Here is a 144,179-nt window from a genome sequence, read left to right as displayed (position 1 = left end):
AGATTTATTTTGTATAAGGGTCACCACTTTTTTCATCCTTGGCCAACAGCCAGCTGTGCATGATCGCACTTGTTTAGAAAAGCATTGGTGATGGTTTTCAAAACATTTATGATTGTTTGCAAAACATCCATGATTGTTTTAAAAACATATTGATTCTAGAAAAAACACGGGAGTAATTGTAATTGGGATTTCTAGAGCGCATAATCATCGTCAGGTCTCTAAGCGCTATGAGAGAGAGCCCAACCATGTCACGTCTGCCGGAGAGTGTGTTATGATTTGGTTAGCTGCTGCCCCAGGCTTCAGCAAAGAGAAGTGTTTTTAGCTTCTTCCTAAATGGGAGGAGGGCGGGTTCCTTCCGAAGATTTGCAGGCAGCTTGTTCCACAGTTGTGGGATTATGGTGGAAAAGGCTCTGCCTCCTTTGGAGGAGGTGCTTAAGCAGAGGCAGGCCAGCAAGCCTGCGTCCGAAGAGCGAAGTGACCTGCCAAGTGTGTAGTTTACCAGCAGGTCTTCAATGTAAGTTGGCGACTGGCCATAGATCACTTTATGCGCGATGCATAGGCCCTTGAACCTGGTCCTCTGCCTGACGGGGAGGCAGTGCAGCTGTTGCAATAGGGGGGTGATGTGGGCTCCTTGGGAGTCTGAAAATTAGTCTGGCAGCGTGGTTCATGATCACCTGGAGTTTAGTGAGCAGCTTTTCTGGGAGGCCGATATACAGGGAGTTTCTGTAATGCAGTCGTGACACTATCATTGCCGATACTGCCATTCTGAGTGCTGTAAAGGAGAGAAGGGGGGCGAGTCTCTGTAGCTGTCTTAGCAGGCCCACACATGTTCCGACTACAGCAGATACCTGGTGGGACATGGAGAGCTTAGCATCGATTTTGATGCCCAGGCTTTTTACGGCCAGGGCTGGCTTGGGATTTGTGCCAAGCTCTTGTGGCCAGAAGAGGTCGCTCCAGGGATTGCTGTCCGTGGTCATGGCCAGTACCTCGGTCTTGTCTGGATTAATTTTAAGGGAGTTGGTGGTCATCCAGTTGACTATGTATTTTAAAATATTTTGCAGTCGTGTGTGGGCAGAGGGAGAGTTGTCAATCTGGATGATGATTTGGGTGTCGTCAGCGTAGTTGAAGACATGTCACTCCATGAGAGTCAGTGCGGCCACCAAGGGCTGAAGGTAGGCATTGAACAAAAGGGGGGACAGCGCCGAGCCCTGTGGAACCTCGCACGTAAGTTTGCCGGTGTTGGACAACTGGTCGGCCAGTTGTATTCTCTGTGATCGGTCTATTAGGAAGGACGTGAGCCAGTGGAGAGCCAGTCCCTGGATGCCCATCTCAGAGATCCTAGACAAGAGTTGGTCATGGTTGACCGTGTCAAATGCCGCCAGCATGTCTAGCAGGACCAGGGCGCATGGCTTCTTGTTGTCGGCCATGAGCCGGAGTTCGTCCGTCACTGCCAGCATTACGATTTCTGTGCTGTGGTGGGCCCTTAAGCCTGCCTGTTTAGTTTGCAGTAGCTGATTTACCTCTATGTGAAGTGTCAGGGTTTTCAGCACGTGCTGTTCCAGCACCTTTGCCAAAAAAGGGAGCTGGGAGATTGGCCTAAAAGTTTTAAGGTTCTTTGTATCCGCCCCTGGTTTGTTCAGTAGGAGAATGACTCGTGCTTCCTTAACGTTGGTCGGGACGAAGCCAATTTCAAGAGACCGATTTAGTAGGTTGAGGACCTCACTCTCTACCCCAGGGATTGCCATACGGAATACCCTGGGTGGGCAAGGATCTGCTGGTGACCCCGACTTGACCTAGCCCATTAGGAGGGTCAGGGAGTCATGGTTGAGCTTTGGGAAGACGGTGAGGGGTTTGTCGTAAGCGAGTGGTAGGGGGGCAGATACCAGGGGGCAGTGGACAACGGGGGTAAGGTGGATATCTGTCAAGAGATCTTTGACTTTTTTTTTAGAAAGAAGGACTGGAACTTGTTCAGTCTTCAGGGCCGGTCGGGGGTTTCCGTTCTTAAGACTGCCTCAGCTCTTTTAGAATCTGAAAGGTCTCGCTTTGTGTATTGTCAGCGGTCAGGATCCTAGATTCATAGTGTTAGAACTGGAGGTCTCTCATGGCAGTAAGAATTGGCAGTTCTCAGGAAAAAATAACAGTCCAAGGAAAAATAAATTCTACCAAAAAAGTATGTGGTCGCGTTTGGTCTGCACTCACTAGGAGTGTACACCAATCACTGTATATGAGTCACAAATGCAGGTTCAAATCCTCACCGCTGACCACCAATGTTAGAACTGGAGGTCTCTAGTTGGCAGAGGTAGGTACCTTTGACCAAATAGGGACCCTTGCTTCTAAGTCAGGGAAAGGGGATTACACTACTGGATAACCCCTGCTCACCCCGCTGGTAGCTTGGCACGAGCAGACAGGCTTATCTCAGAGGCAGTGTGTTAAGCATTTGTGAACACATACAGTAATACAGTGAAAACACTACAGATGGACACCACACAGGTTTCATAAAAAATAAGTATTCTTTATATAGACTTAACACAAGACCACAAACGACAAAAATCTACAAGACTGTACTCATAATTGACTTAGCTTAGTTCAAGTGGATGGTAAATGCGACACAGTTCTCACAAAAGTACCTGGATGCATAACGCAAAATAAACAAAAGGCTCGCAGCGTTGGAGATGCGTCGGTTCCTTGCTTCGGGGGAGACGATGCGTCGCGCCTCAATGCTTGCGCAGGGTAGGGGATGCGTCTTGATCCTTACCGGAGAGGAGGTGATGCGTAGATTCTCGTGCTGCAGCCCGGTTGCGATGCGGCAAGATGGCGCCGCGATGCGACAATCCGGTGCCATGCGAGAAGATGGCGCCCTTGATGCGACGATGTTGAGATGATGCGACACGCCCTGGCAGCCTTGAGGCGACCTGTACTTTGGAGCCGCGACAGGCCCTGCGACACGCTTCTTTGATGATGCGACGGCGACCCTCACGGTTGTGACACGCTTCTCCGGTGATGCGACAGCAGACAGCTGCGACAAAGGCACGCTTCTGGGAGATGCGGCACGCTTCTCCAGCGATGCGATGACTACAGCTGCGGCGGCGACACGCTTCTTCTCGGTGCGTCGCGTGTCCAGCTCACAGCGACACGCAGGCTTCTGCAGATAGAATTCCCAGCAAGGAAATTCAGAGGGGAGCTGGTGGTGAAGTCTGTTGTCCCCGAGACTTCAGCAGGAGGCAAGCACAAGTTCAAGCCCTTGGAGAAATATTCTGCAAGATGATGAAAGTTCTGTAAAAGTTCCTTCTCCTCTCCTTAGCAATGAAGACACCACTGTAGGCCAACCCAACCACACAGCACACTGGCAGGGAGCAGTCCAACTCCTACAGCTTCCTTCGGTTCTTCTCCTTGGCAGAGGTTTCTTCTTGTTCCAGAAGTCATTTTAAGTCTTGGGGTTTGGGTCCCCATATTTATACTACTTTTCTCTTTGTTCTCTGAAGGCAGAGAGGCCTTTGCCTAGTCCAAACCAGTTCTGGTCGGTCCTGATGCACTTTGTTTACCTGAATCCTTCTTTCCTTTCAGAGTGCAGGGCAGAGACATCAGACACACCACAGCAGGTGGAGCCAGCATTGTGGAGGGAAGGTGCAGCCCTATTCAGGTCCCAGGTGCAACTCCTCCCACCCATCTACATGCAGAGCTTCATATTCAGCCCTGTGCTGACTCACCCTCTCCCCTGGAATCCCTAGCCCCTGTCACTCACAGATCCAGACACACAATACACAACTTAGCAGAGGCAGGCTTGGACAGTTAAGCAAGAAAATACCTACTTTCCAAAAGTGGTATTTTCAAACACAGAATGTTAAAACCAACTTCACTAAAAGATGTATTTTATCATTCTGAGTTCAGGCATACTAAAATCGAATTTCTACCATGTTCCCTGAGGCAGTTAGGATTATAAGATGTAATAATCAAACTGCCCATTCTAGCCTATGGGGAACAAGTAGCATTGCAATAGTGAAAAACAAAAATGGCTGTAATTCACTATTAGGACATGCCACGCACACCAGGGAATGTCCTACCTTATACTTACAATGCACCCTGCCCTTGGGCTTACCATAGGGGTGTCTGATATGAAGATAAGGGAAGGTTTAGGGACAGGCAAGTGGATGCACTTGGTCAGTCAGCATGGCAGTACCAGACTGCACATAGGCTCTGCAATGGCAGGCCTGAGACACACTTTACAAGCTGCGTCTGTGGGTGGCACAACCAGTGCTGCAAGCCCACCAGCAGCATTTGATTTACAAGCCCTGGGCACACATGGTGCACTGTACTAGGGTCTGACAAGTAAATCAAATAACCCAATCATGGAGTCACTAATCAATACATCAATTTAACATAGGGAGCACTTGCACTGCGCACTGAATAGCAGTGGCACAGTGCCCAAAGCATTTAAACCAGCAAAGCATATCAAAAACAGAGGAGGTAATCAGAAAAAATGGAAGGGAGACTCACGCCAATGGTACCAGGTCTAACATGTGTCCCCTCCAGATGAAATGTGGGGAGAACTATCCTTCCCCTTAGGAGTTCTCTTCACTAAGGCGGAAAAATCTGGACAGACCATCAGCGTTGGCGTGTTCTGTACCATCCCCTGTAGGGAAATGGACCACCTCAACAACTTTGGGTTCTCACCCCTCATCTGCATCAACCATCTGAGGGGCCTGTGGTCTGTCTGAATCCGGAAGTGAGTCCCAAACAGGTATGGTCTCAACTTCTTCAGTGCCCAGACCACAGCAAATGCCTCACGCTCAATTGCACTCCACCTTTGTTCCCGTGGAAGTAACCTCCTACTGATGCAGGCTACAGGTTGGTCTAGGCCCTCTTCATTAATCTGTGATAGAACAGCCCCCACACCATGCTCTGAAGCGTCCGTTTGAACAATTAATTATTTTGAGAAGTTGGGTGCCTGAAGCACGGGTGCTGTGCACATGGCAGTCTTCAGGGCGTCAAAAGCTTTCTGACAGGGGTCAGTCCAGATCACTTTCTTGGGCTGCTTCCTGGAAGTCAGCTCAGTCAAGGGTGCAACAATGTTGCCATACCCCTTGACAAACCTCCTGTAGTACCCCGCGAGTCCTAAGAAGGCTCTCACCTGTGTCTGAGTCTTTGGGGGCTCCCATGCCAAGATGGTATCAATCTTGGGTTGCAGGGGCGCCACCTGGCCGCTCCCTACCTGGTGCCCCTAGTACACCACGGAACCCTGCCCGATCTGGCACTTATTCGCCTTGATCGTGAGGCCTGACTTGCGCAGTGCCATCAAAACTTCCCAGAGGTGGCGCAGATGTTCTTCCCAACTGGTGCTGAACACTGCAATGTCATCCAGGTAGGCGGCACTGAAATCTTCCAGTCCAGCCAACACCTGGATGACCAACCTCTGAAAGGTGGCAGGGGCATTCTTCATCCCAAAGGGCATAACCCGGAATTGGTAGTGCCCATCTGGTGTGGAGAATGCTGACCTCTCTTTGGCCCCATAGGTTAAGGCGATCTGCCAGTACCCAGACGTCAAATCAAACGTGCTGAGGTACCGTGCAGCCCCTAACCGATCAATGAGCTCATCAGCTCTGGGAATGGGGTGCCCGTCAGTCCTGGTGACTGAATTGAGTCCTCGGTAGTCCACACAGAACCTGAGTTCAGGTGTGGCACCAGGCGAGGCAGCCTTTGGGACCAAGATCACTGGGTTGGCCCAAGGACTGTTGGAGGACTCAATCACCCCTAAGGCAAACATCCTGGAGACTTCCTCCTTGATGTAAGTCCTGACCTTCTCAGTCACTCTGTAAGCCTTGTGCTTCACAGGACTGTCTCCAGTGTCCACATCATGGACGCACCACTCAGTGACACCAGGAACCAAGGAAAACAAATCAGAGAATTGTCCCAACAGTTGGCGACAATCTTGCTGCTGATCAGGGGTCAGTGTGGCAGAGAGGCTGACACCATCAACTGACCCATCTTGCTCTGTTGCAGACAGGTCAGGAAGAGGCTCTGTCTCCTCCTCCATTCCATCATCCGTTGCTAGGAGCATGCCCACTTCGGACCTTTCTAAGTGGGGCTTCAGGCGGTTAACATGTAGGACCCGCAAATGGTTCCTTGGAGACCGCAAGTTCACCAGGTAGGTGATCACTCTTGCGCTACACCACCTCAAATGGACAGGTCCACCTGTCCTGGAGCGCACAAGGCTTTACAGGGGCCATAACCCAAACTTTCTGTCCAGGTTGAAGCTCAATCAGAGTGGCATTCTGATCGTACCACCGCTTCATCTCTTCCTGGCTGGCTTCCAGATTCGCCTGAGCGAGCTCTCTGAATCGCTGAGTCTGGTTCCTGAAGGCCAGCATGTAACGGTATACATCCTGGGGAGGTTTCCTGGGAGATTGCTCCCAGCCTTCCTTGACCAGACTCAAAGGTCCTCTTACCGGGTGTCCATACAACAGTTCAAAGGGACTGAACCCTAGGGACTTTTGTGGCACCTCACGGTAAACAAACAGAAGGCATGGCAAGAGGACGTCCCACTTATGCCTCATTGGTTCTTCAAGACCCATGATCATGCCTTTAAGGGTCCGGTTGAATCTTTCAATCAGCCCATTACCTTGGGGTTGGTAAGGAGTGGTGAACTTGTAGGTAACACCACACTCCTTCCACAGGGACTTCATATAACTAGATATGAAATTGGTACCACGGTCTGACACCACCTCTCTATGGAACCCCACACGGGAGAAAATCCCCATCAGTGCACGTCCCACCACGGGGGCCGTCACTGTCTTAAGCGGGATGGCTTCCGAGTACCGGGTAGCATGGTCCACCAAGACCAGGATAAACCTGTTGCCCATGGCTGTCTTGGGGTCCAGTGACCCCACAATGTCAATTCCCACCTGTTCAAAGGGGGTACTGACTACAGGGAAAGTTTGGAGAGGAGCATTTTGCTTCCTTCCACTTTTCCCACTTGCCTGGCAAGTTTGACAGGTCCTCCTACAATGAGTATCTGAACTCTTCCGCATCTGGGGCCAATAAAAGTGGGTGACAAGCCTTTCACAGGTCTTGTCCTGCCCCAGATGTCCAGCTAAAGGTACATCATGAGCCAACCCCAGTAGGAAGGCTCTGAAGCGCTGGGGTACCACCAGCACACGGGCTGGCCCAGGCTCAGCAACCTTAGGCTCTGTATACAGGAGGTAATTCTCCCAGTAGATCCAATGTGATCCAGACTGATCACCTGCTGCCTGGTCTGTGGCCTGTTGCCGCAAACCCACAAGAGAAGGGCACTTCTTCTGTTCTGCACAAAATTCCTCCCTGGAGGGTCCTCCTTCTTGCTGCCAATGGGTCAGCTCAGGCAGGCCCCCCAGTTCAGCAACCTGTTCCCCTGTAGGTTCCATGGCATCCCCCTCAAGGTCTGCCTCCTCCTGGACCGTGGGAACAATGGGAGCTGGTTTCCCACGCACCCTGCCTCTTCTCTTTAAGGTAGGTCCCTGGGCCATACTTTCAGGCTCCAGGACTCTTCAACACCCTTACTGGCTGCCATAGACCGAGTGGTCACGCACGCCCACTCAGGCAGACCCAACATCTCCAAATGAGCCTTCTTCTCCACCTTAGCCCAAGGGGAGCTCTCCAAATCATTGCCCAACAGACAATCCACAGGCATGGCTGGCCTCACAGCTACCTGAAGAGTACCAGAGACCCCACCCCACTCAAAGGGAACCTGAGCCACCTGGCAGTGGCTCTCTGTGTTGTCAGCAGCAACAACTGGGTAAAAGGCATTGGGGACAACCTGCTCTTGAGACACCAGGTGACACTCGACAGCTGTCACACTGGCTCCTGTGTCTCTAAGAGCCTCCACTCTATGGCCATTGATGGTGACCCACTGCCTGTATTTCTTAGTGTTATCAGGCAGCTGAGCTTGAGGGACCATCTCAAAGTCTCTTAATGAGACAAGGGACATTTCTGCGGGACCCCATCCACCTTGGGCACCCTTCTCCTCCACTCCCAGGGCTACACTGGCCATCTGGCTGGGGTGCACGGGGTGGCACATACTGACCCTTTTGGGGACACTGGGGATCATACCAACGTGTCCCACCTGTTTACACTGAAAGCAGGTAACTGGCCCCCTCTGAACAGGTTTACCTGTCAGGGGCTCTGACTTCTTCTCAGGGGGAGGCTGGGAACCCTTCCCTTGGTTCCCTTGGGAATTACTTTGGGGCCCTTTCTGGAACTCCCTCTGTTTACCCTTGTCCCCCCCACTCTTTCGCTGGGGACCCTGCCCACCTTTGGCGGAATCTCCCACATGACCCTTGTGGACCCTGGTACAGACCCAGCGGTCCGCCTCCTCAGCAAGCTTCCTAGGGTTAGTTAACTTGCTATCAATAAGGTGCTGGCGTAGCTCTGGAAAACAGTTAGCAGACAAGTGCTCCCTTGCAAACAAATCATAGAGCGCTTCAAAAGTATCTACTTTGCTACCCTTCACCCAACCATCCATAGCTCTGCAACAGAAAGACACATATTCCACCCAAGTGGTTCCCTCCAACTTCTTGCAACTCCTAAACCTCTGTCTATAGAGTTCTGGGGTCAAACCATACCTTTTCATCAGGGCTTCCTTCATGTGGGCATCAGACATCCTATTCTCACTGGGCAGGTCTAACAAAGTATCCCTCCCCTCACTCTCAAAGCGGCCCAACAACCCAGCTCCCCAATCCTTCTCAGGGACCCGGTGGGCCAACACTGCTATCTCATAGGCTGCAAACCACTGCCCAATATCCTAATGCTTGTGGAAATCTTTGATGACATCCTTGGGAATGTACACTCTGCTTTCTGAAGGCACAGATGGTGCGCTGCCACCAGAGAGAGCGATCTCTAAGCCTTTTGCCTTGATCTCTAACTCCCTCAACATCCTCTCATGCTCTATTCTCATTCTCTCTCTCTCTCTCTCCAAGGACAACTTGTTATTCTCCATTTCCCTCTGACCCTCCATCTTAAGCTTAGCCATCTTCAGCTTGTGTGCCCTATTTCTCTCCCTGTCTTAAACTCTCTGGGGGACAGGTCTTTGGAAGAGACACTACTGCCAGGTGGGGACGGCACCCCTCCACTGGCTGGAAACACTGGCCTATCCAGTTGCCCATCTGTATCCCCAGCTGGCTCCACCACTGACTCAGGGGCATTTGTTGCTTCTACCCAGGCCCTCAGCGCCTTTTGGTAGTCTTCCTTTTTAGAAATGCCTGGTGTAGCAACTTTCAATTTCTTGCAGAGATGCTTGAGCTGTTTCAAAGTGTAGGTTTCCAATCTATCTTCCTCAAAACCTAGATCCAAAAATGCAACAGATGCTGGTCTACTCATGGCAGTAAGAATTGGCAGTTCTCAGGAAAAAATAACAGTCCAAGGAAAAAAACATTCTACCAAAAAAGTATGTGGTCGCGTTTGGTCTGCACTCACTAGTAGTGAACACCAATCACTGTATATGAGTCACAAATGCAGGTTCAAATCCTCACCGCTGACCACCAATGTTAGAACTGGAGGTCTCTAGTTGGCAGAGGTAGGTACCTTTGACCAAATAGGGACCCTTGCTTCTAAGTCAGGGAAAGGGGATTACACTACTGGATAACCCCTGCTCACCCCCTTGGTAGCTTGGCACGAGCAGACAGGCTTATCTCAGAGGCAGTGTGTTAAGCATTTGTGAACACATACAGTAATACAGTGAAAATACTACAGATGGACACCACACAGGTTTTATAAAAATAAGTATTCTTTATGTAGACTTAACACAAGACCACAAACGACAAAAATCCACAATACTGTACTCAAAATTGACTTAAAGATGGTAGAATTAGCTTAGTTCAAGTGGATGGTAAATGCGACACAGTTCTCACAAAAGTACCTGGATGCGTAACGTAAATGAAACAAAAGGCTCACAGCGTTGGAGATGCGTCGGTTCGTTGCTCCAGGGGAGACGGTGTGTCACGCCTCAATGCTTGCGCAGAGTAGGGGATGCATCTTGATCCTTACAGGAGAGGAGGTGATGCGTAGATTCTCGTGCTGCAGCCCGGTTGCGATGCAGCAAGATGGCGCCTCGATGCGATGCGACAATCCGGTGCGATGCGATAAGATGGCGCCGTTGATGCGACGACGATGCGACACGCCCTGGCAGCTTTGCGGCGACTCTGTACTTTGGAGCCGTGACAGGCCCTGCGACACGCTTCTCCGATGATGCGACGGCGACCCTCACGGTTGCGATGCGCTTCTCCGGTGATGCGACAGCAGACAGCTGCGACGAGGGCACGCTTCTGGGAGATGCGGCAGCGGCACGCTTCTCCGGCGATGCGATGACTACAGCTGCGGCGGCGACACGCTTCTTCTCGTGCGTCGCGCTTCCAGCTCCCAGGCTTCTGCAGATAGAATTCCCAGGAGGGAATTCAGAGGGGAGCTGGTGGTGCAGTCTGTTGTCCCTGAGACTTCAGCAGGAGGCAAGCACAAGTTCAAGCCCTTGGAGAAATATTCTGCAAGATGATGTAAGTTCTGTAAAAGTGCCTTCTCCTCTCCTTGGCAATGAAGACACCACTGCAGGCCAACCCAGCACACTGGCAGGGGGGCAGTCCAACTCCTATAGCTTCCTTTGATTCTTCTCCTTGGCAGAGATTTCTTATTGTTGTTCCAGAAGTGACTAAAGTCTTGGGGTTTGGGTCCCCATATTTATACTACTTTTCTCTTTGTTCTCTGAAGGCAGAGAGGCCTTTGCCTAGTCCAAACCAGTTCTGGTCAGTCCTGGAACACTTTGTTTACCTGATTCCTCCTTTCCTTTCAGAGTGCAGGGCAGAGACATCCGACACACCACAGGAGGTGGAGCCAGCATTGTGGAGGGAAGGCACAGCCTTATTCAGGTCCCAGGTGCAACTCCTCCCACCCATCTACATGCAGATCTTCCTATTCAGCCCTGTGCTGACTCACCCTCTCCCCTGGAATCCCCAGCCCCTCTCACTCACAGATCCAGACACACAATACACAACCTAGCAGAGGCAGGCTTGGACAGTTAAGCAAGGAAATACCTACTTTCTAAAAGTGGTATTTTCAAACACAGAAAGTTAAAACCAACTTCACTAAAATATGTATTTTATAATTCTGAGTTCAGGCGTACTAAAATCGAATTTCTACCATGTTCCCTGAGTCAGTTAGGATTATAAGATGTAATAATCAAACTGCCCATTCTAGCCTATGGGGAACAAGTAGCCTTGCAATAGTGAAAAACGAAAATGGCTGTAATTCACTATTAGGACATGCCACACACACCAGGGCATGTGCTACCTTATACTTACAATGCACCCTGCCCGTGGGCCTAAAATCGGGGTGTCTGATATGAAAATAAGGGAAGGTTTAGGGACTGGCAAGTGGGTGCACTTGGTCAGTCAGCATGGTAGTACCAGACTGCACATAGGCTCTGCAATGGCAGGCCTGAGACACACTTTACAGGCTGCGTCTGTGGGTGGCACAACCAGTGCTGCAAGCCCACCAGCAGCATTTGATTTACAAGCCCTGGGCACACATGGTGCACTGTACTAGGGTCTGACAAGTAAATCAAATGACCCAATCATGGAGTCACTAATCAATACATCAATTTAACATAGGGAGCACTTGCACTGTGCACTGAATAGCAGTGGCACAGTGCCCAAAGCATCTAAACCAGCAAAACATATAAAAAACAGAGGAGGTAATCAGAAAAAATGGAAGGGAGACTCACGCCAATGGTACCAGATCTAACACATAGTATTCTGCCTTCCTGGTTACAATCGCTTTTTTATAGGCTGGGAGCATTATTTTATATTCTGACAGAACATCTGGGTCGTAATCTTTATGCCAGGATCTCTCGAACTGGCACAGGGTTTGTTTCTTCTCTCTTAAAGTCTCATTAAACCAAGGGGCCCCTTTGCCTTTATTCCTTACTCTTTCCCTGCGTGCGGGAGCTACTTTATCAATGGCATTCTTCAGCCTGATTAAGAGGGAATCACTTTCTTGATCACAATTTCCCTGTGCTAGTCTTGGAGGGGCTGATTTATGTAGGATCTTGACCAGGTTACATTCTTTTATTTTGTTCCATCCCGCAGCACTTTCCACGCCGGGGAGGGATAGACTGCTCGTCTCGTGGGTGGAAACAGGCCTCTGATTAGGTAGTGGTCCGACCAGGCGCAAGGACAGATATCCGTTAGGCTGGCTGCTGGGTGGGTAGTCCAGACTAAATTAAGAATGTGGTCATTATCGTGGGTGGGGGCGTTTACCAGTTGTCTGAGTTCCAGAGTAGCCAGTGCCTCCTCCAACTGTTTAGCCTGGCCGTCTTTGGGTATTTGATCCCAGTGGAAGTTAAAGTCTCCCATCACCGGGATACATTGATACCGGGAGCGGAGGTCATTGACTAACTCGGTAAAGAGCTCAATGAACTTGGGGGTCGTAGACTACCAGTATGATTAGGCAGGTAGTCTGGGAACAGATCTTTGCTCCCAGAACATCTGCCCCCTCGATATTTTCTGCGCATAGGGTCTCGGTCTTTAGCTGTTAGTTGTAGAGGATCGCTTCCCCCCCCCCCCCAGTGCTGCCTGGTCTGTTGTGCCAGAGGGCAGCATAGTTCAGGGGCAAGGCTGCTACCTAGTCCGGGGTTGAGGAGTCTTCAAGCCAAGTTTTTGTGACCCCTAGAATGTCCAGGGAGTCATCTTGAATTAGCAAAAAGACTTCGAGATTATGCTTCTTTAGGGAGCGGGTGTTAAGAATAGCCACCCGTTGTCCCTTTGGGCTAGCGGGCCTGGTCGTCCTGGGTGGATATGGTGGGGGACCTGCACTCCCTACTACCGTTTGTGTTCTTAGTAGGCCTTCCACCCTGAGGGCGTTCGCTGCATTATTATTGAGCAGGGTGGTTCCTCGGGCTAAGGCCAGGAGTTCTTCCGCGGAGTACGGGGAGTGGGAACCAGGGGTTCTGGCCCGGCAACTTTAGTATAAAAGACTCTTGCTCCCCCCTACAAATCAGAGGATCAGCCTAGGTCCTCCTAGCTGCTCAGCCAGAGTGAGAGATGGTAATGGAATGTTGGTGTGACTGTGATGCGTGGAATGCCTGGGTGCCTGAGTGGATGTGTGGATGACAGTTGGAGATGGGCTGAGCAGCTAGGCAGGCTGCTCCTGGTGGGGCTGGTGTATGGCTGGTACATGACTTGTACCCATCTAGAGTTGGCTGGACTAATAGTGTTAATATCCTGACGTGGATCTAATAAAAAAGACTTGAAACTACTCACAAGGCTACCAGTGTCTCTATGCAGGGCACAACATTTATTTGGCGACGAGCGGACCAGGACTCAAGCGTCTTCAAGGATGTAACAGAAACAAGGAGAAACCAAGACTACAGTAACCACGAGATCAAATGAAACCTGAGAACCTTGATGGAAGAAATTAACCATAAAAAGGAAAAGAGCGTCTTGGTTGGAGCAACAGGCAAGCCAGCCCCACCAGTGTCCTGTCATCGGACGGCCCCAACAACCGTGTGTGTCCAGCCTGATCGTGCTCCATGGATTTGACCACAGTTATGGTCTAAATGTTAGGGTGTGTCTGAAATACCTTTCACCCTACCACATCCTTAAGTAGGTGCTGATTGGATATCGCGTAAAAGGATTGTGGCTATACAAAGGCGAGTTAAAGACTAACTCTGTGAATGTATTCACATGTACCACACAGGTGCGATGTGGTTATGCCAAGTTTGGTATCTTCATTACGCATGGAAAGCTCTACATCTGACATCTGAGTAATACTACTTGCACTTATGAAATCAGCAAGCGCAGTGACAGAGTTGGCCCTATGTTATTTGTGCTTTGGAAGTCGTCTGCCTGGGAAGTTATGAACTTCACTACAGGTCTGTTACACAAACGGCCCTGTGAAATCTCAGCGTTGGGACAGATGTGATCATCTAGCAGTCTACGCAGTGTTTCCCAACTTCTACACGTGGGCACAAGAAGAGAGGAGTTATGTTACGCACAAGAAGTGAGGTGTTATGTTACATCTCTGTGTAGGAGCGTAACAGATCTGGTTTCCTCTGTGGTGGGATACATGGACACTTATATATGGTCCAGGCGTGATCAAGAACAGTTTTACAGTTTGCACTGGAGTTTTTTTTTTGGGAGGTGCTCTTGGAGATTTGCCTACACGGCGTGTAATTTGCCAAGTTTAGTCTGCAGTGTCAAGAGCAAGACATTGACGGTGAGGCCTTTCCCGTCTTTGTTTTTTCTCTTGCCTTTGAGGCCTCCTCACATCATTAGCTGTTTAACTGACTTGAATCTTTGAAAACCCGGCACGAGCCAAGCAACTCGCGTGCCTACCTTGGGTTGCGTGTGGTCTCTCCTGCTGCGATGTGTCCTGCGTCATCTGCATTCTGATGTGCAGAGCTGCTTTGGATCAGACGCTGCTTCTCGACTTAAAGGATCCTGTGGTGCATGTACGCACCGTGAGGCACTCTGCAGCGACGGAGCAGACGTGCCGCCATTTTGTGTTTGGTGGCTGCGGTCGATTTTTTGCGCTTTGCCATCCACGTTGTTTCTGGATTCAGAAATAAAGTTTTATTTATGTTGAATATGGAGTCTGGGAGAAAACTGAGTTTGTCTGCTCAAATCTAATTTGGATTTGATTATGCTGAAATATACGGCTGAATGAGTTCAGGAGTCTTCCACGAGTTACCCCTTTTAGGCTTTTTACTCCGTTTCATGTATGTCGGAGTTGCTTTATTTTCTTTTGGACTCCGTCATCTTTTCTCCACCTCACGTTTCACTGATAGATTTCTCTGATGTGTGTATTCTGGAGACCACCTATTTCCCCTGGACAGTGGGTAATGTTTTTGATTTGGCTCATTTGGGTGAAGTTGCACGTTTGCTCACGTTTCCATTTTGAATCTATCAAGCTATGGGTACTGCGGTTCCCAGTGACTCTTATGTGCCATGGTTTGTACATGTAGTGCTGTCAAGAACTGTAGTTATAGATCGGTAATGTGTTTGTACACATGGCATTCAATTTTGTGCAATCTCTATATTTTGTTCTTCCTGCTATACCAGTTTTGGTTTCAGGTGGCGTTCGTTGTGCTGGTGTTTTCACAGTGCAGCGATGAATTGTGTGACATCGCACATTAGTGTCGCTCTGGGGTAGTGATTATTCGTCTAGGAATTGTTTATAAATGTCTAAAGGAAAGTGCAGGTTCCTGCTATAGCTCTTGTGTTTTTGACAATAAATAACTCCAGTGTTTTGGTTCTTGTTGTGCTTTTGATTCCCTTACTTAGGGGGGTGTCATGACCCATCACAACTCAGGTGAGAGATCGCTCACCAGCTTGGGGCACAGTTCAGTAGTGATGCCACAGTTTTTCTCTCATAGGATGGGTCGTCCATTTGTTCTAGCGGGTGGTCTTCACAGTGTTCCCTTAAACTAGGGATGGGTCTGGGTAACAGTCCCTTCACATTTGATTATTTTTGGCCATAATACATCCTTACTTCAGGGATGGGGATGGGTTCGAGTCCCAGTTAGTAACCTCGTCAGCAGGTTTGGGTTTTGGTGTAGTGCCCATATAAAATCGTTATGTATAACTCTTTCACAGGGTTGGGTATGGGTTTAAATCCCATTTTTCAGTTGTGCGCAGTACTAATCTACAACTAGGACAAACCCTATTCACAGTTGCGCGCAGTACAAAAGTACAACTAGGGTGTGTGTTTTGGGTGCTAGCCCCTCACACAGTGTTATGGGTCGTTGTCCCATGTCTTTGTGGTTCCCTTGTATTTGGGATAGGTGTTGCGGGGTATTTTACCTTTGATTTTTACAGTACAGTGTTTTACAGCTTGTGTCATTATATTATTACTTGTACTTGTTTCGCAACACTATGCTTCTTAATGATTTTACAATTTTTATGGGGGAGGATGGAGGATACTGTTGCACATGAATATTGATGTTGCATTTTTCCCCATCTTTTCTGAATTTGTATTGTTCATTTTTCTGAGATGTTTTGCTTTATGTTGCATCACGGAGTTATGAATTTTATTGCTTACGTGTGTACAGTTTTTCCTTTATTTGCTATTGTTGTTTTGTTTGTAAAGGAAAGGGATAATGTTATATCCTAAGTATTGCATGTATGTGTAATCAGCCTAGGTCCTCCTAGCTGCTCAGCCAGAGTGAGAGATGGTAATGGAATGTTGGTGTGACTGTGATGCGTGGAATGCCTGGGTGCCTGAGTGGGTGTGTGGATGACAGTTGGAGATGGGCTGAGCAGCTAGGCAGGCTGCTCCTGGTGGGGCTGGTGTATGGCTGGTACATGACTTGTACCCATCTAGAGTTGGCTGGACTAATAGTGTTAATATCCTGACGTGGATCTAATAAAGAAGACTTGAAACTACTCACAAGGCTACCAGTGTCTCTATGCAGGGCACAACAAATTCCTTCCAGGCTGACACGGGGGTCCTGCATGCCGAATCTTCGACACACAGTGGTCCGACATCCCTTGCGGGTTATCATCTTAGACACAGAGACGGGGTCCTTCGCTCTAAAACATCAGGTGAGGGTCTGGTTCATCCCTAGTGGTTTCTTGGCTACATATGCACATAGCTATACGCATATACACCAACACATCCAGGTTAGGCTAGGTACATTTTAGCAAACTACTTAGGGCGCGCATTTTAGGAATATGCAAGTGCTACTGTTTTTATCTAAACTGTTTTAGTTCAACTTATTAGCACTATGGTGGAAATGTATCTACTATTCACGATAATGGTACTAGCAATCTCTTTCGCATGCTTCTGTCTACTGATAGTCTTGTGTAAAACATGTGTGCTGCGACAGTCACTAGACCAATAAATATTTATTGAAACGTCTTAATCGACATCCTGTGTATTTTCTGAGAGAAAGCATGCATGAGTGTCTGAGCAAAACGTACTGTGCTGTTTTCCACGATCCCTGTGGAATCAGGGTTGTCATGTTCAGTGGTTGCCAGAGACTACCTACAACACTGTAGAATACAGGGGGTTGGTAGTGGCACTGTAGAGTTAGCCGGTCTAACGGCTGACATATCCTGTGGGGGTGTCCTGAAGCGGTCTGGGCACCAAGCCCTCAGTTTAGGTCATCCAAAACGCACAGGTCCTGGGGGATTCCTAGGAACTACACGGCAATATTCAAAAATCCCATCTTCAACCTTCACAGCTGCAACCACATTTAGGAGCTATGTTCAACACTCAAGTAGGTCTAGCCTATCCAACTGCAGCCAGGATTCAGAATTCTCAAACACTGCTACCACAATTTCAAGCCAATCAGTAACTAACAGTGAAAACTTTCATGAGTACTCTGGATATGATGGCATCATGCACTGCCATAGTGCCTCATGCAAGACTAAACATTCGTCCGCTACAGGAATGCTTAGCAAGACAGTGGACTCAGTTACAGGGTCGACTGGACAGTCTAGTGTTGGTAGATAACTGCACTCATCACTCTCTACAGTAGTGGAACACACACAACCTGTTAAAAGGGCGGCTGATCATCAACCCTGTTCCACAGGTAATGCTAACAGCAGATGCATTCCTCACATGGTGGGGTGCTCATCTACATGATCTAACAGTTCAGCGTCTTTGGGACACCAAACACCAGAATCTCCACATAAACTACCTAAAGCTTCAAGCTGTTCACCTAGCGTTGAAAGCATTTCTACCTCACATCATAGGCAAGGTTGTCCTAGTCCGGACAGACAATATGACAGCTGTGTACGATGTATGAAAACAAGGGGTACACACCCTACAGCTGTCATGCCTCTCAGACCATTTGGCAATACATCACAAAATCCATTTGTTAGTGGAACACCTTGCAGGAACAGACGGCGACTTTGCCGACCTCCTCAGGAGGTTGCGGCAACAAGTCCACGAGTGAGAATTCCACCCCCAAGTCCTCCTCCCACACTTGCACAAATAGGGGTTTCCACCGATAGACCTCTTTGCAACTGCAGAGAACCCAAAATGCCCAAACTTCCCCTCAACATACCCACATCCTCTATCCAAAGACTATGTCCTATGTCTGAATAGGTCAGGACAATTTGCTTCCTCTTCTTCCGGTTCAGAGGTTCAGGCAGATGTCTCTCACCCTCATTCTAGTAGCTCCCACATGGGCTCCTCAACCATGGTACACCACACTACTCGAACTTTCAGTAGTTCCACACGAGAAGCTTCACCTCATCTCAAACATTCTCACTCAGAACCATGACGAAATCAAACACACAAATCCAAAGGCGCTAAGCCTGGCAATTTGGCTTGGGAAGTCATAGAATACGGATATCTAAATCTGCCAGCAGAATGCATGACTATTCTTAAAGAAGCATGTAAACCTACCACTAGAGCTTGCTATGCAGCTAAGTGGAAAATATTTTTCTTTACTGTAATAACAGAAAAAAATTACCCACTCCATGCATCTATACACAACATTAGTTGTTACCGCTTGCATTTACAATGTTTAAGCCTTGCTTATGTCTACATCTTGCGGCAGTGGCTGCCTATCTCCAAAATAGACAAACTTATTTTTGTTCAGAGTGCCAGTTATTAAGGCTTTCATGGAAGGCCTTAAAAGAGTGATCCACCAAGGGTCCGACCTGCGTGGAATCTCAATATTATAACAAGACTTATGGGGCCACCTTATGAACTGTTACACAATTGCCCCCTCCAATTTCTTTCTTGGAAGGATACGTTTTTAAATTGCTATCACCTTACTAAGATGTGTTGGTGAGCTCCAGGCACTAACTTTAGAAGAACCGTTCTTCCAGCTTCATAGGGATAGTATGGTTCTTCGTAACAACCCAAAATTTCTTCCAAAGGCAGTCTCCCCTCTCCACATTAACCTATCGGTTGAGCTACCTGTTTTCTTTCCTCAAACAGATTCTGTGGCAAAAAGGGCATTTCATACACTAGATGTTAAAAGACCATTAATGTATTATATTGATAGGACAAAAGATTTTCTCAAAATGAAACAACTCTTTGTTGTGTTTGTGCCCCCTCACAAAGGGAACCATTTGAAAATAAGGCATTTGTAGATGGGTCGTTAAATGCAACCAGACATGCTATCCCAAAGCCAAAAGGACTTTGTCTGTACCCCTTACAGCACTCGTAAAATAGGGGCATCTATGGCTTTCTTGGGCAACATTCCCTTAGCTGACATTTGTAAAGCAGTTACATAGTCTACACCACACACATTTACAAAGCACTACTGTGTGGATGTTTTAGCGGATGTATGATGATACAACGCGTACCATCACAACGTGGCATGTTACATCGCGGATTTAACAACGCAAGTCGTTACATCGACTTGCGTTGTGGAGGGCGCTGGACTTTGGAATAGTGTGAATTACTAATCCAACTGCAGTCTACGTACAGTAGGGAAGGTGTTGGAATAGTAATTCACACCATTTCTTAACCTAGAGCGCCCTCCAGTGCAAGTCGATGTAGCGACTTGCGTTGTTAAAACCACGATGTAACCATACCGCGTTGTAATGGTTTCGTGGTAAAGGATGTTTCCCGTTTTAGCACACCAACAAGTTAATGTAGGACAGGCGGTGTTATGTACACTTTTTCAAACAACTGCAACGTCCACTGGTTTTTGGGGGGCACTGCTATACAGCCTATGCAAAGCTTGTGTATCTACAGCCACACATGCCTCAAACGGATTATATTACTTATCCTGTAAGCATCTATTCTTGTCATGCAGTGCTGAAGATTTTCATATGCTTAGACAAGCTCTTTACTTACATTTACTTATACTCCATTCTCACCTTCTTGCTGCAAAACAATCTAACAATGGAGTTGATGCCAATGCACATTATTACCAAGAGGAGAAGTCACCTTACCTTGTGACTCGAAAGACTTCTTCAAAGAAAAACAACTTGCAAACATCCGGACTCAAGACTAGATGGCAGGGGGATGCAAAGCAAATGAATCTACAGCACTACATGCCAAGAACAGATGCTTCCAGGGTAAGTAACATAATCCTTTTAAATGAGTGGAAGTTCTTTAACATCAAAGAAAAGACAAATCCACCCTAATAAATATGTTGACGTTGAAACATATAGTCCAATTTGTAATAAAATGCCTCAACCCTTAATTACAATCTGTAGCCTGGCTGACACAGGTGCTCTGTAATTACATTATTCTACTATGTTTTATAGGACCACACAACTTTCCAGAGGCTAATTGCAGGAACTGATCACTTGAGCAATGACCATACTGCTTCCTAAAAGTCACAGATCTGTATAAGATCCTTGGATGCATAGCATGATAGCTTAGAGATGTATCTTAGAAATCAAGTAGGAAGAATGCCTTCTGAACGATGCACATAGATTTAAACTGATTTTGTTGATTATCTGCCAACCAATCTGTGGGTGAGAGGGTATGATTAGGGATGTATGTCGACTCCTGAACATGACTGTATTTTTTTAATTATATATCTTTATTGGCATTTTTAAAGCTTATACGTTTTCAACATGTACAGTCATGCATATGGCATCCATAGGCCATTAGTCTTGCATGGTTCAGCCAGTTATTTACAGTATGTCTCCTTTTATGACCAAGGATGGCAATTCAAACTTTAATCATTGAATATCTCATAAATGGTCACTGTACTTTGATCTATGTGTACTCGAGGGAGTTACTAGAATCTCCACAGAATCTCCACATAAACTACCTAAAGCTTCAAGCTGTTCACCTAGTGTTGAAAGCATTTCTACCTCACATCATAGGCAAGGTTGTCCTAGTCCGGACAGACAATATGACAGCTGTGTACGATGTATGAAACAAGGGGTACACACCCTACAGCTGTCATGCCTCTCAGACCATTTGGCAATACATCACAAAATCCATTTGTTAGTGGAACACCTTGCTGGAACAGACGGCGACTTTGCCGACTTCCTCAGGAGGTTGGGGCAACAAATCCACGAGTGGGAATTCCATCCCCAAGTCCTCCTCCCACACTTGCACAAATAGGGGTTTCCACCGATAGACCTCTTTGCAACTGCAGAGAACCCAAAATGCCCAAACTTCCCCTCAACATACCCACATCCTCTATCCAAAGACTATGTCCTATGTCTGAATAGGTCAGGACTATTTGCTTCCTCTTCTTCCGGTTCAGAGGTTCAGGCAGATGTCTCTCACCCTCATTCTAGTAGCTCCCACATGGGCTCGTCAACCATGGTTCACCACACTACTCGAACTTTCAGTAGATCTACACGAGAAGCTTCACCTCATCCCAAACATTCTCACTCAGAACCATGACGAAATCAAACACACAAATCCAAAGGCGCTAAACCTGGCAATTTGGCTTGGGAAGTCATAGAATACGGATATCTAAATCTGCCAGCAGAATGCATGACTATTCTTAAAGAAGCATGTAAACCTACCACTAGAGCTTGCTATGCAGCTAAGTGGAAAATATTTTTCTTTACTGTAATAACAGAAAAAAATTACCCACTCCATGCATCTATACACAACATTAGTTGTTACCGCTTGCATTTACAATGTTCAAGCCTTGCTTATGTCTACATCTTGCGGCAGTGGCTGCCTATCTCCAAAATAGACAAACTTATTTTTGTTCAGAGTGCCAGTTATTAAGGCTTTCATGGAAGGCCTTAAAAGAGTGATCCACCAAGGGTCCGACCTGCGTGGAATCTCAATATTCTAACAAGACTTATGGGGCCACCTTATGAACTGTTACACAATTGCCCCCTCCAATTTCTTTCTTGGAAGGATATGTTTTTAAATTGCTATCACCTTACTAAGACGTGTTGGTGAGCTCCAGCCACTAACTTTAGAAGAACCGTTATTCCAGCTTCATAGGGATATTGTGGTTCTTCGTACCAACCCAAAATTTCTTCCAAAGGGAGTCTCCCCTCTCCACATTAACCTATCGGTTGAGCTACCTGTTTTCTTTCCTCAAACAGATTCTGTGGTAAAAGGGCATTTCATACACTAGATGTTAAAAGACCATTAATGTATTATATTGATAGGACAAAAGATTTTCTCAAAATGAAACAACTCTTTGTTATGTTTGTTCCCCCTCACAAAGGGAAACCCATTTCAAAATAAGGCATTTGTAGATGGGTCGTTAAATGCAACCAGACATCCTATCCCAAAGCCAAAAGGACTATGGCTTTCTTGGGCAACATTCCCTTAGCTGACATTTGTAAAGCAGTTACATGGTCTACACCACACACATTTACAAAGCACTACTGTGTGGATGTTTTAGCGGATGTATGATGATACAACGCGTTCCATCACAACGTGGTATGTTACATCGCAGATTTAACAACGCAAGTCGTTACATCGACTTGCGTTGTGGAGGGCGCTGGACTTTGGAATAGTGTGAATTACTATTCCAACTGCAGTCTACGTACAGTAGGGAAGGTGTTGGAATAGTAATTCACACTATTCCTTAGTCTAGAGCGCCCTCCAGTGCAACTCGATGTAGCGACTTGCGTTGTTAAAACCACGATGTAACCATACCGCGTTGTAATGGTTTCGTGGTAAAGGATGTTTTCCGTTTTAGCACACCAACACGTTATTGTAGGACAGGCAGTGTTATGTACACTTTTTCAAACAACTGCAACGTCCACTGGTTTTTGGGGGGCACTGCTATACAGCCTATGCAAAGCTTGTGTATCTACAGCCACACATGCCTCAAACGGATTATATTACTTGTCCTGTAAGCATCCGTTCTTGTCATGTAGTGCTGAAGATTTTCATATGCTTAGACAAGCTCTTTACTTACATTTACTCATACTCCATTCACCCTCTTGCTGCAAAACAATCTAACAATGGAGTTGATGCCAATGCACATTTTTACCAAGAGGAGGAGTCACCTTACCTTGTGACTCGAAAGACTTCTTCGAAGAAAAACAACTTGCAAACATCCGGACTCAAGACTAGATGGCAGGAGTATGCAAAGCATATGAATCTACAGCACTACATGCCAAGAACAGATGCTTCCAGGGTAAGTAACATAATCCTTTTAAATGAGTGGAAGTTCTTTAACATCAAAGAAAAGACAAATCCACCCTAATAAATATGTTGACGTTGAAACATATAGTCCAATTTGTAATAAAATGCCTCAACCCTTAATTACAATCTGTAGCCTGGCTGACACAGGTGCTCTGTAATTACATTATTCTACTATGTTTTATAGGACCACACAACTTTCCAGAGGGTAATTGCAGGAACTGATCACTTGAGCAATGACCATACTGCTTCCTAAAAGTCACAGATCTGTATAAGATCCTTGGATGCATAGCATAATAGCTTAGAGATGTATCTTAGAAATCAAGTAGGAAGAATGCCTTCTGAACGATGCACATAGATTTAAACTGATGTTGTTGATTATCTGCCAACCAATGTGTGGGTGAGAGGGTATGATTAGGGATGTATGTCGACTCCTGAACATGACTGTATTTTTTTTATTATATATCTTTATTGGCATTTTAAAAGCTTATACGTTTTCAACATGTACAGTCATGCATATGGCATCCATAGGCCATTAGTTTTGCATGGTTCAGCCAGTTATTTACAGTATGTCTCCTTTTATGACCAAGGATGGCAATTCAAACGTTAATCATTGAATATCTCATAAATGGTCACTGTACTTTGATCTATGTGTACTCGAGGGAGTTACTAATATCCAATATGCAAACATATATCTTAACCCATCAATAATCCAACATCATGCATCAAACTTTAATAAACTTTTTGTTGATGTGTTCTGGTTTATACCCATTTCCTCGGGGGAAAGTTCTGCTCAACTCAGTATTCCGGACCTATGTGGGTCTACAAATGTGTGTGGGGGAGGGGGTGTGAAGGTATTGGGATGGAAATCTCTTGCAAGTTTCTCACCCGAGCTGCGCCTCTAACTCCCCAGACCCGGAGCTATCTTCAATTTGTTCCTCTTTTATCTCATTATCCCTTTCTGAGTCTGTTTCATACCTGAGCTCCCAGGCTCTCAATATTTCCATCCATAATTTCGCTGGGAGTCGCCGGAGAATCCCCAGTGCATCTTCTTTCTGGAGTGCTCTCTGCTCTGACCTGGCCCAGGTATCTACATTGCTTTCCCACATTATGGCAGGACCCGCATGTGCCTTCCAGTGTTTGTCTATCTGTCTCCTCGCTAAGACCAATGCTAAGTCTACAAATCTGTTACCTACTTTCTTAGCTTTCGGTCTATGGAACAGGCCCACTAGGCAAACCTCCATTGTGTTAGGGAGGGGGCATGCCAATGTCCTCTTGATCATGTTCAGAACTGTATCCCAAAACTCCCTCAAATAAGTGCATTCCCAGGTCATATGGGCAAACCCTACATCTCCTAGTCCACATCTAGGCCAACCCCAGATCTCGCCTCCATGTATAACATTCAGCCTCTGGGGTGTCAGGTATACCATATGGACATAATAAAACTGAATCACTTTGAAATTGGAGTTCCTGGATACCAGTTAAGGACTCCCCAGGACCCTGTTCCATTCCCTGTCAGGTAGCTCTCTTCCCCCCCATTTCCCTCGAGTTTGATCGAACTTTTTTTCACCATGTTGAGTAACGCTCTGTACAACCACTTTACAAAATGTCTGGCTGCCCCTAAAGTTATTAACGCCTGAAGGACTCCATGAGTTTGTGGCTCTTGCTGGCTGCTTCGCCACAGGTCTTGGAACAACCTGGTCATTGAGTGGTATGTCAGGAATTGCCCGTGTGATAGATCGTATTGGGATAGGAAGTCATCTATTGGGATTAATGTTCCCATATGAAAACAGTCTCCCACTGTTGTAACCCCGGCTGTGGTCCATTCTGATAGTTGAAGCTTCGTATACGGGGCCAGTGGGTCCCCATGCAGTATCCAAATTAGGGGAAGATCTGGCATATAGGGATGAACTCCGTTCGTACATCTGAGGCACCTCCTCCAGCAGTATAATGCAGAATGTAATAATACGCTCAGCTTTGGTGTGGTCACCGCTGGGTGTAGGAGTCTAGCCCGCAACCATCCCTGACTGTTCCCCTATCATTCATTTCCCAACAGTTCAGGATTCTTTCCATCCAACCACTGGGCCATCCATTGGAGTTGAGCTGCCAGATAGAATAGCTCAAATTCGAGGGCACCCAATTCCCCACTCCTCTGGCGGTCTTGTACCACCTCCAGAGATACTCTGTTCCGCCCCGTCCCATATTAATTCCCGGAGTAGTTGGTTCCAGCTCGCAAACCATGAGGGCGTGAATACTACTCCTAAATTTACAAAGAAGTATGGGGCATATTATCAAGCCAGGCGTCAAAATGATCGCCGCTTTAGCGGCAGAAAACTGCCGCTAAAACGGCGATAATGGGCTTGATAATATGCTCTATGGAATTCCAATTGAAGCCCATGTTAGATGTCCCTCACATCTAACATGGGCTTCAATTGGAATTCCATAGAGCATATTATCAAGCCCATTATCGCCGTTTTAGCTGCAGTTTTCTGCCGCTAAAGCGGCGATAATTTTGACGCCTGGCTTGATAATATGCCCCTATATGAGTCTGGGAAGCATAATCATTTTTGAAAGTGCTATGCGGCCCATTAATGGCAGTTTTAGTGAGCCCCAAAATTGGACACAAGATTTTAATGATACAGATTGCTGTCTCTCAGGTACTCTAGCCTATGAAATATTTGTGTACTCGGGTATTTAAAGGTGCAGGGGGACCAAGTCAATCACTCAGGTAGATCTTCAGGGTGGGGACATTCACTCACCAATGGAAAAACATGTCTTCGCTTTATTGAGTCTAAGCCCAGCCAGCATGGTATTACTTTTTAACAGGGTCAACGCCTGTTCCGCTCCTCGGCCTCCGTCTCTCAAGCACAACAGCAAATCATCAACATAGAGGGAAATTACGTGCGTCTTTCCTCCCAGTCGTATGCCGTGAAGTTGCCCCTGTTGTCTAAAGGCTGCCGCTAGTGGCTCAATTGCCGAAGCAAACAGTAACGCGGACTGTGGGCAGCTCTGTCTGGTTCCTCTATGGATATTATATGCCCCTGATATTACTTCAAGGGTTCTAAAGCGTCCAGTTTGGTGCGTGTATAGTAATTTAACCCACTATGTCCATCTGTGTCCTAATCCCATGTGTTCCAATGTGGCATATTGAAAGTCCCATCTTCTCGAGTCAAATGCCTCTTCTAGGTCTATTGACAGGATGAGAGCTTCCGGGTATTGGTTCCGCACAGGGTGATACATAACGTGGAACAGCCGCCACAGGTTCCCAGTGGTGGACCTGGTCGGTATAAATCCATTCTGATCTTCATGTATCAGGCGGGTCATAAAAGGTAGAAGTCACGAGGCCAGTACTTTGCTCAAGACTTTGAAGTTGACATTGAGCATAAAAGGGGACGGAAATCTGGTGTTTGAGCTTCCAATGTTTTTGTCTTCGTGAGGGGTACAACCAGGGCATCTCTAGTGAAGGGAGGCAGCTCACCCCTATCCCAAGCCTCCGCATACATTGCCTTTAGTTTTGGGGCCAACGTCTGTGCATATATGGTGTAAAACTCCACCGGTATACCATCCGGTCCCTGTGTTTTCCCTACGCCATGTCGTTGAGCGCTGTATAAATTTACACTGTTGTCACTGGTCCTCCGAGGCTCTCTCCCAGGGTAGGTTCCAATGTCTCCAAGGATAGGGGTGCTAGAAACTCAACTAGGTTCTCCCGCATCTGCGGACTCGGCTTACTATATAGTCCTTCATAATAGTTCCTAAATGTCTCATTCAAATCCCTGGGGTTGTACAGTACCGTTCCCCCTGCTGATTTAATCTAAGAAATGGGGGAACCTCTATTTTCAGGGCGCACAAGCCATGCAGAATGGTTTCAATTCTGATTGGTTGTAAAGTCTCAGATGTTGGTACCTTTCTGATTGGTGTTTGGCTGTCCACACCTCTCATGACAGCAAAACGTAGTCCAATGAGGCATGGGCAGACTGAACACAAACTTTTTTGAGTTTGACTAAGAAATGTGTCCAATTTTACTAGCTCACCCATAGTGGACATCGGTGGATTTTTCTCACAATTTCTGTGGATAACGTTACAAAAAAGAAGCAGATTTCAGAAGAATTTGCTTTTCTACTAATCATTCAACCTTGGCATACGTGAGCCCTCTCCCAGATACGCACTTTTCACATCCTCTGGCCAGAAGCTTTAAAATAAAGGGCCGTAGAAAACACTGGGGGGCAGATTTACAAGCCCCCTGCGCCACCACTACGTCACTTTTCGTGACGTACTGGTGGTGCAGGGGGCTCCTCCATATTTACAAGGAGAGGAAAAGCCACCCTGTGTGACTTTACCTCTCCTCGTAAATATGGCCCCTTCACACGCAGCACTGTGCGTTGAAGGGGGGTGCCATGGGTGTTGCTGTGGGTGTTCCCATGGAACAAGGCACATTTTCAGATTTACGAGAAATCGTAAATCTGGAGATGCGTGTGAATGCTACGCCACCCTAGAAGTGGCATAGCGAGGCGCAACAAGGAGAAATGTTTTAATTTCTCAACGTTTTTTCCCCTTTCAGTGCGTGCTGCATTCTACAGCACGCATTGAAAGAGGAAAAAGCCTCTTGTGATTGTTTTTGTGCAGGAAGGTGTCCCTTCCTGCACAAAAACAATCTCCCCACGACGCAGGCATCCTTGCTCCATGGTGCAAGGGTGCCTGTGCCGGCGCATGGCTGCAGTTTGTCCATCAGCGCAGGGGAAACACAGAGATGCGACATATTCTTGTAAATATGTCGCTTCTCTGTGCTTTCCAAACTAACGTAGCACGGCGCAGCAAAATGACTTGCTGCACCGTGCTGCGTTACTTTGTTGTAAATCTGCTCTTTGTTTTCTGCCGATACCGGAGTACTGTGAGTGCGTGTATTTATTTTGAGCTCCGAGGCACAGTGGCATTTTCGGGCAGGGACCTCGTTAGCTGAGAAGGTCCCCTTCCACACTGGTGACGAGGGTGTTTCCCTATGCACCGTACCTTCACGGCAAGAAGTCAACTGCCTCCCACCCTTGCACCGCCTGTGAGTCACTACTGTCGTAGCCCCGCTGCCGCGCACTCTGTGCTGGACCCGGGTGCTGTGAATTGAGCTGCCACCCAACATCACGTCAGAGTCTGCATGCTCGGCCTTGAAGAGTGGCCCGCCTCTTGCTGCAGTGGTGGTTTTCCACGACAGGGTACCCCACTGAGACATTGGGCCCGTTGAGGCTCATCCAGCCCTCGCGCTTCACAGAGACCCCCCTTTGCTGAGGAGTGACAGAGCATGCATCAATCCTGTGGCCTGACCGTCTCTCTGCCTCTGCCCTGAAGAGCCTCCACTGGGGCATGACGGATGCCAAGGTTAGTCTACGGGCAGGAGCTTGGCCTAGGCAGGCCTGTCCCATCTGCCCTCTTGTCTGCCCATCAGACATGCACCTGCTAGTTTGCACAACACGCCCTTCGCCCCTGCTTGGGCGTCTTCTGGAACTCTACCATGAGCAAAAGCAGTGTTACTATAGGGAAACCATTGAAACTTTGGCCCTGGTATTTAGGTGCAATTGATCACGCACAGCGACCTCATCGATGACGGATGACTCAAAGCAGCACCCCCAGGAGTGAAACCTCAGAGACATTTTCCAAAGCAGCATGCACTTGTAGGGGTTCTGCAGCTATTTAGCAAACTCACTGACCGCACAACGGTGTCTCCTCGCTCTAAAACCTGGATAGGGAGGCTGGAGAACTATTTTGTTGCCACCCTAGAAACGGGCAGGGCCATTGCTAAGCGTTCTCTCCTACTTCATTACACGGTGGAAGAAATCTATACACTGTTCGAGTACCTCCCAAACACTGGCCCTGCCACAGACTTCAGTATTGCCGTAAGAGTGCTCAACACTCACTTTGAACCCCGACTTTGAGAGGTTCCAACTCTGTCAGGCTCGCTTCAGTGTGCCATGGAGGAGTCAGGAGAAGAGGCACCAGAGGAGGGAGAACACAGTCCAAAGCAGTGCGACAACTATCCCTGAATGAGTCAGTATTGCCAGAAACCGCCAGTCACTAGCAACAACAAAGTCGTCGGCTAGAAGGCTTGTCTTCCAACGATGACGAGAAAGGAGCCTTCTTCATCTCGTTCATGAGCGATCTGAAATGGCAGCCCAAGTGTCTGCTCGAAATCGCAGGATCTGAAGTAAAGGCCTTCATCGACACAGGTGCATCAGTGAATGGCACAGGGATCTAGCAATACAAGTGCCTCCAAGCCAATGCTTACCCAGTCACATACCAAAATCTTTACATATGGCAGCCACTCCCCGCTAAACCTGCGAGGATGCAGGACAGTGCAAGTGAGATCCAATGACCAGGAAGTAACAAAGACATTTCATGACGTCGACAAGGAGGCCGGCACCATGCTCGGGAGTCACACAGCGGAAGGTTTGGGACTTGTGTTTTGTGCCCAAAATGTGAAGTCACTCCAGGTGGATGAACTGGTGAACCAATTCCCTGATTTATTCAGTGGCCCGGGATGCATAAAATGCCTGCCGGTCAAGTTGCACATGGACTGCTTCGTCAAGCCCATGGCCCTCTTCCACAGGCGCGTACCATTCCACCTGAGACCACTGGTAGAGTAGGAGTACGACAAGCAAGAAGTAATTAAAAAAGTGTTGGAACCAGCACCCTGGGTATACCCTGTGGTCATAGCGGAAAAAAGAAAGCACCCAGGGAAAATACGCCTCTGTATCGACATGCATCTCCCGAATTTTGCCATCAAGCGGGAACGCCACATCACACCCACACTGGAGGACATTATTGTCGATCTGAATGGCTTGAGATGGTTCTCAAAACTTCACCTGAATGCCAGCTATCACAAGATACTCCTCTCGGAAGACAGTAGATACATAAATACTTTCTCCACTCATCTGGGGTAATGCCTATACAAACGACTAAACTTTGGCATATCCTCAGTGGCAGAAGATTTTCAAGATGTGATAAGGGAAACTCTGTCCGGGCTCCAAAGTGTCATGAAAGTGAGCAATGACATCCTCATCCACTCAGCGATTGCCGAAGAACACCATCGGTAGTATTTCACTATCAGGACATGTAAAACCCACCAGTACATATCCTAACTTTCAAATACACTACACCCTGAAAAGCCTCTGGGAGAATAGAGCCACATTACATAAGGATAAGTGCTTTTTTCCCCCAAACTTCTATCAGGTTCTTCGGCTACGTATTGAACCAGGACAGGGTGCAAGTCGACCCCCAAAAATCACAGGCCATCAAGCAAGCCCCGTAAACAATGTTGGAGGTAGGCTGAAAGCAGTCAAGCTGAGCCTCTATTAGATTAAACAATGGGACTGCTAACACTGCGCTAAGTCTTCGGACTCCATATTATTTAGGAGAACACATTTTGAACAAATGAAACAAAACGTGTCTGAGACTTTTCTTTTGCTTGAATTAATCAATATTTAATAATATGGTTTTTTTATAGACTTTTTTGACCTTCCTATTGCCGAAGCAACTTTGTTTAGAAAAAGAATCACAAAACACAAAACTTCATTTTTTACAATAATTACACCACAACAATAATTCACTCACTACTGACAAACTGTACACACATCCCATGCATTCTAGTCCATTCTTACGTTCACACAGGCTTGTTGATCAGAAAGTCAACACAAAAGAAAAACGTATTTTACAATAATTCTGTTAGGACCACAAAAATGGATTGTTCAAAAGACAAGTATATCTATAAACAATTCTTATTTATAAGTGTTTACACTTCTTGTGGTCTTTATACAAGGTCTACGGCTATTGAATTTTGCAGAAAAATAAGATTAAAAACATTTTTCTCGCTAAATCCTCCAACAGAGATTCAAAATGATACTGGCCTAAAGAAAAAATCCACTTTTTGTCCACCCACCAACAAAATTCCTAAAGAAGTAGTTATTTTCGAAAAAACCCTACTTTCAGCCATAACTGAAATGGAAAACAACAGAAAAGGGGTCAAATTCAACACTACAAAAATTCAAATTGAAGCCCTTTCGAAACTTCAAAAAGACACCTCTATTATAATTAAACAGGCCGACAAAGGTGGATCAATAGTCATTCTAGACAAAGAAGACTATATAAAGGAGGTCACCAGACAGCTGAATGACACTCAATGTTACAGGAAAATAAACAAGGATCCAACTTTCGAACTTCAGAATATTCTATTCCCGATCCTGACAAAAGGTTTAGAAGAAGGCTTTCTCTCAAAAAAAGAATTTGAATTCCTGCAAAACAAAAAACCCCAGGACACCCTTGTTCTACGTCCTCCCAAAAATCCATAAAAGTGAAACGTCACCTCCAGGCAGACCGATCATCTCTGGCTGTGACTCTTTGATAGAACCGATCTCAAAATTTGTTGACTACTTCCTAAAACCTTTCGTGGCTGAAGTACCATCTTTCCTAGCAGACACCACAGATTTGATCAACAAATTGTCATCTATTCACTTCGTCCCAGATTTACACCACTTAGTAACATTTGACGTGGTTTCATTATATACACAAATACCTCAGGATGATGGTCTTTCAGTTATTCAATCATACCTGGAAACAAGACAAAACCCTAAAGTCCCAACAGAATTAATTATGAAACTAGCCAGCTTTGCATTAAAAAAGAACTATTTCAATTTCAACGGGGAATTTTATTTTCAAGTCAAAGGAGTGGCTATGGGCTGTCCATTCGCACCAGAATTGGCGATACTTTTTATGGCCAAATATGAGGAGAAGTTTATTTACAACGATAATCCTTTCACCCAGTACATCGGAAAATGGACTCGCTACATCGATGATGTGTTTATGACTTGGACAGGGTCTCTTGAAAATCTAAGGAATTTCCATGATTGGTTGAATAACCGCACCATAGACATACAATTCACTTTAAATCACTCCCAGATTAAAATTGCATTTCTTGACGTTGAAATCTACCCATCGGATAACAGTTTGGCCACCACCTTGTTCAAAAAGACAACTGACAGAAATAAGACCCTTCATTTCTCAAGCTATCATCCGAGAAACCTACGCGAAAATTTGCCCTACGGCCAATTTTTGCGCATAAGACGCAATTGTCAATTCAAAGATGAATACATGGCCCACGCAACCACATTGTGTGACAATATGAAAAAAAGAGGTTACCCCAAGAAACTCTTAAAAAGAGCAATGAAGAGAGCTTGGTGGACCCCAAGGGAAGATTTATTAAATAAGAAAGAGAGGCAACCACTGGAAAGGATCGTTTGTGTCTCCACATTTTGTCCTAATTCTAACTTAATGAAAAAATGCATTGTACAAAATTGGCACTTGATCAAAAATCTTGATGACTCATTCAAACAAAACCCACTGTTTGCCTTCAAAAAAGATCGCAATATTGCCAACCAAATCATCCGAGCAGCAATGCCGCAAAATAAATCCACGACGGTTCGTGACTTTGTAGGACTTCAACCAATCCAAGGCCATCAAAGATGTGGCTCCTGTATCTGTTGTGATTCCACAATAGAAGGAGACCTTTTTGAATATAACCATATCTATTGGAAGCACAAATCTTTCACCAACTGCAGAAGCAAATCAGTGGTCTATGCAATACGATGCCCTTGCGATCTTCTGTACATAGGCAAGACTAGCCAAGAAATCAGAATCAGAGTGTCACAACACAAATCCAGGATTAAAAGAAATGTAATAACAGCTCCACTGGTTAATCATTGGCGAATCAATAACCATCAAATCAAAGATCTAAAATGGACAGTTATCGCCAAAGTAACACGAGATGCAAGAGGTGGCGATCTTGAACAGAAACTCTCTAGGACAGAAGCTATGCTAATTCTCAAATTCAACACTGCCACTAATGGCCTGAACGAACTCTCTGAACTTTACAACTTAAATTGAAAGTTTTACTTCAAATAATTGGAGACGAGCACTTCTTACATAGGAACAACCCAGTTTCAGCAATTTTTACTCAAGTCTACTCACATCTGAGTATCCCATTAATTGTTTCCCAGTCACACCTTTATTTCACATGCCAATCCAGCACTTGTCATGTGCATTCATCTAGCTCTTTTCCACCAAGGAACATCATGTAATTGGGCCAACGGTGATCCGATGAAGTCTACTTTCTATCTTTAATCTAATCACCATTTTACACTCAAATGTCACTTTCAACGAGACTGGAAGTCCAGTGGAAACCGAGTGACTAACGCGTCTACAACGAAGTCTCCTTTCTATGTCTAATCTTTTAACCATCAAGCACGTCGACGCATAAAACGTCATCTCCAGCGAGATTCAAAGCACAGACGAGATCGACTGATCAACGTGGACATAATCAGCGCACCAATACGGAAGAAACCATCAGACTAACGCAGGTATGCCTCGCTGGTACACTTCTATACCAACGAGTATGAGATTAGGATTACTCGAACTAAACCTAGTTTCGATCTCCCACAGCCCCGATGACAATCTAAGATGGTCAATACACGAATATCCATAATTGTACGGACAGAAGAGACACGCCCCCAAGAGGCTGCTCCATAAGGTAACAAATGATTACTGTCTCCAGCTCTACGGTCTTGCACTAACTATGCGGCGTCAGTCGAAAATACGGGTCAAAACACACTGAAAACAATCTTGTTCTATTCCTAGCATTCAACTGAGGACCACTCCAACCCGTCCCCCTTCTGCTTTCCACACAACAAAGTAAACTACTTTCCGAATTTAGATTATTCAGACCAAATTAGACTGTAATGGATGTTGTCACATTCTTTTTCACTTCTTCTTGCCTAGGTTGCTCCCTATTTCAAAACGCTCGTCTCCATCTAAATCAAGGTAACTTTATTCGTTCTGGAACTAACAATGTGCATAGAGAGGTATAGGGGCAGTACAGAAACTTATACAGGTTTCTCCTTACATTACAGGTCCTGATGAGCGGCCCAGCTAACCAGGGGTCTCGAAACGCGTAGACCTTGTATAAAGACCACAAGAAGTGTAAACACTTATAAATAAGAATTGTTTATAGATATACTTGTCTTTTGAACAATCCATTTCTGTGGTCCTAACAGAATTATTGTAAAATACGTTTTTCTTTTGTGTTGACTTTCTGATCAACAAGCCTGTGTGAACGTAAGAATGGACTAGAATGCATGGGATGTGTGTACAGTTTGTCAGTAGTGAGTGAATTATTGTTGTGGTGTAATTATTGTAAAAAATGAAGTTTTGTGTTTTGTGATTCTTTTTCTAAACAAAGTTGCTTCGGCAATAGGAAGGTCAAAAAATTCTATAAAAAAACATATTATTAAATATTGATTAATTCAAGCAAAAGAAAAGTCTCAGACACGTTTTGTTTCATTTGTTCAAAATGTGTTCTCCTAAATAATATGGAGTCCGAAGACTTAGCGCAGTGTTAGCAGTCCCATTGTTTAATCTAATCAAGCAAGCCCCAGCACCGACCAACGTCTCCGAAGTGCGCAGCTTCCTGAGCATGGCCACATACTGTGGCAGATTCATTCCAAATTTTTCGACCATCGTTGAGCCGGTGAGAGCCCCGACCAAAGTCAACGCTGGCTGGACATAGGGCCAGAGAGAAGACAACCCCTTCCAGAAGGTGAAGGAGGCTCTCCTGAACAAGACTACCATGGCATACTTTGACCCCAGGAAGCAGACAGAGGTGCTCGTCAATGCAAACCCCAAGAGCCTGGAAGCTGTTCTTCCCCAAGAAGTGGACCCTGGAAGGTGGGCCCCACTGGTGTTCGCCAGCAAGGCGCTAACCTCAACTGAGACGTGCTACGCACAAATCGAGAGGGAGGCCTTGGTGATTAAGTGGGCATGCGGATATTTCAACTTATATCTGAGTGGAAGGCCATTCAAGGAAGAAACTGACCACAAACCACTTGTTCCGGAGCTCGGCCCCCCCATCCTCCACCAAGAATCAAAATATGGGCTATCCAGCTGGAGCTCTAACGCATGGACCCACTCCAAAAACCCCACAAACTTCCTCTCATGCCACCCACCACAAGTGGCTGAACAAGGAACCGGAAGCAGTGACATCATAGAGGATTACATCAACATGATCTCACAAAGTGCTTGCCCGAAACGACATTGCGGTAGCCATGAAAGATGATGCAGTACTCCTGAGGGTGAGAGATGCCGTGCAGAGAGTGGCTCCTGGTAAAACTTCCCGCGAGATGGCAATGACTAGACAGGCCAAGACAAAGAGAGATTAATCAAAATGTGGAGGGTGTGTGACGAGTTCAGCACCACTCAAGACTGCATCCTTCTGTTTGGCCACCGACTCGTAATCCAACCAAGCATACAACGTCAAGTGACACTGTTGGCCCCAGCTGGGCACCAAGGGACCGTAAAGATGAAGTGCCGCTAGCAGCAGAAAGTGTGGTTCCCGGACCTCAAGGCTGCAATAGATGAGATGGTGCAACAGTGCCCCGCATGCCAACTCACAAGCTCTCAAGAAACCCCAGCTCCCATAATCACAGAGGAACCTAGCACAGCCCTGTGATCCAAAATAAGCCTCGACTTTAGAGTTTCTCACATTGGAGAATTACGATGGTCATGGTAAACAACTGCTACAAATACCCCATTGTCAAAGGGATCAACACCAGGGCTTTCACAAATGTTGCACCAGTGCTGGAAAGGGTTTTCGCAACATTTGGCATGCCAGTCGAGATCAAGACCGACAACAGACTACCTTTTCGGGGATCAGAATTTAAGGACCTGCTCAGCCACCCGGGAATCCATCACCACCGGATCGCTCCTCAATGGCCGCAGGCAAACAGCGAGGCTGAAAGATTCATGTGCACTCTGAACAAGGCGCTCAGGATTGTGGTGGCTGAAGGAACAAACCCCGAACTCAGCCTCCAGAAATTTCTCCGCAAATACCGTGGAACACCACATTGTACCACCCAACGAGCCCCACAGCCCCTAATGTTTAATTGACCCAGGCGAGACAGCATCCCGGTACACCTGAAGTGGATCCAGCCACCTGATGACGCCAATGGGGCTCAAGCTCGGTGCACTCAGAACAACATGTGCATAAGCCAATAGCGCCGAGCAAAGGCACAAATTATCATGCCAAGCAACAAAGTCGTCATCAGAGACTGCAGGCCAGGGTAGAAATTCAGGACGCCTTTCGAACCAGGGGTGTTGACAGCACTAAGGGTAGACAGCACGATGGTCACAGTGAGAAAGGGCAGCGAGACAGTAGCAGGTAACACCTCTTGGTTCCATAAAGTAGCCGCACCCAGTCAACAAGCACCAACCGAAGAAGAAGCAGGAAGAAGCAGAAGACAACACTGAACAAAATGATCTGCCTGAAGCCGAAAGCCCCAGTGAAACCACCCCTGGTAGCAAGAACCAGAATTGCGTAAGTTAAGAGGCCCAGAGAACTGAGGACACTGAGACTGCTCGAGTTACAGAAGAGAAGGTGGCCCGCTCGCAACACCAGTGGTATGACTGGCCAAATGTGCAACCTAGCCAATGACTGAGAGATTTTGTATGCCAAATCCAGCAATGACAATTTCAGATCAACCCACGACCCTCCCACGTGAGCCCTCACCCGGATACGCACTTTTCACATCCTCTGGCCAGGTGTGGCCAGAGGCCATAAAATAAAGGGGCATAGACCGCACTTGGTCTTGTGCCCACATCTGAGTACTGTGTCTGTGTATTTATTTTTGGCTTCAAGGCATAGTGGCATTATCTAGCAGGGACCTTGTCAGCTGAGAAGTCCCCTGCCACATGAACCATTATACAGGTATGATAACGGTAGTGAATGTGGCCCATTTTAATGGTACCCATTTTATCTATCTCAAAAGGAAGAAAAAGGGATTTACCCTGTAGAGATTTAACACAGGTGCTCAATAACAACGCTATGCTGCCACTTTTTAAACTTAAGACTTAAGGCCTATATCCAACTGAACTGTAACTCTGCACATTTTAACATTAGTCACCAACAATACAATATTAGAATCCTCTCCGCTCTAACGTAACCACTGCAATGGTTGGTCTGTGGTTGGAGGCAGCAAATTGTCCGGACCACCTTACTTCATGGTGTGGACAATAAACTGTGCCTCGCATTGTGCAGCCTCACAAAAAGACAAGTAAATATGAAAGGCATTTAATCTCGGTACAAAAAAAATGACACTGAATAAGAAAGTTCAACTGCTTTCGGATCTAATAGCAAGTCTGTCTCCAGGATCTCTAGATTCTAATACGGTTGTTGTGTGCAGATTTAGATTCCGTATATAGGTTTCCCGATTTATGCCCTTATAAAGGTACAATTCACATTGCCCTTATTTGGACATAGAAATCCGGCCCTTATTTAGACATTGTGCGTACAAACCAAATACAGGCATGGCCACCTACATCCATTCATCCACGTCACAACGAATTCTTGGAAAACCAGACCCATAAGCCTTTAGGAATTTCCCTCAGCTTGAATATTGATTTCTCCAAGAGCTCATTAAGTATGCTATCTATTCCTTAGGGGTTCATTCATGACGCTCCTCTGCCCGACTTTTACGTCAATACTGGCATTCCTAGACACCTTCAAGGTATAAATATACCAGCACTTGCCCTGGCAAATTGCGGTTCCCGGAGGATTCGATCCAACCCAGACTACGCAGTTTGCCATGGCAAGTTCGGAAGGAGATCGAGTTCCAGCCTGATGCACTGACGCTGCCATCCTCCTCGCAGAGAATCCAGCTCCAGTGCTCTCTGACTTCCCTTGCGGGGGGTTAGACTATTGAGTCCAGAAAAGAGATTCCAACCACTCTCATTCTAAGGTATGGAGCGGACTAGAACTTAAAGAAACTTTTGGCAACTCTTGGCTAAACAAAAAATATAGCTAGCTATACTTTAGAAATGGCACCTACTTCAAACCTCGTACTGCACTTAGGTTAGGTACACTGGGGTAGAACAATTTAGAAGCATCAGATGAGCATCACATTTTAGCTTATGTTATTTATGTATGTATTTTGATTAATATATGTCATAGCTACAAACCATGCTATTGCAGTATTATTTTATCTTACTGCTAACCTTGTACATATTGTACTTCGCAGTCTGTCTTACGATTGTAGCAATTCATATCTCTTGCATGAGAAATAGGACTGTTCAATAAACCCTTTTATTGAAACGTCCGTCTCTCTAATTCTGTGCAACTCTGTAGAAACGAAGCATGCACGAATGACTGAGTGAAACTGTTATCTATTGTTTCCACGATTCTGAGATTGTTCCGATTCTAAGGGAAACAAAGTTGTCATGTTTATGCGGTTGTTAGAGACTAATCCCTTCTTGTATATTCGAGAAGTTTCTAGTGACCTCTGAGTTAGCTGTCACACACAAGTAATTAAGTTTAATATATTCGATAGAAACATACTGACCTTAGTCCTATGTCAAATTCTCTAGTGTATGTTATTCCAATGCGCAGGGCCTATCAGGGATATAGGAACTACACTACATGGCGCCCAACGGTTTGGTAAGGCACTAATTTAACGCTAGCTACTGAAGTAACTCAGTTGTGCTTTTCTCAGAGACCCTCTACTCATATAACTCCATAAGACGTCTGGAGTGGGTAGGGATAATATCCGCCATAGCTGAGTAGGACAAAAATCCTATGTATTAGCTGTTTGGTTTGGTTCAACGTTGAAGGATACAGTGTTTCAAAATATTGTGCACCTTATCTTTGTTCCCTTGAAACTTGCTCTGTATTTTTCATTAAATAATGTCCGACCACGGTGATGTTGTCGTTGAAAACGGTACAGCTACGGCTGACGTTACAGGTTTTAATGAAAATGGAGCGAGTATTATACACATCCCACCAAATTTAAGGAGAGCCATCACTCTAAAACTTATAAAACATGGACCAACATGAAGAGGTGGTAGAGCAGTTTTTGTGATAGAGGCACATGAATCTCACCAGACAGAGGTATTCTATTCATGGATAGTATTCCTAGAATCAAATCCAGTAACACATGTGTTTCACTTCTACTAAGAAGATGAACCACCTGAGGAATATATTCCTTTCGAGGATATTGAAGTTCCACTCACATACCAGAAGCATGAGCTCTGGTTTAAAGGCGCCCTAAAGCATTACAATCACATTACCAGGCTCGGTCCACTAGGTAGACCAGGAGCAACATGGACGGTTTTAGCCGGCTATACACCTCATCCTGACATTGAAGAAATGTCAGATGTGGATCTACTAGCTCAACTCAAGGAGCTAATCAAAATTTATAGACAATTGGTTCAATAGGTCATGAGGACTTTCACAGTCCAACCACCATTAACAATTAAAAATCCAGCCCCTCATCAGGGGAATACACTAAAAATCACTCCACAGACTTTACACGCAGTCATGGATAAAATGCCCACAAAACGTGAACAAATTCCATTCTGGATAGCTCAAAAAATTACCCAAATCGAAGCAGTATTTCCTTATACTAGCCCTTATGAGAAACACAGAATTCTAACAATCTGTTTACCAATGGGGATCAAACCACATCTGGAAGACTGCACCTCTTGGGGCACAGTCTTTGCTGCTATCTACACAAAAACACATGGTGTTCCGTCTATGGCGGTAATACCTGATGTCCTGAAACAGATTCAAAACGAATACGGGACAGAGCCTGCTCTAAATTTAGGTATGAAGTTACTTAAAAATTTTGACCAGGTCTCAACAATAATATTATCTAATATTAAAGGAGAAGCAGCATCAGTGGCGATCCGCCAGAAACTAAGGGAATTTGATGTAACAGAACAACCACAAGAACTAGCCAGAATAATTGAAAAATCCTATGAGGAATTAGGCAGAGACAGTCTGGGAGGGAAACCAGTAAAACCACAACTGTCTCAAAGTCCTGATAAGGTCTTTCCTAAAAACACTCCTACCTCTTCTAAAAAGAAGTGGGAAAATAGCAAACAGAATTACAAAGAGAAGCATTCTCATTTCCGAGGCAGGTCTTCTCCACAGAAGGAGCCCTCTGAAAGGAGGTACAACCTCAGGAATAGGGATAATTTGAGAAAACCTGACAGATATCAAGATAATGATACACGTCCCTCTCATACCTTTCAGATATCGTCACAGACATCCGAAAGAAGAGGACGGTCAGAAAACAAGGAAGAACGCGTGAAGTCCAAAGACGATCAACACGTTCAGAAAAATAAAGCAAAACCTCAATTTTCCAAGAAAAAGGTAGCAGGTCTGAAGATCAGACATGCCGAGAATACGGAGAACCCAACTCAAGAACGGAGAATGGGCCCAGACCACGCTGGACAGTGCAGCTGAAGTTACAATAGCTCGCTAGAACCTGAAGGGACTTCTGGAGACAGTGGACTTGAATGAAGACATACAAGTTGAGACTGTAGACACCAGGGTTAGTTCTCCACATAGGTTATATGAAATAACACTCCGGATGGATGGAGACATACCAAGAAAAGTGAAAGCACTCTTTTGGGAGCATCTTTCAAAGGGTTATGATATACTTATAGCAGAACAGGACTGGCCACCAAAGTTTGTCAGGGAGTGCCCACATGGTGAGGACATCATTATGCCTGCCTTCTCCAACCATGTTCCAGTTCATTTAAAATATACATTAGCCAGGAAATGGGCAGTAGCCCAAGCCCCAGCACTGTGTAAAAATCATGTAGGATGGGATGAGGACTAACCTCACCATAAAACCCAGTTAAAAAATCAGGGTGAGCACCATAATATTGGGCTTCGCCTCAGAGGGTTACAAATTCAACTTTAAAAAGTCAAGAATTGCCCACCTCAACGTCCTTCTTCTAGGATATGAACTATCAAGTGAAGGCAAAAGCCTGGCAGCCAACTTTTTAGAAAAATGTGCGCTGCTCCAACCACCAAAAACACTGAAAAATTTACAGTCGATTCTAGGTTAAACCTCTCTACGAATTAATTAAACCTGATTTTAAAATCACACCTTGGACACAAAAACACACAGAAATTTTGCGTTCACTAAAAACAGACATGTTAGCAACGAAATACTTGCAAACACGAGTAAACGTATGCAACTTAGTGATCCGAATAATTCCGGGTCGATGCAGATTCACCTACTTAACTTTTAACGAAGGTGAAAAAGTACCAATTCCATACAAATCCCACTTGTATACACAAGCAGAAATGAAATTCACTTCCACAGAAAAAATTCTGACAGCAGTTCAAACCGCTGTAGGAAAAGAAAGAGCCCTAGCACAGGGGAAACGCATTATGGTTGTGACTCCTGTACCAGCCCTAGAGGCAGTTACAAAGGCTAGCATTCCAAATGCAAAAGCTTTACATCCGAGATGGATACAATGGGTTAATCCTCTTGCTGCAACTGATGTTGAATACGTTTTTGATCCATATTTAAAAACACAAGCATTCCTGCAATATAAACATGAATGTCCTCTGTCTACTGAAATTCTCCCTCTTGACCAGTACGAATTTATAATTTATACTGACGGATCTGCACAGCCCGCTACGGGGAGTAAACAAGCTTACAGTGCAGCGTGTGCGATCGTTAAAGGTCGCATGCGAGATGGCAAATTCAGACCAATGGTCACAAAAACCCAATCTCTAGGAGATTGTACAGCTCAGCGAGGTGAACTACAAGCATTTAAGATGGCACTTGAAAATACAGATCGCAAATTCCCCTGATAGTGTGCGATTCTTTTTACTGTGTTCAATCTTCCAATGAATATTTACAGAATTGGATTCAAAATGGTTTCAAAGATGCAAAAGGTGGCACAATCAAGCACAAATTGCTTTAGGAACAAGTAGTTCAGCTGCGAAACGGACTACAGAACACTCACGTGATACACACGCTGAGTCACCAACGTGATGGCGTTCACGTTGAAGGGAATTCATTGGCTGATGAAGCCGCGAAAGGTGCTGTGCAAACGGCTTCCGTAGCTGCAATCACTCGTTCAAAAATGAAAATAGACAGCGAAATAATGCTGGCTGTCAGTGCATCAAGCAAAGGCAGTGGTGCGGCATTACCTAAAAAGTTTCCACTCAAATACTCATATATAATTGATGCGAATGGCATTCTGTTTGCTCGAATCCCTGGAGTGGGAGATAGGGTAATACCAAACATGTAACGAAGAGCGGCTTTGATTTACGAAGCACATCTGGGAGAAGGTCTGACACATCAGGGGATCTCTAAAACTATTTTAGAACTAAAAGAGATGTACTGGTGGCCAGGAGAGAATACACTGATTCATATCTTCATCAATAACTGCAGACTGCAATAGAGATCGCAGTACAGAACGCCACCAGATACCTGACGACAACATAGTCAGCCCAGTTCAGACACCATTATTAGACAGCATTAGACTATTTACGTGCAGGCGTCCTCTTGGAAAAATGCAGTCCCACAAATACTAAATCTAGGTTCCTATGGATGTGGCCTCAGCGCTCGGCTGACGCTCAAACTGTTAAGATTTGCGAGTCTTTATCGGCACATACGCAATAGGCACACTACATTCTGACCAGGTTCCTGCGTTTAGCTCTAGGGCTTACAAAGAAGCCATGGCCAGTCTGGGCGTAGCATTGCGGTATTCTTCTCCATTCCATCCTGAAGGAAATTCTGTTGTGGAGAGAAACAAACGGGACATAAAGCAGTCTATAACAGCTAGGGTATTAGGTTTGGGTGATGGGTGGGTCAAACATTTATATGGGGTCCAGCGCGCAATAAACAACTTGCCAAGAAGTTCTCTAGGGGGTGTCACTCCATATGAGGTCCTGTTTGGGACTAGAATGTTGGTTCTGGACTTGGATATGAAAGGCACAGTGGTGGAAAGCAAACAATTTGATATCAAAGATCGTTTGGCTGTTTTACAGGACTTAAATAAACTAAGAACGCAACAAAGCAAAGTGGTCCTGAAGCCAACCACCACTGAGAAAAATCCGGCCGTCCCAGCAAGGCCTGTCTGGATCCCAAAGCTTGAGGATCTAGTCAGAGTAAAGATTGTGGATAAGAAGGAATTTGGGCCTTCATACAGACAACCAGTACCTGTCCTAGCAATCCACGGATCAAGAACAGTACTTTTACCGCCCCTTGCTGGTAAAAAGGAGAAAAGATTTGTGCCCATCGACCAGATCAAACCACACTATGTGGCCGATACTGAACAGTAGGCCAAGTGGACTCCGCCAATGTAGCAGACACACTCCTCTAGCTACAATCCAAAAGGTTCAAACTGAGAGACTCATCACCTTTGAAGACTCAACAGTAAGAAATAGAGGACTAAGCAACAATGCTATGGACCTTGTACCTCTTGAGACCCAAATAAAAGTTCGCCCAGATACACCTGTTTACAACGAAGTAACAAGTGATCAACTGGTTCCAGCAATTTCATCAAATACAGATGCAATTCCTACCATTGACAGAACTGCTTCTGGCTATTTCATAAACTTTGATACGTTTTCTGAGGATCCCAGTGAGCCTGAAACAACGCCAGTACAAAGAACTTTCAAGAACAAGCAATAGACTTTTTTCATCTACGGGAAAAAACTTATCTGGTTTCACCATGGATTGAAGTATAGATTGTTTTGGGAATATTCTTCTTTCTTCTTTGGTTAGGTCTGGTAATAACTCTGGGTTTGCTGATTAATGGAAGATATATTCAAATGGACACAGCAATTAACAGCCACACAAATCATCCCATCGTGAAGCAAGAGACTTGTCAGCAGTGAACATCACAGCGATTCCTATACCTGATGGTATAGTTTGGGACAAAACCGAATATGACATTTTTGGCCCGTCGGAGCTTTTGAAGATTCCACATTTATTTAAAATTTAATTAATTGACTTTATTACCTCCAGTACCTTTTCTGATGATTGGGACTTCGAGACTGTTAATAATATGATGTCTGATCTAGAGATGTCAACAGCATTCACTAATAATGAATATTTACAAGGTTCATCAGACTATGAACAACTGTATTGTTATAACCACTATGGTCATCATTTCTTGCATAAATCTGCAACACCTAGAAATGTATTTATGTATAACCAATGGGAACATTGTCCTACGCCACCAAAGAGTAGCTCAAAAACATTTGCAATGAAATTTCCATATTTTTCAGGGTTTAATATCTCGAATGCAGAGACATTTTACTTTAAGAATGTCAATAAGACACGAATGAAAAATATGTTAAATAGCAAACAGATTTATTCTACAGCCTTTATTGCCCAACTGTCTAGACAGGGTTACGACTTTTGGAAAGACAACATTGAGACGAAAACTGTCTGGGGTACTAAAGATTGGCAAGTACAGGGAATAGAAGCTTTGTTTAGAGCCTGTTTCATCCCTGAGCAAATTATGTTTTTGAACGACACTGTCCAACAAACATCATGCCTTGGAATAGCCAAGATAAAAGACATGAACACTCCGTCTATATCTGCACCTACAAGTGAAAGCACTACACAGGGGGGAGGTCGACGTACATAATATTTTGAATAATAACAGATCAGATCCTGAATGGAAAAAATGGTTGCTCTGGCCCTTAGACACAAACAACTGTCAAGATAGATTCCTGGACAAAACACAAAGTTTTACCTTTCATAGGCCAGACCACGTTATGTCCAAAGACAGCATCCGGGGGCAGTAACAACTTACAGTGTAGGGAAACTTTGTCTTGATTGGCTACAGAAAGTTACACTAGAGGATGTAAAACAACACTTAACTTTACTTCAAGAAGGCGCAGACCTTAGGGAATTCTTGCTAGGACCAAGAAAACGCGTCAAAAACATTTCATATATGCCGGTATCTACGCTGCTTATAATGAAGCATGGAAAGTCACCCAAGCAGAGACTGCAGAACAAATACGAGAAATTGATCGTATTAATTTAAAGAAATTGCTCTCTGTAGTAGACAATGGGTTAACAAATCTGTCGTCCAGGATATATTCTTTGGACGGCATTGTATCCTCTGTCACAGACATCATGGAACAAGACTTGGTCATGTTGCAACATGGTCAGTCACATCTACGTTCTATCATGCTATTAGGCTGGACGCTTCAAAACCTGCGTTCTGGCTATGTGCCTTGGCGTTTAATTAATACTACATCACTATTTGCAGAATTCAATCTCACTGATAGACAGATCAAACTAGCACAAAGGGGAGCAGACTATACGGTGCTGAGCATTGAAAAACCGAAGAAATTACCATTCACAGTGGCAGAAAAACCAGCTACTGAGTGGATCATACATGGTAAGATTACTCTGCCTGTTACGACTTTCCATTTTCAGTATTGCCTAAAAAATATACCAGCAGGCAAATATGAAAGGTTGGGTAAAGAATACATCAAGACATTGTGGGATTTACCTTACACACACAGATGTTGGAGTGGGGACGTGAAGTGTTTCTTAGCGGTGAAAACTGTGAACACGCACTAAGCGGTTCTCTCCTTTGTTAGGGTATTCACTTACATGGGGCCTGTGACGGTTCCACTACAAACGTATCCTGCCACCTGCACGGTTCACCGGCAGCAGTGATTAATCCAATCTTTGGTCAACTTTCAAATGGGAGTTACATTATGTTGAATGATCACAGCTGCTGTGGCATGCTGCCACGTATCCCATATCTAGTAACGGTTACATCCAGGGTCACTTGCTGTATGCAGGTCTTGTTTCCCCAAATAGACCTAGTCAGGGAGTCGCCTTTATGGCCTTCACTGAATATCTCTTCTATACGAGTTGATACTCTAAGCAGAATGAAAGCCATTCTTTTACAAACAACTGTGCCTTTGACCTCTGCCAAAGAAACTTATGATTTCCAAGTAGCAAGGACTTATGCAGAGCTACATACCCTTTTGTATACAAACTGCCCTGTGCATTTCTCAGAAATGTTAGGTCATATCTTAAACATGTCTGATACAAGCAGTATTGTACATGTATTTAACAACGTGTGTGCAGGACTGTTAGCACCTTTTCAAGCAGTCCTTGGAATTTTTCCAAACTTCGTGCACTCTGTGTTTGGCGGACTGCCGCTCCTTTCAGCACTCATTGCAGGGATACTATTTTTGCTCCTACTGCTACGATATGGCAAGCCAAATCACCAGTGACACCCAGTTCACCATGGAAAGAACTCTATTGGAGATGAAGTGTCGTGAGCGCATCGTCCAAATTCTGGGTTTATCTCGTCTACGAGAAATAAACACCACTTGGTTTCTGTCATTCAGACCAATCTGGCAAGATTGCATCTTACCTGTGCTACGCTGCCTGCTATGCGGTGAAAAATGCGTGCTGGACATTTGTCTGACACTCCCATCAGTCATGTGGAGAAGTGTGGCTCAATGGTTAGAGCGGCAGACCTCGATGCAGAGCACTGGTCCGGGACCAGGGTTCGATTCCCGCCGCGGCAGGGTCTCGGGCTATAAATTCCTCGGACCTGATGTTCTCGCCTCAGTGCCTATTCTAATCATGGGTCCCACGCTGCAACTCTGGGCAATAGCTTGCTTAACCTCCACAACGGCCCCAACAGCGCTGGGATGCCTGGCTTCCCGATGGGGGTGCCCAGGAGTGGACACTTCACATGGATAGCCAGGAAGGGTTCCTACAGCGGTATGAGTACAGCGCTGAGATACCCCTAGGGGTGATTCGCGCGCTATATAAGTACATATACATTTACATGCCTACAGATATCGATACTCTGCTGGACCCGATAACGGCCCATTCTATATGTCGTCCCCAGTGGCTACCAATCCTGATGGCGGCATTCATTGTGATCTCACAGACGCAACATGCTACTGCTGAGGTACGAGAGGAAACATCAGGCGCGCAGGTAACATCCAATCCGGACATTGCTGATGCTTTCCATGCTGAAGGCGATAGTTCGCATCTATGTGCTGTTGATCTTCTACACGAGGTATTCCAACTCTCACCCACAACAGTAGACGACTTGTCTACAGGATTAGAACATTTTATGTTTTCTCCATCTCCACACACTGACTTTTGATTCAAGCACACAGTGTTCCGGAGAGACTCTGAATTTGGCCTTCGTTCTTTTTCAAACATGATACTGACTTTGGAACTTTTCCTATGATTTTACTTTTTTTTCCCCCCCGTCCCAAAATTGTATTTTTCATTTTTGGGCACAGTGATCTGCTTATAGTAGAACTCTTAGAGAACAGAATTCTTTGATAACACTTCCAGGGACAGTATGCCACCTTGTCATGAATAACAATTTGACTTGTGTAACCTGATATGAAATGGTTTCGGCCCCTTTTTCTTCTGTATTTACGAGCCATTTCATCACATGTATATATTTTGGTTCATTTATTTAGCATTCCAATGTGATCCTATGCTTAGAATGGAACATTGCCTTTAATATGTACAACACTTTATGCATAGCAATGGTTTTGTGGTGTATTTTTAGGACATATGTTTTAGATATGTTTTTAGCTTATTTTAGCAAACCCATGCAATACTCTGTGTTAAGATATGTTTAGAACGTTTAGGATTTAGTAACATCGTTCATACAAAACTGGAGTGGGTGTTGTGTGCAGATTTAGATTCTGTATATAGGTTTCCCGATTTATGCCCTTATATAGGTACAATTCACATTGCCCTTATTTGGACACAGAAATCCGGCCCTTATTTAGACATTGTCCGAACAAACCAAATACAGGCATGGCCACCTACATCCGTCCATCCACATCACAACGAATTCTTGGAAAACCAGACCCTTAAGCCTTTAGAAATTTCCCTTAGCTTGAATATTGATTTCTCCAAGAACTCATTAAGTATGCATGAACATCTATTCCTTAGGAGTTAATTCATGACGTTCCTCTGCCCGACTTTTACGTCAATACTGGCATTCCTAGACACCTTCAAGGTATAAATATACCAGCATTTGCCCTGGCAAATTGCGGTTCCCGGAGGATTCGATCCAATCCAGCCTGATGCACTGACCTGACGCTGCCATCCTTCTCGCAGAGAATCCAGCTCCAGTGCTCTCTGACTTCCCTTGCAGGGGGTTAGAATATCGAGTCCAGAAAAGAGATTCCACCCTCTCTTATTCTAAGGTATGGAGCCTACTAGAACTTAGAAAAACTTTTCGCAACTCTTGACTAAACTAAAAATATAGCTAGCTATACTTTAGAAATGGCACCTACTTCAAACCTCGTACTGCACTTAGGTTAGGTACACTGGGGTAGAACAATTTAGAAGCATCCGATGAGTATCACATTTAACTTATGTTATTTATATATGTATTTTGATTAATATATGTCATAGCTACAAACCATGCTATTGCAGTATTATTTTATCTTACTGCTAACCTTGTACATATTGTACTTCGCAGTCTGTCTTACGATTGTAGCAATTCATATCTCTTGCATGAGAAATAAGACTGTTTAATAAACCCTTTTATTGAAACGCCCGTCTCTCTATTTCTGTGCAACTCTGTGGAAACGAAGCATGCACGATTGACTGAGTGAAACTGTTCTCTATTGTTTCCACAATTCTGAGATTGTTCAGATTCTAAGGGAAACAAAGTTGTCATGTTTATGCGGTTGTCAGAGACTAATCCCTTCTTGTATATTCGAGAAGTTTCTAGTGACCTCTGAGTTAGCTGGCGCACACACAAGTAATTAGGTTTAATATACTCGATAGAGACATACTGACCTTAGTCCTATGTCAATCTATAGTGTATGTTATTCCAATGCACAGAGCCTATCTGCACTACACGGTGACTGCACCAGGTCAAAGTAATTCAAATAAAGCTGGAAAACACACTGAACCTATCAAAAGTGTGAGGTATGTGTGACATTTTCTGCCTGTGCAGTTTCCGTCACGTTCTGTGACAGAAGGTGGGAATGCTCCTGCCCACACTCTTAGGTACCTGTTACATGTGTGAAGAAAGCGTGCACTACTGCAGCCTGTGTATGTATGGGGGCTGCATAAAAGTGGAGGGGGTCGGTTTGGGGGGGAAGTGGGTGTATGTGTGTTTGCACAGCCACTGCCCATGAAGAAAATGTAAGAAGACCATTTACTAGTACTGCCTGTGTACCTGGTCTGTGCATGTCAAGCTTCCATTGCTATCAAAACCGCAGAACATTTTCTGCCAGAAAGATGCAGTGCTTCCAGTGGGCCTGGTCTGTGTGCAGTCCTACTACCCATGTAGAATATATTTGAAGAGGCCATGCATGGCTGCTGCTGTGTGATCAATGCTTGCACTAATGCTACTCATGCAGTATATTTAGGAGGGAAACGTGATCGTTATGCATAAGGAGGGAGTTTGCAGCCCAAGTGACCGTGCTGTTCATGGTGTGTAAAGAGGGATCCAAATGAAGTGCAAAGGAGCCAGAATGCATAAAGGATCCAAGTTTATTTCAGTCTGCTGAGCCCACGGGAGTGCGACTTTGCTGCTGGTCAGAGTCCAACTGCCTTAACAGTGGAAGTCAGAGCACAACAAACAGATGAACCACCACGGCCCCACATTCAAGTACAAATAGGTTTACACCGTAGTTAATGGTGCGTGCATACCACCATCTAGAACAGAATGGTGAGAGAAGCACGCGCCACTACAAGCGTAAGTATGACATAACATTACTTTTTCTACCTATTTACATAAACAAAATCAGTACAGATAATCTCTGAACTTTACAGGTAAAGTACAGTTTCGGGAAATTCCCTGAAAGAGAAGGAAACCTCTGAATTTCTCTGCCCAAATTAAGCAATACTACTATCATTATTTCTGGAAGGAACATCCTCAGAGACATCACGACCACCACTCACCTCACTGGAACTAAAAATCATCTAAGAGATGAAAGACATTATCTGAGTCAGCATCAGAATTTGCTGAAAATGACAAAATCATGTGAGCATGACCATTAGTGAGCTTGACAACTGCTCTTCTGTTCCACCACCCTTTTTTTATCCAAAAAGACAGAACCTTTGGAAACTTTAAGAACTTGGACTGGCAGATAAAATCTAAACCGCCCCTTTTTAACCTTCATGTTTTTTTTTTAACTAAGACCCAATCACCAATAGCGAAATTTTATTGACTCAATTTAAACCTTGAATCAAAGTACTTCTTTTGTAGACCCTGTTGAGACAAAATTGTACTTTGTCGTTTTTCTTTATCATGACAAGACACACACAAATTATTGTTGACATTTAAATCTTTTAACCAATCAGGAAATATTTTCCCACTGGGTTCTCTTTTCCTTAGTAAGTCAAAAGGAGAGATCCCCGTAGTGGAATGAGGAGTTGTTAAGTATGCCCATATTTTCTTGCGTAAAAAATCGTCCACTGTTTCGTTGCGTGCTAAAGCTGATTGTATCCCCTCCTTCACAAATCTATTCAGCCTTTCCACAAGGCCATCAGAAGAAGGGGAATAGAAAGCAGCTCTAAGATGCCTAATTTGGAGAGTAGCAAGAAATTCTTTTATTTTGTAAGAAACAAAGGGGCATATTATCAAGACAGGCGATAAAATTATCGCCGCTTTAGCGGCAGAAAACTGCCGCTAAAACGGCGATAATGGGCTTGATAATATGCTCTATGGAATTCCAATTGAAGCTCAGGTTAGACGTCCTTCACATCTAACATGGGCTTCAATTGGAATTCCATAGAGCATATTATCAAGCCCATTATCGCCGTTTTAGCAGCAGTTTTCTGCCGCTAAAGCGGCGATAATTTTATCGCCTGTCTTGATAATATGCCCCCAAGTGAGTACCATTATCTGTTACCAACTCCTTAGGATTCCCTTCAGAGTTAAAAATTCTAGTTAGAAAAGTAATCACTGCTGAAGTGCTAGGAGAATAAGTGGACTCGAATTCCACCCACTTTGAGTGATAGTCAATAAGAACCATAATGTACCTCATGTTGCTGGGAAGGAGATCAAAAGGTCAGAAAAATCCAAAGCTAGTTTGGACCAGGGTTCCTCTGGAAAAGGAACAACATGTAACAGTTTTTTTTTGCGTTTTCCAATGTTTATCCAACAGTAAGGAAGTTTGACAATTACCAATAAGATCTATTACTTTCCTGTCATGCCACTAGAAATGTTCTTTAAGTTTCCTGCAGGTTGCCCCAGTGCCTAGGTGTCCCTCATGGGCAGCTTTGACAAGGTTATTTCATAAAGCAGGAGGTGGAATAACAAGATCAGAGCGTAGAAGTGTGCCTTCAACAATAGACAACTTACTAGTGACACGAGCAAAACATCTTAAAGAGGCTGGAAGGGACCTTTCTTTAACCCAGCCGTTGGTGACCATGTTTTTTACCGCCTGAAGAATTTCATCATTATCAGAGGCAACCTTCCAAGCCGATTGAGAAAATACCCCTTGAAACTCACCAAGGTCATCAATAGAGGCTACTACACATTCTACTTAATCTTGAGAAACATCAGCTAGCGTGTGTTGTTAAGGAAGTCTAGAAATGCAGTCTGCTCTAACATTGCGGCCACCAGAAATGGATTTGAGAACAAAATTATACTCATGAAGTTGAAAGAGAATGCAGACTATTCTGGCTGAGGCATTCCCCGTGCCATTTTCATTTAATAGATGCAGCAAGGGTTTGTAGTCTGTGAATATGTCAAATTTGGTTCCCCAAAGAAATGTTTGACATTTTTCCACAGCCCAGGTACGAGCCAGAGCTTCTCTCTCAATAGTACTGTAATCACATTCAGCACTGTTGAGAGATGTAGAAGAGAAACCAATTGAGTTTTCTTTGCCAGACACCCATTGAGAAAGCACAGCACCTAGACCATGTTGACTGGCATTATCCATTAGGAAACATTTCTGTCCACGAGTAAAAGAAGATAACACAGAAGAGTCAATTATTCGTTTTTTGATACCTTGAAAAGCAATGTCAGCTTCCACAGGCCAAGTAAACAAAACACCTTTTTTGAGTAAAGAACGTAGTGGCTGAACCACCTGGGCGTAACCTTGAACAAATCTGGAGTAGTATTCTGTAATATCCAAGAAGGATTTCAGTGAATCCTTATCTTTCGGAATGAGAAGCTCTGAAATGGTCCTTGTTAGAGACAATTTAGGTTTTTTTCCAGTAGAAGAAATGGTATGACCCAGGTAGCCCACTTTTTCCTTGAGAAATTTGCATTTATCTAGACCAAGGGTGATATCGACTTCCTTAAAGGAGTTCAAAACTCTTTCGAGAGCAAGTAGACGTTCAGCTCTAGTCTTGGGAAAAATTAATACACCGTCCTGATAAGCTTGTACTCCAGAAATTCCTTCCAACAGTTGGCCCATGAATTTCTGGAAGACGCTTGCGGCTAATGCGAAGCCAAACGGCAGCCTTAAAAATGTGTAGGCTCCAAAGGGAGTCACAAATGTTGTGAGGTCTGTAGAGGTAGATGTAAGGGGAATTTTGTGGTAAGATGAACGTAGGTCTAGTAAAGAAAAATAATTTGAGCCACAAATACCAGATAGCAAATCTTGTATTGTGGGGAGAGGGTGACAGTCTACTAAAATGTTTTTATTCAATGTGCGCAAATCCACACATAAGCAAATGTCCCCATTATTTTTGCGCACCACCACAATTGGACTGACCCACTCAGATGAATCAGTGGTTTATGTGATACCTTAAGTTACCAATTTGTCAAATAGTTTCTTTAATTCATTGTTTACACTCAATAGAATGGGTCTGGGTTTATGAGCTAGTGGTATGGCATTCTTTTTTAACTTAATTCAGTGTTGAAACTTACTGATTTTGCCAATTTTATCATTGAAGACTTGCAGGTAAGCTGTCAAAACAGATTGCAAATCTTTTTCCTAATCAGCATTATAGATTAAGGCTATAGGTAAATCATTGATCTAGATTGGGTTATCAGCGCCAGGAACAAGTGTGAATCCCATTCTGAACAAATCCTGCCAACCAACAATATTTTTCCCTTTAATGGCAACAGACTTTTGTGTGAACCTGTCTTCCTAAACAGGTTACATATCCCCAAAAATATCCAAGCATGTTTATATCCTCATCTCCATAAGCCTTTGTAATGATGTCAGGCTTAAGGAGTATCACACTCTCAGACCAATGATTGTTATAAAGTTGATCTGAAATAATGGTGACGAGAGCCCCAGAATTAGCCATCATTTCCAAATCAAGATTGCCAACAGTGACTTGACAAAAAGGCCCTTTGGCTTTTAGAAACTGAGATTCAGCTGAAAAAGAATCTACTGTTAAAATTAAACGTTGAAGATCCTCATGAACAGGATTAGCGTGGAAAGGGACACTTGAAGCAGGACTTTCATACATTTGTACCTTACTGACTTGAACTACGCTTTTGCTTTTACATACAGACTGAAAATGATAATTTTTGTGACATTTGACACACCTCTTACCCAAAGCCGGACAAATAGGGCTATTCCCTAAATGTGCGCACGAACCACATCTGTAGCACATGGTAGAACCTTTTTTGTTGAAAGGTTTAAAAGCTTGTTTTTAAGAGAAACAGCATTAATCGAATGTTCATCATGCACTAAATTAACAAAAGCAGAATTGTTGTCATGTGAAATACATTTGGAAGAAATGATCGCCCTTTCTATGCTCTTAGCCATGTCAATTACATCTGAGAGGGATGGGTCTCTGCTGCTCAAAATGTGCTCCTGTATCTTCTTTGACTTGCAGCAATAGACAAGTTGATCCCTAAAGTACACATCTAAGGCAGCTCCAAAGTTGCAATTTGCCGCTAAATTTCTCAAGGCAGAAATATATTCTTCTACTGTTTCGTCTGGCTCTTGTTTTCTCTTCATAAAATTCAATCTTTATTTATTTATTTTGGAATTTAAACAGCGCACGGCTACCTACCACGGAGTTGTCCCGGCGCTAAGACAACAGATCCAAGCAGTGGCACGAGAAAGAGAACAGTGGGTTGTTCCAAGAATTTTTTGTTAAGTCTTTGAAAAGCCTCAGTATATACATTCCAACCATCTCCATCTCCAGGAGGTGGAATGATGACTGGCAAATTATCAAAAATCTGCTGTCCCTCAGACCCTAGATAACCAAATAAAAGAGCCAGTTTCCTTCTTGGAGAATAATTCTCTGCGTCTATGGCAACTACAACATTTTCAAAAGATCTGAACCAGATTCTCCAAGGAGTCTTAGGCTTGCCAGGTAAAGGTAAAACATGAGGTAGCTGAATTACTTGCTGTGAGATAGCCATTGCAGAAAAAAGAAAGTAAGTCTTCACACAGTACAGGTTATAAGTTCTTACCAAAGAAACTTAGCAAAATACAGCAGTTGAAATAAGGAGTTAATGTAGCAGGAGATAATCCATGTGATTTCAAGGAAAATAGAACGTGAGGAGAAACAAGCTACTAGTACTCCATGAGGTTTGAATTGAAGTAAGGAAACCAATTCAAAATGCCCGCTGTGCATGATGGCATGTGATGACGTCACTGCTTTTATTCCTCTGGCAACGTCATGTAGAGTATTTGAATTGGTGTATCCAAACCAATTCAAGATGGCCACTGTGCTTGAGCACGTGAGGACGTCAACCCCAGTAACAAATCAGAATAATTAAAAGATGTGGTGATGTGAGCAGCCAGGCAGCGTGAGGGAGCATGCGTGAGATGCTGCTTGAGCCGGCAAGTGACCAAGAGGTGCAGGAAATGTCTGAAAAGATCCAAAATGCCCGAATGATCTCCGAAGCGAGACCGGATAAGGAGCAGGCAGTTATTCCAAAGCTGACAAGCAGCAGGAAGGTTTCCAAACGGAACGGAGGAAGAGTGCACAAAATTTTTGAGTAGCAGAAAGCTTCACCAAACGTCGCCAAATGTAAAGAGGGGTCCAAATATCCAAATGAAGTGCAAAGGAGCCAGAATGCATAAAGGATCCAAGTTTATTTCAGAGTCTGCTGAGCCCATGGGAGTGCGACCCCCTTCGCTGCTGGTCAGAGTCCAACTGCCCTAACAGTGGAAGTCAGACCGCAACAAATAGGAGCACCACCATGGGCCCACATTCAAGTACAAACATGTTTACACCGTAGTTAATGGCGCGTGCATACCAGCATCTAGAACACAATGGTGTGAGCACGCGCCATTACAAGCGTAAGCATAACATAACATTACAGTATGTTAGAGAAGCTTGCGTTACTTCTTCCTGCGCTGAAGTTCCTCAACCAAACTCTACTGAACTTCTAAAGTATGATCTATTTATATTGCAAAAAACAGAAATCGTCATCTAACGATAAACAGAGAACCTGAGAAATCTATGTAATTAACTGACTGCGGGGCGAACAATACTCAAACTAGAGTGACTTGAGATGAACGTAGGGGATGTAAGGAATGAAAGCATACAAATAGGGTTGGCTACTGAGCAAGAGTTTAGTTGCATCTGTGACTCCCAGTAAGCATGAAACATAAATGATATTTATTTGTAGGGTAACAACCTCCCTCGATATTATGTAGTTGCCAGTCCTAGGCTTTTGTACATTACCCTGATACATTCTGGATGTTGTAGTCTTGTTTTGCTTCCACTGAAGTAATTAGACTAACAAAGCCGACATTAATTATTTATTTGTAGGTGAAAAGTTTAGGATGGGATACAGTGTCTGTAAATACCTAGATTCATGTGGTTAACCGGTTAATTTCATTTCACTCGCTTCTTTCATCTGCTGTGCACTTACTATCATACAACTATTTGTTCATACGTAGTAACATGTTAATAATTATAGAATTGTTCCAACTAAGCATGTGCGAAATTAAGCAGAAATAACTGGAAAATTGTAGTTATTGCCACATTGTCCATTGTACAGTATTATACTGCAGCATTTCTATAACTCTTACTACCCCCTATGTGGGGCACTGAAGCGCTTATCTATAGGAGTAGCATGCTACACCATGAAGGGTGTGTGGTTGGATGTGGTCTTTGCTTTGATCCTATGTGGGATGTGTTTCCATGTCGTGCGTGATGACCACTGAGGTGCGGCTATTGCGTTATGGGACGCAGGATGTAACAGTGTGGTGCATGATTAAGTATGAGGGGCAGGTGTGCAGTTTTATGGTTGTCAGTATGCTGGTAGCTTTCAACATGCAGGTCCCTTTATGATATTTTATATTATATAGTCTGCTTAGCTGGATACTGCACTGGGGTATCCAATCTAAGATTTTGTGGATAGATGTTAATTTCCTAGGACTTGGTGTGCAAAGGAAAATAAAGGCCTTAATCCACATGAGTCCTAGCAAACAGAAAAGGACTCGCACACAATTTACAAGAGCTATTACACATGATAAAAAAAGTGCAAACATTTTTAAACATATTCCAACGGGTTCAAGTTCAGTTGTCGCCGTCAATAATGCCCACGAATCTGATTGTGCATCCTAGAGTTGTATATTATAAGAAACCTTATTTTCAACTCATGATACATCAGTGTGGTTGATAAAACATCTTTCGATGAAGTGTTGCGCCATCTAGTGGCTGTTCGGTGTATTTCTAAGATGATCAAAATCTTCCTTGAACGGATTGTAATCTTGCTGCCTCAAACAAGCCAAAGCATAGAAAAGCTGGTCCGCTGGAGGGAACTCTTCCCATTTAGTCCATTTCCAACCTGAGAGGAAGCCAGAAAATTAAGCAATTTAGAAATCTGTTAAAAGCTAAATAGGAATCCCCCCTTCCTATTGTACATCACAACAGAAGACCACTGAACATGTTTTAAAAGCAATTACATTGTATACCCACTGTCCACACGTGAAAAAATGTGGTTGAATAGTGCATTTTAAACCACAATTTCCACAAAAACTCGCTAAAATACCAGAGGACACTTATGAAGCGACATCAGTACCTTCATTATGTGCCAGTGTTCCCAACGGTTACCACAAGTACACCTTATTTTTTCAAAATGTTCATTAGTCGTCCTTTGCTATGTGGTAAACATTACCTCCAGTATGCCATTACCAACTTTTTTTGATGGGTGCCACACAGATGCCAAGGGTGCTGCCTTATGCAATATGCCTGTATCAGAATGTTGCCGTTGGTGCCACCTAGGACGATGGGAGAATCGTATGCAGACGATTTATAGTAGGTCAGGGCCAGCGGGTTCTCATAGTTTCTCCCACCCTCCCCCAAATATACCATGGTTACCCTCCTTGAGACTAAGCAGTTTAATGTAAGTGTTCCAAATATCGAGAACAGCCTTCCATATCCTAAGCTCTGCTTTTTGCCATTTGTGCTCTTATATGGTAAGAATTACCTCTAGTAAGCAGGGGCCTATAAATTCGCCAGTAACGGCCAACATTATGCCAATGTCACAATGTTGCCATGGTTACCCCCATGAGCTAAGTATTATCTTACCATGCCATGGCCTGCATCAGACTCACACGCCTAAAAAACAAACAAACACACACACTCCACCTCACTCTTTTACTCCTCACTTACATCCCCTTGCCCACTCTCACTCATTGTTACTCATACTCACTAACATACTCTAATTCCTCACTTAATCTAACTCACTAACACTCCTAGTCCATCACACGCCTACTCTCAATCACACTCTCTCATTTCACTCACTGATTCTCATTTAAACACACACTCACTCACTCTTTCACACTCACTGACTCTCACTTCCCCTATTAACTCCCACTCTAATACTCACTCCCACTCACTCACACTGAGTCTCACTCGCACTCACTGACACAAACAGAGCAACACCACTGCATTTCCTGTAATTCCACTGCTTCCTCGGTTGGTGTAGGAGAGTAGGATCTGCACTTCTGTTGCCCCCACTTTTTTTCTGATGTATACACTGGTTTCTGGCTATAGTCTGGCTGGGTCCCTGCTAATCAGGGCCCCAGTCTCTCTGTTCTCTCTAAACAACTTGGTGTGCATATTAGATGCACTAGTGATTGGATACTGTGGTACCTTATGAGCCCCTAGTATAGGGTACCTAGGGCATTGGTACTTCACAGGCCTACCAGGGGCTGAAGCATGCATTATGCCATCCCTGGGAAGCAGACTCAATCTGACACCACAGGCCTGCTACTGCAGCCTGTGTGAGGTAGTGTTAGCATTCCTCACAGAGGTATAGGTTCCTATATCTCACCACACACACACAGATATAAACCTATCAGCCACCCCTATGGTAGGCCCTATCAATCCTGAGGGCAGGGTGCTTGGTTTACTATGTGAGGGGGTGCCTCTGCCTGAGCAGGGTCCCTCTGCAGCTGGCAGGGTCTATTCCCTGTGGCTGTTTGTGGATGCGGTTAAACCATATACTCTTAAGTGCATCATAACCTAGCGGTAAATGCTAACTTTGGACTGACTGCATCAAAACATGTTGTGTTTGGTGTCAAACAACTTGGAATCATACCCCCACACCAGTAACTGGTGTGGGAGTATGATCCCACCCTTCTAAAGGGGATGACATGTACCCACTGTACTAAACGACAGAAATCCTATAAAGCCCTGGCATCACAAAATGGATGCCACCAGCAGACACTGGGCTGCCCTCCTGCTGCTGACTGAAACTCGCAGTGGAGGAGGCCCAACAAAAGGCATCCTGTCACAGGGAGATGTCACCACCCTCCAGACAGGATTTAGTGTACTGGAGCTGCGTGGGTGCACTCCTAGAGTGCTTTGAAGTCCTGCACTGGGGTAGCAGTAGGCTCCTCTGTGCATATGCCAGCTCAAACCGGTTCAGGGGCAACCTGCCCCTGCTCTGGCGCGAAACTGGACAAACAGAAGTTGATGTAACCACCCCCTACCCTGACCCTCCTAGCGGAGTGGTCATAGAGCTAGTCCCTCCCCTATCTTCACTATAAGATAGCAAGCATTGCCTTTACAAATCAGATAACCCTGGACGACACTCTACAAAGAAGAATCCTGGCCCTTCGAAGTTCCACTACCTTTGGAAGACAGAAGAATCTCGCTTGGAGTCAAGGAGTGACTCCCCTGCTTGGCAGGCACCAAAAACCTTAATCAACGTTTGTAAACTTTCCCGCTCCCGCCGGAGTTCGAAGTCCCTGCTGTCCCGGAAGTGGATTTCCTGACTTCTCGACGGCCATTGTGAGTCCCCAGCGAAGCTGTGGCGAGTGGACCCCACGAGTGACGAGGAACAGCAATACCCGGGGACCGTGCACTATTGTCGAGTGCAAACCCTAAACAACATTCTACGAACTTGTGCATTGGACCATTTGTGGCCCAAGCCTCCAGCAGGTCTTGCACCACAAATCAGCGGCCTACCCCATCCCGAGTGACTGTGGGCTCCTGTGAAGCATTTCCTGAAGAGGCGTCTTCGCGATCACTTGCCCGTTGGCTAGTGGGTCCCCTGAAGACTTTTCTATCGACTCAAAGGGCTCCCCTGGTTGCTCCAAGCCTGCCCTCACTTACCTTGCTGGGTGAGTCCCTCAGACCTTGCTGGTCTGCACCATCGACTTTCTTCAGTCTATACAAGACTTGCAGTTGCCAAGGCTTGTTTGCTCCAATCCGGTTGCCGACACCGCCATCAGCTGCAGACGTCGTGGGATACTCCAAATCCAGCCGCTGGTCATCATCGATCTCTCCTGGACCTCGTGAGCGAAGAGTCAAAACACCATTGACAACCTGAAACCACCCAACATCCGTGGTCATCCATCTTCCTGGCCACCGGTCACTGGCAAGTGACTTTGAACACTGTCCCTTCAATTTTCAGGTCTTCTCCATCTTGAATCCAGGCTTGGATTCCACCGAACACTTCTTCAGACGACGCAAGCAGCAAGTCTTCTTTGGTCTCCATAGAAAACAGCGGCGCGACCCGACACCAAAAGACACCTATGCACCCGGCTTCCCTGGGTGAGGTAACTCGTGCACTCCGGTGCTCAAGTATGTGTTGGCCCTCGAAGTACTTACCTTGTAAGTGGCTTGCTTGTAGTCTTCCTCGAAGTACCCTAGAACTTTAAAAATCTAACCACGACTTGCACCATTATAACCAATAGGGAACCAGAGGCTGTGTTCATACACTGCACGCGTCTCCCGTGTGCCTGTTACATACCTGCTAACACTGCAGTAGTGAAGCCCCAGCGATTCCCCAGGCCCTAGGCCTTGTTATTTTGCAAGTCGACATCCTTATACCACTTTCTTAGTATATGGTCTGGTACGCCGCTAGTGCTGCAGCCATATTTGTGCTTAATGTATTGTGAAACATTGACATTTGAATGTGTACCTGGTTTCTAATCTCATAAAGAGATTAGTAGAGTGTGTCTAGGAATAAATACATATATATTTGATATATATTCCTGTGTGGTGTCCTTTCATTTGGTAATTCAAGAGATTATAAGGTAAAACAAGATGCTTTACATTCCTCTGAGACTTAGCCTGAAGGCTGCTCTCCACAGCTAACACTAGGATAGCTTTATTTAAAAGGTTGTTTTAAACCTATCTACCATAAGAGTCGAATTGGACTGGTGCAAGGTGGCCACTATAACTAGTGACCAGCATATGCCTGGCCAACTTCTCACAGTTGGCCACTCCTCCATGGCAGTAATCGCACAGAAATCCAGAGCTGGCAACAGAATGCAGCAAGTCATGATTCCTGTAGTGGAAAAGAGCCGCCAGTCAGAGGAGCAGGACCTGGATGAACAGAGGAAGACCCTCCTCAAGCCCCCTTCCAGCTTCAGCTGGGGCTGGATGCACAGCTCTATCAGAAGCTGGGACAGGGCTTAAGATCTCACCCATGCTGCTCGTTGCGGCCTCTCACGGGGCTCATGGATACACCGAGGTTCACCCAGACAGCCTCGGATGTACTGTGCTGCCTGAGCCCTACACAGCATGGCTCCTAAATAAAATGGAGTGTGCCTGCATGAGGGGACCGTAGTTGAATTATGCTCCTCGGACATGCGCAATCCAGATATCTATTTGCAGATTACCGTCTTCTTTATCAGCACTTTGTATCTGGATCATCGCTCCCCATCTCCTGTGTTCAGGAGCCTCGAGGATTGACCCGCGAACAATGTTCACGAAAACATGAAGGTCATATTTTCATATACACTGCTAAATGAAATAAATAGTAGTGTGGGTACGGGAACGGGGCATTATGCGGCAGGTCACTGCGGACAGAGCACCACCCAAACGCCCCTGCTGAGGAGTCACCTCTAATCAAAAAGGGCCTTCAAACTGAAGTCGTTGAGATTGAACCTCATTACTCAACATTGCAAACAAGGGCTTTTCTTTTACTGAATATAACAGCACAGAGTAGCCTTTTGTACAATGTAGTTAGAGGGTACATAGCTAGTTAGAGTGTCAACACATCCCTTCTGGTGTATCCAATATTAACACTGTAATACCCCCAGTGGTGGGTGGGAGCTTCCGCATAGAGTTGCGCATCAGCCTGATCACCAATGGTGCCAATATACCAACACTTGAGGGCTCCATCATTTGGTTGTGGAGACCTTTAGGACATTCTTGAGGATGTCAACGTAGGATGGTGGTGCTCTTCCAACATAGCAGGTGCTTTTCCCTGTGCCTCCCACTCAACTAACATCTCCTGAAGTTGCCATTAGGAACTAGGAACCCCTACCCAATTGTCCTGCTCCTTCTTCTGCACACTCTGCTGGCTAACCTGCTGCACTCAGATGTCGTTGAAGTTTGGGGATGGGGGACACAACTCTTCTGGTCACTCGCTGGGGCAGCATGCCTGGGCATCAACAGTAGCAGAGATGATCCAGGGATTCAAGTGAGGATCCTACAGTGATAAGCTTGTTAAGCATAGCTTGAGGAACATTACGCCAATCCCGGCCTCTCTTCACAACACCGCTTCCCCCTGGATCCCCGCATATTTTGAGGGAATTCAGACAATGGTAGAGGATAGCGACTGCTCAAAGAAGGAGCCATAAATATGCTCTAAGTATTCACTGGTATCGGCCATAGTTTACAATCTGAAACACAGCGATAGACTGCTGTAGACATTTCTCATTGCTAGAACGTCCGCCTGACTTCTCGCAAGATCCAGGAGGCTATCTTGGGTGTGGCTCCTTTGGACAAAGTATTGAAGGGGCTGAAAACAATGAGGGACTCTCTGTGACAGCATTTTTGCCACAATGTTAGTTAATTCTGACATGGGACTGTAAATTACTCTGAATCGCGACATATTTTAAATCTAAACACGGTCTGTAAAGTTGTCCTGAAGTTAAAAATTGTGCTGTGTTAAGCACTCGGTTACCTCCCGCACTGTAATAAGATTACAAATAAATAAAAACGTGCACTAAGTTTGAGTAAACATATATATTTTTTTATACACAAAAGTTACCATTTTCATGTAGCTAGTTCAATCGTTAACAAGACCACAGATGTTCGCTTTATCTGGACTGGGCAACACTAATGAGAAGTGTCTTTGGCTTAGAAGTACTTCAACATTTGATCAGTGTTGGGCCTGGCCCTTTTTGCGCGGTTATCCCCAAACCTTTTGCCTTCCTCCTATTTTGTTTGACCTGATGTTGTTGGTTTTAGGACTCTGGGCACTTTACCACTGCTAAAGTGCATATGCTCTCCGTCTACATCGCATAGATGATTAGTTTATCCATGATTGGCATATTTGATTTACTAGTGAGTCCATAGTAAAGTGCACCAGGTGTGCCCAGGAACTGTAAATCAAATGCTACTAGTGGAGCTACACACCGATTGTGCCACCTACATGAGTAGCCCTGCAAGCATGTCTCAAGCCTGCCACTGCAGTGCCTGTGTGTGTGTAGTTTTAAATTGCCCTTTCGACCTGGCAAGTGTGCCCACTTGCCAGGCCCAAAACTCTCCTTTTACTACATGTAAGTCACCCCTAAGGTACGCCCAAAGCAGCCCAATGGGCAGGGTGCAGTGTATTTAAAAGGTAGGACATTAACTGTTATGTTTTGCATCTCCCGATAGTGAAATACTGCTAATTTCGTTTTTCACAATTGCAAGGAATCTCTCTCCCATAGGTTTTCATTGTGGCTGCCTTGTAAACTCTTACAAGTGTAACTTCCAATCGGGAGGAGATAGAGATTTGGAGACTGGGAGATTGGGGTCCCTGAACTAACCATTTAAAAATATATCATTTAGTGAAATTGGTTTTTAAATTGCGTATTTGAAAATTCCCCTTTTAGAAAGTGGGCGTTTTCTTGTTTTACCATTCTGTGCCTCTGCCTGCCTGTGGAACCACGTCTGAGGGAGGATGACAGTTGGGCTGTTTGCGCATTCAATCTAGACTGTCACACAAAGGGAGCTGAGGTGTGCCCTGCATTTTCCCGATGGCCCATCACCAGGCTGATGGGCCTTCCTGAGCTAGAGTGTTGGGAGGAGTTGCCACTGACACCTGTATAGGGCTGTGCCTGTCCTCACACAAAGTTGTCTCCACCCCCCTGTAGTGTGTCTGGAGCCAGGTCAGGGAAAGGCAGGGTCTTGTGCACTACAAAGACTTTCCTTTAAAGTTTGCCTACTTCAAAAGGCAGAAACTGGTATAAGTACTGGAGCTGTTACACTACAACTTCAGAACATTTCTTGAATAAGAGGACATTCTGCCAGAAAAAAGAGCTGGATGCTGTAGGATACCAACACTCTGCCTGCTGCTTTGTGTGTTAGCCTGCTGCTTGCTGCGTCTGTCCTGGGAGTGAAAGGACTGGACTTTGCTTTTGCAGCCCTTAAACTCCTCTGCTGGGAGGACTGACCTGCCAAGTGATCCCAATTACAGTTCTAGGTCCTTGGAGGTGGCTTGGCTTCGAAGGACTAAGAAAATCCCTGCATCAACCATCAGCTCCTGTTTTTCCGACGCAGTACCGCTGTGAGGTTGAAGAACCAACGCATCGCCGCTGTGCGGCCAAAGATTTGATGCAGCGCCTGCCATTCGGCTTAAAGATCACTGCAACTAGAGTCCTGAGCACCACATCACCGATGTCCTTGGCGCATGGTTCAACTCCAGCGCAGGGCCTGCTGTGTGGCAGAAGAAAAATTGACACCTGCTTTGTGGCTGTGAAATCGCCGTGCCTGTTTCGCCGCCACATCGACACATCGCATCTGGATTTTCAACGTATTGACTCTGGGCTCCAAGTTTTTCATCTGCCCGATAGTAAGGAACGGACGCATCACCTTCCCTGACAGTAGGGAACCAATGCATCACCTCCCCTGCGCTGCAGTAAGGAACCAACGCATCACCTCCCCTGGGAGTAAGGAACGGACGCATCCCTTTTGCTTTTCTGGCGCCTCACCTCTACTGCGCCTGTTTTCGTCTTGGATTTGGGCGCATCCCAGGTACTGTGTGTTAAAAGTAAAGCATCCATAGATTACTATGGACTGAACTAATTTAAGCCTTTTTAAAGTGATATCTTTACTTGCGCAAGTTGGATTATTGTTGTTTTGGTCTAGTTTTATTCAGATAAATATTGGTTATTTTTCTTAAACTGGTGTGGTGTCCATTTGTAGTTTTTTCACTGTGCTACTGTGTGTTTGTCCAATTGCCTTACACATTGCTTCTGAGATAAACCGGAGTACTTGTGCCAAGGGGGTGAGTAGAGGTTATCTTAGCTGTGTGACTCCCTTACCGTACTTGGAGAAGGTGCAAACCTCTGCCAACTAGAGACCCCATTTCTAACAATCAGGCTTTGATGAGGAGTCCTCACGACTATCAAGCATTCCCTTTGTTACGTAAAATCTATCACAAGAGGAAGTTGGGAAAAGTAGAAAAGCTAGCTGTTTGGACTATAGTGGATACAATGGTACTGGAGGAAATAATACTAAGAAGAGTTTAGAGGGGGATGAGTGTCTAACAGGTGAGTTAGCCATTCTCATCTGGCCTGGTTCAAGGAATGACCCACTACTTACAAGGAAAGAAATGTGCTCAAGAAACACACTGGAAAGAAGAAAATATTTAAAATGAACATACCTTCTGTGGAGCAGGTTGAGAAGAATGTGCTGGAAAAATCAAAAGTGTGTTCTAATTTCAACATGGAGAAAGAAGTAAATAATCCATCCATGTGCAACATGCAGATTTTGGGAGTCAGCTTCAATAAACTGACGGGAAGCACCTTGCTTACCTAGTGTCTCTAGAGGGTTATGTTTAAGGATGCACTGTCCCACTAACATAAATCTGTAACATACAATTGAGAAAGGATAGATGTACTAATCTTCTTTGAAGAACAGACAATAAATTACAGAGTTGTATGCGTCTGGTTGCAATTGAAGTCCAAAAGTAGGTTTTAAAACTAACTTGCAGCACAAAACAAAGAAAGTAATCCTGTTGTATATAATTCCCCTTTAAATAAGCAAAACCATGCATAAAATTCACTGTAAATGTTTAAAACATCCTCCTATTATAATCAACATAATTTTATACTTAAAAATGAAATGGCATTTCCAATGCAGAGAAGATTCAACACACACAAAAAAGAATACAATAATCTAACACAAAAATGTATTCTAAGTTGTGAACCAATCTTCATTAGGTGAGTTTTTAGAACTTGCCTACTAGGCAGTGCATGCGCTGTCTGCTGTGAGATGTATTGTCAGCTTACCAATGGTTGGCTTCTTTGTCACTCTTACAGGCTTGCTTCTTATTTGTTAGCTTGTATGTGCTTTACTTCCTCTAGGTGTGTTTGTCCTTCCTAGGACATGGACACATTACTTGTGCCCTTTCACTGCTCACTTTTCCCGGGCCTTTTTTGTGTTTGTTCAAGCATTCTGCAACAGTGAATGTGTTTTCCATCGATCTCCCTTGCGTATTTACCCCCTACGCCACACTCACACTGCTATTTCTCTGCCAGTGTGCTTCTCCCACCTCTTACATGCTGTGCTCGGCATCATATGCTTCTCCTGCCAAGTTGCTTTCTTGCCCTGTGCTCCACCCCCAACTCTATATTGTGCTCTTTTGTCGGTTTGCTTTCCCCTGCTCCACAATCCTCCCTGAGCCTGGAGTGTTGCTTCTCCTTCCAGCACCCGATTTGCTTCCACCCGCCCCCATGTTGTTTCACCTACCCTCCTGCTATTTCCTCACTGCTGCCTATGTATTTATTTGGTAAGGTACTAATAATTTAGGTTCTATTTAAAAGAAACTTAGACCTTCACAAAAAAAAAAGATTTAAATAATTTGTGACATTATAGTTAGGCTTTGTAAATAAAATAAAAACTAGTATTTTAAAACAAACAAAAACAAACATTGAAATTTACCAGTTATAGTTTACAAAGCAAACTAACTTGCACCCCCATGCACTGCTTATTAATTCACATATTACATCACCCATACTTGCTCATTGATGGCATCATACAAACTACGGCTGTTTAAATTACTTCTTTGATGTAACCCCGATTCTTAGTACCTCAACAATTTTTTTATTGAGATTATAACAATACATCAGAAGATGTGCAATATCCATGAGTGCAATTTCAATTGTAATAATACATCACAATGTAACCGATATGCAATATCCAGTTATTTTCCCATCTTAGTCCTAGACAATTAATGCCTTGTGGGTGTGGTCATAAATCGTAGTTGCCATAGCTTGTCATGAAGGGAATTCCATCAGGTCTCACAGCAGGTGCACGTACGTCAATTGTGCCACTATGCTACCCCTGACTTATCATCCGTGGCCCCTGCTTCATATTCTTCAGAGCTATCCACACCTAACCATGTAAGATATGTCCCTAGGTGACCCAATAGGTCTTTGGGCCTGGAAGTTGTAGGTTGAAGGGAGGTGTATACTTCAGATCAGTCATTGCAGTTAATGAGGTCTCTTAACTATTCATTATCATTTGGGGCTGTTGTTCTGCACCATACCTTACCTAACTGTAAATTTACTTTAACCATAGATTCTTTCAATTAACTTCTGTTTTTTAAAACATAAAGCCATAAAGCCAACCAAGCCACTTGAATCTTTTGGTCCAGCGGCAATGCACCTTCGTTTTAACTGTAATTGCATTTATATAGGGTTTACTGCCAGTTGCACGGACTTGGCAGGTTGGTCCAGGACTTGTCTCGGTTCTCCAAGAGAAAATCCTTTAAAATGTTTCTGAGCCCTGGAATTTAGCATTACGCAGGGGGAATACACTCCGACACTTATACAAGGGAGCCAGGACCTTATGAACACCACTTACAGGTCAGGTCTCACTCCAGGGGCAGCCAAAAGCAGGGTCCAGGCCAGGTCTAGTTGGAACTGGTCAGCAGTGCTCTTCAGGAAGGTAAGCTCCTTGCAGATTCTGTCTCCCTGCATCTTAACAAGAGGTCAGTCAACTGAGCCTTGGAGTACCCTCCTCAGTCTTTGGTACAAGTGGGAGCTGGTCCAGCCCTAGGGGTCTCTCTCCACGGGTTCCACAGCAGGTGCAGTTCTTACATATTCTACAGGTCCAGATGTGTTCTGAAGAGGGTATTGGGAGTTCCACATTTATGCCCAGTGCCAGCCTGCGGTTGGGGGAGAATCCAGGCAACTCGCTAACCAATGGGTTAAAAGTTCCCATGAGTGATTCTACCCATGTTTGCCAACTTCCAGTGTGTTTTACTGGGAACTATCCCACAGTACCCGCTCTACCTAAAATCAAGATTGCAGAACCTTTCATGCAGAGCTCCCTCTGCCCACCCAGAGGTGTGGCTATGATAATGGGCAAGCGTCCCTTGTGGTCACTCAAAACCAGTTCTGGGGGCAACCCCTCTCCCACTGGGATTGGAGCCTGGCTGGAAGCAGGCCTAGATGTGAGCTATATCTGCCTGTAACTGGGTAGGCACCTTTTGAAGCTCCTGGGCACAGCCTAGATGGCCATCCTGTCAGGAGGAGAGACATCTCCCCAAGCCCACTGTTCGTTATCTGAGAGCAATACAGATCTCACCACAAGAAAGCTATTTGCAGTCAGGTGACCCTGAAAACTGGTAGAGAGGCACACTTGGCTTAGGCAGGAAAACGCAGACTTTCTAAAAGTGGCATTTACAAAATAGTCATTTAAAATCTGGCCTGACTACTAGGTTGAATTTGAAAGTCCTATTAAAATGAGTGCCTGAATCATTTTTCTCGCAAGTCCCAAACTGAAGTTATGCGTTATAAGGTAAAGCAGTGCTTTTCTAAGGAAGACGCAGCCTTGCCACAGTGAAAAATGACTGGAGATTTTTCACTACCATGACATGTAAAAATTTAAGTACACATGTCCTACTTTTTAATTACTATACACCCTGTCCTATAGGCATGTTGGGCCTACTTTAGGGGTGACTTTTAAGTATTGGAAAGGAATTTTTAGGCCCGGCTGAAGGCTTACCTTGTGAGGTCAAATTGGCAGTTTTAAAACTGCTCACTTAGGCTGGAGTGGCAGGTCTAGGAGCAGGTTGTACATGGTCACGTTACTGGTGGGCCAATAAGTGCCGCAGTCCTCTAGTGACATTTACCTTACAGGCCCTGGGTACCATGTACTAGGGACATATAGGTAAGCTAAATGTGCCAATAAGGGTTCTTAAACAATTCAATACGTTTTTAAGTGTAAGAGCACACACGCTGGAGCCTGGTTAGCAGGATCCCAATGTACAGAGTCCAAAAACCAACAGCATCAGTTTAAACAAAATAGGGGCGATCATGCAAAAAGAGGCATTTCTTTAAAAAAAAGACAATTTAAAATTTCTCCATGCTACTAATTTACAGTACAGTACCAGAGGCAGTGAAAAATACATTAGTCACGACAAGACTGTGATTAACACAGTTACTAAACTAGATCACAAAAGTTGCCTTTTATGACTTAATTTTACATCTGTTTATCAGTATTTATACAACTTTCAAAATATTTAGCTAAAATTAGGCCTACATCAGATAGCTCAATGCTCAGAATGAACTGTGAATGACTATTGGCATATGAGTGAACTTTGAACTGGCGCAGCTACACACAAGTACTAAACCTGCTGAATCCTGACATCTGGTATCTGAGAGGATCAGAGGAGCAGTTTCTACTGAATACTCTATTTGGGTTGAGAGTTCAAAAGATGCAGGCAGCCCAAAACAACATGATGAATGTTCGTACCCATCAATTTCACCATTGCAAGATACTGCACAAGAGATCTGAACATAGGAGTTGGGGGCTGCCATATGTCTGCTTTCCAACCATGTCACATATAAATCAGAGACAATGTACTGACTCACTGTTAGAGCAATAAGATTAATATAAACTGTTTAGGACTACACTCAAACAACTTAACACTGTTCGTCTTAAAGATACAGACTAAATCTCTACCTTCATTTTTGTTGGGTTCTACATTCTTCGGCTCGGATGTATGCTTTAAATCCACTTCTGCTCTCATTACTATTGTGATATAGTGGTAATTATCTCTCAAGCGGATTGCATTCACCACAGAAGCAAAGCGAATATTTTCTAGGTGAAGATCGGCTTCTTCCAAGGTTTCCCTAGCTGCACATTTCTCCCAAGTTTCACTAAAAAAAGCAGAAGAAAAAACAAGCAATAATTAAAACTCAGAAAATTGTTTAGTTGTCACCATCCAAGGCATACAATTAAGAACATTTACGTGGGGTGGAGGTTCTTTAAAGGACCTTCAGCCGGCGGGGCTGGCCACATCACCCCAAAAGACTTGGACTACAAGGTTGTAAGCAGTACATATAGTTGGGGGTGGGGAAAGACGGGTGCCTTGGGCGGGGAGGGGGGGTCATTTTATACCCACAGCACGAGAAAGCAGGGTGAGGGGATGTTCCGTTTCTGGGTGCAGTGGCGAGGGTCACTGCAATGAAGCCCTGGTGGCAGATGAGAAGTAGAAGAGTGACACAGGACAAGTATAGGCACTGGAGGAGATGGGTTCTCCACACTTAGCAGGGGTGCGCTGCCCTTAGAATCCGGTCTTGGAATGTTAACAGCCTTGGCAAGAAGCTGAAACGCAGGTTGGTGCAGCAAAACTTGTGCTTCAGGGCTGGATCTTGATGTCTTGCAGTAAACACATTTAAATGGCTCCCACTGCATTTTTTTGGGGAGGGGTAGGTTTCGGTGGCAGGTAGATGCGGGTTACTTACTCAGCAGGGGCCCGGGGGTCGGTACTGTGGTACATAGGTCCATGCCTTTCCAAGTAACACACACATTGGAATGTTTCTCAAATAATGTTTAAAACCTACCACTTTTAATAAATACAGAACTAAAGAATGAAGTGGTAGCATACTGTCATTTGTATTCAGCAGATTTCACATTGAAATGGCCACAAACGTTCCCATTGACATGTGGGTTTACAGATAAAACTATATAGTGTACAAATAATAATGTTTGGAAATAGAGTTTCTGCAAATATGTGTCATTTGCACATCACCAAGTAAAGTGTTCTGGTTTGTTTTGCTCCTATTTAACTCTTTGTTTGCATCACACATCTTAATTACAAAAAACTATTGTTTTTCTAATTCCCGATATATGTTTTGAAATATTTGTAATATAAATTAACAGGCTATTTATTTAAATGTTATGTGTTAGAGAAAAATAACACAACTTCAGACAGCTCACTTGACAAAAACCTCTAACTCTAGTAATAGAGAGAAAAATAAACCTCATTTTCCAAGCAGCAATTAGTTAAAGGACAAATTGACATTTGACCTCTTTCCTGGAACAGACAGCAAATGTGTCAAGTTAAAAACAATATTTAATGGCATCTTTATTGCTCATTCACTTTCTGAATGAACAGAACACCTGTTCCTTTCCAGCCTAGGTTTACTAGCCAGATGGGACTAGTAGGTGCTAAAAAATGCTCGACCTGATAAAATTTTACTCGCATTTGCGAGTGGGTGAGTAGATTTTTCTAGGCCTGCGGAGGAAGGCTACACACTGAATTTACCCAGCCCCACCACATGCAACAACGGACCCTCCCACGTCCGGTGAGCCCTGTTGTGTGACAACCAGCAGCGGGCAAGAACAAGCACCTCCCACCCAGGCGTGCATTTTTTAAGGGCTCCCGGGCCCCCGGGTCTCTCACGATGTGGCCATGAATTTCTCCTGTCGGCATTGGAGGAGAACGCTAGACCGCGGAGGTAGTGGCGTACCTGAGCCACGCACACAGTGGAGCTAAGCGGCTGCTTCCCACACGGCAAGCAGCACGGCCACACTCACACCAGAGACCTTGCCTGTGGCACTAGGCCCCTGCTGTGATACCATCTGAAATCACCCTACAGGTATTTACAGGGGGAGTGCGATAACATGCGCCCCCAATTTTGTGAGTGCCCCTTGAGTTCCTGTGGCACGGAACACCCAGCTGCATGGCATTCGACTGGGAAAGGCCCCCACAGCGAGGTGGACTCCCACTTGCAAGCGCTATACACCTTCAGTGTGGAAACTGCCTGAACGTAACTATTTTGCACCGGCAGCAATCCACTACTGGGACTTTGAAGCCCCCCACCCCCCCGAGCTCCATCGAGCTGGGACAACATCCAGGGATGGCTGCGCTACCTCCCCCCCTCCAGCGGACTCTTGCAGCTCGGCGACCTGTAACCACCCAAGGGCTGATAGACACCCATAAACAGCATTTTGCTGTGGACTGTTGAAGCCTGCTCTCCTGAATGACCCCTAGAGCTGGTGGCACACACGGTTTGCTGACTTCTGTAGTGCATTACATCTTTACTCTCAGCTGGCGTGCCATACGTTGAGCTCCCTTCTTGGACTTGGAAAGACCTATGGGACTGCATTACCAGACTCAATGGGCACCCCCACCATCTTGAGCGCTGTGTCCTTGTGTGTTTCAATGCTCGCCTAATCTGCTACAGGGGCCCCTGGCAGAGGACTCTTTCCTATTCCTGACGATGACAGCAGCATGGACAGGAACAATCCGCTCTAGTGGGGGCCCAGAGACTCTAACTGCCTGCCAGGCCAGACTGTGCGTGTGGGCACCTACCTTCCCACTGGGGCTTCCCTGGAGGCCCGAAACAGCAGCACTGCCTACCTGTTGCTCACTGCACACGTCTGGAGGGCTGTGGTGTCATCGGGGCCTTAGCCTGCATGCATCTTACGTGATCTGCTTGCTGCCTCTCACCTCCATTGCAACATGATGAGGAAAACCAGGATTCTGATTCCAGATACCCGCACCACAAAGCCGCCCTCAGGCTCTGCGGACCAAAACCATGGGTGCCATGTTGCACACCATGAAGAAAGAAGTGGCCTCCTTGCAATGCCTTGGGGAGGATACAGAAGGACACTCAAGGCACAACATTTGCTTTCTGAGCATTACAGAGCGGACTGAGCATCTCAGGACACAGCTCTTCTTGGAGAACTGCCTAACGTCCACCGTGCTAGAGAACAGGGTCCCCAAGTTGAGAACAGGGTCCCCAAGTTGTTCTTAGTGGAACTGGCACAACACATCCCGGGTCGTCCACCTCTGCCTGGTGCACCACCCAGCCCACTCATCGCTCGTTTGCCTAACTACAGTGACCGAGACCTAATGTTGCAGCTGTTTCGCACAAAGGGCCCATGGCACTATGAACACATGGAAATTTCTGCATACTCAGATTTCACAAATAAGGTCCAATGCCCTCGGGGTTCCTATACAAAAATGAAACAGCGTCTGTGGGAGCTGCAACTTCACAACTCACTGCTGTTCCCCGTGAAGCCTAAAGTAATGGATGGTGAATCCTCCCATATATTAACATCCGAGGATGTCTGGACTTGGCTCCATGCAAAAGGCCTCGCAGACATAACCAAGAATGATCAGATGGAAGGGGACTGAGTGACTTAGAGACCCAAACGCAGGAGGCGCAGAACGGCGCAGACACAGCCCACTCAGGACCATGTGGCCACAGAGCAGGCCCGGGCGGTGGAGCAGGCAGGTTCTAGGCTTTCTTCAGGGCGAAAGAAGTGAGATTCCCTCCCTGGTTTAAATATCGTTACTTATGTTGAGCAGCTAGCAGCACCATGCTTGGTTTCAATTTCGTGGTCTGGGAGAAAAGGGGAAAACAAAAGTCTACAGGTATATGCACCTCCCACTCGACCAATCTCTAATTCGCTTTGGCCACATTGGGCTATCCCTCAATTATGCAAGATGCAAAAATTAGTCTTACAAAAAGTATATACTTTTCATTCCTCATAGTAAAGATTTTTTTTAATTTTATTTCTTTTCTCTTTTTTTCAATTGTTTTTACAATAACATTTCATAAATAGTGAAACCATCATTTTTTTCTTTTTGTGATCTGTATATACAAAAATTCAAAGAGGCATTGTGATATCTCTATTCGGTCTACAGATCAAAGATAATTAATATAATAGATATTTACAAAGCAAACAAACAATTCAAAAATATCCCCATACCAAGATCACATTCATACAAACCTCACAAACAGTCAAAACATACTAACCAAACTCATACACACGTCACAATACATTCATCGATTTCCAGCTAAGGATTGGCTTGCGATTAGGAACACATGGTGACTAAATCTTCTAAAATGTCCATGGTTGTACAGCCTGCTGGAAACAACCAGGCCAATGCACGTTTCGGTGGTAAACTGATTCTAACCACCTTCTTCAGGACCACTTGCTCTTATATGTTTCAATGCAGCAGAGGTAAGGTAGGGGATCTAAAAATGAGAGAGGGATGCAAATCATTTGTGATGCCCTGAGATAATTTATTTTACAAAATGATCAACAGTTTCTACTGCTGTGCAGTTAGTCATGCAATAGTAGTAATGTTGAAAGTCTAAACATTCACCAGGCTACGAAGAGTACGATATAAGAAAGGGAGTTGACAAGTCAGAAAAAAAGGGGGAAAGGGTATTTAAAACAAGAATAGTAATTTGGGCAAAGCAGAGTAGGGTGTGGTCTGCCTTCTTGGGAGAGCCATAATTTCTTATATCCCAACCAGGACAGGAGTGTTTTACACCTTATAGCCCACATATTGTGTTTCTGTGTTTATAACTAACCCTTTAATCTTTATCCTGCTTATTTTTCCTTTTACACACTGGCACTCAGATATTCATATTTCTCTTTAGTTTCCCTTCTGGCAGCGGCTGGCTTTTATCAGTTGTCGTTGCAGCTGCTACGGTTACTGTAACAGCAATATGGAGGTTATTGCATCTATTTATTAGTGTCTAGGGTGAAAGCACTCATGGTGTTGTGTATAGTTTTACCTTTGATGCACTCTGTTAGCCTTTGACTAATAGGTCCTCTCATTTGTCGGTAACTTCTCTTAAGTTTGCCACCAGACAGAAGCTGTCTTATATCAGTAAATGCAACAGCTGCGATGGTCACTATAGCAAACATAATGGACAACAAAAGGTTGTTATTGCATATATTTGTTATCTAGAGGAAAAACACTCTTTATATGATTTGTGACTTTACCTTATAAACACTATATAGTCCTTTATCTTTTTGGTTGTCACGTTTGTAGATAAATTAGGTGTTTCACAAGAGTACCGGGTCCATAGTTATGATGCGACAGTAATTTCTTTTTTAGGACACTATCTACAAGGGAAAGAGACTCTTAGTTGTGGAAAGGAATATTTAAAAACAACATGCGCTCTTTCATGCCATTTGAGCGAATGTCATGGCTCTGATCTGTCTATAGTATGTTATCATACTATTTAATGGAGTACTAGTATATGCGTAGGTCACTCTAGTTATATTTATAGTGTTAGACTACACCCCAAGTTACTGCCCTCTCCTTGGCTACACCAGTTACATTTTATTGTAGACCTAATGAAAAGAGCCAGTTCCTGCGATACGGGGACTGGTTCCAAAAAAAAAAAAAAAAAAAGGGATATGTGGTTGATGCATTTTCTGATATTGAAACCCTGCTCATGGCATATATTGTTAACCATCAAATGCGATAGGGTTGCCGTACGTTTGCGATTAAAAACGGTCAGATGAGATAGAGTTGCCATGATTTTTAAGATTAAAAGCGATTATAGCATTAGATACTAGCTATTCATACCAACTTCTCCATGGCAAAAATACATGTTTGCATTATGAGTAACAGGTTGGTATTTTCCTCAAAATATCCGTGTTTGTCGTGAATTGGACTGAGAGTTGACACCGCCAATCCGGCTCAAATGCTGACACAGGGGTCTATACATAGACCGAGAACTAAGTTTGATAAGGCGGCACATCTAAGAGTGAGGGTCACTCACTGGGGTGATCTATTATTAAGACGAACACCGCTAGTTTCTATGCAGGAGTAGTAAACTGAGGCATTAGCCTCTTCCCTCTCTTCGCAGACTAGTGGCGGGAGTACTGTTCTAAGATATGCACCACAGAAAGACTGCTCCCGGGAAAATACTATTGGCATGTAGCCACATACAATTTAGTGATTCGCTTTAAACCTCACATTTCATTTATCCTAAAAAGACACATGTTGTGCCATACTGGCTGCACTACTAGACCAGGTAGCAGCACCTTCATATCAGGCCCTGGCATATACTTAACCTGGATCCGGAATGTAAATCTTGTTGTGTCCAAACCCATTCCGGAGGACAAACTGTGTCTCGTAGGGATAAGGAGTGAGGGGTAGTCCTGTAGTCAAACAGTCGTCAAGGAACCTAGCCCCACTCAAATATCTATTAGGGTCCGCATCTCCTAGAAATGACCCACCATGGTGGTTGCAAACAGGCTCTCTCTGAACCCCCGTTTCAAGAGGAGCTAGCACAGTGCATCACACAATATTTTGAACTCAACAGTGACACTGCCTCATCTTGGCGCCTAGATTGGGATGGGCACAAATTTGTTGTGCGTACCCACTAGCTGGAGCCCTCCAAGGGGATAGACCGTCACTTTTTGAAGGAACCAGTAGTCATTGAGCAAGCACTGCAACCTCAGGGGGTTAGGACGGCTGAGCAATTCCAGCAGCTGCATTTGCAGTGGGCTGAAGCACCTCTGGGGAAACAGGTCTATAAACTATACACAGCCTAGCAACATGTTGAGGGGGATCGATCGGGAAAGTTGTTGGCCAATAAGAAAAGTGTGCAGAGTACAAGGGGAGAGAGGTACACAAGGGAGACAGCTGGAAAATAAGCACTCCTGTGAAGTGCTTAAGCAAAAAGAACAAAGTAATTCCCTAAAAGAGAGCAGTGATAGGACACAAGCAAAGAGGCTAAGCTCTAAGGGAGAGAGAGAGACACACAAGATGGACAAGGCAAACTATTAAATAAGCAGCAAGCAAATGAGAGTTACACTAAAGTCAACCAATGATGCGCTGTCTTGTACTTATGACCTAAGAAGGCTCAGAACGTTTTGCAGGAGAGGAGGTGGGGTGGATTGGGAGGGCGGGACTAAGGACTACTGATCAGTAGTAAAGGCATTAACTCCGATAAAATAAGTTGCAGGTCAAGGGTCAGACTGCTGTCAAGGGCAACCTGGTTTTCCATCCTTCAGAGGAGATGTATCAAACATGTTACATAATAGCAACACTAATTATTTGTAACAATTAAAGATGGCACAAAAATGTGTCATGAAGCGTTATAAACTTTTTTCTTTAATTGCCTGAATCACACTAGTTATACAAGCCCTAAGCACTCCTCCACTGCTTCTATAACCCACACCCTCTATGCACTCAATCCTCTGATGCTCAGTTGCCAAGTCATCGAATTTCTCTATTTTGAGCAGAGCCGCAAGGCCCCCAGAGTCGCTATTGCAATGCTAAGTCTGTTACTGCTCTTAGATTAGGCTTCTGCAGCACTGTAACACCAAGAGAACTCAATGCAATCGCCAAATACACCTCACGCCCACCCCGACAACTTCTTAGTTCATGTGCACTCCCACTAATGCAAAAATTCAGTTTAATGGATGTCCGGACATTAAGATGCATAACCTGTTTCTGTAGTAGTGTAGTCTGCTGCCAGCCCGTGATTTAAAAAATAAAAATATGCCCTTTTTTTAATAATCTTTCTGGTGACTGGCATGCCGTATGCAAAAGGAAAGTAGTATAATTCCCACATTAATACAAACCAAAGGAATTTTATTTTTATTTCCTGTAAAAAATTTGCCTTATCTGAGTGATCACCCCAGAATTTTCACCTTTTGCTGAAACAAGGGGAGACAGTCAGAAAAACACATGCACTCTGATGGAGCGCTTAAAAAAAAAGAAAAAAAGTAGTTCCCTAAAAGCAAGCAGCGGAAGCGTAGAAGCCAGCCAATCAGACAAATGGTAAAGAGGCTATGCACAAGACTGAGATGTGGGACACAAAATGCTACTGAATAAGAAGCAGGCACTGAAAGTGACAGTTAAGCCCACCAATGGTAAGCAAACTGGAGGGCTGCCAGCCCTTGTATGTTTTTAGTAAGCACAAAATAGGTCTTTTGCTTCTGCTGTTTGATAGGCAAAATATTAAAATGGACATGAAAACATTTTATGAGTGCCAGTAGGGTTTCTGAGTGATCCTCTTGAAGTCTATTGAAAATGTTCCGCTGGTTTGGAGGAAGTGGAAGATAAGCCCAAAGAAGGCATGAAGGAGGTGGTGCTAGAGGTGGGCAAGCCAACAAATTAATTGGTAGATCAGAGACGAGCAAGGGTCTAGCTCGGATCTTAGAGCCCATTCATAAGCTGAACCCTAAAAATATTTGCCAAGTAAATCATACAACAAATATCAAGTAAAATACGATAAAGACTCTTCAAAATTCAAAAAAGTTTATTTCTTAAACATGTGGAAGCTTTGACATTAATAAGGCACATTATAGCACTGCACCAAGAAGTAATTATTAAAAGTAATAGATTTGTACAACTAGTATTCTGAACTCACATAGTGCTTTAAGGCACAATAATGAAAGAAAAAAATAACGAGTTTTGGTGAAATAAAATATTTGCCTAAGATCACATTATTTATGTGGGAAAGCCACAATTTATACAGGTTTTATGTTTTCACTTTGTACAAATAAGAAGGAAATGCATATCTAATTGTCTTTCCTTCTGTTAAGGCTTTGTTTTTAGCTCGTTTCATTTTTCTGCAATTTTTAAATACAGCGTGAACTCGACCCGATGCCAGAGTGTTTTACATGAGCACCAGTTACATTACACACGGTGACATGCATTGTTTATAGGTACAGGGGGATTAAGTGATTTGCCCAGAATCACAGGATGTTGTATCGATGTCGAGACTTGAAGCTGGATATTCAGTTTCACCCGCCACCAGGTAATTTGGAATATATATATATATATATATATATATATATATATATACATACACACACACACACATATACACACACAACCAATCCTGGCATCCATAAAAGAACAGGCGCTGACTCCGTGGGAATATATCAAAGAAAGTTGTTTATTCCAAAGTGACGACATATATATATATATATTTTTTTTTTATCTACTGGCGGTCGCCAGTAGATAGTTATAGTTAGGACCGAGTTCCCATAGGAAATCTGAAAATTCTATTTTGAATAACTTTGGCGCCGGTTGACTTATCTTCGTGAAATTTTCAAAACTAATGGGGCGCTCCGCTCAGCTCCTACCCTAAAAGTCTCGGGGTGATTCGTCAAGTGGGGGCTGAGAAAAAAGGGGGGTCCCAAAACGCGTTTTCCCCATGCATTTTCCCATAGGACCTTTAGTCGAAGGTACAGCCCGAACGGCTGAACAGAATTACTTGAAATTTGGCAAAGAGGTAGTCCTCATGTCAGGCATGTGCCTTTTGCATATATGGTGTCAATCTGTTCAGTAGTTCCTGAGAAAATTGCAGTTAAAAGTACATAAATATCTATATGCACGCACCGTGCGCGCACCAAATGTCCGCGAGCGTAATTCTGATTGGTGGTTAGATGTCAGTCAACATTCCAATGGGTCGAAATCAGGAAGTGTCGGATGCCATTTTGTGTGTGACAGTGAAAAAGAAAGGTGGAGAACGTGAAAAGGGGGCAGGGTAGAGAGTTCCTGACCCCCTAGCCTTTGTCAGGGGGCCCCTGAAGGACCCCGAAGGGTGAAAAAACCATTTTTTTTTTTTTTAAAAAGTCGCGGGGTGCGCGCACCCCCCAGCCGCCATTTTGAGTTTTAGAGGCAGAAGAGAGCTAAAAACACAAGTGGAGAACGTGAAAAGGGGGCAGGGTAGAGAGTCCCTGACCCCCTAGACCTTCTCAGGGGGTCCCCAAAGGACCTCCGTAAATCTAAAAAAACCATTTCGTTTAATAAAAAAAATTGCCATTGCGCGCACCGTGAAAAACCCTTAAAAAAAAAAAAAAGGACATTTTAAACTGTTTATAATTTTATAGAAGATATTAACTATGCTGTTCAACTTTATCCAAATTAAAAAAAAAAAAGAGCTGAGCCATTCCATATTACAGGATACAGTCAATCTATAACTATATACATAGGTAGTTTATTGTAAAATAAATATATAAAAAATATAATAATACATACATAAATTAGCATTTAAAAAACCTTACAAATTCACTAAAAAAAACATAGGTTTCACACACGTTATAGTTAGGAATTAGCATTTAAAAAACCTTGCAAATTCACTGAAAAAACCATAGGTTTCACACATGTTATAGTTAGCTGGACATTTCACTCGTAAAAAACCATTGAAATTACCCCGTTATAGTTAGTTCAGCTAACTAGAACTCGCGCGACCGCAATCCACTGCTGATGACGTCACATATTACATCACTCATGACATGGTCAGTGACATCACTGATGACATCTCAAATGACTCACTTATAGAGTCAGTTACGCACCTAGAAAATCATCCATTCACACACTTGTACAGCCACTCATTCTTCCACAGGCCTTTCCCTATATATATTATACATATTTAAACTTTACAGAAACACACACTCACTGGATGACGTCATCAGTGATGTAATATGTGACGTCATCAGCAGTGGATTGCGGTCGCGCGAGTTATAGTTAGCTGAACTAACTATAACGGGGGAATTTCAATGGTTTTTTACGAGTGAAATGTCCAGCTAACTATAACATGTGTGAAACCTATGGTTTTTTCAGTGAATTTGCAAGGTTTTTTAAATGCGAATTCCTAACTATAACGTGTGTGAAACCTATGGTTTTTTTTGTGAATATATATATATATATATATATACATACACACTCACGAAACCGCCCAGTCACCCCGCTCTCCACAGTGCCGGTGCGCAGTTTGCGTGGACAGTACCGCTGAAAATACTCCAATTCACCGCATCCCTTGAAGAGAAAACACTACGCGCACACCAGCTCAATCAAGAGAAGTTCTTTTTATTTGCCTTTCCAAGGCAAATATTAACACACGCGTTCCGGCACCCTGGCCTTCGTCAGTGTCAGGACACTGACGAAGGCCAGGGTACCGGAACGTGTGTGTTAATATTTGCCTTGGAAAGGCAAATAAAATTAATTTCTCTTGATTGAGCTGGAGTGCGCAGCGTGTTTTCTCTTCGAGGGACGTGGTGAATTGGAATATATATATATTCACTGAAAAAACCATAGGTTTCACACATGTTATAGTTAGCTGGACATTTCACTCGTACAAAACCATTGAAATTCCCCCGTTATAGTTAGTTCAGCTAACTATAACTCGCGCGACCGCAATCCACTGCTGATGACGTCATCCAGTGAGTGTGCGTTTCTGTAAAGTTTAAATATGTATAATATATATAGGGGAAAGGCCTGTGGAAGAATGAGTGGCTGTACAAGTGTGTGAATGGATGATTTTCTAGGTGCGTAACTGACTCTATAAGTGAGTCATTTGAGATGTCATCAGTGATGTTATGAGTGATGTCACTGACAATGTCATGAGTGACGTAATATGTGACGTCATCAACAGTGGATTACGGTCGCGCGAGTTATAGTTAGCTGAACTAACTATAACGGGGGAATTTCAATGGTTTTGTACGAGTGAAATATCCAGCTAACTATAACATGTGTGAAACCTATGGTTTTTTCAGTGAATTTGCAAGGTTTTTTAAATGCCAATTCCTAACTATAACGTGAGTGAAACCTATGGTTTTTTAAGTGAATTTGCAAGGTTTTTTAAATGCTAGTTTCTAACTATAACGTGTGTGAAACCTATGTTTTTTTTAGTGAATTTGTAAGGTTTTTTAAATGCTAATTTATGTATGTATTATTATATTTTTTATATATTTATTTTACAATAAACTACCTATGTATATAGTTATAGATTGACTGTATCCTGTAATATGGAATGGCTCAGCTCTTTTTTTTTTTATTTGGATAAAGTTGAACAGCATATCTTCTATAAACTTATAAACAGTTTAAAAGTTTTTTTTTTTTTTTAAGGGTTTTTCACGGTGCGCGCACCGGCAATTTTTTTTTATTAACCGAAATGTTTTTTTTTTTATTTACGAGGTTCTTTAGGGACCCCCTGAGAAGGTCTAGGGGGCCAGGGACTCTCTACCCTGCCCCCTTTTCACGTTCTCCACTTGTGTTTTTAGCTCTCTTCTACCTCTAAAACTCAAAATGGCGGCTGGGGGGTGCGCGCACCCCGCGATTTTTTGAAAAAAAAAAATGTTTTTTTCACCCTTCGGGGTCCTTCAGGGACCCCCTGACAAAGGCTAGGGGGTTAGGAACTCTCTACCCTGCCCCCTTTTCACGTTCTCCACCTTTCTTTTTCACTGTCACACACAAAATGGCGTCCGACACTTCCTGATTTCGACCGATTGGAATGTTGACTGACATCTAACCACCAATGAGAATTACGTTCGCGGACATTTGGTGCGCGCACCGTGCGCGCATATAGATATTTATGTACTTTTAACTGCAATCTTCTCAGGAACTACTGAACAGATTGACACCATATATGCAAAAGGCACATGCCTGACCTGAGGACTACCTCTTTGCCAAATTTCAAGTAATTCTGTTCAGCCGTTCGGGCTGTACCTTCGACTAAAGGTCCTATGGGAAAATGCATGGGGAAAACGCGTTTTGGGACCCCCCTTTTTTCTCAGCCCCCGCTTGATGAATCACCCCGAGACTTTCAGGGTAGGAGCTGAGCGGAGCGCCCCATTAGTTTTGAAAATTTCACGAAGAAAAGTCAACCGGCGCCAAAGTTATTCAAAATAGAATTTTCAGATTTCTTATGGGAACTCGGTCCTAACTATAACTATCTACTGGTGACCGCCAGTAGATAATATATATTTTTTTCCCAAAATCCAATTTGTGGTAAAACTGGCGTGCTGCCAGATCCCTGGTGGTGCTTGAAAGGTAGCGCTACCGCAAGCGTTAGCTATGGACAACAAATTTTCCCCAACCTTCGTATAATTGAAGGTCCAGCACTCGTGTTCATGGGGTTTCTCCCGTTTATTGCCTCTATAACCTTAGACACACAAACATTACAGGGACGCGTTTCGGCAGTCACACTGCCTTCTTCGACCTGGTATGCGCCATATTGGTGCTTCTTTTAAAGCTCTAGTAACAATAAAAATATAGGATGCACTTCCTTACACAGTGATTGGGTCTGCACTCGTATGGGGGAAAGTAACAACTATAGATATAAAACGAACTTGCATAACCTTAGTTGCTTAGAATAAATTACACCTGTGTAATATCCCGCAAGTACCCCTGCTTCTTGGTTATTTACTGACTGTGTCACTCAAGATTATGTCCATCAGTTCGTTTTTACTTAAAGTATACCATCATGCATTTTTCTATTGCGTGCAAAGCCTGGACTGGATTTATCACGTCCTTAAACTGTAAAACGGCATCACATTACTTTTGCTGTTTAAAAACCAAAAGTCACGCATTTCTGCCAATTCAAGCAGGATTATTTCCAGCATAGCCGCCCGCTTTATTATTGCAGCTCCTTCCACATACCTGCGTTTCCGAGGGCAGCTCACTCATTTGCTCGGAGACGACTTGTTTAAGAATATTAAATATCCAAAATACAAGGAAGGAGTTTAACTCATGGTGGAGACTTCCTGCTGTTAGAAACTTTAATCCATGTGTCCAATGTAAACGGTCCCGATAAGCAGCAGTAAGGTCCCATGACACCACCGCTTTTTACGGCCAGTGCCGTCTGCAGTGCCCAGCTCCATTGTGAGGGTGTGGATATGCTTCTTAGCAGAGGAGTTGCAGTCCCCGCCAAGGGAGCTAAATATATATATATCCTGCTGGCTTGATGCAGTTTGATGAAACTTCACAAAATTTCCAAAATTAGTACGACGCACACTTCAGCTGCTGTCTTGAAAGTTTTGGGGTGATTCATCAAGTGGAGGCTGAGAAAAAGGGGGGTCTCAAAACGCATTTCCCCCATGCAATTTCCCATACGGATGTTAGACACAGCTACAGCCTGAACCTCTGAACGGAATTACACCAAATTTGGTAGGAAGGTAGTTCTTGGTACAGAAAGTGATCTTTTTGTAAATGGGTGTAAATCCGTTAAGTAGTTTTTGAGATATTAACTAAAATCCAAATTTGTATATCTAAGGACGCGTATCCTCCCCAGATCCTTCTTGGATTCACAAATCCACGAACCAACAGCAATGCTATGATTGGCTGGCCGCACTCCGATAAGAAAGTTGCGGCCACCATTATGTTCATCAGGACTCAGCGGGGGAAATAAAGTTACAAAGTGATAGAAGGGGTCAGGGTAATGGTATCCTAACCCCATGGGACTAATGGAGGGGTCTGTGGGAAGAAATTGTCCAAAACGCTTTTTTTTTCTTTCTTTTTTACCACATGACGATCTGTAGATCTTTCTGGATACACTTACTCACAGATCCACACACCTAATCACACAACCACTCATGCTCCCACTCACACAACCACTCACGGACCCTCAAAACCACTCACACATTCACTCACAGACCCACACAGCTACTCTCACACATACTCTCTCACACACAGGTAGCAGGGACATTATAGTTATGAAATTGCATTAAAAAAACATAGTAATTCATTGGAGGAAAAAAAGGTTACAGGGACGTTATAGTTAGGGTCAGATTTTACACACATGAAACCATAGAAATGTAGCAGTTACAGTCACCTCAAGTAACTATAACTCGTGCCTTAAGGTAACTATAACTCACGCCCTTGCCATGCACTGCTAATTACAACACATATTATATCACTCTTGACATCTTCTGTGGCATCATTGATAATATCACATCAACATTTGCATTCAAATTACTGATGAGAAAACTGTGCATAGCGGGGGCGACAGCTATAGTTACATTAGGGCACAAGTTACTTGAGATCAGGCACGCAACACCCATTGGACTCAAAGTGCTTCAACCCCCCCCCCCCCCCCCCATCCGTCGTGTGTGGCAGCCCAGGATGAGACAGCTTCCCAGGCACACACACAGCCGCACCCGAGCACTTCACAGGTCTTTAAAAGATCATTTGCATGTTAATGAGGCCTTGCTGTGGTTTCACCCCTTCTAAGAGCCCCTGCAGCGTCACTCTGCCCATTGCTTAAAGATTCAGCCCCACCCCAAAACTTTTTCTTAGCCCTCCCCGAAATTTGGCTCTAGTTGCGCCTCTGCTTGAGATAACTATAATTGCTGAATTTCTATGATTTTGTGTGTGTAAGACCTGACCCTGGCTATAATGTCTCCTAGGGAGAGGATGTGGTCCGTCAGCTGCGCTGCCGCCTCTGGTGCAGGAAACCAGGGTTCGAGCCTTGAGGTCGCGTCCACATCCTGTGATTCTGGGAAAATCACTTAATCTCCCCGTGCCTGAATGTGTAATGTAAATACGGTGCTATGTAAAGCGCTCCAATACCTTCGGGTCGAGTTCGCGCTATATAAATATGCAAAAAAAAAAAAACCTTTAGTTTTTTTCAACGAATGTCTAAGGTTTTTTACATTTTATTTCCCAACTATAAAGTCCCTCTAACCTTTGGTTTTTTTCAGTATATTTACATTTAACAGGCAAAGGCGCTTTTGTGGTAAAGGCACTGCGGGATGATGGATGTGGCGAAAAAAAAAAAAAGGCAAACGCTGTAAATGCATGCGTTGATAAGTCATACAACCGAGGGAGGCAGGCAGAACCACATTAAAGCTCGGCTCGTTATGGGCTCGAGGTTTCAATAGGACTGAGCGAGATCAAGGCTTCATGCTCGAGCCTGGCTTGCTCACCTCTAGGAGATGCAAAATATAACGCTCAACCCAGTGTTAGAAACACATTTAAGAACGTGAGAAACGAAGAATCCGAAAAATGAAACCTCAAAATGTATTCATTTTGCCTGACTTTAACATGAGAGCCTACTTGAAGATGGCCACGCCTTCATTTTGCCCGCTAGGCGATTTACCCGTATTCCAAATGTCCCCCCGGCAGCTGGTACATGCCGGGGCCTGTGGATGCGTTAGTTCTCTTTCCCAGTAGGACACAGCCAGGATGTACAGTGGGGCTGGTAACAACTACTGCCACGCCAACCCCTGGGCGCGAAGGTAACTCAGCAAGCTGAAAAGCCATACTGGAAAAAGCAAGTACGGCCTGCGAAAATCACGTCAGACGTACGCTGAATTATAAAGCTCAACACCCCTTTAAAACAAGCCCAATCCTACTCTCCAGCAAACAGGCTACAAAAGCACGGCAATAACAATATTGACAGGGGCGGGGGGAGTAGAAGGAAAGGCGCGACTCGATTATGCGATATATATCTATGCAAAGAGCAAACGCTACTACAGAGTCACTAAATGGTTAACGTGTTTCTTTTTTCATGCAAACTATTTGGGATACCCGTAGTTTCTATGGGGCATATTTATCAAGCCAGGCGATAAAATTATCACCGCTTAAACGGCGATAATGGGCTTGATAAATATGCTCTAGGGAATTCCAATTGAAGCCCATGTTAAATGTGAAGGACGTCTAACATGGGCTTCAATTGGAATTCCATAGAGCATATTATCAAGCCCATTATCGGCGTTTGAGCGTCCGTTTTCTGACGCTAAAGCGGCGATAATGTTATCGCCTGGCTTGATAATATGCCCCTTAATCTATTCATGCCTACCAATAATGAATGTGTCCTTGTGTAATGTAACTGGTTCTCATGGGAAGCGCTGCAATACAGTCGGGGCGAGTTCGCGCTATATAAAATTGTACATAGAAAAAAATGTATATATAAAATTGCAAAAAGGAAAAAAATGTATATATAAAATTGCAAAAAGAAAAGTGGGCAATCACCAAATTGAGCAGTGGAGGGGAGGAGTTTGGGGGCGGGGTTACGAGGAAAAACATTTACTAGGTTTGAGAATTTTTATGTATTGAATTGTCACGTAGAGATGAAATAAGCAGGAGTCCTCCGGCCGCAGGTCTGTCCTCCATGCAACCACAACCGCATCTTGAGATACGGCTGAGAAAACCATGGAGAAAGAACGCGGCCTTGAGGCAAGCCATTACAATTTAAAAGTGAACAAACAATTTTAGTGTACGTAGAAGTCCTTAAATCTAGTAGGCATGGAGTACAGATTTGGATTCAATTTGTCCACTTATGTCAGATGTACTAGACACCGAGTTATGACCCTGAAAAGAAAAATTATCATGTGCAGCATAAGTAATATCTTCAGTTGCAGAAACAGAGGCTGAAGCATGCTTGTAGATGAAACATCACCCCCCATATCAAACCAGCTTTCAGATTCCACCTTTTTAGGTCTCGCCTACGCAGCATAGCCAATAGGTCTTGCCTTTGGGACCTTATAAGTGTTTAGTTATCCAGCACAATATCCTTGGTGCAACAACATCAAGTGTTGCATGGCTAAACATTTATAAGGTCCCAAAGGCGAGACCTATTGGCTATGTGTTAGACGGACCGGGAGGGTCGGCCGAGGACAAGGGGAGAGGTCTCCGGGGAGAGCCGTCTCCAGCGATCGTACAGACAAGTAACTTCCCCCCCACAGACGTACACCACACAAGGATAGGATTTAACGTTCTTTATGAGCAATTTCTTAAGGTACGATGGAATGGTACAAGGAGGTCTGGACTCGGGGGTCCCCTCGATTCTAGTCTCTTGGTTTGGGAAAGGGGGTAGCGGGACAGTCTGGTTACCAATCTGGTAGAGGCGATGATGGATAGCTCACAATCCTCGAGCTCGGTGTTCTAGCTGGGATGGGCCGCGGCAGCGCCAGCAGGTCCCTGTGAAGATGGTCGTTACACGGTCCGCGGCAGCGCCAGCAGGTCCCGATGAAGGTGGTCGGTACACGGTCCGCGGCAGCGCCAGCAGGTCCCGATGAAGGTGGTGGTTACAACGGTCCACGGCAGCGCCAGCAGGTCCCGACGAAGGTAGTAGTTACAACGGTCCGCGGCAGCGCCAGCAGGTCCCAACGAGGATGGAGGATGTAGAAGGCCGCGGCAGCGCCAGCAGGCAGGACGACAGATCACAAGGCAGGGCTACGGCAACGCCGGTAGTCCGTCAAGGATGAGTTCTTCTCGGTGTCTCTCGACTCCAGGATACAACTGCCTTCCTGCTCTGGAGCTGCCCTAGTTATAGGTCTGGCGCCCTTTGATGTCCGGACCCTCGCACTTGGAGGTCGGGAGGTCCGGGATGAGGGAGTCCAGACACCCAGCAGGGGGGTGGAGCCAGCGCCCGGGGAGCTGGAGGGCGATCGGCACCTGGCAGGGGAGAGCCATCGACACTTCTTTCTCCCATCGACCTGCCAAGTGGTCCGTTCACCTCCTGGGTGGATGGTGGTGCCGGGATGTCGGGGCCGGGCCAGGCCCAGGGTTAGGGTCGAGCTGAGGCCATGCGGCCTCGTGGTGCAGTGTCCAAGATGGCGGCTGGTCCGGCCGGGGGAGCCGGTAGTGGTTCGGCCCCATGATACATAGATGTCCGGGGGCAGGAGTTCCGTCGGGAGACGGGGTGCGGGTGATTTCCGTGGGTAACACCTGGAGGGCCGGGGCTTGGGCCCTGTCATGCGGGGAGGAAGCAAGCCCTTCATGTGGCCTGTCCAACATGCGTCCCCCCCAGCTGAAGGCGGGGAGAGTCACCCATCCTCTTGGGGACTCTCCTCGTCGAGGCGGAAAAAGCGTGACAGGCCATCTGCGTTGGCGTGGTCTTGGCCCGGTCGATGTTCCACAGTGAAGTCCATCCCCTGCAGGGAGATGGACCAGCGCAATAGTTTGGGGTTTTCCCCCCGCATCTGCATTAGCCACTGCAGGGGTCGATTATCTGTTTGCACCCGGAAGTGGGTACCGAAGAGATAGGGCCGGAGCTTTTTGAGGGCCCACACCACTGCGAAGGCCTCCCTCTCGATTGTGCTCCAGCGCTGTTCTCGGGCCAGGAGGCGTCTGCTGATGAAGGCCACCGGTTGGTCAAGGCCCTCGGAGTTCAGCTGGGAGAGGACCGCCCCGATGCCATGGTCGGAGGCATCCGTTTGCACAATGAATTCCCGACTGTAATCGGGGGCCTGGAGCACAGGGGCAGTGCACAGGGCGGCCTTCAGCTTCTCGAAGGCCGCTTGACAGTCTGGGGTCCAGTTAATCTTCTTCGGGTGGTTTTTGGATGTGAGTCCCGTGAGGGGCCCCACAATGCTGCCATAGTCCCTCACGAACCGCCGGTAGTAGCCGGTGAGCCCCAAGAAGGCTCGGACCTCGGTCTGCGTGACTGGGGGCTGCCAGGACTGGATGGCAGCGATTTTGAGTTGCAGAGGGGCCACCAGGCCGCTTCCCACCTGGTGTCCGAGGTAGGTCACTGATCCCTGACCAAGTTGGCATTTGCCGGCCTTGATTGTGAGGCCGGCCCGCTGGAGGGCCTGCAGGACCTCTCGAAGGTGGTGGAGGTGGTCGGACCAGTGGCGGCTGTACACAGCAATATCGTCCAGGTAGGCGGCGCTGAACTCCTCGAGCCCCGCCAAGACCTGGTTCACTAGTCGCTGAAAAGTAGCGGGGGCGTTCTTCATGCCGAAGGGCATGACCTTGAAGTGGTAGTGGCCATCGGGGGTAGAAAAGGCGGACCGTTCTTGGGCCCGGGGGGTGAGACCGATCTGCCAGTAGCCCGCTGTCAGGTCGAAGATGCTGAGGTAGCGGGCAGCCCCCATGCGGTCGATCAGTTCATCCGCTCGGGGATGGGATGAGCGTCGGTCCTGGTGACAGCATTCAAGCCCCGATAGTCGACGCAGAATCGGAGTTCAGGAGTGGTGCCGGGGGCAGCAGCCTTGGGGACCAGCACGACCGGGCTGGCCCAGGGGCTATCCGAGGGCTCGATGACCCCGAGCGTGAGCATCTTGGATACTTCTTCTTGGATACAGGCCCGCACCCGATCTGGTACGCGGTATGCCCGGTGTCTGATAGGGGGACTGTCCCCAGTGTCCACGTCGTGCAAGCACCAGGGGGTGACCCCTGGGGTGAGGGAAAACAAGGTAGCAAACTGCAGCAGGAGGTCCCGGCAGCCTTGGCGCTGCTCTGGGGTGAGGGCATCGGAGAGCCGGACCCCGTCCACGGAACCATCTTTCTCCTGAGTCTTTAGGAGATCAGGGAGAGGCTCGGAGTCTTCTTCCGCCCCACTGTCCGTAGCCATCAGGAGGCTGAGCTCCGAGCGCACAAAGTGGGGCTTGAGTCTGTTAGTGTGGAGGACCCGGAGGGGGTTCCGGGGAGATTCCATATCGATGAGATAGGTGACGGGGCTCTTGCGTTCGACCACTTTGAAGGGCCCCGTCCACTTGTCCTGCAAGGCACATGGTTCGGTGGGGGACATCACCCACACTTGTTGACCAGGTTCGAATTCGACGGAGGAGGCATTTTGATCGTACCATTTTTTCATGTCCTCCTGACTGGCCTCAAGATTCGCTTTTGCCATTTCCCTGAATCGCCGGGTCTGATTGCGTAGTGTCAGGAGGTACTTGAAGACGTCTGGAGGGGTTTTGAGGGGGGCCATCTCCCAACCTTCTTTGACTAGGCTGAGGGGCCCTCGCACAGGGTGCCCGTACAAAAGTTCGAAAGGGCTAAAGCCGAGGGACTTCTGGGGAACTTCTCGATAGGCGAAGAGGAGACACGGAAGTAGTACATCCCACTGGCGACGGAGGGGCTCTTCCAATCCCCCAATCATTCCCTTGAGCGTGCGGTTGAATCGTTCAACTAGTCCGTTTCCTTGAGGGTGATAGGGGGTCGTGAATCGGTAGGTGACCCCGCACTGTTGCCAGAGGGACTTCATATATTTCGAAATAAAGTTTGTTCCTCTGTCGCTGACGACTTCTCGGGGGAAGCCCACCCGGGAGAAGATCCCCATTAAGGCCCGGCCGACCACCGGGGCTGTTACAGTTCGCAGGGGCACAGCCTCGGGGTAGCGGGTGGCGTGGTCCACCAGTACCAGGATGAACCGATGTCCTTGTGCTGTACGGGGGTCCAGGGGCCCCACGATGTCTATTCCCACCCTCTCGAACGGGGTGGTGACAACTGGGAAGGGTTGCAGAGGTGCTTTGAGTTTGCGGCCGCTCTTCCCGCTGGCCTGGCACGTGGGGCAGGACCGGCAGTGGTGGAGGACATCGTTCCTCATTTTCGGCCAGAAAAAGTGGGTCACCAGGCGACTGTAAGTTTTGTCCTGGCCCAGGTGTCCAGCCAGAGGGACATCGTGGGCCAAATTTAGCAGGAAGTCTCTAAAACGGAGGGGCACCACCAGCACTCGACTGGCCCCTAACTCCGCGATTCTCTGTTCACTGTATAACAGGTCGTTGTCCCAATAGATCCAATGGGCACCGGTGGTGTCCCCTGCGCTCTGGGCGAGGGCTTGCTGGCGGAGTCCCTCGAGGGAGGGACAGGTCTTCTGCTCTTGGCGGAACTGTTCCTGGGTGGGCCCCCCTTCTTGACGCCACTGAGCCAGGTCGGGAAGGACCGGGGGCTGGGCTACCCCTTCGGGGGTTTGCTCTGGGGGGTCGGTATAGTCGGTGTCCTCTACGGGAGCGATCGGGGGAGGAGGTGCAGGCCATTCTGGTTCTTCGGGTCGGGGGATGGCACGGGCGGCTATGGACCGGGTGGTTACGCACACCCAGTCCGGGAGGCCCAACATCCCCAGGTGTTCTCTTCTCTCAACGGCAGCCCACGGGGAACTCTCAAGATCATTCCCCAGGAGACAGTCCACGGGGGCATCATCCCGGACCGTCACCTTCAGCATGCCGGAGACTCCTCCCCATTCGAAGGGGACGCAGGCCATCCGACATAGGCTCTCTGAATTGTCGGCTGAACGGACGGGGCAGAGAATGTTCGGCAGGATCTGCTCTGGTTTTACCAGGTGACAGCGGACGGCCGTCACACTGGCCCCCGTGTCACGTAGTGCTTCGGCCCGGCGCCCATTAATGTTCACCCACTGGCTATATTTTCTGGTGTTGGCGGGTAAGGGAGCCCGCGGGACCATGTCTTTCCCCCCTAGGCACGCTAGAACCATGGCGGCCGGTTCCCACTCTTGTCGTGCCTGCTCGTATTCTTCTTGTTCTTCAGAGATTTGTTCTCCCCCCAGGGCGGCGGCAGCTACCTGGCGGGGTCTCGGAGTTTGATTCTGTGGACAGTTCGGGTCATTGGCGTAGTGGCCGACTCGCTGGCATCGGTGACACGTGACGTTGGCTCGGAACCCCGGGCGCATCGGGGGGTTGCCCCGGCAGGCCGGGGACGGGGTGCTGGCAGCGGGAGCCGTCGGGACGGTGTCTCTTCCTCGTCCCTGGCCTCCTCCTCCTCCTCGGGGACGGTGCTGACCTTGGTTGTTCCGGTTCTGTTCATGTGGCCCTCTCCGGCCCACTCGGGTGCTTTCCCACCGGTCAGCTTCGGCGGCGAGTTGCCGTGGGTCAGTCAATTTACTGTCTAGGAGGTGCTGCCTGAGCTCGACGAAGCAGTTGTTAGAGAGGTGCTCCCACACCATGAGATTAAAAAGTTGCTCGTAGGTCGTTACGTGGCTTCCCTTGATCCAACCCTCGAAGGCTCGGCTGAAATAGTTGACATATTCCACCCAAGTTGTACCCGGGATCCGGGTGCAGTCTCGAAACCTCTGGCGGTACATTTCGGGTGTGAGCCCATATCGGGTGAGTAGGGCAGCCTTCATGTGGTCATAGGATGACATCTGATGGTCTGGGAGCTGTAGCAGGGCATCGCGGCCTTCGTTGACGAACCTCCCCCACAGGCCGGCTCCCCAGTCACTTCGATCGATCCGGTGGGAGGTCATGGCGATCTCGTAGGCCTTGAACCACTGTTGTATGTCGTCCTCTCGGACATATTCTCGAACGACATCCTTGGGGATGTGGACTTTCTTTTCTGTCGCTCCCGGGGTGCGCGGTCGCTCGGGCACCTCCGGTTCTTTGTTCTGCTTCCGTAGGTCTATTTCTGCCAGTTTGCGCTCGTGTTCGTATGCTAACCTCTTTTCTTCGAGCTCTCTCTGTCTCTGTTTTTCTTCCCGTTCTTCTCGGAGCCGCAGGTGTTCTAGGTTCAGTTTTTGCTCGGCTAATTTCAGTTCACCGTCCATTTTGAGCCGTGCCATTTCTAACTCATGTAGTCTGTTTTTCTCTCTTTCTTGGATCTCCTCCTGCGAGAGGCTCGTTCCTCGCTCCTCGGGAGCCGTGGCGTTCCTCTGTGATGCGGCCATGTTTCGGTCTGGGGATCTGGCGACCCCGGTTTCTGCCCACGACTCAATGGCGTGCTTGAAATCGTCCTTGGTACTCAGGCCGGTGGTAGCAATGCCTAGTTCCATGCAGAATTGTTTCAATTCACGATGGCTGTATTCTTCCAATTTCTCCATCTGGAATTTCTCGGTGGATCCGCTCTCTTTGGTTGACATTGTGGTTTTGTCGTGGGGTGAGCTACTCTCTGTACGATTACGCGTTGATTCGGATCGCGCCGCTGGCCACAAATGTTAGACGGACCGGGAGGGTCGGCCGAGGACAAGGGGAGAGGTCTCCGGGGAGAGCCGTCTCCAGCGATCGTACAGACAAGTAACTTCCCCCCCACAGACGTACACCACACAAGGATAGGATTTAACGTTCTTTATGAGCAATTTCTTAAGGTACGATGGAATGGTACAAGGAGGTCTGGACTCGGGGGTCCCCTCGATTCTAGTCTCTTGGTTTGGGAAAGGGGGTAGCGGGACAGTCTGGTTACCAATCTGGTAGAGGCGATGATGGATAGCTCACAATCCTCGAGCTCGGTGTTCTAGCTGGGATGGGCCGCGGCAGCGCCAGCAGGTCCCTGTGAAGATGGTCGTTACACGGTCCGCGGCAGCGCCAGCAGGTCCCGATGAAGGTGGTCGGTACACGGTCCGCGGCAGCGCCAGCAGGTCCCGATGAAGGTGGTGGTTACAACGGTCCGCGGCAGCGCCAGCAGGTCCCGACGAAGGTAGTAGTTACAACGGTCCGCGGCAGCGCCAGCAGGTCCCAACGAGGATGGAGGATGTAGAAGGCCGCGGCAGCGCCAGCAGGCAGGACGACAGATCACAAGGCAGGGCTACGGCAGCGCCGGTAGTCCGTCAAGGATGAGTTCTTCTCGGTGTCTCTCGACTCCAGGATACAACTGCCTTCCTGCTCTGGAGCTGCCCTAGTTATAGGTCTGGCGCCCTTTGATGTCCGGACCCTCGCACTTGGAGGTCGGGAGGTCCGGGATGAGGGAGTCCAGACACCCAGCAGGGGGGTGGAGCCAGCGCCCGGGGGAGCTGGAGGGCGATCGGCACCTGGCGGGGGAGAGCCATCGACACTTCTTTCTCCCATCGACCTGCCAAGTGGTCCGTTCACCTCCTGGGTGGATGGTGGTGCCGGGATGTCGGGGCCGGGCCAGGCCCAGGGTTAGGGTCGAGCTGAGGCCATGCGGCCTCGTGGTGCAGTGTCCAAGATGGCGGCTGGTCCGGCCGGGGGAGCCGGTAGTGGTTCGGCCCCATGATACATAGATGTCCGGGGGCAGGAGTTCCGTCGGGAGACGGGGTGCGGGTGATTTCCGTGGGTAACACCTGGAGGGCCGGGGCTTGGGCCCTGTCATGCGGGGAGGAAGCAAGCCCTTCATGTGGCCTGTCCAACACTATGCCAATGCTTGTTTTGAGTGAGTGGCTCATGCATGTATGCCACTGTGAGGTAGAGATGCTGCAAGTGCTTTTACAGGAGCCCCTGTGACATTGCGCCACTTCAAAATGTATCTTGGGTCTGGTGTAATTCTTCTAGCCCCTATTCCTGTCTTTTCGCACCAAATGCATCCTTAAATGTCCCATGTACAGCCGGGGTTGACACTCCTATTACCCCTGCCCTCCAGTGACACTTTACCTGTCACGGTTGGTGGTGGTGGACGTGGTGGTGCTGGACGTGGTGGTGGAAGTGGTGGTGGATGTGGTGGTGGTGGTGGACGTGGTGGTGGACGTGGTGATGGTTGTGGACGTGGTGGTGGTGGATGTGGTGGTGGTGGATGTGGACGTGGTGGTGGTTGTAGACGTGGTGGTGGTTGTGGACGTGGTGGTGGTTGTGGACATGGTGGTGGATGTGGTGGTGGACGTGGTGGTGGTGGTGGATATGGTGGTGGTGGATATGGTGGTGGCGGTGGCCTTGGTGGTGGACGTGGTGGTGGTGGTGGACGTGGTGGTGGTGGTGGATGTGGTGGTGGTGGATGTGGTGGTGGTAGCGGCCGTGGTGGTGGTGGCCCTGGTGGTGGTGGGCGTGGTGGTGGTAGACGTGGTGGTGGTGGACGTGGTGGTGGTGGTGGACATGGTGGTGTTGGACGTGGTGGTGTTGGACGTGGTGGTGGTGGCCTTGGTGGTGGTGGGCGTGGTGGTGGTAGACGTGGTGGTGGTGGACGTGGTGGTGGTGGTGGACATGGTGGTGTTGGACGTGGTGGTGTTGGACGTGGTGGTGGTGGACGTGGTGGTGATTGTGGACGTGCTGGTGGATGTGCTGGTGGACGTGGTGGTGGTGGACGTGGTGTGGTGGAGGTCGTGGACGTGGTGGTGGACGTGGTGGTGGATGTGGTGGTGGATGTGGTGGTGGACGTGGTGGTGGTGGTGGATGTGGTGGACGTGGTGGTGGGTGTGGTGGTGGTGGACGTGGTGGTGGTGGATATGGTGGTGGTGGTGGCCTTGGTGGTGGACGTGGTGGTGGTGGACGTGGTGGTGGATGTGGTGGTTGTAGGAGAGTAGGATCTGCTTCACATGGGTACCCCCACTATTTGCTGGTGTTTCACTGTTTTTCGACCTTAGTCTGGCTGTGGCCCTGCTAATCAGGACCCCAGCCTAGCTGCTTCCTCTCTAAAATGGTTTCTGTGTACATTAGGTACACGTCTAATTGGATTCTGGAGTGCCTTATAAGCCCCTAGTATATGGTATACTATGTACCTAGGGCATAGGTACCTCAGAGGCCTACCAGGGGCTGAAGCATGCATTATGCCACCCCTGGGAAGCACTCCAAAATGGCACCACAGGTCTGTTACTGCAGCCTGGGTAAGGGTGTGCTTGCACCCCTTACAGTGGTATAGGCTACCTATATCACTACCATTGCACACACATACAAGCATTTGCAATGCAATAGGTCTCGCATTTATAAGAGTTTGAGCTATTGGCATTGTAAAATTACAATGACTTTTATTTATGTTTTGGTTTTAAAACAAATAAAAGGCATTGTCATTTACAATGTCAGTAGCATAAACTCGCATAAAAGCAGTGTGTGGAGTGCAGCAGTGTGCGGCATGCAGCAGTGTGCGGCATGCAGCAGTGTGTGGCGTGCAGCAGTGTGTGGCGTGCAGCAGTGTGAGGCGTGCAGCAGTGTGCGGTGTGCAGCAGTGTGCGGCGTGCAGCAGTGTGTGGCGTGCAGCAGTATGTGGCAGTGTGAGGCATGCAGCACTGTGTGGCGTGCAGCGGCGTGCAGCAGTGTGCGGCGTGCAGCAGTGTCGTGCAGCATGCAGCAGTGAGTAATGCAGCAGTGTGCAGCAGTGTGTGGCGTGCAGCAGTGTGCGGCGTGCAGCAGTGTGTGCCGTGCAGCAGTGTGTGGCGTGCAGCAGTGTTTCGTGTAGCATTGTGCGGCGTGCAGCAGTGTGTGGCGTGCAGCAGTGTGCGGCATGCAGCAGTGTGCGGCATGCAGCAGTGTGTGGCGTGCAGCAGTGTGTGGCATGCAGCGGCGTGCAGCAGTGTGAGGCATGCAGCAGTGTGAGGCATGCAGCAGTGTGTGGCGTGCAGCAGTGTGTGACGTGCAGCAGTGTGTGGCTTGCAGCAGTGTGAGGCGTGCAGCAGTGTGAGGTGTGCAGCAGTGTTTCGTGTAGCAGTGTGCGGCGTGCAGCAGTGTGTGGCGTGTAGCGGTGTGAGGCGTGCAGCAGTGTGCGGCGTGCAGCAGTGTGCGGAGTGCAGCAGTGTGTAATGCAGCAGTGTGTAATGCAGCAGTGTGCGCAGCAGTGTGTGGCGTGCGGTAGTGTGTGGCGTGCGGTAGTGTGCGGCGTGCAGCAGTGTGCGGCGTGCAGCAGTGTGCTGCGTGCAGCAGTGTGTGGCGTGCAGCAGTGTTTCGTGTAGCAGTGTGAGGCATGCAGCACTCTGGCGTGCAGCGGCATGCAGCAGTGTGCGGCGTGCAGCAGTGTGCTGCATGCAGCAGTGTCGTGCAGCATGCAGCAGTGAGTAATGCAGCAGTGTGCAGCAGTGTGTGGCATGCAGCAGTGTGCGGCGTGCAGCAGTGTGTGGCGTGCAGCAGTGTTTTGTGTAGCATTGTGTGGCGTGCAGCAGTGTGCGGTGTGCAGCAATGTGCGGCGTGCAGCAGTGTGCGGCACGCAGCAGTGTGTGGCGTGCAGCAGTGTGTGGCGTGTGGCGTGCAGCAGTGTGAGGTATGCAGCAGTGTGAGGCATGCAGCAGTGTTTCGTGTAGCAGTGTGAGGCGTGCAGCAGTGTGCGGCATGCAGCAGTGTGCGGCGTGCAGCAGTGTGTAATGCAGCAGTGTGCACAGCAGTGAGTGGCGTGCAGCAGTGTGCGGCGTGCAGCAGTGTGAGGCGTGCAGCAGTGTGTGGCATGCAGCAGTGTGTGGCATGCAGCAGTGTGTGGTGTGCAGCAGTGTGAGGCATGCAGCAGTGTGAGGCATGCAGCAGTGTTTCGTGTAGCAGTGTGAGGCGTGCAGCAGTGTGCGGCGTGCAGCAGTGTGTAATGCAGCAGTGTGCGCAGCAGTGTGTGGGGTGCGGTAGTGTGTGGCGTGCAGCAGTGTGAGGCGTGCAGCAGTGTGAGGCGTGCAGCAGTGTGTGGCGTGCAGCAGTTTGTGGCATGCAGCAGTGTGTGGCATGCAGCAGTGTGAGGCATGCAGCAGTGTGAGGCATGCAGCAGTGTTTCGTGTAGCAGTGTGCGGTGTGCAGCAGTGTGCGGTGTGCAGCAGTGTCAGGCGTGCAGCTGTGTGAGGCGTGCAGCAGTGTGTGGCGTGCAGCAGTGTGTGGCATGCAGCAGTGTGAGGCATGCAGCAGTGTGAGGCATGCAGCAGTGTTTCATGCAGCAGTGTGAGGTGTGCAGCAGTGTGAGGCGTGCAGCAGTGTGTGGCGTGCAGCAGTGTGTGGCGTGCAGCAGTGTGAGGCATGCAGCAGTGTGAGGCATGCAGCAGTGTTTCGTGTAGCAGTGTGTGGCGGGCAGCAGTGTACGGCGTGCAGCAGTGTGAGGCATGCAGCAGTGTGAGGCGTGCAGCAGTGTGTGGCATGCAGCAGTGTGTGGCGTGCAGCAGTGTGAGGCATGCAGCAGTGTGAGGCATGCAGCAGTGTTTCGTGTAGCAGTGTGAGGCGTGCAGCAGTCTGCGGCGTGCAGCAGTGTGTAATGCAGCAGTGTGCGCAGCAGTGTGTGATGTGCAGTAGTGTGCGGCGTGCAGCAGTGTGAGGCGTGCAGCAGTGTGAGGCGTGCAGCAGTGTGCGGCATGCAGCAGTGTGCGGCGTGCAGCAGTGTGTGGCATGCAGCAGTGTGTGGCGTGCAGCAGTGTGCAGCATGCAGCAGTGTGTGGCATGCAGCAGTGTTTCGTGTAGCAGTGTGAGGCATGCAGCGGCGTGCAGCAGTGTGCGGCATGCAGCAGTGTGCTGCATGCAGCAGTGTGCTGTGTGCAGCAGTGTTGTGCAGCATGCAGCAGTGAGTAATGCAGCAGTGTGCAGCAGTGTGCGGCGTGCAGCAGTGTGTGGCGTGCAGCAGTGTGTGGCAGTGTGAGGCATGCAGCACTGTGTGGCGTGCAGCGGCGTGCAGCAGTGTGCGGCGTGCAGCAGTGTGCTGCGTGCAGCAGTGTGTGGCATGCAGCAGTGTTTCGTGTAGCATTGTGTGGCGTGCAGCAGTGTGCGGTGTGCAGCAATGTGCGGCGTGCAGCAGTGTGCGGCATGCAGCAGTGTGTGGCGTGCAGCAGTGTGTGGCGTGTGGCGTGCAGCAGTGTGAGGTATGCAGCAGTGTGAGGCATGCAGCAGTGTTTCGTGTAGCAGTGTGAGGCGTGCAGCAGTGTGCGGCATGCAGCAGTGTGCGGCGTGCAGCAGTGTGTAATGCAGCAGTGTGCACAGCAGTGAGTGGCGTGCGGTAGTGTGCGGCGTGCAGCAGTGTGCGGCGTGCAGCAGTGTGAGGCGTGCAGCAGTCTGTGGCATGCAGCAGTGTGTGGTGTGCAGCAGTGTGAGGCGTGCAGCAGTGTGAGGCATGCAGCAGTGTTTTGTGTAGCAGTGTGAGGCGTGCAGCAGTGTGCGGCGTGCAGCAGTGTGTAATGCAGCAGTGTGCGCAGCAGTGTGTGGGGTGCGGTAGTGTGTGGCGTGCAGCAGTGTGAGGCGTGCAGCAGTGTGAGGCGTGCAGCAGTGTGTGGCGTGCAGCAGTTTGTGGCATGCAGCAGTGTGTGGCGTGCAGCAGTGTGAGGCATGCAGCAGTGTGAGGCATGCAGCAGTGTTTCGTGTAGCAGTGTGCGGTGTGCAGCAGTGTGCGGCGTGCAGCAGTGTCAGGCGTGCAGCTGTGTGAGGCGTGCAGCAGTGTGTGGCGTGCAGCAGTGTGTGGCATGCAGCAGTGTGAGGCATGCAGCAGTGTGAGGCATGCAGCAGTGTTTCGTGCAGCAGTGTGAGGTGTGCAGCAGTGTGAGACGTGCAGCAGTGTGTGGCGTGCAGCAGTGTGTGGCGTGCAGCAGTGTGAGGCATGCAGCAGTGTGAGGCATGCAGCAGTGTTTCGTGTAGCAGTGTGTGGCGGGCAGCAGTGTACGGCGTGCAGCAGTGTGAGGCGTGCAGCAGTGTGAGGCCTGCAGCAGTGTGTGGCGTGCAGCAGTGTGTGGCGTGCAGCAGTGTGAGGCATGCAGCAGTGTGAGGCATGCAGCAGTGTTTCGTGTAGCAGTGTGAGGCGTGCAGCAGTCTGCGGCGTGCAGCAGTATGTAATGCAGCAGTGTGCGCAGCAGTGTGTGGTGTGCAGTAGTGTGCGGCGTGCAGCAGTGTGTGGCGTGCAGCAGTGTGAGGCGTGCAGCAGTGTGAGGCATGCAGCAGTGTGCGGCATGCAGCAGTGTGCGGCGTGCAGCAGTGTGTGGCATGCAGCAGTGTGTGGCGTGCAGCAGTGTGCAGCGTGTAGCAGTGTGAGGCATGCAGCGGCGTGCAGCAGTGTGCGGCATGCAGCAGTGTGCTGCATGCAGCAGTGTGCTGTGTGCAGCAGTGTCGTGCAGCATGCAGCAGTGAGTAATGCAGCAGTGTGCAGCAGTGTGCGGCGTGCAGCAGTGTGTGGCGTGCAGCAGTGTGTGGCAGTGTGAGGCATGCAGCACTGTGTGGCGTGCAGCGGCATGCAGCAGTGTGCGGCGTGCAGCAGTGTGCTGCGTGCAGCAGTGTCGTGCAGCATGCAGCAGTGAGTAATGCAGCAGTGTGCAGCAGTGTGTGGCGTGCAGCAGTGTGCGGCATGCAGCAGTGTGTGCCGTGCAGCAGTGTGTGGTGTGCAGCAGTGTTTCGTGTAGCATTGTGCGGCGTGCAGCAGTGTGCGGCGTGCAGCAGTGTATGGCGTGCAGCAGTGTGTTGCGTGCAGCGGCGTGCAGCAGTGTGAGGCATGCAGCAGTGTGAGGCATGCAGCAGTGTGTGGCGTGCAGCAGTGTGTGGCGTGCAGCAGTGTGTGATGTGCAGCAGTGTGTGGCGTGCAGCAGTGTGAGGCGTGCAGCAGTGTGAGGCGTGCAGCAGTGTTTCGTGTAGCAGTGTGCAGCGTGCAGCAGTGTGTGGCGTGTAGCAGTGTGAGGCGTGCAGCAGTGTGCAGCGTGCAGCAGTGTGCGGAGTGCAGCAGTGTGTAATGCAGCAGTGTGTAATGCAGCAGTGTGCGCAGCAGTGTGTGGCGTGCAATAGTGTGCGGCGTGCAGCAGTGTGCGGCGTGCAGCAGTGTGTGGCATGCAGCAGTGTGCGGCGTGCAGCAGTGTGTAGCGTGCAGCAGTGATTCGTGTAGCAGTGTGAGGCATGCAGCACTGTGGCGTGCAGCGGCGTGCAGCAGTGTGCGGCGTGCAGCAGTGTCGTGCAGCATGCAGCAGTGAGTAACGCAGCAGTGTGCAGCAGTGTGTGGCATGCAGCAGTGTGCGGTGCGCAGCAGTGTGTGCCGTGCAGCAGTGTGTGGCGTGCAGCAGTGTTTCGTGTAGCATTGTGTGGCGTGCAGCAGTGTGCGGCGTGCAGCAGTGTGCGGCATGCAGCAGTGTGTGGCGTGCAGCAGTGTGTGGCGTGCAGCAGTGTGAGGCATGCAGCAGTGTGAGGCATGCAGCTGTGTTTCGTGTAGCAGTGTGAGGCGTGCAGCAGTGTGCGGCGTGCAGCAGTGTGTAATGCAGCAGTGTGTAATGCAGCAGTGTGCACAGCAGTGTGTGGCATGCGGTAGTGTGCGGCGTGCAGCAGTGTACGGCGTGCAGCAGTGTGAGGCGTGCAGCAGTGTGTGGCATGAAGCAGTGTGTGGCGTGCAGCAGTGTGAGGCATGCAGCAGTGTGAGGCATGCAACAGTGTTTCGTGTAGCAGTGTGAGGCGTGCAACAGTGTGCGGCATGCAGCAGTGTGCGGCGTGCAGCAGTGTGTAATGCAGCAGTGTGTAATGCAGCAGTGTGCGCAGCAGTGTGTGGCGTGCAGTAGTGTGCGGCGTGCAGCAGTGTGCGGTGTGCAGCAGTGTGAGGTGTGCAGCAGTGTGAGGCGTGCAGCAGTGTGTGCCATGCAGCAGTGTGTGGCGTGCAGCAGTGTGAGGCATGCAGCAGTGTGAGGCATGCAGCAGTGTTTCGTGTAGCAGTGTGCGGCGTGCAGCAGTGTGCGGCGTGCAGCAGTGTCAGGCGTGCAGCTGTGTGAGGCGTGCAGCAGTGTGTGGCGTGCAGCAGTGTGTGGCGTGCAGCAGTGTGAGGCATGCAGCAGTGTGAGGCATGCAGCAGTGTTTTGTGCAGCAGTGTGAGGCGTGCAGCAGTGTGAGGCGTGCAGCAGTGTGTGGCGTGCAGCAGTGTGTGGCATGCAGCAGTGTGAGGCATGCAGCAGTGTGAGGCATGCAGCAGTGTGAGGCATGCAGCAGTGTTTCGTGCAGCAGTGTGTGGCGGGCAGCAGTGTGCGGCGTGCAGCAGTGTGCGGCATGCAGGAGTGTGCGGCGGGCAGCAGTGTGAGGCGTGCAGCAGTGTGAGGCGTGCAGCAGTGTGTGGCGTGCAGCAGTGTGTGGCGTGCAGCAGTGTGAGGCATGCAGCAGTGTGAGGCATGCAGCAGTGTTTCGTGTAGCAGTGTGAGGCGTGCAGCAGTCTGCGGCATGCAGCAGTGTGCGGCATGCAGCAGTGTGTAATGCAGCAGTGTGTAATGCAGCAGTGTGCGCAGCAGTGTGTGGCGTGCGGTAGTGTGCGGCGTGCAGCAGTGTACGGCGTGCAGCAGTGTGAGGCGTGCAGCAGTGTGAGGCGTGCAGCAGTGTGCGGCATGCAGCAGTGTGCGGCGTGCAGCAGTGTGTGGCATGCAGCAGTGTGTGGCGTGCAGCAGTGTGTGGCATGCAGCAGTGTTTCGTGTAGCAGTGTGAGGCATGCAGCACTGCGTGGCATGCAGCGGCGTGCAGCAGTGTGCGGCGTGCAGCAGTGTGCTGCGTGCAGCAGTGTCATGCAGCATGCAGCAGTGAGTAATGCAGCAGTGTGCAGCAGTGTGTGGCATGCAGCGGCATGCAGCAGTGTGCGGCGTGCAGCAGTGTGCAGCGTGCAGCAGCGGGAGGCGTGCAGCAGTGTGAGGCGTGCAGCAGTGTGTGGTGTGCAGCAGTGTGTGGCGTGCAGCAGTGTGAGGCATGCAGCAGTGTGAGGCATGCAGCAGTGTTTCGTGTAGCAGTGTGAGGCGTGCAGCAGTCTGCGGCGTGCAGCAGTGTGCGGCATGCAGCAGTGTGTAATGCAGCAGTGTGTAATGCAGCAGTGTGCGCAGCAGTGTGTGGCGTGCGGTAGTGTGCGGCGTGCAGCAGTGTGCGGCGTGCAGCAGTGTGAGGCGTGCAGCAGTGTGTGGCATGCAGCAGTGTTTCGTGTAGCAGTGTGAGGCATGCAGCACTGCGTGGCATGCAGCGGCGTGCAGCAGTGTGCGGCGTGCAGCAGTGTGCTGCGTGCAGCAGTGGCATGCAGCATGCAGCAGTGAGTAATGCAGCAGTGTGCAGCAGTGTGTGGTGTTCACAGTGTGCGGCGTGCAGCAGTGTGCGGTGTGCAGCAGTGTGCAGCGTGCAGCAGTGTGAGGCATGCAGCAGTGTGCGGCGTGCAGCAGTGTGTGGTGTGCAGCAGTGTGTGGCGTGCAGCTGTGTGTGGCGTGCAACAGTGTGACGCGTGCAGCAGTGTTTCGTGTAGCAGTGTGAGGCGTGCAGCAGTGTGCGGCATGCAGCAGTGTGCGGCGTGCAGCAGTGTGTAATGCAGCAGTGTGTAATGCAGCAGTGTGCGCAGCAGTGTGTGGTGTGCGGTAGTGTGCGGTGTGCAGCAGTGTGCGGCGTGCAGCGGTGTGTGGTGTGCAGCAGTATGCGGCGTGCAGCAGTGTGTGGCGTGCAGCAGTGTTTTGTGTAGCAGTGTGTGGCGTGCAGCAGTGTTTCGTGTAGCAGTGTGAGGCATGCAGCACTGTGGCGTGCAGCGGCGTGCAGCAGTGTGCTGCGTGCAGCAGTGTCGTGCAGCATGCAGCAGTGTTAGACCTGGCACCATTGGCGTGGGTCACCCTTCCCTTTTTGTCTGTGCCTCAATGTGTTTTTGTGTTGGTGTTAGCTGCTCAGGGCACTGTGCCACTGCCATCCAGTGCCACAGTGCAAGTGCTCCCGATGGTAAAATGTATTATGTGAATTGACTTCCACGTTTGGCATATTTGGTTTACTATCAGTCCCTAGTAGAGTGCACCAGGGGTGCCAAGGGCTTGTATATCCAAATGCTGCTAGTGGGCTTGCAGCACTGGTTGTGCCACCCACCGAAGCAGCGGGGTAAAATGTGTCTAGGATCTGCCACTGCAGAACCTGCGCGCAGTCTGGTACTGTCGCGCTGACTGAGCCAGTGACCCCACTTGCCAGTCCCTAAACCTTCCCTTAACTACATGTTAGTCACCCCTCTGGTAGGCCTAAGCGCAGGGTGCATTGTAGGCATAAGGTAGGACATGCCCTGATGTGTGTGGCATGTCTTAATAGTGAATTACAGCCATTTTTGTTTTTCACTATTGAAGGCTACCTGCTCTCCATAGGCCAGAATGGGCTGCTGGGATCGCTACACGCTGTGACCCCAGTGGACTCAGAGAGCATGGTAGAAAGTCATGTTTAGTATGCCTGAACTCGGGATAATAAAATACATCTTTTAGTAAAGGTTATTTTAATATCCTGGGTTTGCAAATGCTACTTTTAGAAAGTTAGCCTTTGCGTGCCTAACCATCTCAGTCCGCCTCTGCTGTGGGTGTGTGTTCTGCCTAGCAACAGTACAGGAGCAGGGCTGGGGGATTCCAGGAGACAGGTCGGCTGCCAGGTGGTGGGTAGAGAGATTACACCAGGATGGGTGGGAGGAGTACACCCTGACTCTTGAATAGACCTGTGCTCTGCCACCACAAAGCCGGCTCCGCCCCCTGTGGAGCGGCTGATGTCTCTGCCCTGCTGCTGAAAGGAAAGAGCAGAGTCACCAAAACAAAGTACTCCAGAACTGGACTGAGCCAGGCCCAGGCCCCCTGGCGCTAAAGAACAAAAGAATCACTGTATAAAAGTAGGAGCCTGGCTCCTAAGAAATCAGATCCAGATTGAACCACGAAGGAACTCTGCCCGACTAGAAGGACCTGGAAGAAGCTGAAGGAGGAGTAACTTTCCCTGACCTGGGGGACTGGCCTGCAGTAGGTGCCTTGCTGAGGAAGGAGAGGAAAAAGACTGAAAGAGACTTTTGCACTTTGTTCTTCAACTATCTCCAAGGGCTTGGAAGAAGAGCTTGCCCCCTGAACTGAACCCCAGGACCAGTGGGTTCACCGTGTCTCCGCTCGTCTGAGAACTCGAGCCGTGTGCTTTCTCCCGCCGGAGTGCTCTGCGCACCTTGCCACCCCTCCTAGGGCCGTGACACCCAGAAGCCTGGCCGCTTCCCCTCGCCGAGAGCCCCGCTCTACCTGAGTCGCTCTGGACCCATCGAGGCTGGCCGCCCCGCTTCCCTGTCACCTGCCTGCCACTGGAGCGTGCCTGGTGCCCTCTCGCCCTCCCGCCGGATTTCTAATTGGGAAGTGAAATCAAGCCTCGGACGGCCGCCCGTACGTCGTAACGTATCCGGCCGCCCCGCTTCACCTCCCAGCCTGAGTCTGACCGTGCCGCCCTCCGCAGTGACCTCCCGCACAGTCCGTGTCGGAGGCCCTGGGCCGCACCTGTCTACCGAGAGCCGCCCGCTGAATTCTTGATCCGGAGACCCGCGAGGTGCAGAACCTGCATCTCCCCCGAAGACTCGTCCAAGCACATCGCACGTTCCCAGGTACAGTGAACTCTCTATCGGACTCGGGGTCCGCAACGTTCTGATTTCCCCGTATCACTGTACCCCGGGTGCACTGCGCATCATCGTGACTGGACCGACTCAACCGAGCCCTGTGAAGCGCTCGTGATCGAATAAGTTACCAAAGACAAGAACAGTGCCTAATTATCATCTCGTGGCTTCCATTTCGCAACCGTTATTGATGGTCTTGTACATGCCTGCGTAACAAAGAATCTTTTATATAAAGCATCCGTATTTTTGATACAACTTACGCCTGGTGTCCATTTGTGGGGGATCGTCGTGATTTACTGTGTGTGATCATAAATGCTTAACTGATTAGCGCCCTGAAGTTTAGCCCTGACTGCTCGCGCCACACTACCTATAGGGTGAGCAGGGGTTGTTCTGAAGGGGTAATTCTCTCGCCCTGAATAGAAGAAGGGACCACTGCTTGTCACAAGTACCTACCTGTGCCAACCAGAGGTTCCCCATTCTAACATTGGTGGCAGCGGTGGGATTTCGAATTTGCATTTATGATTTACATACAGTGAATTATTGATCACCACGTAGAGCAGACCTATAACGCAGCCACAGATTGATTGACAGTTGTTGCTAAAGAAGAATCTCCACCTTAAGGAACCATGCCTAGCTCAGTCAATGGAGGCGGAGCGTCCTCTGTATTCTCTGGAGTGGATGACATCGATTGGGAGCCCGAGGCACTGAGGAAGTGCACAAACGATGTCCTGAAGGGATATCTCTCCAAGTACAGAATCAAGCAAAGTGGACTAAGCAACAAGGATCAGTACGTGACAGCGCTGAGAGCCTGGCACGAATCAAAGTTCCCAGAGAATGCACGGGAGGTGATCCCCCCCGAAGGTGTTTTTGAGCCTAGCAGAGGCCTGTCGCCCGAGGAGATGGCCGACAGGAGTGCTGCACGAGCACATGAGGTGGAGATGGCAAAACTGCAAATGGAGATGGAAAGGCAGAAACTGGCCATGGAGCATGAGGTAAAAATGAGGGAGTTGGATCTCAAGGCCAGGAGTTTAGACAACTCACCCTCTGGTGGCAGCAATTCAACAGAGTCAAGGGTGCACATTCCGAAAGATGTAGTCAAAGAATATTATAAGCAGGATGATATTGGGCAGTGGTTTAGGGCCTATGAAGTAGCCATGTCCTCCCACCGGGTCCCTGAGAAGGATTGGGGAGCGGGGTTGTGGGGAAGGTTCCTGAGTGAGGGGCGGGACACACTGCTGGATCTCCCCTCGGAGGTCAAGACATCCTATCCACACATGAAGGAGGCTCTTATGACAAGGTATGGGTTAACTCCTGAATTGTACAGACAGAGATTTAGGGATTGCACCAAGAAACCTGGTACCACTTATGTAGAATATGTGACTTTTTTTTGCAGAGCGCTGGATGGTTGGGTGAAGGGTAGCAAAGTGAATGATTACCAAGGGCTGTTTGATTTAATTGCATGGGAGCACTTGTCGGATAATTGTTTTCCTGAGCTACGCCAACACCTGATCGATAGCAAGCTGTCCAACCCGAGGAAGCTTGCTGAGGAGGCGGACCGCTGGATCAGCACCAGGGTCCACAAGGGTCCCGTGGGAGGCCCCGCCAAAGGTGTTCAGGGTCCCCAGCAGAAGAGTGGGGGGACAAGGGTAAACAGAGGGAGTTCTACAGAGGGCCCCAAGGTAATTCCCAAGGGAACCAAGGGAAAGGTTCTCAGCCACCCCCACCCCCGAAGCAGACCGGGGCCCCGACAGGTAACCCTGCTCAAAGAGGGCCCCTCAGATGTTACAGGTGTAACAACCTGGGGCACATTTCCGTGGATCCCAAGTGCCCCCTGTATGGTAAACCAGCACCCTCTGGTGCTCCACCCCCCAAGCAGGTGAATAGTGTAGCCTTGGGGAGGGAGATAGATGTCCAAGGGGCGGGGGATCCCGTACAGATGACCCTAGTCTCATTAGGAGACAGTGAGATGGTCGCGGAGGCCCAGCTGCCCCCCAATACTCAAAAGTATGGGCAGTGGGTGACCATAAATGGCAAGAGGGTGGGGGCTCTTAGAGATACAGGAGCCAGTGTGACTGCTGTCAGGCAACACCTGGTGTCTCAGGAGCAGGTTGTCCCGCACGCATTCTGCCGTGTTGTCAACGCCGACAACACAGAGAGTCAGTGTCCAATGGCTCAGGTTCCCTTTGAGTGGGGGGGGGTCTCTGGTACTCTGCAAGTGGCTGTGAGAGAGGCCATGCCTGTTGATTGTCTCCTAGGTAACGATTTGGAGAGCCCCCCGTGGGAAAAGGTGGAGAAGACAACTCACCTGCGGATGGTGGGCTTGCCTGATTGGGCGTGCGTGACCGCCCGGTCGATGGCGGCCGGTAGGGGTGTTGAAGGGACCCTGGAGCCTGAGGGAGAGGCCCAGGAACCGGCCTTAGAGAGAGGGCAAGGGAGGCACGGGAATCCGGCTCCTGAAGTTCCCACGGCCCAGGAGGAAGCAGACCTTGAGGGGGATGCCCTGGAGCCTACCGGGGAACAGATAGCCGAACTGGGGGACCTGCCTGAGCTGACCCATTGGCAGCAAGAAGGAGGCCCCACCAGGGAGGAGTTCTGCAGGGAGCAGAAAGAGTGCCCCTCTCTAGAGGGTATGCGGCAGCAGGCTGCAGCCCAGGCCAATGGTGATCAGTCCGGAACTCACTTGATCTACTGGGAGAACGACCTCCTATACTCCGAGCCTAAGGTTGCTGAACCTGGGTCAGCCCGTGCGCTGGTGGTACCCCAGAAGTTCAGAGCCTTCCTACTGGGGCTGGCTCACGACGTACCGTTAGCAGGACATTTGGGGCAGGACAAGACCTTTGAAAGGCTTGTCACCCACTTTTATTGGCCCCAAATGCGCAGGAGTTCTGACACTCACTGCAGGACATGCCAGACTTGCCAGGCAAGTGGCAAGAGTGGAAGGAAGCTGAGAGCTCCACTCCAACCTTTCCCTGTGGTCAGTACCCCATTCCAGCGGGTGGGGATTGACATTGTGGGGCCCCTGGACCCCAAGACAGCCATGGGCAACAGGTTTATCCTGGTCTTGGTGGACCATGCCACCCGGTACCCTGAAGCCATCCCTCTGAGGACAGTGACGGCCCCCGTGGTGGGACGGGCACTGATGGGAATTTTCTCACGAGTAGGATTCCCTCTAGAGGTGGTGTCTGACAGGGGGACCAACTTCATATCGAAATATATGAAGTCCCTTTGGCAAGAGTGTGGTGTAACCTACAAGTTCACCACACCTTACCATCCCCAAGGAAACGGGTTGGTTGAGCGCTTCAACCGAACCCTGAAGGGCATGATTATGGGTCTCGAGGAACCCATGAGGCGGAAGTGGGACGTCCTCTTACCCTGCCTTCTCTTTGCGTACCGCGAGGTGCCACAAAAGTCTCTAGGGTTCAGTCCCTTTGAGCTTTTGTATGGCCACCCAGTACGAGGACCTCTTAGTCTGGTCAAGGAAGGCTGGGAGCAATCTCCCAGGAAACCTCCCCAGAATGTATACAGTTACATGCTGGCTTTCCGGAACCAGACTAGGCGTTTCAGGCAACTTGCTGAGGCAAACCTGGAAGCCAGCCAGGAGGAAATGAAGCGGTGGTACGACCAGAACGCCACTCTGGTTGAGCTTCAACCTGGCCAAAAAGTGTGGGTCCTGGCCCCTGTGGAGCCTTGTGCACTCCAGGACAAGTGGACAGGACCCTTTGAGATTGTGGAGCGCAAGAGTTCTGTCACCTACTTGGTGGACTTGCGGTCTCCTAGGAACCCCTTAAGGGTCCTACATGTCAATCGACTGAAGCCCCACTTGGAGAGGTCCGAAGTGGGCATGCTCTTGGCCACCGATGATGGGACGGAAGAGGAGTCCGAGCCTCTTCCCGACCTCTTGGTGGCCTCAGAGCGAGACGGGTCAGTGGATGGAGTTAACCTCTCGCCCACCCTGACCCCTGAGCAACAGGGTGACTGTCGCCAGCTGCTGGGGCAGTTCCCTGACCTGTTCTCCCTGGTTCCTGGTATCACCAATTGGTGCGTCCATGATGTAGATACAGGAGACAGCTTACCTGTGAAGCACAAGGCCTACCGGGTAACTGACAGGGTCAGAGCCTGCATCAAAGAGGAGGTCTCGAAGATGCTTGCTCTAGGGGTGGTTGAGTCCTCCAGCAGTCCTTGGGCCAGCCCAGTGGTCTTGGTCCCAAAGGCTGCAGCGCCGGGTGCCACGCCCGAACTCCGGTTCTGTGTGGACTACCGAGGACTCAACTCAGTCACGAAGACTGACGCGCACCCCATCCCCGAGCTGATGAGCTCATCGATCGGTTAGGGGCTGCACGGTACCTCAGCACGTTTGACTTAACGTCTGGGTACTGGCAGATCGCCTTAACTGATGGGGCCAAAGAGAGGTCCGCATTCTCTACACCAGATGGGCATTACCAGTTCCGAGTGATGCCCTTTGGGATGAAGAATGCCCCTGCCACCTTCCAGAGGTTGGTCAACCAGGTGTTGGCTGGGCTGACCGAGTTCAGCGCCGCCTACCTGGATGACATCGCAGTGTTCAGCGGCACATGGAAAGAACACCTGCAACATCTCTGGGAAGTGTTGATGGCGCTGCGCAAGGCAGGCCTCACGATCAAGGCAAGCAAGTGTCAGATCGGGCAGGGTTCAGTGGTGTACTTGGGACACCAAGTGGGGAGCGGCCAGGTGGCGCCCCTCCAACCCAAAGTTGAAACCATCCTGGCTTGGGAGCCCCCAAAGACCCAGACGGAGGTGAGGGCCTTTTTAGGACTCACAGGGTACTACAGGAGGTTTGTCAAGGGGTATGGCAGCATCGTTGCCCCCTTGACAGAGCTGACTTCGAAGAAGCAGCCCAGAAAAGTGATATGGACTGACACCTGTCAGAAAGCCTTCGACACCCTGAAAACTGCCATGTGCACGGCGCCCGTGCTCTTGGCTCCTGACTTCTCCAAAGAGTTCCTGGTGCAGACGGATGCATCAGAGCATGGTGTAGGGGCTGTTCTCTCACAGATCACTGAGGAGGGCTTTGACCAACCAGTAGCCTTTATTAGCAGGAGGTTATTTCCCCGGGAACAAAGGTGGAGTGCGATAGAACGAGAAGCATTTGCTGTGGTCTGGGCGCTGAAGAAGCTAAGACCCTACTTGTTTGGGTCTCACTTCCGGGTTCAGACCGACCACAGGCCCCTCAGATGGTTGATGCAAATGAGGGGTGAGAACCCAAAACTGTTGAGGTGGTCCATCTCCCTACAGGGTATGGACTTTACGGTGGAGCATCGCCCTGGCACAGATCACGCCAATGCTGACGGTCTGTCCAGGTTTTTCCGCCTTAGTGATGAAGAACTCCCTGGGGTAGGGTAGTTCTCCCCACTTTTCAGCTGGAGGGGACACGTGTTAGACCTGGCACCATTGGCGTGGGTCACCCTTCCCTTTTTGTCTGTGCCTCAATGTGTTTTTGTGTTGGTGTTAGCTGCTCAGGGCACTGTGCCACTGCCATCCAGTGCCACAGTGCAAGTGCTCCCGATGGTAAAATGTATTATGTGAATTGACTTCCACGTTTGGCATATTTGGTTTACTATCAGTCCCTAGTAGAGTGCACCAGGGGTGCCAAGGGCTTGTATATCCAAATGCTGCTAGTGGGCTTGCAGCACTGGTTGTGCCACCCACCGAAGCAGCGGGGTAAAATGTGTCTAGGATCTGCCACTGCAGAACCTGCGCGCAGTCTGGTACTGTCGCGCTGACTGAGCCAGTGACCCCACTTGCCAGTCCCTAAACCTTCCCTTAACTACATGTTAGTCACCCCTCTGGTAGGCCTAAGCGCAGGGTGCATTGTAGGCATAAGGTAGGACATGCCCTGATGTGTGTGGCATGTGTTAATAGTGAATTACAGCCATTTTCGTTTTTCACTATTGAAGGCTACCTGCTCTCCATAGGCCAGAATGGGCTGCTGGGATCGCTACACGCTGTGACCCCAGTGGACTCAGAGAGCATGGTAGAAAGTCATGTTTAGTATGCCTGAACTCGGGATAATAAAATACATCTTTTAGTAAAGGTTATTTTAATATCCTGGGTTTGCAAATGCTACTTTTAGAAAGTTAGCCTTTGCGTGCCTAACCATCTCAGTCCGCCTCTGCTGTGGGTGTGTGTTCTGCCTAGCAACAGTACAGGAGCAGGGCTGGGGGATTCCAGGAGACAGGTCGGCTGCCAGGTGGTGGGTAGAGAGATTACACCAGGATGGGTGGGAGGAGTACACCCTGACTCTTGAATAGACCTGTGCTCTGCCACCACAAAGCCGGCTCCGCCCCCTGTGGAGCGGCTGATGTCTCTGCCCTGCTGCTGAAAGGAAAGAGCAGAGTCACCAAAACAAAGTACTCCAGAACTGGACTGAGCCAGGCCCAGGCCCCCTGGCGCTAAAGAACAAAAGAATCACTGTATAAAAGTAGGAGCCTGGCTCCTAAGAAATCAGATCCAGATTGAACCACGAAGGAACTCTGCCCGACTAGAAGGACCTGGAAGAAGCTGAAGGAGGAGTAACTTTCCCTGACCTGGGGGACTGGCCTGCAGTAGGTGCCTTGCTGAGGAAGGAGAGGAAAAAGACTGAAAGAGACTTTTGCACTTTGTTCTTCAACTATCTCCAAGGGCTTGGAAGAAGAGCTTGCCCCCTGAACTGAACCCCAGGACCAGTGGGTTCACCGTGTCTCCGCTCGTCTGAGAACTCGAGCCGTGTGCTTTCTCCCGCCGGAGTGCTCTGCGCACCTTGCCACCCCTCCTAGGGCCGTGACACCCAGAAGCCTGGCCGCTTCCCCTCGCCGAGAGCCCCGCTCTACCTGAGTCGCTCTGGACCCATCGAGGCTGGCCGCCCCGCTTCCCTGTCACCTGCCTGCCACTGGAGCGTGCCTGGTGCCCTCTCGCCCTCCCGCCGGATTTCTAATTGGGAAGTGAAATCAAGCCTCGGACGGCCGCCCGTACGTCGTAACGTATCCGGCCGCCCCGCTTCACCTCCCAGCCTGAGTCTGACCGTGCCGCCCTCCGCAGTGACCTCCCGCACAGTCCGTGTCGGAGGCCCTGGGCCGCACCTGTCTACCGAGAGCCGCCCGCTGAATTCTTGATCCGGAGACCCGCGAGGTGCAGAACCTGCATCTCCCCCGAAGACTCGTCCAAGCACATCGCACGTTCCCAGGTACAGTGAACTCTCTATCGGACTCGGGGTCCGCAACGTTCTGATTTCCCCGTATCACTGTACCCCGGGTGCACTGCGCATCATCGTGACTGGACCGACTCAACCGAGCCCTGTGAAGCGCTCGTGATCGAATAAGTTACCAAAGACAAGAACAGTGCCTAATTATCATCTCGTGGCTTCCATTTCGCAACCGTTATTGATGGTCTTGTACATGCCTGCGTAACAAAGAATCTTTTATATAAAGCATCCGTATTTTTGATACAACTTACGCCTGGTGTCCATTTGTGGGGGATCGTCGTGATTTACTGTGTGTGATCATAAATGCTTAACTGATTAGCGCCCTGAAGTTTAGCCCTGACTGCTCGCGCCACACTACCTATAGGGTGAGCAGGGGTTGTTCTGAAGGGGTAATTCTCTCGCCCTGAATAGAAGAAGGGACCACTGCTTGTCACAAGTACCTACCTGTGCCAACCAGAGGTTCCCCATTCTAACAAGCAGTGAGTAATACAGCAGTGTGCAGCAGTGTGTGGCGTGCAGCAGTGTGTGCCGTGCAGCAGTGTGTGGCGTGCAGCAGTGTTTCGTGCAGCATTGTGTGGCGTGCAGCAGTGTGTGGCGTGCAGCAGTGTGTGGCATGCAGCAGTGTTTCGTGTAGCAGTGTGCGGCGTGCAGCAGTGTGTGGCATGCAGCGGCATGCAGCAGTGTGCGGCGTGCAACAGTGTGCCGTGTGCAGCAGTGGGAGGCATGCAACAGTATGAGGCGTGCAGCAGTGTGTGGCGTGCAGCAGTGTGAGGCGTGCAGCAGTGTGAGGCATGCAGCAGTGTGCGGCGTGCAGCAGTGTGTGGCGTGCAGCAGTGTTTCGTGTAGCAGTGTGGGGCATGCGGCACTGTGGCATGCAGCGGCGTGCAGCAGTGTGCGGCATGCAGCAGTGTGCAGCGTGCAGCAGTGAGTAATGCAGCAGTGTGCAGCAGTGTGTGGCGTGCAGCAGTGTGTGCCGTGCAGCAGTGTGTGGCGCGCAGCAGTGTTTCGTGTAGCATTGTGCGGCATGCAGCAGTGTGTGGCGTGCAGCAGTGTGTGGCATGCAGCAATGTGTGGCGTGCAGCAGTGTTTCGTGTAGCAGTGTGCGGCGTGCAGCAGTGTTTCGTGTAGCAGTGTGAGGCATGCAGCACTGTGGCGTGCAGCGGCGTGCAGCAGTGCGCGGCGTGCAGCAGAGTGCTGCGTGCAGCAGTGTGCTGCGTGCAGCAGTGTCGTGCAGCATGCAGCAGTGAGTAATGCAGCAGTGTGCAGCAGTGTGTGGCGTGCAGCAGTGTGTGGCGTGCAGCAGTGTGTGGCATGCAGCAGTGTTTTGTGTAGCATTGTGCGGCGTGCAGCAGTGTGTGGTGTGCAGCAGTGTGTGGCGTGCAGCAGTGTTTCATGTAGCAGTGTGCGGCATGCAGCAGTGTGCGGCGTGCAGCAGTGTGTGGCGTGCAGCGGCATGCAGCAGTGTGCGGCGTGCAACAGTGTGCCGCGTGCAGCAGTGTGAGGCGTGCATCAGTGTGCGGCGTGCAGCAGTGTGTGGCGTGCAGCAGTGTTTCGTGTAGCAGTGTGAGGCATGCAGCACTGTGGCATGCAGCGGCGTGCAGCAGTGTGCGGCGTGCAGCAGTGTGCAGCGTGCAGCAGTGAGTAATGCAGCAGTGTGCAGCAGTGTGTGGCGTGCAGCAGTGTGTGGTGTGCAGCAGTGTTTCGTGTAGCATTGTGCGGCATGCAGCAGTGTGTGGCGTGCAGCAGTGTGTGGTGTGCAGCAGTGTTTCGTGTAGCGGTGTGCGGCGTGCAGCAGTGTGCGGCATGCAGCAGTGTGTGGCGTGCAGCGGCATGCAACAGTGTGCGGCGTGCAGCAGTGTGCGGCGTGCAGCAGTGTGAGGCGTGCAGCAGTGTGTGGCATGCAGCAGTGTGAGGCATGCAACAGTGTGAGGCGTGCAGCAGTGTTTCGTGCAGCAGTGTGCGGCGTGCAGCAGTGTGCGGCATGCAGCAGTGTTTAATGCAGCAGTGTATAATGCAGCAGTGTGCGCAGCAGTGTGTGGCGTGCGGTAGTGTGCGGCGTGCAGCAGTGTGCGGCGTGCAGCAGTGTGTGGCGTGCAGCAGTGTGTGGCGTGGTTTGTAAACAACAAGAAAAGTGGACATCAAAGGAAGGGTGGGAGGGAACGAACATATGGGGTGTGAGTTATAACAAAAGTTCTGGCGAAAGCAGTCTGCTGCTTTCAAGTCCGATGCCAGATGCCAGCTTCGCGCTTGAATGCCTCACATGCACTGGCCATAAACAGCATTCCTAAGGTCTTGTGCCCCTTACTAAATCTCTCTGAATGCGTGAGGCGGCGCACGAAGTAGCTGGTGGCAAATGGAATGCGCATGGTTGTGTGCGTAACCGCCACCCGATCCGCCTGGGAAGCCTTTGGGAGCATTTTTGGAAGCCCCTACATAAGTCTCGCTGGGCGATCGCTTCCGCGATAGCCAGGCAAGATGTAATAAAACCTATAAGTCACTCCTATGGCAGGCCTTAACAATCCTGAAGGCAGAGTGCAGCGTGCAGCAGTGAGTAATGCAGCAGTGTGCAGCAGTGTGTGGCGTGCAGCAGTGTGTGCCGTGCAGCAGTGTGTGGCACGCAGCAGTGTTTCGTGTAGCATTGTGCGGCATGCAGCAGTGTGTGGCGTGCAGCAGTGTGTGGCATGCAGCAGTGTGTGGCGTGCAGCAGTGTTTCGTGTAGCAGTGTGCGGCGTGCAGCAGTGTTTCGTGTAGCAGTGTGAGGCATGCAGCACTGTGGCGTGCAGCGGCGTGCAGCAGTGCGCGGCGTGCAGCAGAGTGCTGCGTGCAGCAGTGTGCTTCGTGCAGCAGTGTCGTGCAGCATGCAGCAGTGAGTAATGCAGCAGTGTGCAGCAGTGTGTGGCGTGCAGCAGTGTGTGGCGTGCAGCAGTGTGTGGCATGCAGCAGTGTTTTGTGTAGCATTGTGCGGCGTGCAGCAGTGTGTGGTGTGCAGCAGTGTGTGGCGTGCAGCAGTGTTTCATGTAGCAGTGTGCGGCATGCAGCAGTGTGCGGCGTGCAGCAGTGTGTGGCGTGCAGCGGCATGCAGCAGTGTGCGGCGTGCAACAGTGTGCCGCGTGCAGCAGTGTGAGGCGTGCAGCAGTATTAGGCATGCAGCAGTGTGTGGCGTACAGCAGTGTGAGGCGTGCAGCAGTGTGAGGCGTGCATCAGTGTGCGGCGTGCAGCAGTGTGTGGCGTGCAGCAGTGTTTCGTGTAGCAGTGTGAGGCATGCAGCACTGTGGCATGCAGCGGCGTGCAGCAGTGTGCGGCGTGCAGCAGTGTGCAGCGTGCAGCAGTGAGTAATGCAGCAGTGTGCAGCAGTGTGTGGCGTGCAGCAGTGTGTGGTGTGCAGCAGTGTTTCGTGTAGCATTGTGCGGCATGCAGCAGTGTGTGGCGTGCAGCAGTGTGTGGTGTGCAGCAGTGTTTCGTGTAGCGGTGTGCGGCGTGCAGCAGTGTGCGGCATGCAGCAGTGTGTGGCGTGCAGCGGCATGCAACAGTGTGCGGCGTGCAGCAGTGTGAGGCGTGCAGCAGTGTGTGGCATGCAGCAGTGTGAGGCATGCAACAGTGTGAGGCGTGCAGCAGTGTTTCGTGCAGCAGTGTGCGGCGTGCAGCAGTGTGCGGCATGCAGCAGTGTTTAATGCAGCAGTGTGTAATGCAGCAGTGTGCGCAGCAGTGTGTGGCGTGCGGTAGTGTGCGGCGTGCAGCAGTGTGCGGCGTGCAGCAGTGTGTGGCGTGCAGCAGTGTGTGGCGTGGTTTGTAAACAACAAGAAAAGTGGACATCAAAGGAAGGGTGGGAGGGAACGAACATATGGGGTGTGAGTTATAACAAAAGTTCTGGCGAAAGCAGTCTGCTGCTTTCAAGTCCGATGCCAGATGCCAGCTTCGCGCTTGAATGCCTCACATGCACTGGCCATAAACAGCATTCCTAAGGTCTTGTGCCCCTTACTAAATCTCTCTGAATGCGTGAGGCGGCGCACGAAGTAGCTGGTGGCAAATGGAATGCGCATGGTTGTGTGCGTAACCGCCACCCGATCCGCCTGGGAAGCCTTTGGGAGCATTTTTGGAAGCCCCTACATAAGTCTCGCTGGGCGATCGCTTCCGCGATAGCCAGGCAAGATGTAATAAAACCTATAAGTCACTCCTATGGCAGGCCTTAACAATCCTGAAGGCAGAGTGCTTGGTTTTTATGTGAGAGGGTGCCCCTGCATGAGCAGAGCCCCTCTGCAGCGTTCGGAGTACCTCTTCTGATGCTGTTTGTGGTGCAGCCTGACCATATACTCTTAAGTGCATTATAACCTCGCGGTAAATGCTAACTTTGGGATGGCTGCACGGAAACATGTCGTGTTTGGTGTCAAACGCTTTGGAATTCTACCCCCCCTGCCAGTGTTGGCGGCCAGGGTAGCATTCCACCCTTATAGAGGGAGAGACATGTTCACACTGGTCTAATCCTGTAGGACTTTCTACAGTCCTGGCATCACAAAATGGATGCCTCTGCCACAGACACGGGTGTGGCCTCCTGCTGCTGACCGAAACTCCAGCAGGGGAGGCCTGGACAATAGGTTTCCTGTCGAAGGGAGGTGTAACCACCTCCCCAGACAGGCAGATGTGTATTGGGGCTGGGCGGGAGCACTCTCTAGTGCTTTGAAGTCCTGCACTGGGGGCACATTTGGTGTCCCTGTGCATAGTCCAGTTCAAACCGGTTGTAGGGGCTACCTGCCCCTGCTCTGGCACGAAACTGGACAAAGGAAATGGGTGTAACCACCCCTCTTTCCAAACCCTCCCATAGGTGGGTCCCTAGAGTATGTCCAACCCCCAAACTTTGTATAAGTTTGGGAACCCAGTCCTTGCGACTTTAGATTACCCTGGACGAAACTCTGCAATAGATATCCTGGACCTTCGACTTTCTATTTCGACTAGAAAATGGAAGAAATCTCCCTTGGGGTCAAGGAGTGACTCCCCTGCTTGGCAGGCACCAAAGAAGCAACTGTCCAGTCTTCAATTCCGAAGCTCCCGTTGGACGCCGAAGTCTCTGCATCACCTGAGGTGGATTTCCTGAGTTCCTTGAGGCTACCCTGAGTCCACAGCAAAGCTGAGGCCCGTGGCTATCGTGGGTGACGAGGAACCGTGACCCCTGGACACCGCGTACTATTGCTGGTACATCTACTTCTTGTGTATTCCTGAAGTTCTGCTTTGGGCTCCGAGTAGCCCCAGCCTTGAGCACCGAATGCACCGAAGATCTCTGGCCTCCATTCCATGAGTGACCCGTAGGCCAGGTTCCAGTGCGACCGCTCGAGGCTCCTTCGCGATCGCTAGCCTGTTGGCTAGTGGGTCTCTACGAAGGCAACTCCTCTTCTGCTTGGGCTTTCCTAGTTGCTCCAGACGTGCTCTGACTTACCCTCGATGGGTGAGTCCCTCAGACCTTGCTGGTCTGCACCGACGTCCTTCTTCTCTTTCCATGAGACTTGCCGTTGCCAAGGCTTGTTGGGTCCAATCTGGTCGCCGACACCGCAGCACTCGACAGACTTCGTGGGACAGCTCGAATCCGGCTCGTGGACTCCGTGGAGGCCTCCTGGACCTCGTGGCTGAAGAGTCAAGACACCTGTCAACTCACCTGAAGCACCCGACATCTGTGGGCATTGGTCCATCCTGCCCTCGGTCACTGGCTAGTGACCCAGACTCTGTCCCCTCTGCTTTCATGTTCCTTCCATCCTAGATCCAGGCTTGGATCTCTTCGGACACTTCTCCTCTTCTTGGCAGCAGCAGTTCTTCGCCAGCTTCCATTGTAATCGACGACACGACCCGACACCAAAAGACACCTATGCACCCGGCTTCCCTGGGTGAGGTAACTCGAGTACTCCAGTGCTCCCGTGGGTGCTAGCCCTAGAACTTCTTAAGTCCAAAAGGGTTTGGTCCTGACTCGATTCTAAGTGTCCCTAATCTTTAAATTTCCAACCACGACATTGCCCATAGAAGATAACGGGAACCCGCGGTTGTGTTTACACACTGCACACGGCCCCCGTGGGTCCCCTGTGTCACTACCGTGGGTGGTTCCTTGGGGTCCCAGCAATTCTACAGTGTTAGAAATGGGATTCCTGGTTGGCTAGGGCTTGCGCCAAAGCCAGACAGAAACCACCACTCTAGTCAGGGCAAGGAAGTTACACGCCAAAGATAACCCCTGCTCACCCCCTTGGTAGCTTGGCACGAGCAGTCAGGCTTATCTCTGAGGCAATGTGTAAAGCGTTTACGCGCGCACCCAGCAACAACACCCAAGGCCCACCACAAAGGAAACTCCACACAAGGTATTCTATAAAAATAGCCTTTGTATTATACACAACACATTAGATAAAAACACACACTCTACAATGTGCCAACAGGCACGGGCAGAATTTACAAGGGATTATATGTACAGGGGACAGGGCCACATGGACCGCTGTCCGTAATTAGCACTCTTAGAACATAGCACTTGGAACATAGGAAATAAAATTACTGTTGCACAAAATTACACCTAGCACACAACCAGTCACTACTGGTATCAGGTAAGTACCACCTACGCAACCCTAACCACCTTAGGAAAATATTGCGCAGGGAATCAGGACCTCACTAGCACCACCTGTACTAGGGAGAAAACAACCACCTAAGTATTACTATACCTGTAGGGGTCTAAGCACATAAACACATGATGCATAACATTCAGAGGTGTAAAGCAAAGCACATGACGCATAAACACATTCAGAGGTGCCGGAAAGGAACAATGGCGCAAAAACTCACATCAGCCACCACTGTGGCAGTCCCTAGGCCAACTGGCCGTGGAGGGGTAAGGACGCCCTGTGTCCAGCAAGTCAGGGCGCGCCGGCGCAGGCTGCGCAAACCAGCGCGCACAAAGCACCACCTAAACGTGGCAGTTGCCCACTAAGTGCTGGGCAACTGGAGAAATGCTGGGGCACCACTGTGCCTTCCTAAACAAATATGTAGTACTCACGTGGAGCCTCTCCTGGGCTCTAGCTGTACAAAATGCCCCCTAGAGCCTTCGTGGCTCTGAACGTCACTGTGGGGCAAGGTGGGAGTGGCCCGCTGCCATCTGGGGCCACTCAGTCACAAAAGAAATGCCCCCAGAGCCTCGCAGGCTCTACAAGCAATGTGCTCCTTCGTTGGAGCGGCCCACTGCCTTCCGGGGCCGCTCGTAACTGAGAAGGAATGCCTCCGTAAGGTGGAGCCTCGATGGGCTCAAAGAGAAATGCCCCCGTTCGTTGGAGCGCTCTGGGCGCTCTGAGCACAAGAGTGCCCCCAACGTTGGAGTCCCGATCGGGGGACTCGAAAGAAGCAATGTGACACTGTTGGAGCCTCACGGGGCTCGTGAGCACGGCTGCCCGCACCCCCTGCACATGCGCGGAGTCCCCCCAGCCCTCTAGACACTCACCGGCTGCTTGGGGGACTCCCGCGTCGTCTCCGTTCGGCTCTTTCTGGTGCCGGCGGACTCTGGGGCTGCTTCTCGACACGGAGGGGGCAGGCACCGACAATGTGCCTCGCGCCCCCCTCCGCTCCCGCTCCGGCCGTCCTTGTGACTCTCCCCAGTACCCCGGGGCGCAGGGTAGGCTCCTGCCGGCTCCGGGGCTTGCAACCACAATGCGAGTCCTCGGTGGGAGGCGGGGTAGGCTCCCGCCCTCCTACTTCCGGTCCTGGGTGTCCCGGAGGCCCGCCCTCGGCCGCCTGACTTCCTGGGCTTCCCCCGGGGCCGCGGCGGTGATTCTCTCTACGGCGGAAATGAGGGGTGGGCTCCCTCAATTAAAACGTGATATACGGCGGGGTGAGCACCCGCCGTAAGATAAACAATCTGTATGGCGGCAATAACGCGGGGTAGGCTCCCGCAAATATTACGTTATAAGCGGGGTGGGCACCCGCCAACGAACACGGCAAGGTCCCTGGCAGGGTGGGCACCTGCCAGGGGATTCCAGGATTGGCGCCGCACGGGGGAAATGCCGGGTGGGCACCGGCTTGCAGGATCCCAGCGCTCACAGCGCTAGATAGCAGAACAGCGCTCCCAGCGCTACAAGAAGCCCAGAAAGCGCTCCCAGGCGCTATAAGCAAAGGAAAGTTCAGCAATAAAGTCTTGCAAGGGCAGGGGGCAAGGACTGGGCCCAGGGGCCAGCTCACAGGGCCCTCCAACAGGGAGGCAGTCCCCAGTGGCGGTCTCTCCTGGCGCCCAGCAGCAGCAGGCCCCCTTCAAGTGGATCCTGGAAGAGAACAGTTTCTGTGGGGACACAGCCCCATTTTTATACAGTCAACCCCTTTGTTCTGGGTTCAGGGTGAGGGGGAAAACCAGTCGCAGCTGGTTGGGGAGCACCCTTGATGTGCTCAGCCCCTCACTCTATTCACTGGCAGGGCTAGGGTCGTCAGTCGCACCACAGGGGGCGGGGCCAGCATTGTGTTTGGAAAACCCTGTCCTATTCAGGACCCAGGTGAACTCCTCCCACCCATCTAGCTGCTGATCTCCCCATTCACCACTGGGTGACTCATCCTGACACTGGGGAATCCCTAGCCCGTCACATGACATGACCAGCCAATCACGCGACAGACACACTGCACACAGAAGTACCGACTTCTAGAAGTGGCACTTCCACACTAGGTACATGCACGCCGCACACATCATCGCGCAGCATTCACTCCCACGAGTCCGCACATACCAAACTCGGGCCTGCACACCCCACGCATCAGGAACTACTAGGGACACATACATTCCCCATGCATTCCTATGGGAGGGCAGGCCTATCTCACCACATGCACTCAGAGCACGCACGCACTTTACCCTGGGACACAGGGAAAGTGCGCAGAGACCAAAAAATTACCACACCATGTCACCAGTAAAAAGCAAAAAAGTTCAGGGGTGAACCTGCCAGAAGGGCCAAGTCCAACACAACCCCCTTCCAGCCAAAACGCAGGGCAGACCAATCACCACCGTGATGGACTTCCCTGCTTGGGGCGATAGAACACGGACGCGGGCCCGCAACTGCAGGGACACCCTCCGGTTCTACGCCACGGTGAACCCATGGAATTCTTTCTAACACCACTGTCTGGAGCAACTGGGCTACCCCACTGGTACTCCCAAGCTGTCCGCGGCCAAGACCAGGCCCTAGGCCACCCAGGTGCCACCGGTCTTTGCCTAATCACAGAGTGGGGGGTAGTAACCCCTGGCACATAGCGGCCATTCTCCACTCTTCCTCTCTGAAAGACAGGACTAGACTGCCACTGGTTCTCCAGCCTAGGGTCTACACCCTCAGGCGGACCAGGAGTCTCAGGGAAGGCTCTCCTCCCCCTACCTCTTCTCTAGTCAGGGCAAGGAAGTTACACGCCAAAGATAACCCCTGCTCACCCCCTTGGTAGCTTGGCACGAGCAGTCAGGCTTATCTCTGAGGCAATGTGTAAAGCGTTTACGCGCGCACCCAGCAACAACACCCAAGGCCCACCACAAAGGAAACTCCACACAAGGTATTCTATAAAAATAGCCTTTGTATTATACACAACACATTAGATAAAAACACACACTCTACAATGTGCCAACAGGCACGGGCAGAATTTACAAGGGATTATATGTACAGGGGACAGGGCCACATGGACCGCTGTCCGTAATTAGCACTCTTAGAACATAGCACTTGGAACATAGGAAATAAAATTACTGTTGCACAAAATTACACCTAGCACACAACCAGTCACTACTGGTATCAGGTAAGTACCACCTACGCAACCCTAACCACCTTAGGAAAATATTGCGCAGGGAATCAGGACCTCACTAGCACCACCTGTACTAGGGAGAAAACAACCACCTAAGTATTACTATACCTGTAGGGGTCTAAGCACATAAACACATGATGCATAACATTCAGAGGTGTAAAGCAAAGCACATGACGCATAAACACATTCAGAGGTGCCGGAAAGGAACAATGGCGCAAAAACTCACATCAGCCACCACTGTGGCAGTCCCTAGGCCAACTGGCCGTGGAGGGGTAAGGACGCCCTGTGTCCAGCAAGTCAGGGCGCGCCGGCGCAGGCTGCGCAAACCAGCGCGCACAAAGCACCACCTAAACGTGGCAGTTGCCCACTAAGTGCTGGGCAACTGGAGAAATGCTGGGGCACCACTGTGCCTTCCTAAACAAATATGTAGTACTCACGTGGAGCCTCTCCTGGGCTCTAGCTGTACAAAATGCCCCCTAGAGCCTTCGTGGCTCTGAACGTCACTGTGGGGCAAGGTGGGAGTGGCCCGCTGCCATCTGGGGCCACTCAGTCACAAAAGAAATGCCCCCAGAGCCTCGCAGGCTCTACAAGCAATGTGCTCCTTCGTTGGAGCGGCCCACTGCCTTCCGGGGCCGCTCGTAACTGAGAAGGAATGCCTCCGTAAGGTGGAGCCTCGATGGGCTCAAAGAGAAATGCCCCCGTTCGTTGGAGCGCTCTGGGCGCTCTGAGCACAAGAGTGCCCCCAACGTTGGAGTCCCGATCGGGGGACTCGAAAGAAGCAATGTGACACTGTTGGAGCCTCACGGGGCTCGTGAGCACGGCTGCCCGCACCCCCTGCACATGCGCGGAGTCCCCCCAGCCCTCTAGACACTCACCGGCTGCTTGGGGGACTCCCGCGTCGTCTCCGTTCGGCTCTTTCTGGTGCCGGCGGACTCTGGGGCTGCTTCTCGACACGGAGGGGGCAGGCACCGACAATGTGCCTCGCGCCCCCCTCCGCTCCCGCTCCGGCCGTCCTCGTGACTCTCCCCAGTACCCCGGGGCGCAGGGTAGGCTCCTGCCGGCTCCGGGGCTTGCAACCACAATGCGAGTCCTCGGTGGGAGGCGGGGTAGGCTCCCGCCCTCCTACTTCCGGTCCTGGGTGTCCCGGAGGCCCGCCCTCGGCCGCCTGACTTCCTGGGCTTCCCCCGGGGCCGCGGCGGTGATTCTCTCTACGGCGGAAATGAGGGGTGGGCTCCCTCAATTAAAACGTGATATACGGCGGGGTGAGCACCCGCCGTAAGATAAACAATCTGTATGGCGGCAATAACGCGGGGTAGGCTCCCGCAAATATTACGTTATAAGCGGGGTGGGCACCCGCCAACGAACACGGCAAGGTCCCTGGCAGGGTGGGCACCTGCCAGGGGATTCCAGGATTGGCGCCGCACGGGGGAAATGCCGGGTGGGCACCGGCTTGCAGGATCCCAGCGCTCACAGCGCTAGATAGCAGAACAGCGCTCCCAGCGCTACAAGAAGCCCAGAAAGCGCTCCCAGGCGCTATAAGCAAAGGAAAGTTCAGCAATAAAGTCTTGCAAGGGCAGGGGGCAAGGACTGGGCCCAGGGGCCAGCTCACAGGGCCCTCCAACAGGGAGGCAGTCCCCAGTGGCGGTCTCTCCTGGCGCCCAGCAGCAGCAGGCCCCCTTCAAGTGGATCCTGGAAGAGAACAGTTTCTGTGGGGACACAGCCCCATTTTTATACAGTCAAACCCTTTGTTCTGGGTTCAGGGTGAGGGGGAAAACCAGTCGCAGCTGGTTGGGGAGCACCCTTGATGTGCTCAGCCCCTCACTCTATTCACTGGCAGGGCTAGGGTCGTCAGTCGCACCACAGGGGGCGGGGCCAGCATTGTGTTTGGAAAACCCTGTCCTATTCAGGACCCAGGTGAACTCCTCCCACCCATCTAGCTGCTGATCTCCCCATTCACCACTGGGTGACTCATCCTGACACTGGGGAATCCCTAGCCCGTCACATGACATGACCAGCCAATCACGCGACAGACACACTGCACACAGAAGTACCCACTTCTAGAAGTGGCACTTCCACACTAGGTACATGCACGCCGCACACATCATCGCGCAGCATTCACTCCCACGAGTCCGCACATACCAAACTCGGGCCTGCACACCCCACGCATCAGGAACTACTAGGGACACATACATTCCCCATGCATTCCTATGGGAGGGCAGGCCTATCTCACCACATGCACTCAGAGCACGCACGCACTTTACCCTGGGACACAGGGAAAGTGCGCAGAGACCAAAAAATTACCACACCATGTCACCAGTAAAAAGCAAAAAAGTTCAGGGGTGAACCTGCCAGAAGGGCCAAGTCCAACACAACCCCCTTCCAGCCAAAACGCAGGGCAGACCAATCACCACCGTGATGGACTTCCCTGCTTGGGGCGATAGAACACGGACGCGGGCCCGCAACTGCAGGGACACCCTCCGGTTCTACGCCACGGTGAACCCATGGAATTCTTTCTAACACCACTGTCTGGAGCAACTGGGCTACCCCACTGGTACTCCCAAGCTGTCCGCGGCCAAGACCAGGCCCTAGGCCACCCAGGTGCCACCGGTCTTTGCCTAATCACAGAGTGGGGGGTAGTAACCCCTGGCACATAGCGGCCATTCTCCACTCTTCCTCTCTGAAAGACAGGACTAGACTGCCACTGGTTCTCCAGCCTAGGGTCTACACCCTCAGGCGGACCAGGAGTCTCAGGGAAGGCTCTCCTCCCCCTACCTCTTCTCTAGTCAGGGCAAGGAAGTTACACGCCAAAGATAACCCCTGCTCACCCCCTTGGTAGCTTGGCACGAGCAGTCAGGCTTATCTCTGAGGCAATGTGTAAAGCGTTTACGCGCGCACCCAGCAACAACACCCAAGGCCCACCACAAAGGAAACTCCACACAAGGTATTCTATAAAAATAGCCTTTGTATTATACACAACACATTAGATAAAAACACACACTCTACAATGTGCCAACAGGCACGGGCAGAATTTACAAGGGATTATATGTACAGGGGACAGGGCCACATGGACCGCTGTCCGTAATTAGCACTCTTAGAACATAGCACTTGGAACATAGGAAATAAAATTACTGTTGCACAAAATTACACCTAGCACACAACCAGTCACTACTGGTATCAGGTAAGTACCACCTATGCAACCCTAACCACCTTAGGAAAATATTGCGCAGGGAATCAGGACCTCACTAGCACCACCTGTACTAGGGAGAAAACAACCACCTAAGTATTACTATACCTGTAGGGGTCTAAGCACATAAACACATGATGCATAACATTCAGAGGTGTAAAGCAAAGCACATGACGCATAAACACATTCAGAGGTGCCGGAAAGGAACAATGGCGCAAAAACTCACATCAGCCACCACTGTGGCAGTCCCTAGGCCAACTGGCCGTGGAGGGGTAAGGACGCCCTGTGTCCAGCAAGTCAGGGCGCGCCGGCGCAGGCTGCGCAAACCAGCGCGCACAAAGCACCACCTAAACGTGGCAGTTGCCCACTAAGTGCTGGGCAACTGGAGAAATGCTGGGGCACCACTGTGCCTTCCTAAACAAATATGTAGTACTCACGTGGAGCCTCTCCTGGGCTCTAGCTGTACAAAATGCCCCCTAGAGCCTTCGTGGCTCTGAACGTCACTGTGGGGCAAGGTGGGAGTGGCCCGCTGCCATCTGGGGCCACTCAGTCACAAAAGAAATGCCCCCAGAGCCTCGCAGGCTCTACAAGCAATGTGCTCCTTCGTTGGAGCGGCCCACTGCCTTCTGGGGCCGCTCGTAACTGAGAAGGAATGCCTCCGTAAGGTGGAGCCTCGATGGGCTCAAAGAGAAATGCCCCCGTTCGTTGGAGCGCTCTGGGCGCTCTGAGCACAAGAGTGCCCCCAACGTTGGAGTCCCGATCGGGGGACTCGAAAGAAGCAATGTGACACTGTTGGAGCCTCACGGGGCTCGTGAGCACGGCTGCCCGCACCCCCTGCACATGCGCGGAGTCCCCCCAGCCCTCTAGACACTCACCGGCTGCTTGGGGGACTCCCGCGTCGTCTCCGTTCGGCTCTTTCTGGTGCCGGCGGACTCTGGGGCTGCTTCTCGACACGGAGGGGGCAGGCACCGACAATGTGCCTCGCGCCCCCCTCCGCTCCCGCTCCGGCCGTCCTCGTGACTCTCCCCAGTACCCCGGGGCGCAGGGTAGGCTCCTGCCGGCTCCGGGGCTTGCAACCACAATGCGAGTCCTCGGTGGGAGGCGGGGTAGGCTCCCGCCCTCCTACTTCCGGTCCTGGGTGTCCCGGAGGCCCGCCCTCGGCCGCCTGACTTCCTGGGCTTCCCCCGGGGCCGCGGCGGTGATTCTCTCTACGGCGGAAATGAGGGGTGGGCTCCCTCAATTAAAACGTGATATACGGCGGGGTGAGCACCCGCCGTAAGATAAACAATCTGTATGGCGGCAATAACGCGGGGTAGGCTCCCGCAAATATTACGTTATAAGCGGGGTGGGCACCCGCCAACGAACACGGCAAGGTCCCTGGCAGGGTGGGCACCTGCCAGGGGATTCCAGGATTGGCGCCGCACGGGGGAAATGCCGGGTGGGCACCGGCTTGCAGGATCCCAGCGCTCACAGCGCTAGATAGCAGAACAGCGCTCCCAGCGCTACAAGAAGCCCAGAAAGCGCTCCCAGGCGCTATAAGCAAAGGAAAGTTCAGCAATAAAGTCTTGCAAGGGCAGGGGGCAAGGACTGGGCCCAGGGGCCAGCTCACAGGGCCCTCCAACAGGGAGGCAGTCCCCAGTGGCGGTCTCTCCTGGCGCCCAGCAGCAGCAGGCCCCCTTCAAGTGGATCCTGGAAGAGAACAGTTTCTGTGGGGACACAGCCCCATTTTTATACAGTCAAACCCTTTGTTCTGGGTTCAGGGTGAGGGGGAAAACCAGTCGCAGCTGGTTGGGGAGCACCCTTGATGTGCTCAGCCCCTCACTCTATTCACTGGCAGGGCTAGGGTCGTCAGTCGCACCACAGGGGGCGGGGCCAGCATTGTGTTTGGAAAACCCTGTCCTATTCAGGACCCAGGTGAACTCCTCCCACCCATCTAGCTGCTGATCTCCCCATTCACCACTGGGTGACTCATCCTGACACTGGGGAATCCCTAGCCCGTCACATGACATGACCAGCCAATCACGCGACAGACACACTGCACACAGAAGTACCCACTTCTAGAAGTGGCACTTCCACACTAGGTACATGCACGCCGCACACATCATCGCGCAGCATTCACTCCCACGAGTCCGCACATACCAAACTCGGGCCTGCACACCCCACGCATCAGGAACTACTAGGGACACATACATTCCCCATGCATTCCTATGGGAGGGCAGGCCTATCTCACCACATGCACTCAGAGCACGCACGCACTTTACCCTGGGACACAGGGAAAGTGCGCAGAGACCAAAAAATTACCACACCATGTCACCAGTAAAAAGCAAAAAAGTTCAGGGGTGAACCTGCCAGAAGGGCCAAGTCCAACATACAGGCTCTAGGCCTTGTGTCTAGTTCAGTCGTGGTTCTTATACCACTTTATTGGTATATGGTTTGGTACGCCCCTAGGGCCCAAACGTGTATTTGTGCTATTACTGTTGATTGCTAATTTGTAAATTAAGTACTTCGAACTCCAGTCTCATAAAGAGACTAGAGGGGTGTGTTTTATCCTAAATACATATATTTTGAATATATACCTGGTGTGGTTGTCCTTTCATTTGATCATTCAAGAGATTATAGACTGGTAAAACAAGCTGCTTTTCATTAATTCAAGACTTAGCCTGAAGGCTGCTCTCCATAGCTACCACTAGGATAGCTTTCAATAAAGGTTGTCTTTAACCAATTCACCATAAGGGGTTGTTTGGACTGATACAAGGTGCCCACTAGAACTAGTAGACAGCATATATCAGGCCACCTTCTCACAGTGGTGGTGGTGGTGGTGGTGGACATGGTGGTGGATGTGGTGGTGGTGGGCGTGGTGGTGGATGTGGTGGTGGATGTGGTGGATGTGGTGGTGGACATGGTGGTGGTGGATGTGGTGGTGGTGGATGTGGAGGTGGACATGGTGGTGGTGGAGGATGTGGTGGTGGTGGAGGACGTGGTGGTGGTGGACATGGTGGTGGATGTGGTGGTGGACGTGGTGGTGGATGTGGTGGTGGTGGATGTGGTGGTGGTGGACATGGTGGTGGTGGACGTGGTGGTGGTGGACGTGGACATGGTGGTGGATGTGGTAGTAGTGTACATGGTGGTGGTGGTGGACATGGTGGACGTGGTGGTGGTGGGTGATGTGGTAGACGTGGTAGTGGTGGATGAGGTAGTGGTGGACCTGGTGGTGGTGGTGGATGTGGTAGTGGACATGGTGGTGGATGTGGTGGTGATGCACGTGGTGGACATGGTGGTGGTGGACATGGTGGTAGTGGACGCAGTGGTGGTGGTGGATGTGGTGCTGGTGGAGGTGGTGTTGGTGGTGGACGTGGTGTTGGTGGTGGACATGATGGTGAACGTGGTGGTTGTGGTGGATGTGGTTGTGGTGGACGAGTTGGTGATGGTGGTGGACATGGTGGTGGTGGATGTGGTGGTGGTGGTGGTGGATGTGGTAGATGTTGTGGTGGTGAACATGGTGGTGGACGTGCTGGTGATGTAGTGGTGATGGACGTGGTGGTGGTGGACGTGGTGGTGGAGAAAATGGTGGTGGTGCACATGGTGGTGATGGTGGATGTGGTGGTGGACGTGGTGATGGTTGACGTGGTGGTGGTGGGCATGGTGGTGGACAGTGTGGTGGTGGTGTGGTGGTGGTGGACATGGTGGTGGTGGTGGTGGATGTGGTGGTGGTGGACATGGTGGTGGTGGACATGGTGGTGGTGGACGTGGTGGTGGTAGAGGACGTGGTGGTGGTGGTGGACATGGTGGTGGCCATAGTGTTGGTGGACGTGGTGGAGGACATGGTGGTGGAGGACATGGTGGTGGTGGTGGACATGGTGGTGGACGTGATGGTGGTGGATGTGGTGGTGGAGGACATGGTGGTGGTGGAGGACGTGGTGATGGTGGAGGACGTGGTGGAGGATGTGGTGGTGGTGGATGTGGTGGTGTTGGTGGACGCGGTGGTGATGGTGGACATGGTGGTGGTGGTGGACATTGTGGTGGACATGGTGGTGGTGGTGGTGGACGTGGTGGTGGACGTGGTGGTAAACGTGGTGGTGGTGTACATGGTGGTGGTGGTGGACGCGGTGGTGGTGGATGTGGTGGACGTGGTGGTGGTGGACATTGTGGTGGACGTGGTGGTGGACATGGTGGTGGTGGGCGTGATGGTGGACAATGTGGTGGACAATGTGGTGGTGGACATGGTGATGGACATGGTGGTGGTGGTGGATGTGGTGGTGGTGGACGTGGTGGTGGACATGGTGGTGGTGGTGGACATGGTGGTGGTGGACATGGTGGTGGTGGAAGTGGTGGTGGACATGGTGGGAGACATGGTGGTGGTGGACGTGGTGGAGGACATGTTGGTGGAGGATGTGGTGGTGGACATGGTGGTGGTGGACATGGTGGTGGTGGTGGATGTGGTGGTGGATGTGGTGGTGGATGTGGTGGTGGTGGATGTGGTGGTGGACATGGTGGTGGAAGTGGTGGTGCACTTGGTGGTGGTGGATGTGGTGGTGGGGGATGTGGATGTGGTGCTGGTGGACGTGGTGGTGGATGTGGTGGTGGTGGACGTGGTGGTGGTCGTGGACATGGTGATGGTGGTAGATGTGGTGGTGGTGGACTTGGCGGTGGAGGACGTGGTGGTGGTGGATGTAGTGGTGATGGATGTGGTGGTGTTGGTATGGTGGTGGTGGTGAACATGGTGGTGGTGGACATGGTGGTGGCGGACATGGTGCTGGTGGATGTGGTGGTGGTAGATGTGGTGGTTGTGGTGGTGGACATGGTGGTGGTAGTGCTGGGTATTGTGGTGGTGGACGTGGTGATGGTGGATGTGGTGGTGGTGGTGGACGTGGTGGTAGACATGGTGGTGGTGGACATGGTGGTGGTGGACATGGTGGTGGTGGGTGTGGTGGTGGTGGACGTGGTGGTGGTGGATGTGGTGGTGGACATGGTGGTGGTGGATGTGGTGGTGGATGTGGTGGTGGTGGTGGACATGGTGGTGGTGGATGTGGTGGTGGTGGACGTGGTGGTGGAAGTGGTGGTGGTGGATGTGGTGGTGGACATGGTGGTGGTGGACGTGGTGGTGGTGGACATGGTGGTGGTAGGTGTGGTGGTGGTGGACGTGGTGGTGGTGGACGTGGTGGTAGACATGGTAGTGGTGGATGTGGTGGTGGTGGATGTGGTGGTGGATGTGGTGGTGGTGGACTTGGGGGTGGTGGATATGGTGGTGGTGGTGGCCTTGGTGGTGGATGAGTTGGTGGTGGATGTGGTGGTGGTGGATGATGTGGTGGTGGATGTGGTGGTGGTGGTGGATGTGGTGGTGGACGTGGTGATGGACGTGGTGGTGGTGGTAGATGTGGTGGTGGACATGGTGGTGGTGGACATGGTGGTGGTGTACGTGGTGGATGTGGTGGTGGTGGGTGACGTGGTGGTAGACGTGGTGGTGGTTGATGTGGTGGTGGGCATGGTGGTGGGCATGGTGGACAGCGTGGTGGTGGACGTGGTGATGGTTGATGTGGTGGTGGTGGACATGGTGGTGGTGGATGTGGTGGTGGTGTATGTGGTGGACGTGGTGGTGGTGGACATGGTGGTGGTGGAGGACATGGTGGTGGTGGCGGACATGGTGGTGGTGGAGGATGTGATGGTGGTGGACGTGGTGGTGGTGGTGGACATGGTGGTGGACGTGGTGGTGGACGTGGTGGTGAACGTGGTGTTGGTGGACATGGTGGTGGTGGTGGATGTGGTGGTGGATGTGGTGGACGTGGTGGTGAATGTGGTGGTGGAAGTGTTTTTGTTGGTGGACATGGTGGTGGACATGATGGTGGTGGACATGGTGGTGGTGGACGTGGTGGTGGACATGGTGGTGGTGGACGTGGTGGAGGACATGGTGGTGGTGGAAGATGTGGTGGTGGATGTGGTGGTGGTGGACATGGTGGTGGTGGTGGATGTGGATGTGGTGGTGGACATGGTGGTGGATGTGGTGGTGCACTTGGTGGTGGTGGGCGTGGTGGTGGAGACGTGGCTGTGGTGCTGGTAGACGTGGTGGTGGACGTGGTGGTGGTGGATGTGGTGGTGGACGTGGTGGTGGTCATGGACGTGGTGATGGTGGTAGATGTGGCGGTGGTGGATGTGGTGGTGGTGGACATGGTGGTGGTGGGTGTGGTGGTGGTGGACATGGTGGTGGTGGATGTGGTGGTGGACATGGTGGTGGTGGATGTGGTGGTGGATGTGGTGGTGGTGGTGGACGTGGTGGTGGTGGATGTGGTGGTGGTGGACGTGGTGGTGGAAGTGGTGGTGGTGGATGTGGTGGTGGACATGGTGGTGGTAGACGTGGTGGTGGTGGACATGGTGGTGGTGGGTGTGGTAGTGGTGGACATGGTGGTGATGGACGTTGTGGTGGACATGGTGGTGGTGGATGTGGTGGTGGTGGATGTGGTGGTGGGTGTGGTGGTGGTGGACTTGGGGGTGGTGGATATGATGGTGGCGGTGGCCTTGGTGGTGGATGAGTTGGTGGTGGATGTGGTGGTGGTGGATGACGTGGTGGTGGATGTGGTGGTGGTGGTGGATGTGGTGGTGGACATGGTGATGGACGTGGTGGTGGTAGATGTGGTGGTGGACATGGTGGTGGTGGACATGGTGGTGGTGTACATGGTGGACATGGTGGTGGTGGGTGATGTGGTGGTGGACGTGGTGGTGGACGTGGTGGTGGTTGATGTGGTGGTGGGCATGGTGGTGGGCATGGTGGAGAGCGTGGTGGTGGACGTGGTGGTGGTGGTGGATGTGGTGTACATGGTGGTGTACGTGGTGGTGTACGTGGTGGTGGTTGATGTGGTGGTGGTGGACGTGGTGGTGGTGGACATGGTGGTGGTGGGTGTGGTGGTGGTGTACGTGGTGGTGGACATGGTTGTGGTGGATGTGGTGGTACTGGATGTGGTGGTGGGTGTGGTGGTGGTGGACTTGGGGGTGGTGGATATGGTGGTGGTGGTGGCCTTGGTGGTGGATGGGTTGGTGGTGGATGTGGTGGTGGTGGATGACGTGGTGGTGGATGTGGTGGTGGTGGTGGATGTGGTGGTGGACGTGGTGATGGACTTGGTGGTGGTGGTAGATGTGGTGGTGGACATGGTGGTGGTGGACATGGTGGTGGTGTACGTGGTGGACGTGGTGGTGGTGGGTGACGTGGTGGTGGACGTGGTGGTGGACGTGGTGGTGGTTGATATGGTGGTGGGCATGGTGGTGGGCATGGTGGACAGCGTGGTGGTAGACGTGGTGGTGGTGGTGGATGTGGTGTACATGGTGGTGGTGTACGTGGTGGTGGATGTGGTGGTGGTTGATGTGGTGGTGGTGGACATGGTGGTGGTGGATGTGGTGGTGGTGTATGTGGTGGACGTGGTGGTGGTGAACATGGTGGTGATGGAGGACATGGTGGTGGTGGCGGACATGGTGGTGGTGGAGGATGTGGTGGTGGTGGACGTGGTAGTGGTGGTGGACATGGTGGTGGATGTGGTGGTGGACGTGGTGGTGAACATGGTGGTGGTGGACATGGTGGTGGTGGTGGATGTGGTGGTGGATGTGGTGGACATGGTGGTGAATGTGGTGGTGGACGTGTTTTTGTTGGTGGACATGGTGGTGGACATGGTGGTGGTGGACGTGGTGGTGGACATGGTGGTGGTGGACATGGTGGTGGTGGACGTGGTGGAGGACATGGTGGTGGTGGAGGATATGGTGGTGGATGTGGTGGTGGTGGACATGGTGGTGGTGGTGGATGTGGATGTGGTGGTGGACATGGTGGTGGACTTGGTGGTGCACTTGATGGTGGTGGGCGTGGTGGTGGAGACGTGGATGTGGTGCTGGTGGACGTGGTGGTGGACGTGGTGGTGGTGGATGTGGTGGTGGACGTGGTAGTGGTCATGGACGTGGTGATGGTGGTAGATGTAGCGGTGGTGGACATGGTGGTGGAGGACATGGTGGTGGTGGATGAAGTGGTGGTGGATGTGGTGGTGTTGGTGGACATGGTGGTGGCGGACGTGGTGGTGCTGGTGGATGTGGTGGTGGTGGATGTGGTGGATGTGGTGGTGGACATGGTGGTGGTAGTGGTGGGTGTGGTGGTGGTGGACGTGGTGATGGTGGATATGGTGGTGGTGGTGGCCTTGGTGGTGGTGGATGTGGTGGTGGTGGATGTGGTGATGGTGGACGTGGTGGTGGAGGACAACGTGGTGGACATGGTGGTGGGCATGGTGGTGGACGTGGTGGTGGTGGACGTGGTGGTGGACATGGTGGTGGTGGATGTGGTGGTGGTGGATGTGGTGGTGGGTGTGGTGGTGGTGGACGTGGGGGTGGTGGATATGGTGGTGGTGGTGGCCTTGGTGGTGGACGAGTTGGTGGTGGATGTGGTGGCGGTGGATGACTTGGTGGTGGTGGATGACGTGGTGGTGGTGGATGTGGTGGTGGACGGGGTGATGGACGTGGTGGTGGTGGATGTGGTGGTGGACATGGTGGTGGTGGACGTGGTGGTGGTGTACGTGGTGGATGTGGTGGTGGTGGGTGACGTGGTGGTGGACGTGGTGGTGGTTGATGTGATGGTGGGCATGGTGGTGGGCATGGTGGACAGTGTGGTGGTGGATGTGGTGGTGGATGTGGTGGTGGTGTATGTGGTGGTGGTGGACATGATGGTGGTGGACATGGTTGTGGTGGACGTGGTGGTGGACATGGTGGTGGTGGACGTGGTGGAGGACATGGTGGTGGCGGAGGATGTGGTGGTGGATGTGGTGGTGGTGGACATGGTGGTGGTGGTGGATGTGGATGTGGTGGTGGACATGGTGGTGGACGTGGTGGTGCACTTGGTGGTGGTGGGCGTGGTGGTAGAGATGTGGCTGTGGTGCTGGTGGACGTGGTGGTGGACGTGGTGGTGGTGGATGTGGTGGTGGACGTGGTGGTGGTCATGGACGTGGTGATGGTGGTAGATGTGGCGGTGGTGGACGTGGTGGTGGTGGACATGGTGGTGGTGGGTGTGGTGGTGGTGGACATGGTGGTGGTGGATGTGGTGGTGGACATGGTGGTGGTGGATGTGGTGGTGGATGTGGTGGTGGTGGTGGACGTGGTGGTGGTGGATGTGGTGTGGTGGACGTGGTGGTGGAAGTGGTGGTGGTGGATGTGGTGGTGGACATGGTGGTGGTGGACGTGGTGGTGGTGGACATGGTGGTGGTGGGTGTGGTAGTGGTGGACATGGTGGTGATGGACGTGGTGGTGGACATGGTGGTGGTGGATGTGGTGGTGGTGGATGTGGTGGTGGGTGTGGTGGTGGTGGACTTGGGGGTGGTGGATATGATGGTGGCGGTGGCCTTGGTGGTGGATGAGTTGGTAGTGGATGTGGTGGTGGTGGATGACGTGGTGGTGGATGTGGTGGTGGTGGTGGATGTGGTGGTGGACATGGTGATGGACATGATGGTGGTAGATGTGGTGGTGGACATGGTGGTGGTGGACATGATGGTGGTGTACATGGTGGACGTGGTGGTGGTGGGTGACGTGGTGGTGGACGTGGTGGTGGACGTGGTGGTGGTTGATGTGGTGGTGGGCATGGTGGTGGGCATGGTGGAGAGCATGGTGGTGGACATGGTGGTGGTGGTGGATGTGGTGTACATGGTGGTGTACGTGGTGGTGGACGTGGTGGTGGTTGATGTGGTGGTTGTGGACGTGGTGGTGGTGGACATGGTGGTGGTGGGTGTGGTGGTGGTGGACGTGGTGGTGGACATGGTTGTGGTGGATGTGGTAGTACTGGATGTGGTGGTGGGTGTGGTGGTGGTGGACTTGGGGGTGGTGGATATGGTGGTGGTGGTGGCCTTGGTGGTGGATGGGTTGGTGGTGGATGTGGTGGTGGTGGATGACGTGGTGGTAGATGTGGTGGTGGTGGTGGATGTGGTGATGGACTTGGTGGTGGTGGTAGATGTGGTGGTGGACATGGTGGTGGTGGACATGGGGGTGGTGTACGTGGTGGACGTGGTGGTGGTGGGTGATGTGGTGGTGGATGTGGTGGTGGACGTGGTGATGGTTGATGTGGTGGTGGGCATGGTGGTGGGCATGGTGGACAGCATGGTGGTGGACGTGGTGGTGGTGGTGGATGTGGTGTACATGGTGGTGGTGTACGTGGTGGTGGATGTGGTGGTGGTTGATGTGGTGGTGGTGGACATGGTGGTGGTGGATGTGGTGTTGGTGTATGTGGTGGACGTGGTGGTGGTGAACATGGTGGTGATGGAGGACATGGTGGTGGTGGCGGACATGGTGGTGGTGGAGGATGTGGTGGTGGTGGACGTGGTAGTGGTGGTGGACAATGTGGTGGATGTGGTGGTGGACGTGGTGGTGAACGTGGTGGTGGTGGACATGGTGGTGGTGGTGGATGTGGTGGTGGATGTGGTGGACGTGGTGGTGAATGTGGTGGTGGACGTGTTTTTGTTGGTGGACATGGTGGTGGACATGGTGGTGGTGGACGTGGTGGTGGACATGGTGGTGGTAGACATGGTGGTGGTGGATGTGGTGGAGGACATGGTGGTGGTGGAGGATGTGGTGGTGGATGTGGTGGTGGTGGACATGGTGGTGGTGGTGGATGTGGATGTGGTGGTGGACATGGTGGTGGACTTGGTGGTGTACTTGATGGTGGTGGGTGTGGTGGTGGAGACGTGGATGTGGTGCTGGTGGACGTGGTGGTGGACGTGGTGGATGTGGTGGTGGACGTGGTGGTGGTCATGGACGTGGTGATGGTGGTAGATGTAGCGGTGGTGGACATGGTGGTGGAGGACGTGGTGGTGGTGGATGAAGTAGTGGTGGATGTGGTGGTGTTGGTGGACATGGTGGTGGCGGACGTGGTGGTGCTGGTGGATGTGGTGGTGGTGGATGTGGTGGTGGTGGATGTGGTGGTGGACATGGTGGTGGTAGTGGTGGGTGTGGTGGTGGTGGATGTGGTGATGGTGGATATGGTGGTGGTGGTGGCCTTGGTGGTGGTGGATGTGGTGGTGGTGGATGTGGTGATGGTGGACGTGGTGGTGGAGGACATGGTGGTGGACATGGCGGTGGTGGGCATGGTGGTGGACGTGGTGGTGGTAGACGTGGTGGTGGACATGGTGGTGGTGGATGTGGTGGTGGTGGATGTGGTAGTGGGTGTGGTGGTGGTGGACGTGGGGGTGGTGGATATGGTGGTGGTGGTGGCCTTGGTGGTGGACGAGTTGGTGGTAGATGTGGTGGTGGTGGATGACTTGGTGGTGGTGGATGACGTGGTGGTGGTGGATGTGGTGGTGGACAGGGTGATGGACGTGGTGGTGGTGGATGTAGTGGTGGACATGGTGGTGGTGGACGTGGTGGTGGTGTACATGGTGGATGTGGTGGTGGTGGGTGACGTGGTGGTGGACGTGGTGGTGGTTGATGTGGTGGTGGGCATGGTGGTGGGCATGGTGGACAGTGTGGTGGTGGACGTGGTGGTGGATGTGGTGGTGGTGTATGTGGTGGTAGTGAACATGGTGGTGATGTATGTGGTGGTAGTGGATGTGGTATGGTAGACATGGTGGTGGTGGACGTGGTGGTGGTGGATGTGGTGGTGGTGGACGTGGTGCTGGTGGACGTGGTGGTGGTGGAGGACATGGTGGTGGTGGAGGACATGGTGGTGGTGGAGGATGTGGTGGTGGTGGACGTGGTGGTGGTGGTGGACATGGTGGTGGATGTGGTGGTGGTGGGTGTGGTGGTGGACGTGGTGGTGGTGGATATGGTGATGGTGGATATGGTGGTGGTGGTGGATGTGGTGGTGGTGGATGTGGTGGTGGTGGATGTGGTGGTAGACGTGGTGGTGAATGTGGTGGTGATGGACGTGTTGGTGGTGGTGGACGTGGTGGTGGTGGATGTGGTGGACGTTGTGGTGGTGGTGGTGGTAGTGGATGTGGTGGTGGATGTCGTGGTGGTGACGTGGTGGTGGACAGTGTGGTGGTGGACATGGTGGTGGACATGGTGGTGGTGGTGGACATGGTGGTGGTGGAAATGGTGGTGGTGATAGACATGGTGGTGGTGGACGTGGTGGTGGTGGACATGGTGGTAGACATTGTGGCGGTGGTGGACGTGGTGGTGGTGGTCGTGGTGGAGGACATGGTGGTGGTGGAGGATGTGGTGGTGGTGGACGTGGTGGTGGTGGACATGGTGGTGGTGGACGTGGTGGTGGATGTGGTGGTGGTAGACGTGGTGGTGGTGGATGTGGTGGTGGTGGACGTGGTGGTGGTGGACGTGGTGGTGGGCGTGGTGGAGCACATGGGGGTGGTGGATGTGGTGGTGGTGGGGGACGTGGATGTGTTGCTGGTGGTGGTGGATGTGGTGGTGGTGGTGGATGTGGTGGTGGTGGACATGGTGGTGGACGTGGTGGTAGTGGATATGGTGATGGTGGATGTGGTGGTAGTTGTGGTGGTGGTCGTGGATGTGGTGGTAGACATGGTGGTGGTGGGCGTGGTGGTGGAGGACATGGTGGTGGATGTGGTGGTGTTGGTGGACATGGTGGTGGACATGTTGGTGGTGGACATGGTGGTGGTGGACGTGGTGGTGCTGGTGGACGTGGTGGTGCTGGTGGATGTGGTGGTGGTGGATGTGGTGGTGGACATGGTGGTGGTGGACAAGGTGGTGGTTGTGGTGGATGTGGTGGGTATGGTGGTGGTGGACGTGGTGATAGTGGATATAGTGGTGGTGGTGGCCTTGGTGGTGATGGATGTGGTGGTGGTGGTGGATGTGGTGGTGGTGGACGTGATGGTGGTAGACGTGGACGTGATGGTGATGGACATGGTAGTGGACATGGTGGTGGACGTGGTGGGCATATTGGTGGTGGGTGTGGTGGTGGTGGACATGGTGGTGGTGGACATGGTGGTGGTGGGCGTGTTGGTGGGCATGGTGGTGGTGGATGTGGTGGTGGTGGGCGTGGTGGACATGGTGGTGGATGTGGGGATGGTGGACGTGATGGTGGGCGTGGTGGTGCACATGGTGGTGGACAGTGTGGAGGTGGACGTGGTTGTAGACATGATGTTGGCGGTGGATGTGGTGGTGGACATGGTGGTGGATGTGGTGGTGGACATGGTTGTGGTGGAGGTGGATATGGTGGACGTGGTGGTGGTGGACATGGTGGTGGAGGACGTGGTGGTGGTGGTGGTGGACATGGTGGTGGTGGTGGATGTGGTGGGTGTGGTGGTGGTGGATGTGGTGGTGGTCGTGGTGGAGGACATGGTGGTGGCCTTGGTGGTGGACGTGGTGGTGGTGGACGTGGTGGTGGTGGAGGACATGGTGGTGGTGGAGGACATGGTGGTGGTGGAGGATGTGGTGGTGGTGGACGTGGTGGTGGTGGTGGACATGGTGGTGGATGTGGTGGTGGTGGGTGTGGTGGTGGATGTGGTGGTGGTGGGTGTGGTGGTGGACGTGGTGGTGGTGGACGTGGTAGTGGTGGTGGATGTGATGGTGGTGGACGTGGTGGTGGTGGACGTGGTGGTGGTGGATGTGGTGGTGGACGTGGTGGTGAATGTGGTGGTGTTGGATGTGTTGGTGGTGGATGTGGTGGTGGACGTGGTGGTGGTGGATGTGGTGGATGTTGTGGTGGTGGATGTGGTGGTGGACGTGGTGGTGGATGTGGTGGTGGGGGACGTGGTGGTGATGGATGTGACATGGTTGTGGACATGGTGGTGGACATGGTGGTGGACGTGGTGGTGGACATGGTGGTGGTGGTGGTAGTGGACATGGTGGTGGATGTGGTGGTGGTGGACGTGGTGGTGGACAGTGTGGTGGTGGACATGGTGGTGGGCATGGTGGTGGTGGTGGTGGACATGGTGGTGGTGGAAATGGTGGTGGACATGGTGGTGGTGATAGACATGGTGGTGGTGGACGTCATGGTGGTGGACATGGTGGTAGACATTGTGGTGGTGGTGGTCGTGGTGGAGGACATGGTGGTGGTGGATGTGGTGGTGGTGGATGTGGTGGTGGGTGTGGTGGTGGTGGACTTGGGGGTGACGGATATGATGGTGGTGGTGGCCTTGGTGGTGGATGAGTTGGTGGTGGATGTGGTGGTGGTGGATGACGTGGTGGTGGATATGGTGGTGGTGGTGGATGTGGTGGTGGACGTGGTGATGGACGTGGTGGTGGTAGATGTGGTGGTGGACATGGTGGTGGTGGACATGGTGGTGGTGTATGTGGTGGACGTGGTGGTGGTGGGTGACGTGGTGGTGGACATGGTGGTGGACGTGGTGGTAGTTGATGTGGTGGTGGGCATGGTGGTGGGCATGGTAGAGAGCGTGGTGGTGGACGTGGTGGTGGTGGTGGATGTGGTGTACATGGTGGTGGTATACGTGGTGGTGGACGTGGTGGTGGTTGATGTGGTGGTGGTGGACATGGTGGTGGTGGACATGGTGGTGGTGGACGTGGTGATGGTGGACATGGTGGTGGTGGGTGTGGTGGTGGTGGACGTGGTGGTAGACATGGTTGTGGTAGATGTGGTGGTAGTGGATGTGGTGGTGGGTGTGGTGGTGGTGGACTTGGGGGTGGTGGATATGGTGGTGGCGGTGGCCTTGGTGGTGGATGAGTTGGTGGTGGATGTGGTGGTGGTGGATGATGTGGTGGTGGATGTGGTGGTGGTGGTGGATGTGGTGGTGGACATGGTGATTGACTTGGTGGTGGTGGTAGATGTGGTGGTGGACATGGTGGTGGTGTACATGGTGGACGTGGTGGTGGTGGGTGATGTGGTGGTGGACGCTGTGGTGGACGTGGTGGTGGTTGATGTGGTGGTGGGCATGGTGGTGGGTATGGTGGACAGCATGGTGGTGGACGTGGTGGTGGTGGTGGATGTGGTGTACATGGTGGTGGTGTACGTGGTGGTGGATGTGGTGGTGGTTGATGTGGTGGTGGTGGACATGGTGGTGGTGGATGTGGTGGTGGTGTATGTGGTGGACGTGGTGGTGGTGGACATGGTGGTGGTGGAGGACATGGTGGTGGTGGCGGACATGGTGGTGGTGGAGGATGTGGTGGTGGTGGACGTGGTGGTGGTGGTGGACATGGTGGTGGACGTGGTGGTGGACTTGGTGGTGAACGTGGTGGTGATGGACATGGTGGTGGTGGTGGATGTGGTGGTGGATGTGGTGGACGTGGTGGTGAATGTGGTGGTGGACGTGTTTTTGTTGGTGGACATGGTGGTGGACATGGTGGTGGTGGATGTGGTGGTGGACATGGTGGTGGTGGACATGGTGGTGGTGGACGTGGTGGAGGACATGGTGGTGGTGGAGGATGTGGTGGTGGATGTGGTGGTGGTGGACATGGTGGTGGTGGTGGATGTGGATGTGGTGGTGGATATGGTGGTGGACGTGGTGGTGCACTTGGTGGTGGTGGGCGTGGTGGTGGAGACGTGGATGTGGTGCTGGTGGACGTGGTGATGGACGTGGTGATGGTAGATGTGGTATTGGACATGGTGGTGGAGGACGTGGTGGTGGTGGATGAAGTGGTGGTGGATGTGGTGGTGTTGGTGGACATGGTGGTGGCGGACGTGGTGGTGCTGGTGGATGTGGTGGTGGTGGATGTGGTGGTGGTGGATGTGGTGGTGGACATGGTGGTGGTAATGGTGGGTGTGGTGGTGGTGGATGTGGTGATGGTGGATATGGTGGTGGTGGCGGCCTTGGTGGTGGTGGATGTGGTGGTGGTGGATGTGGTGGTGGTGGACGTGGTGGTGGAGACATGGTGGTGGACATGGCGGTGGTGGGCATGGTGGTGGACGTGGTGGTGGTGGACGTGGTGATGGACATGGTGGTGGTGGATGTGGTGGTGGTGGATGTGGTGGTGGGTGTGGTGGTGGTGGACATGGGGGTGGTGGATATGGTGGTGGTGGTGGCCTTGGTGGTGGACGAGTTGGTGGTGGATGTGGTGGTGGTGGATGACTTGGTGGTGGTGGATGACGTGGTGGTGGTGGTGGATGTGGTGGTGGACGCGGTGATGGACGTGGTGGTGGTGGATGTGGTGGTGGACATGGTGGTGGTGGACGTGGTGGTGGTGTACGTGGTGGATGTGGTGGTGGTGGGTGACGTGGTGGTGGACGTGGTGGTGGTTGATGTGGTGGTGGGCATGGTGGTGGGCATGGTGGACAGTGTGGTGGTGGATGTGGTGGTGGATGTGGTGGTGGTGTATGTGGTGGTGGTGTACAGTGTGGTGGTGTACGTGGTGGTGGTGGATGTGGTGGTGGTAGACATGGTGGTGGTGGACGTGGTGGTGGTGGATGTGGTGGTGGTGGACGTGGTGCTGGTGGATGTGGTGGTGGTGGAGGACATGGTGATGGTGGAGGACATGGTGGTGGTGGAGGATGTGGTGGTGGTGGACGTGGTGGTGGTGGTGGACATGGTGGTGGATGTGGTGGTGGTGGGTGTGGTGGTGGACGTGGTGGTGATGGACGTGGTAGTGGTGGTGGATGTGGTGGTGGTGGACGTGTTGGTGGTGGATGTGGTGGTAGACGTGGTGGTGAATGTGGTGGTGGTGGACGTGTTGGTGGTGGTGGACGTGGTGGTGGTGGATGTGGTGGACGTTGTGGTGGTGGTGGTAGTAGTGGACGCGGTGGTGGATATCGTGGTGGTGACGTGGTGGTGGACAGTGTGGTGGTGGACATGGTGGTGGACATGGTGGTGGTGGTGGACATGGTGGTGGTGGAAATGGTGGTGGTGATAGACATGGTGGTGGTGGACGTGGTGGTGGTGGACATGGTGTTAGATATTGTGGCGGTGGTGGACGTGGTGGTGGTGGTCATGGTGGAGGACATGGTGGTGGTGGAGGATGTGGTGGACGTGGTGGTGGTGGACATGGTGGTGGTGGACGTGGTGGTGGATGTGGTGGTGGTGGACGTGGTGGTGGTGGATGTGGTGGTGGTGGACGTGGTGGTGGTGGACGTGGTGGTGGGCGTGGTGGAGCACATGGTGGTGGTAGATGTGGTGGTGGTGGGGGACGTGGATGTGGTGCTGGTGGTGGTGGATGTGGTGGTGGTGGTGGATGTGGTGGTGGTGGACATGGTGGTGGACGTGGTGGTGGTGGATATGATGGTGGTGGATGTGGTGGTGGTTGTGGTGGTGGTCGTGGATGTGGTGGTAGACATGGTGGTGGTGGGCGTGGTGGTGGAGGACATGGTGGTGGATGTGGTGGTGTTGGTGGACATGGTGGTGGACATGTTGGTGGTGGACATGGTAGTGTTGGATGTGGTAGTGCTGGTGGACGTGGTGGTGCTGGTGGACGTGGTGGTGGTGGATGTGGTGGTGGACATGGTGGTGGTGGACAAGGTGGTGGTTGTGGTGGATGTGGTGGGTATGGTGGTGGTGGACGTGGTGATAGTGGATATAGTGGTGGTAGTGGCCTTGGTGGTGATGGATGTGGTGGTGGTGGTGGATGTGGTGGTGGTGGACGTGATGGTGGTGGACGTGGTGGTGGTGGACATGGTGGTGGACGTGGTGGTGGACGTGGTGGGCATATTGGTGGTGGGTGTGGTGGTGGTGGACATGGTGGTGGTGGACATGGTGGTGGTGGACATGGTGGTGGTGGGCGTGTTGGTGGGCATGGTGGTGGTGGATGTGGTGGTGGTGGGTGTGGTGGACGTGGTGGTGGATGTGGGGGTGGTGGACGTGGTGGTGGGCGTGGTGGTGCACGTGGTGGTAGACAGTGTAGAGGTGGACGTGGTTGTAGACATGATGTTGGCGGTGGATGTGGTGGTGGACATGGTGGTGGACGTGGTGGTGGACATGGTGGTGGTGGAGGTGGATATGGTGGACGTGGTGGTGGTGGACATGGTGGTGGAGGACGTGGTGGTGGTGGACATGGTGGTGGTGGTGGATGTGGTGGGTGTGGTGGTGGTGGACGTGGTGGTGGTCGTGGTGGAGGACATGGTGGTGGCCTTGGTGGTGGACGTGGTGGTGGTGGACATGGTGGTGATAGAGGACATGGTGGTGGTGGAGGACATGGTGGTGGTGGAGGATGTGGTGGTGGTGGACGTGGTGGTGGTGGTGGACATGGTGGTGGATGTGGTGGTGGTGGGTGTGGTGGTGGATGTGGTGGTGGTGGGTGTAGTGGTGGATGTGGTGGTGGTGGACGTGGTAGTGGTGGTGGATGTGGTGGTGGTGGACGTGGTGGTGGTAGACGTGGTGGTGGTGGATGTGGTGGTGGACGTGGTGGTGAATGTGGTGGTGGTGGACATGTTGGTGGTGGATGTGGTGGTGGACGTGGTGGTGGTGGATGTGGTGGATGTTGTGGTGGCAGATGTGGTGGTGGATGTGGTGGTGGACGTGGTGGTGGGGGACGTGGTGGTGGTGGATGTGACATGGTTGTGGACATGGTGGTGGACATGGTGGTGGACGTGGTGGTGGACATGGTGATGGTGTTGGTGGTAGTGGACGTGGTGGTGGATGTGGTGGTGGTGGACGTGGTGGTGGACAGTGTGGTGGTGGACATGGTGGTGGGCATGGTGGGCATGGTGGTGGTGGACATGGTGGTGGTGGAAATGGTGGTGGACATGGTGGTGGTGATAGACATGGTGGTGGTGGACGTCATGGTGGTGGACATGGTGGTAGACATTGTGGTGGTGGTGTACGTGGTGGTGGTGGTGGAGGACATGGTGGTGGAGGATGTGGTGGTGGTGGACGTGGTGGTGGATGTGGTGGTGGTGGACATGGTGGTGGTGGACGTGGTGGTGGATGTGGTGGTGGTGGACATGGTGGTGGTGGATGTGGTGGTGAATGTGGTAGTGGGCATGGTGGAGCACATGGTGGTAGTGGACGTGGTGGTGGACGTGGTGGTGGTGGGGGACGTGGATGTGGTGGTGGTGGATGTGGTGGTGGTGGTGGACGTGGTGGTGGTGGACATGGTGGTGGATGTGATGGTGGTGGATATGGTGGTGGTGGATGTGGTGGTGGTTGTGGTGGTGGTCGTGGATGTGGTGGTAGACATGGTGGTGGTGGACGTGGTGGTGGAGGACATGGTGGTGGATGTGGTGGTGCTGGTGGACATGGTGGTGGACATGGTGGTGGTGGACATGGTGGTGGTGGACATGGTGGTGCTGGTGGACCTGGTGGTGCTGGTGGACATGGTGGTGGTGGATGTGGTGGTGTACATGGTGGTGGTGGACAAGGTGGTGGTTGTGGTGGATGTGGTGGGTGTGGTGGTGATGGATGTGGTGATGGTGGATATAGTGGTGGTAGTGGCCTTGGTGGTGATGGATGTGGTGGTGGTGGACGTGATGGTGGTGGCGGTGGACGTGGTGGTGGTGGACATGGTGGTAGACGTGGTGGTAGACATGGTGGGCATGTTGGTGGTGGGTGTGGTGGTGGTGGGCGTGATGGTGGTGGACATGGTGGTGGTGGACATGGTGGTGGTGGGCATGTTGGTGGGCATGGTGGTGGTGGACGTGGTGGTGGTGGGTGTGGTGGTGGTGGTGGACGTGATGGTGGATGTGGTGGTGGTGGA

General features: G+C 50.0%; 1 protein-coding gene across 1 annotated transcript; it reads right to left on the bottom strand.

The window, feature by feature from the left end:
* Window positions 1–54,837: 54,837 nt before the first annotated feature.
* On the bottom strand, window positions 54,838–85,256 carry NUDT15 (nudix hydrolase 15). Its single transcript, XM_085621853.1, has 3 exons — window positions 85,067–85,256; window positions 69,144–69,340; window positions 54,838–56,562 (listed from the first exon to the last, which is right to left on the bottom strand). The coding sequence occupies exons 1-3, from the start codon at window positions 85,228–85,230 to the stop codon at window positions 56,426–56,428; spliced, it is 498 nt and encodes a 165-aa protein (XP_085477979.1). The 5' UTR covers window positions 85,231–85,256; the 3' UTR covers window positions 54,838–56,425.
* Window positions 85,257–144,179: the final 58,923 nt, after the last annotated feature.

Source organism: Triturus cristatus, chromosome 8 (assembly GCF_964204655.1).
Source record: "Triturus cristatus chromosome 8, aTriCri1.1, whole genome shotgun sequence".
In the NCBI taxonomy this organism is placed as follows: Eukaryota; Metazoa; Chordata; class Amphibia; order Caudata; family Salamandridae; genus Triturus; species Triturus cristatus.
This window is presented reverse-complemented; position numbering and strand designations above follow the sequence as displayed.

What these genes read in the sequence shown, in the direction of transcription:
- NUDT15 (XM_085621853.1), bottom strand. Translation starts at nt 85,230, where the DNA reads ATGGCTTTTCAGCTTGCTGAGTTACCTTCGCGCCCAGGGGTTGGCGTG. An exon ending in GGGGGACATTTGGAATACGG is followed by an intron (nt 69,341 to 85,066) that starts GTAAATCGCCTA and finishes TGCTTTTTTTAG; the next exon opens with TGAAACTTGGGAGAAATGTG. An exon ending in AGAACCCAACAAAAATGAAG is followed by an intron (nt 56,563 to 69,143) that starts GTAGAGATTTAG and finishes GCTTCCTCTCAG; the next exon opens with GTTGGAAATGGACTAAATGG.